Source organism: Amblyomma mixtum, chromosome 6, assembly GCF_055824585.1.
Source record: "Amblyomma mixtum isolate Tamu chromosome 6, ASM5582458v1, whole genome shotgun sequence".
Classification (NCBI taxonomy): domain Eukaryota; kingdom Metazoa; phylum Arthropoda; class Arachnida; order Ixodida; family Ixodidae; genus Amblyomma; species Amblyomma mixtum.
The window spans coordinates 121,164,143-121,305,243 of NC_143017.1; the positions used below are offsets into that span (position 1 = coordinate 121,164,143).

The window sequence follows — 141,101 nt, forward strand, 5'->3', positions numbered from 1 at the left end:
ATATTTCTATGTGATCTACAATTCCTGCATTGACACTTCCTTCCTGAAGGCAATAATTAAAAAGTTAGCTAATTAGTATCTGCTAATTATGTTTGCACAATAAAAAAAACTAGGACAAGCGACTGGCAACAACCCTCACCTTTCCAACCTGGGCGCTGCCATATTGTTTCCGGCGGCGGAACCGGTTTCTAGCAGTCCAGAGAGGAGGCGTTTCGCCGCTTCCACCGTGCTAGCGGGTGGTGCCCACTGCAGTCCAGGGAACAATATGGCAGCGCCCAGGGAGCCCTTTTTGGAAAGGTCTTGTCGGATACAACTTAAAAAAACAGCAGTTGCTAACACTGGGCCGCGGCCCGCGGCTTCTTGTATTACTCCGCTGGCCAATCGCGACTGTAAACTAAATCAGCTTTTTAATGTTTGACTGTACCAAACAATCCACGTCTCAAAGTTCTATAACTCATAATTTTTTTTCTTGTGATAAGCTTCTTGTTTAGGTAACAAGAAACGTTTAAGTAGCATACTACTTTTTTGCCATGGAGGAAGTCTGTGCGCGGAGGCTGAATGTGAGCAGAGCTTCACTGCAGACAAGTTGTACCCAACTATAGGCTAGGGCACTTCAGTCTTTTTTAAAAGCTTGGTTACATTTAGCTGGGACACCCTGTATATGGACGAATGACATAAGTGGCGGTGATCAGCTTGCTGTGTGTGTCATACGGCCGCTTAGTGACATCACCCTATTTTCCTTGCCATCGCTGGGATTTTCTGTACAATCTGCAAGTACATACAACACAAACATGCACCCGTGCGAGCGCGCCGCCGGCTTCTCTTATAACAGGACTAGTAATGCTTTTTAGCATTAAAAACGGGTCAAAAAACAGTAGCAGCCATGTTGGACGATGGACCATGCTCATAGAGCAGGAAAGAGCCAAAGATTAAGCTCCCCCATACTCTCCGCGCAGCCCAGAGTAATCGCAGTCCAAAAAACCAGTTGCTCCAAGGTAATAAGAAGGTCATGGAGTCACTCAAAGAGCGGGTGGACCCATGAAACTTACTCATTTGAAAGGTCTCGCCAAGTACTTGCGTGTGGCATGCGCAGATTTCTTGTAATGCTCTCATAGTTTGCAAATAATATCAGAGACACACTTTTGCGAATGACCTTCGCACGTCCTTGAACAGAATAAAGGAGTTAGATACACACCTGCATTAAAATCTAGACGGCGGGAACAAAAGGCTACAGCATCTTGTCGTGTGTAGACACAGAGATGCATCAGTGAGAGACGGAACACTGTCACATATTCGTACGCGTTTATTTTTCTCCAAAGGCTCCACTTGTAGGGCGCCGAGTTCCTTGGAAAGATACGCGCGCGACAAGAAACAGCGAAAGGCGGAGAAAAATAAAAAGGAACACGCTGCGCACAGCGCAAGCACACGCTCACTTTGTTCCCGTGCTAGCGATATAAGTAACACGCACACGTTATACATACTGGCTGTTAAAAAAAATTACACCGAAGGAACAATTACTTCCTCATTTTTGAGTTGCACGCGACTGGCAAACACACTGCGGCTGATAAAGTGATAAGCTGGAAAAAACCGCAGAGACCTTCTGTGAAAGGCGACCTGCCAATTACTGGGTCACCCAGTCAATGCACACAGAAGCACGCATATACACACACACACGCACACACATGCGCGCACAAGAAAAGTCGGACTAGCTTTGTTTGTGTTTTTCTTTTTTTTCTACAGCTCTGCACCATTGTTCACTGCGTGGGTAAAAAGGCGGGCAGTCAAAAGACGGCAACTGTGCCAGGAAGCAACAAGCGCTCAGCTCGCACGGGCTGATCACCCGACCAGCACGATATGGAAGCGGCAGCGGCGTTCAATGTCACAGCTTCCGAATTTTGATTCTCAGAAAACACAGAGCGCACGGCAGGCCCCAGGCAGAAAGCAAAATGCGAAAAATACTGGAAAGGAAGCGCTGCTCATATTTCACAATACGATCGAACAAGCGGCGCGGCGCTGGAAGCTCTATCTCTGCAGCTAGCAGATAAGGAAGACACCGCGGAAGTCATTTTTCAAAAATTCCCGGGCCTGACCAAGGGAGCTAGATAAAGCAGAGGAGTGCCGCTTAAGGTGATTACACACCGTGTCCTTTAATAATCCAGTAAAGCTTCATATGTTGTCCAGCCCGAATCCTTTACAGCCGAATATAAATTTTGCGGGCAGAAAGCAGATTTGTACCATATGGTATGGACCTGCCAGGCTAATAGCGCCTTCAATACTGTAGAACAGCCAATGTGGGAAGGATGGGAGGCAGCTCTGTCCAGCACAGCCCTGAAGGAAAGAGCCAGGACGGCTGCCTTAGCCAACAGAATCCTTGACAAAGGATCCAACAAACCTTCCCCTAATTACCCTTCACTTTTTCCTGTTAATAAAACGTATTCATAATCGTCATCATCACCACTGCAAGCGTAGGTCTTGGAGCCTCACACAGCTCTTGAGCTGTATTAGGCCCAAGCTGGATTTGTTGCATCAGGTGCCTCTTATGTGAATTGTTAGCAACATGTCATTGCTCACATTTGGGAAAACTTTGCTGGTGTGCTTGCGTCGCCGATGGAAGTTATTTAATATGCGCTTCTAGACTTGACATCTTCGTATCTGCCACATGCAAGTGTGCTCTGAAGTTCTTGTTTGAGTAAGCAGCTCACTGGTCACAGCCAGGCTGATGTCTTCTAATATGTTTTGAAGCTTATCCCAATGTGAGCATCTATGCCTGGCATAAAAGTTATGACAATAAAAATAATTAATTCTGTACTTTTTCACCATACATCATTCAGAGACCCCTTTTCAGAAATGTTGAGCCAGACTCACCACAATTTTGCACACCTTCCTAAAAGTGGAACGGCAAATATTTTAACCATACTACATAGCCACAGCTCGTGTTTCTTTCTGGTGACAACAACCACGCGACATGCAGCATGTTGTTCAGCACTTCATCCTAGTTTTATTGATGGCCAGCAGTGTCATTTTTAGAATGTGGGAAAGTTCACTCACAAATTACGAAAGGGGTCCACTACCGCAAGACATCAGTATTTAATTCCACTAGACTGCATATTTGCCCTCTATCCAAATGTGTTTCACACAATCACAACTTGTGCATGCGCCGGTTTATGTATTCTGTTCATGTAGCCATAGGAGGCCCTATTTGCAGTCTCGACTTTTGGGCCTCCTGATGTATATACCCCATAACCATGTACTGTAAATATGAAATAAACTTGATTTGATTTGATTTGATTTGAAGCACTGCTAAAAACCATTCTGTCCAGATATAATTGAAAAGAAAGAAAAAAAAGCTGCTTTCAGTGCGACACCTTTGTATCGCACGCAGTTGGTCGAGCATGTGGCCACTATGTTGCATGGCGGCAACCTCCTGGCCTTCAGTTATGAGTGGTTTTTTCATGAAACTCTACACTGCCTACTGTGATGCCATGCTGCTTAGTGATACAGCTGCAGGCATTGCTGCACTTTTGCATTCTGTCTGGGGCCTGCCGTAGCTTCAACATGGGCACTCCCCATCGAGCACAGCCAGAAAAAGGTACGAATCAGAGTAACAAATCGGTAACTGGATGAAGCACACGCAGGTGCACTTCGGCAGCTGCTTTGAAAGAAGCAAAATAGCCAGCCACCAGGGGGCACTTTCGTCTCAAAATCTTCTCCAGGCAGTCCTGCACATCCAAGCCATGCACATAAGGCCTGCTCCTAAGGGTCCGAAATTTCTTCGCAAGGCATCGTGTTTCATCACAACGGGACAAAGAGAGAGAGAGAGATCACTTCCTGGAAGCCGGCAGAGAAAGCGAGTCGGGCTGACATTGAGCCATTCACCAAAACACTGGGTCAGTGCGGAAAAAAAAAAAAAAAAAAAAAGCCTGGACTGCAGATACACAATACACCAGTGCTCGCTACCACCAGGAACAAAGAAGGAGACCCAACAAGACATGCTGGCCATACGCATGACACGAAAAGTGCCAGTGGCAGGCAGTTACGGCAGACTGGCATTCCAGTGTAGATACCGACAGATGTGTCTCTTTTGACGATTGGTGCTGACTGTACCACTGGCTAATTTGGTCTCAATTTCATGTGAGCGGGCATTTGGCAAAAAATGTTAACCCTTTAAGGCGCTTTGTACACAATTGTGCAGACAGCAAACTCACAGCTTTTTCTGAGAGACTAGTGCACCTAGCAGTGATTTCATTGTTACAGCTGAACTGAGTAGCCTTCTTGTCGCAAATAAGTTGGTTTTTTGTGCCATGTAGCGAACGCAGTAAATAATATTTCACTCAACAGTGGGCTAGGTAGCACTTTGTCCACCATTTTTGTGCAGACAGATTTTGTTGCAAGTGAAAAAATTGATTGTTTTTGCTCAATTTCGGGCGTAATGTGCATATTCGAAACGCAAAATGATTCCACGATTGCTAGGGTGCTTACCTGACACATGAGAACATTTCGGTGTTACTATTTCTAACAAATCTGGCACTTAGTACGGAATTCTGCACATCGTTGTACAAGCTTACCTGCTGGTCTTTCACGCTCAAAAACTAGCAAATTTCCTTTCTTGAGGCCTAAATATACTACTTAGGTGAAAAAAATAACTGATTTCAATAAAACAAAAAATGGCGTCTGAAAGGGTTAACACACTTGGGAGAGGTGTCAGCCTGTTTTATCCAAAATATTCACAAGCATGCACTACCCGCTGTAACCCTACACCAAAAGAGCCGCATTGTGAAAAGAATGGAACACTGACACCATCTGTTGCTATAAAAGTGAAACAGTCACCACACAGAAAAGACTGGAAGTCATTTGAGATGACTGTTTCACCTATCTAGCGGCAGACATCACCACCCAGCTCACTCCTGCGATATTCCAATCTTACGGTCTGGAGATGGCACAAAAAAATGTGCACTTTGATCTGATAAGCTCTGAACAAAATAGACAGAAATGTGGTACGCAACAAAACTAATTTCCTTTGGGTCTAACCTCACTGCATTCCAGCTAAACGTTTAGATCGGTGACATTTTTTATAAATCTATTATTAATACCAGTCAGCATTCTCCCCTTCAGTACTGGCTCAGAGCTGCTGCGCATATACAGGGCTGCTTACAACACTTTCACACATGCGCAACAACAACTTACCAAGAACAGACTGCCAGTCGGCCATAACTGCCTAATGCAACATCAAAGAGACCTCGGTGCTATGAGATGAAATGATACATACCCATCATATGCATGAGAAAAGAACAAAATTACGATATGTGATCCACTCTTACCGGTGGATGACTTGGGTATATGCGCGAACACAAGTCCCGTGAACATTCCTAAACAGGAAAATTCAGCTTGCCATGCACACTTGAAAAAACAGATCCACATATATTGCTGTGCAAAGGCCATCGCTACAGTGAGGCTCCTTCAAGACAAGAAGCCAGACAGGCGCAGTACAAATTATATGTGTACTCAAAATCTTCGCGCAATATGAAAGGTTCATCAGCGTGTAATATACTAGTACTGCACGTAGCAAAAGCATCTTGAATGTGCTACGTTGTTAGAAACAGTGAAGGTTATGTTGCAGTATTCCGAACAAGCATTACCTCCCTCCATGTTCATATCAGCAACTAGGCCATTCATTTCGTTGAGCATGTTATGCGCATATAAAAAAAATTCCTGTACACTAAATACACCAAATCTATCATTATTAGTAGTGGGCAAACAATACTGCCAGACAATAAAAGAAGTGAAATAAAATAAACACAAATGTTTTTTCAACAAACCAACACTTATTTCATCGAATACTGTCACTTGCAGAATTTGAATGATATACGCCAAACTAATGTACCCAACCAATCATGTGTCTGACAATCAACTGCGCTTAGCGCTGCCAGGCAGCCACTCAATTTAAACATTGGCTGGTGACCAGTTTTGATGCACATACAACACAAAGATTGCAATTAGCCAATACGCCCCTTTCATGTGCGAACAAGCACTATCGGAACGAAATGATGTCAACAACAAAACTGAAACTTTTAGAGCAACACTTGAGACCTTGAGAACGTTAAGTGCAGACAGCCGTGTTTGTCTGCTGGGTTTCCTTACAAGGCAAATGTAATCCATAACAGGCTGAAAGCATAACAAAAGTGACACATCCTCCAATGCAGTTCAAAAACAATGAGACATCCAAATTAACTAGCACAGTGCTCCCCTTCCACCTCTCGACAGAATAGATCAACCTTTTATCTCTGAATTATCAAGCACAGATGACAGTCAACAAAGCGCCGTACACCTAAATTGTTACACTCACAAGTGAAACAGACTGGCGACAAATATTTTCTGTCTTTGCCAGCACTCGCGTAAAGGTACTGCGACCACTGCAAGCTTTACAAACATACAAGAAAATGTACCCCACACGCAGCCTGCACCTACCAACACAGCTGCTCCTCCACAAGGTGAGCACTAGCACCTACCAACAAGAAGTGTGCCCAGCCACCATCACCTGCCGAGCAGGAGGCCCCAAAAAAGCCTCCTTGTCTCTGCGGCGCAGCTGTAAGGGCTGCAGGCACAGCAGTGCAACCCTGTTGCCGAGGGGAGGCCAAGCAAACGGCGCGCAGTGCACTTCCAGGACCACTCCGGAGCTACTACGCAGAGCACCGTCACTAGTGCGGAAGCTAAGTCCTCATCACTATGCTCCCTCCCCCCCCACTTTTGGGGTAAAGCCTAGACCCCAGCATAACTACCCACGCTAAGCTGCTCGGTCCTAAATATAGGAGGCGCTGACCCATGGAGCACCACCAGTGCAAAACCTAATCTACGCATACCCTGCCATGTAGTTTCGGAAGCAGCTGGTCAATTTTCAATAGCCTAATGAGCTCACAATTGAAGTCCCCACAGCCTTAGGCAGAAACCTTCCGCCTTTCGAGCAGATTTTACAAAGCTAATACAGTTTTCTGACAGATCTGGAGGGACTGCCAGGCACAAATACCGTATAAAATTGCTACCACGTCAGTAGGAAGATCCGAAAGAGCCAAAAGGCATAGAGCCAAAAATCAGCACACACCTTCTTCTCACCTAAACTAACGCCTCTGCAGCACTCCCTACTACTGAAACCAATTAGCAACAGAAGAAGTGCAACAGAAGCTACTGCCAGACATGAAAGAACTGATAACCGAGGAGAAGTAAGTTTTTTTTTCTTGTGGCCCCCCCTGCCACACGCTTCATGTCGGAGACCATCAACAAGGAATTGTAATGGCATAAAAGCAATGCTGAACAAAGCCTTCTTAAATATAACCATGGCAATGGGGAATGTGCTTGATGTCACATGTCATGTATGTACTGTACAGTGGGGAGGAAAACAGCAACAAAAAAGGAAGAGTGAAAAACAGACTGAACTTAGGCTCCTGAACACAAGACATGCAGCCTCTGAACACAAAACCAGAAATCAAACTCTTCAGTAACATAAGAGACCTGCCTAAACAGCTGACCTAGGAAGATAGAGCAAGCTCCATTCCCATTCTGCCTAATAACCAGTAAAAACACCCAGCAATGTGTTCTAACTTTTTATGAAAGCTTAAAAAAATAGCACAAATGCGAAGGCTGGGCTGAGGCTCAAAACAGTGAGCGTCGCATGTAGAGCAGCAATGTACTGACACAACTCAAGTAAGGCTGAACAAAAACTGAAGTGCAGCTATAACTATGCTAGTCTGCTTTGAGATTCTGTTCGACAAGAAAGCAGCAAAGATCATTTAAAGCAAGCAAGCATGCTACCTTATATCAATATGACTGCCAGCAAAGAATGAACATTCCAGTTAGAAGAAAAACCTGCACTGCAGGTGAAAGTGGGCACATGTATTGAGTTGGCGAATAGTGAGAAGCCTTTACACAGAGTGCTCTAGTGCGCCACACATCTGAACAGTAACGAAAATGGTCGCAGTTTTGTGAGAAGCGAAGACATACGAACCACACCATGGGAGATTTCTTTTGGAATTCCACATTAAAGATGCATACTGCACCACTGCTCCCAGCCCATGCACATTTTTGTTTTTGCCACCAACGTGATGCTAATGACACGGCCTTAATATGAGCAGATGTCTCAACAGATGCTGAGAAAGCTTTTTGTTCCTTTGATTTCCCGTGCATGCATCATGTGTGATGTCCCACATCGAGCCAATGTTCACTGAAGAGCACAAAATAAGAACGCACAAAGAACCAAATGGATCACACGAGGTAACAAAAGCATTTGACAATCACCCATACCTGCCAGAGGAGAATGGAGCAGAGCGGATCTGCCTGTAGGCAGCTAGCATAATTTTAACAGCTTGCAACATTTTGTTTACTCTGACTGCAGCACGAAAGCCACCACATTTACTCAATAGTGAAAACACTCACATTTTAAACACTCTCATTATTTTGTTCGTTGAAATGTGAATTTTCGTTAATATGCAACCATGCGTAACAAATGCAGCACCCGAAATTTTCTACATTCTGGGGGAAAAAAGTGCATTCATTCTGCGAGCAAATACGACAAGGCCACTGCTATTTCGTGGGATTAGGCTCCATCTGCAGGGGCACAGTGGTGGCCACAGAGTGGCCCTGCTGAAGATGCAAGCAAAATCACACAGGGTGGCCCTTCTACTTGCTTAACTCTCTTGGATTAGGAAAAACCCAGATGTGCCAACCTGAAACCCTGGATCTAGTTGTTCTTTTTTTTTCCTCCAGAGCGAAGTTCACACCTGAGATGCTGACAGCGCGCATGGCTATGGACAACACTGAGGACCTCTAGGTCTATAAGGCATTTGTGTTAGGTATACCACCTCAAAAAGAACAAAGGCCACTGCGTGCCAAACAAAGGGCCAAATCTGCATCCCACAGTTACCACAGCCCAAAGCTAATGAAGCGGATGTGCATCATAAGCAAGGAGTGCTGATCCCTGAACAATGCTGAACGACATACCAGAAAGAGACTGAGATTCACAAAAGGGTGCACAAGCAACACAACAGCAAGAATGGAAAAATCAAGCCAGGAAGAGTGACACTTGAATGCATTTCCCCTCTATCCATCTACAGTGGGAAAATCTCGCTCCTGTACTCATCAGCTGCAACAGAGAGGCATACAGTATGAATGTAATGAATACGAGCAAAGGTGCGACAAGCCCAACAAAGGGAAATTAGCACATTGCCTATTAATGCTCACAGCTCAAGTACCACACACCTTTCATTAAGACCCACTGGCCAATTCGCTTGACCGACGTTCCTAGCATAAAAAAACAAAAGCCTTCCTCTCGGTAATAAAAGTTCAGGTTGCAAATGTAGCGGGGCTGCAGAAAGGCAGGCCTCAATTTTTGCTCGACTTTGCTACAGCTTCTAAGCACACCAATTTAATTGTTTGTTTTTTTCGTACTTAGCATGCAGGTAACTGTGCTCACTGGTGCAGTTTTTCTATCAAGCAACAGTAACCGGCAGTTTCTGGCCATTTAAAACTCCTCTGCGCATCATTTTCTTGTAGCAATGGAATTTTTTTTCCTGCGCTATGAGTCTTATTGTGACTTAGCAGTGCAGAGAGCCAACGGGCTTTGCTGCAGCTGCCAGCAAAAAAAAAAAAGAGGCTATGCTTGCAAGCTGCACCACCAGAAGAGCAGCCTCAGCGAAAAATGCCAAGTGAACACGGCACAGACCCGGAGGTGCACTGCGCCATTTGGCTGACAACAGCGGCGGAAACACTGAATCGCGATTCCCTTCAAAAAAGTGCTTCTCCTAAGAAGACAGTGAGGGATATATATATATATGCGTGTGTGTGTGTATATATATATATATACACACTGTATACTGAAACAATGCAATACTTCCAACTTTCCTAGCCGAGTGTTTCAAAGGGGAGGGGGGGGGGGGGGGCCACCTCTTGGAAGCGCAAGGCAATGTGTGCAATAACGTTGTTGTATCACTCTCTCTCCCTCTAACACTGCACGCATGTTGTTGCAGAGCTACTGCGGCACTCGGTGATGTGTTGCTAAACCTGCCTACTCCTCCGCCTACCCCTAAGCGAACCACTTTTTTGAAGGAACACCTTCCGAAACACACACCGCTCGCGCCAACAAAGCAAGGCGCACTTCAAGCGACGGCACCACAACACCTACGCACACGGCTGCTGCGGGGGCGTCCCGAGCAGCCGCAGGTGGGCAGACCTCTCAGCAGCAGCACCCCTCCCGGCACTCCAAGCATGGAGGGCAGCCGCCGACCCTCGGAGACAAAGCGAGGGGTGCGACCATGCCGCAGAGGTCAACTAGGAGGTGTCCGGTGGTTGCGGGTGGCGCTCACGCACCCCGTTCCAACCGTTTTGGAAGCCGTTCTCCCGCTTGATGCCGTCACCCGAGCTGAGAGGTCGCAGAACGCCAACGTCATCGCTCCTGCAGAAGTGGTGAGCGTGCTTGCAGTGAGTCAGAGAGCCACGCGGCACCCAAATGCGAGCTACGTGCCTGCGTTCCCTAATGGCTAAAGCACCTGATAACTTTTGGAACACTTTGTACCCGTCTGTAAAGTTCCCTTCAGTTTCATTACATTTATTTACCAGAACCTATTAAATGCAAGGTTTTTTTTTATTTGGAGTACCTTACAGGCTGTTCATGATGAAAATTTGTGGGCGCGAACAAACAAAAGACAGAGAAGAAACCACAGGACAAGCACCTTCTCTGTCTTTTGTTTGTTCGCGCCCACAAATTTTCATCATGAACAACCTACAACTAGCCCAGCTTTCCATTCTGTTGAACCTTACAGGCTGCTGCAGCATTCAATAAGAGTGGATTTGCAGCAAAAAAAGAACACAAGAAGAGACTAATACAAAGACACAATAAAGAACTATGCAGAAAACAGAAATATAACATTATGCAGCGCAATGTGCATACAAATGGTCACAAAAGACTTTCCAATCTGTGATGGAGACGATAGAATCGGGAAGATCACTCCGAAATGAGATGGCATGAGGTAATGCAGATGAAGTGAAAGTATACGTCTTGCCAAAAATACGCTTGAAACTAGACTGATTATGAAGCTGTCTGGTCATGTTCTGTGAGGTTTCAATGCTGTTGGCATTAATCTCACACAAATTACTATGAATACACTTTTCTATACACAGGACTCAACATATGTAAACAACTATAAGTACTCAACTTTAATTTCTTGAAAGTCTGCAGAGAAGGACATCTTTGCCTCAAAGAAAACAAATTTTACTCCGCAGAGGCATGAAGCAATTCTTTTGGTTGAATTTTTTTTTCAAAATTACCAACTGCAAAGTTGAGGGTATGGCCTTTACAAGGAGGCGGCCCTTACAAGAGTATATATGTAGGTTTTTGTGAGTATTCGGTACTTCAAACACTCAGTCGAATAGTAAAAAAGCATGTGTCCAGATGATTGATATCTGAAATCTCCAATTATTCATCCCAAGCCAATAATGTTTTGGAGCGATTTCTTCGTGTGGTTTCGGTTTAACATAACATCCCGCAGGAAGGCATCATGGCTCATGCACAGCTAAAAACGACAACCAGAAGCTTGCTTTCGTGCCACCTATCGCTCATCCGGGACAGTGACAGCCAGTGCGACTTAGCCAGGTAAATGGCGCACAGTTCAAATTTTCATCAGAGAAAATCTGTATGCGAATTGGCATTTTTTTTTTTTTACACATTGTGGTCCATGAATGGACGCTGGTATGCACTACATAATACCCATGGCTTGGCCAAACTTACCTCACACTCTGCAAATAGGCAGCTCTGCATGTAGGTCGACTCGCCCAATTTCAGGTGACTATTTTTGCAAAAGTTCAGCACTTTCTTACATATACAGCCCCATTGCACCAGCATGATGCGTGTAATACTCGCAGCTCAATAGAACCTAACTTGGACCCCGCAAGTTGGCTCCGCGTGTAGGTCAACTGCCCCACTTTCGAATGGACATTTTTGCAAAAGGTCAGCATAGCTTTAATGCACTCCTTTCTGTTTTCTTTCTGTTTATTTTTTTAAGCAATGCTCTCGTGCGTTAGAAAAATACAGGGCTGTGAAAATGCCTCTTGTGCTACGCAACTTCTTGAGCACCAAAGTACTCGAAATATTCACTGAGAAATAATTAAAAACAAAATTACTATTTGCTCCAAACCAAAAAACCATTATTCGCAAAAGGCTATAACCTATGCGAACCAATTTCTTTGTGCTCTGTTCATGCTGTCTCTGCCGTGTTGTCTCCAGGCCTACCATATGCAGGCATGCTTCACACTCACGCCAGACTTGATACCACAACCCTTTGCAGCACGGAGTATTACAATACACAGTATTACACGGAGTATTACACGGAGTATTACAAACGACACTTTAGCTGAGTTTCCCTTGCAAAAACAGCTTCAGATAATAAGGAAAAAAGTCACTTGTGCATAACTGTGTTCAACAGAAGAATAAGTCTGTCGTTCCACTCGCACGGATGCATGCAGCACGCATGAATTTCAAAAGTTTGTGAGCCATTCACACTTTCTGACACAGAGGGTTCGAAATCTAGACACAGAAAGTTTCACATTTTTCTTGACAGTCGAGCATAGTGTGTGTCTCAAGGGGTTCATATTGCTATCATTTGAACAGCCGAAGGTACCTACAATTGTGGACTCACCAAGCACTGAAAATGCATAAAACAACTGTGTACACCATGAAAAAACAAAGAGATAAGTGGAAAACCACTTATAAAATCATAGGAGAAATGGAACCATATATGGTAAAAAAAGTTTGCTCGACAAAACGTCACCAGTCTCTTATTAGTCTTTGTGTTCCTTTACCTGTCCATCCATTTTTCTGCACTATGCGAAGACTCATCTTTTAAAATAATTAACCCCCCATGTTGGCACCACGAACAAGAACATTTCTCACACTGCCACTGCAGGTCATCCAACATGCTTTGGGAGACTATGAATAAGAACTCTGCATATAAAATTACTGGAGACATTAAAAGTGAATGGGAACCATGGTGTGGGAACATTGTGCCTGATAAAGCACATCAGTACAAGCAAAGTGACAATGCAACAGACAGCATAGCGTGCAATGTGTCATGCAATTATGTTCCGTTGACACACATGCCCAAGAAAGAACTCTTTACAGCTCCAGCTTGGCTGCCAAGAAGGAAGGCCCAAAAACTCACGTTGCGTGGCGGCCGTTGCTGGTAGAAGTCGAGGAGCAGAGCTTCTCCGCCACGTCGTATTCGCGCGTGTCATCCAGCTCCTGGATGTCGCCCGTCAGCACTCGCACCGTGAACAGCACAATCAGCTGCAGTTAACAACAGCACAAGGATGCAAATGCTTTCAGTGTACTCTGCCTTATTAAGGGGAGACATGGCTTTGAAGTCCCCACAAATGGCCCAAAAACTGATTTTTTAAAAACTGTTGTATCCACTCGTATGCCTCGTTACCTTTTTTTATGCTGTCCTGAAGTTTCATTGCCGAAATCAAAAGAGAAGTACTCTTATTAGTAGGTTATTTTTATTTTTCAGATTTGTCATGGAACATTTAGCTAAAAAAAACAATATTCGGATTTTATTGTCATTTGATTTTGAGGCACTGACATTTGTACCCCAGCTTTTTTCTCTGCCACAAAATTTCACTTTCGCATATTCTTAAATCAGGTGTTTTGAAACCCATCATTGTCTGAAAAATGACACAGTCGATCCCAGATATATTGAACACAAATATTAATGAATTACTGCTTATACTATTGAATCATCACAACATCCCCTTGAAAATGCCGAGAAAAAGCATAGCAGTGTTCTGCGTGTTTGTTGAACTCCCGTTCAGCAGAACATTAAAGAATTGTAGGGGACACCTAAGCTCCGCTTCATGAGTATGACACGATAGCACAGTGGGCTGATTCCCATACAGTCGCCGACCGATTTTTCGGACTCGAACCTGACAAATGATCCGAATAATCGAACAGTCCGAAAAATCCATGAACTTAAAAAAAAACTTTCCTGCGAAACATCGGCTTTCAAAATAGAAAAAATCGCCGCTCCCCATGTTCCACCTACAAGCGATAATATTAAGACTGTATCCTAGACACAGTCATGCTTTCATCATGTCCGCACCCTATCACATCACGATACCAGACAGCGCGGCGCAGCTGCAAGTCGTGCCGCGAATGAATGTACTCACTGTGCGTAACAAGAACAGTCAGTTTGCATGGGGGAATGACGCTCGCGAAGACCGAGTGGTAACCCCCACGAGCGCCTCTGAATGCAGTCGCCCCCCCCCCCCCCCCCCCCCCCCCCCCTCTACCGCGTTTGCTGCCCCGCACCGTGGGGGGGTGTCGTCCAAGCTGTGGCGGACGCTGCAGCTGTCCCACTGTTTGTTTGTACCGTTTTCAACGCGATCACGTGCTCTCTGTAGGCCATCTCGATGGCAACGGAGAGCATCCCATTATCTCGAAGGGCAAAGATGGAGAACAAATAGCCAAACCTATCCAAGCCAGTCCGATTGCACCCGCCAATTTCATTTAAATCCAAAACGGCACCTTTCACGGTGGTGGAGTAAGGGTTGGTAGTGAGAGCGATGCCCGCTCGCGTCTATATTAGGCCGAAATAACGAACTTTCGATTGAAAAACGATCTCCACAGTAATGTTGCCACATATTTTAGTCTGAAAAATCGAACTTTCAGACTCCACAAAGTCCAAAATATCAGCCATGAAAATGTACAAGTTCCTATGAGGTGCGCGACGGTTCCTCAGCGAAGTCCGAAATATCGCGCAAGTCCAAATTATAGGACTCCGAAAAATCGGTCGGCTACTGTATATGCAGAAGGTCATTCTCCACATTCATAGATCCCTAGAAGTCCTCGTACCCGTCCTGGTGCAGTGGTGCAGCGGCTGAGCGATGCGCCACTGCCCCGAGATGGCAGGTGCTCCCAGCGGTGGGCCTTGTGGAGCCCAGGTTGCTCTTCGCAAGCGATCAATCATTAATTTAACTTCCACCTGCCACACTGGGCAGGCTGAGATGACTCTGCAAGGTCACGTGACCTAGGCGGCCCGCCCACCTCCTAGGCTGCTCTCTGGGGACCACCTGCCAGAGTCATGCTTGTGATTTTTCGCTCCCAATGCCGACAACGCCGACGCAAGATTTTCTGCACAACGGGGCCCTTAACGCTTTTGCGTTAGCATACTGAACTGTGCACCACGCCTCTACAAGTGGTTCTTCTCCTAACGGCGCTCCCACGATCACTTCTCGCACACGAAGCCTGGTCGGCTGCGCTGCGATAGGCTAAAAACCACATGACGAAGTGAACATGAGATATGATTTGAAGGTGGCCTTTGGCAAGACATGCTTATTTTCAATGCAACACTGCTGTCTTGTGGTGCTAGTGCATTCGGTGCACCAGTTGTCACGCGGTGAAACCAGTCTAGCTGACCAAAGGATTGCAGCGGCTCTTGTGTGGCCTGCTTTGCAGCTGAAGGTGACGCAGAAACCAAACGTTACCCCTATTTTGTCCAAGATATTGCATTCATAATGTACCCGTAAGAGAATAAAACCTCTTATGATCGGCAGTGGCTTCAATGTGAAATGCATGCTTCCTACAGCACATTGCTGTAGGAAGCATGCATGCCACTAACGTAGGTCCACCGTATCCACGCTTCTGGGGTAAAGTTTTCCATTGCCATGTTTTATATATGAAATCATCAACACATCTGACAATTGTAACCCCTTCGAATTCGATACACGTATCGAGAATCGACTTAAATATACGCATTTGAGTGTGGTAAAACATGTGCTGAAGTGCTGCGCGCAGCAGAGAAGAGAAAATAAACATTGTCTGCACTTGTTGTGTGAATAGAAAATTGACTGATAGCAGATGCAAAAACTGCCAATTTAAAAAAAATCTGTGCCTCCATATTGACGCACGCTGCGAGGTGGTCGCTATGCTCTGTACGTTGCTCCCTTCCTTCACGGCGTAATCCAGTTGGCCAGGCATTCTAACCCTCCTTTACTTACCCTGTAACTACAGTCGACGACCGAAAATTCGAACGCCTGATTTTTCGGACACGCTTGATTACTCACTTTTTCGTGGCACCACGACATGGCCCATAGAGCCAATGTATAAGAGCACCTGCAATTTCGGACGCACTGCAACTGACTGCTTGAGATTTCAGACCTTATTCGCACTCGTCGCCAATACCCGGCTGGTTGACACGAGGAGCACACACTTGGATTGCTTCCCGCAATCAGACTGCTCGATAATGTCTGCAAGTCGGTGCCAACGCCTTTCATAGCCAATAATTTATGTTTATGCCATGCTGCGTAGTGTGTGAAACAGTGTGAAACTTGATTCATAATGTAGCTCGAGACATGAGCATCAGATTCTGCTTAAGTCACAAAGACTGCTTGTTGGCATAGTTTGCAAAGGATTATAGAGGCATGTCTATATTTGAAAACAGATAGAATAGGCTTGATATTCAGTTCACATTCATATTCAAGGAATTGGTATTTGAGAATTTATGAACATCAGAAAATTCCAGAATATTCACCAGCGATCGTACTCGCATACTGCAGCAATTTTCATAAATTTGACCGTGGCAAAACCACAGTATCTATCTGTGTAAATTTTGAAGTGATTGAGTTTAAGGTGCCGGGAGAAGAGTACAAAGGCCCTGTTAGTTTTCTTCTTCGTCGTTTATCATGCGGTCCCATCACATTCTGACGCTGCTAGGCTTGACCTCTTATGAAATTCTACAAGTGGGCTTTCCCACAATTGGCACATGATGAGAACAAGATGGCTGACCACCTACTTTGAACAGTCACAATGAGAAAACGAGCCACGTTTTTGTTATTGTTTCACAATGCATTACATACACCCACAGCGAATTCGTCGGCCTGCACATTTTCCTGTCGTCCAAACCCAGCACACAGCTTTCGGACCCAAATGGTTGGTAGCCAATCACTCTTTTTCCTATTTAGAAGCAGTCTCACCCTTCGGACGCCAGTGTGCATTTCCCTTGCTTACGTCCGCATTGCTCTTCCAACATGCCAAAAGTGTGCGCTCAACACGGGCATTTCGGTGTTTGTGCGATGGACCTTCTATATGGCTGCATCACATTTTTGCACGTCTGGCAGTTCTTTTTTTTTTAGATGGGTGCAGGACATTTTATAACTCGACCTTCAGATAATCTGGGCATTGCTTCTGGTCCCTTGAGCTCTGAATTAATGAGATTTTTCTATCTACTACGTTATTTTTAGTTGCCAGTCATGTTTTATTTTATGGATTTCATTTTCAGTATCCACATTGCAGGTTGGATACCGTTATGTTGTCTAATCAAGTGGTATACATTTCTGTGCACATCAAGTTTCTTTTACACAGTGCTGAGTCAGTCTAGATTTGGTTAATTCAGTTTCAAACACCATACTCCATTTTGAAAAAAATAACGGCAACAGCATTTGCCTGTTCATCATTTCTGAAATATTTTTTCTGTACTGATTCAAACTGATGTTTGAAGCCATTTTTTTTTTTCTTCATATTCGTATTCGATTCCTATTAGAAAATTTCAATATTCGCATGCCCCTAAATACACTAAGCACAGTCGACGACAGATTTTTCAGACTCACTAGGGACCCGCGAAAACGACCGAAAAATTGGGCAGTTCGGAAAATCAAAATTCACCGCAAAAATCGCGAACTTATTGCCAATATACCGGAGGAAGGGGTCAGTTGTATTGCACACATTCTGAGGCTCCTGGCGACTAAATTTCGCCTTGAGTCATGTGCGCAGACGAAGGGCGGTGACCGCTTTCACGAGCTTGGCCTGGCTGTGCTGCCTTCAGCATGTTGCCAAACGGACGCATGGGTTAGGACAAAGTCTAGATGGGAACGCGAACAAGCCTCTGCGGGAACTGCGCTACATTCGTAGTATGATGGGCCTGGAATGAGAACACGAAGATGACAAAACAATGAGATGTGAGAGACGGCCAAAGCAAGCGCTCCGTTGGCGTTGGCCTTCATCATTAGGCCTAATGCTGGATACAATGCATTGCCATCGCATCCAGTTTTAAGCCTGTTTCACATGCAAGCGAATATGGTAGCGAATCCTGCCGCCGCGACGGAAAAACCTGTTTTGAGTCGTCGCTGCGACGAGCGGCGAGGTTTCAACAAGTTGGAAATTTTCGCAGCGACGCGCCGCTCAATCGCTCAGTCGCTTGCATATGAACCAGCCTTTATGCACTCTGCGGTGGCTTGCATATATTGAGAGGCGCCTTGCCTGTCATCGAAACACCAGTTGTTTACAGTAGAAAGGTCAGAGTTATGGTGTGTTTTGCCACGGTTACGCTGATTCACTTTTAAATTCTCCACCATTTCTTTCCATGCTCGCCACCGCCGTGAAGCCGTACGCCTCCCACGCACTTCGCTGTTACCTCTTCCCGTATTCAGGACGTAAGACTCGGCAGAGATGAGTTCAGCAAACTGCGACCACTGTTCAAGTTCGTGCGGCGGACGACATCCAAGAACAGTACGAATTCGAAACCACGCGGGCGCAATGGGCCGACTTGCGCGAAATTTCAGCATCACAATTTAAGAGACTCTCTTCAAGCTTGAATTTCATTTTGTGTGATCAAGTTTTCGACCTCTCCTGCAGTTTGAATAACCAACCAACGCTTCTGTTGCCATTTGCAACAGCCGGTGAAACGGACACGAGAGGAGGAGTGGAGCACGTACCAAAAACCAGTAGAGGTTCATGAGCAGCAGCAAGGAGAGCAGCCCCAGGAAAAGCAGGTAGTGGGCCGGGAACACCTGCTTCACAAACAGGCCCGTGCTGGCCGCGTACATCACCTTGCGCGGGTAGTAGTGCAGCCGCATCAGAAACCTGCAGGTCAAGCCAGTTCACCCTCAGTCCGTGTTGCTTTTTTCCATTTCTAGCACAAAAAATGCACAGTCATCCCAAGGCAGCAGCAAAATAATAATAATAATGCTTTACTGCTAAACATATCCTTCCTTTCATGCATTCACTGCCACTGTTAAAGAAGCCACAGCACTCAAATTTGGAACTTAAAAGTAGTTATTGCATCCTATTCCCCATATTACAAGCCCTCAAAATATGAGCTTATACGTTAATTTGTTCTTAACTCTCAACAAACTGTCAACTTCAACTTCAGCACATGTGCTTAAAGTGAGTTTTTTATTTCTTTGTGAACAGTTCGCTGGTCTGGCAGCTGTCACGACCACTGACATCACTAACTAATGCCCCCGCATGCTTCACCAGCTGCTGCATGTTTTGAGTTGTGTTCGGGTGCTAACGTGGCAAGGATGGTGAACACCTGCAAATCTAGTAGCATAGTATGCGAGCTCAGTGACTCGTGAGGTGAGGGAATGTTGCAGCTAAAAAGAAAGAATCATTGGTCACACACGATGTTATTGATCGCAAACTTACATCATTCATATGTTATGAGAGAGGCAGTTCTTGAATTAAGTGATTGAGCTGCCACATAAGTGACACAGCATGTCCTGCACATGCTCATCTCCATTAATATGCGCCATGAAGAATATGGCAGGGGCCTGCACTTTTGACTGGCAAGGGTTGCTACAATGTCAATTTGGTGAATAAAACGCAAATTGCAGGGTTTAGCCTCCCAAGGGTATAAGGCGCTGTTGTAGAGGGCTCCCAAATTTAGACCCCATGGGGTTCTTTAATGTGTGCTGACATCCACAGAACATTAGCACCTTTTGCGTTTTGCCTTCATCGAAACACGCCCGCTGAGGCCACGACTCAACCCAGGTCCTCCGGCTTCGTAGCTGAGCACCCTAAGCTCTGAGCCACCTTGGTGAGTGGCTCGTCCTCACTGCAGCAGTCCCTTAGCCTGTCATCGTCCAGTGAAATCTCACACTTTGCTAACGACGTGTACCCCGACATCGCCTGAAGCATCCACCCATGCCAAAAGCATCCAACTGCACACGGCCATAATTCGAAATGACCAGTGCGAAAACAGACGGAGACAACTGAAGAAACACTGACAACAGGACGGGCGCTGACTAACAACTGTTTTTATTTTCGAGGAAAGCCCAGCACAATATATACGATCCTCCAGCCTCCGACGACTACGGCGAAACACACGACAATGTCTCCAGCCCTGCCGCTACCCACTGCCGGAAAGACGTTAAACTAATTGTTTAGGAAAAGAAAGATGTAGCAGAGCTGACTTACTCTGACGTCATGCCGATAGCGACCTAGCATCGTGACCTATTACGTCACCCTCCTGTCTCTTCATAAACCCGTTCTCTATCGGCAATAAACGCTGTTCTTCACTGACTGCTGGCCTGCTCACAGTATATATATATACAGGGTGTCCCAGCCAACTTGGACCAAGATTTATAAAAAAACTAAGCGTTCTTCAGAACTGAAATCGCGTGGATGTTATTGAGGTTTATCTAAAGTTACAGTACCATTTTTTCGCTCCTCCTATTTGAATAATTAGTCGAGATAAATAAATTAACTCTTTAAATATAGCTTGAAACGTTCAGGCGTGAATAGGAAGGTTGTGGAGCTCCGCAAATATCGTTCAACCCAGGCACTTCCAACGAGATATACCTAGCGTGGCCATTTTTATTCGGGAAAAACGAAAAAGCCCGCGGAGTTTAAAATATACCACGTGACAGCGCGCTCTGTGCATCCTAATGCGCCGCGATTACAGCGCTCTCATCCGTGCTTCGTTAGAAACATCACCCGCTTCGGCCCTTTCGTGCTGCCCAAGACAGGGCTTCGCGATGTGCTTGGTTCCAAGATAAGCGCCAGTGGGTACGGGCGGCAATGGAAAGAAAGCGCGGCTCCTGTTTTTCAGCGTAATTCACACGACGTTATCAGGCTTGTTATATGCATCTTTGCTTGTTGGGATCTTGCTCCCAAATTCAAACTCATGAGATTGTCATCGTTCTTCCGCATGCATTCTGCTAACGTGAGTGTGCAGTTATTGCCCTCAGAAACGGGAGCCGCGCTTTCTTTCAACTCCCGCCCGTACCCACTGGCGCTTATCTTGGAACCAAGCACATCGCGAAGCCCTGTCTTGGGCAGCACGAAACGCGCGAAGCGGGTGATGTTTCTTACAAAGCACGGATGAGAGCGCTGTAATCGCGGCGCATCCGGGCGCACGGAGCGCTTTGTCACGTGGTATTTTTTAAACTCCGCGCACCATTTTTAAACTTTCCTATTGATACCTGAACGTTTCAAGCTATATTTAAAAAATTAATTAATTTATCTAGACTAATTATTGAAGTAGGACGAGCAAAAAGAATGGTGCTGTAACTTTAGACAAACCCTAACAACATCCACACAATTTCAGTTCTGAAGAAGGCTTAGGTTTTTTTTAAATCTTGGTCCAAGTTAGCTAAGACACCCTGTATAGACCTTTCCAGAAAGGGCTCCCTGGGTGCTGCCATATTGTTCCCTGGACTGCAGTGGGCACCTTGCGCTAGCACGGTGGAAGCGGCGGCGGAACCGGTTTCCAGCAGTCCAGAGAGGAGGCGTTTCGCCACTTCCACCATGCTAGCACGAGGTGCCCACTGCAGTCCAGGGAACAATATGGCAGCACACAGGGAGCCCTTTCTGAAAGGTCTATATATTGAACGAGAAAAAAAAGGGGGGGGGGGGGGGGGGGGAGAGCGCAGTCTCACCACGTGATGGCGAAGCAGGCGAAGGCAGCAGTGGCCATGTGGTCATGCACGGGGCGCCGACGTCCCGCCCGCACCTTGAGGTACACATTGAGCTTGGAGAACTCGAGCAGCACATCAGAGAGGTCGTGCAGCACCAGCACAAGGACGCCTATGTTGTGGCACCTGCACAGGGGCCAGGACCTGCTCAGTCACACACACACGGAAGCCACAAGAGCAGAAGCAAAAGCACAACCACCCCGATCAAGTAGTAGAGCCTAATAAAACATGGGCCGGCATTCTGGAAGTGTCCATGAAGTGGGCCAGTCACAGTGGGGTGTGGCTTAAAGCGGCGCGTTCTCTTGCTCTAAAATGAATCGAACGCCGCCACTGCCATCTCTGATCACCACTGTGAGAATTGTGTCATTGGATTGGTACCACAAGTTTTGTAATAATTCACTTTTGCTTTACAATTACCTAACAATGACAAGTGCAGTTTCGGCCAAGACAATGTAACAGGAAAGACAGGGCGGTCGTCATCACACAGCCATCACCACCGCATTTGGAGCTCCAACCAACTGGCGCAGACTAAAGAGGACACATCCATTTAGTAGATACTTCCAGAATATGAGACAGGAGTCAGTGAGCAGTAAATGTACACCCAATAAAATCCAACAGAATGAGTTAAATGCAAAAAAAAAGAAGGGGACACAAGAACCGAAAAGGTATCAAAGTATCATAAGCTACACCATGAGACCATGAGACCAAGTTTGTGGGGATATGGTGGCCGCAACTGGCGAAGGACAGGGCTAATTGGAGAGACATGGGAGAGGCCTTTGCCCTGCAGTGGACATAGTCAGGCTGACGATGATGATGATGAAGCTACACAGAGCTACGAGGAGCACTCACAGCTGTCTGCCTCTTTATACAAGTTGTCTTTTTCATGCTTGCCATGCATCAAGGAGCTCACTAATTAGCCCAGTGTTGCTGGACTGCTAATTCTTTCAGCTATCTGAACTATGCTGCTCCTCTTAGTGCCACATGTTTCAGGAGCTGTTTTCATCCATGCTTGAAGCCTATGATCAACCAGTCTCTAGTCTCAGCAATCCCCACTTTGTAGAATGCTAGTTATTCATTCCATTTCATGAGGCATCAAGCACTCACAGTGCATATGTGCTGCTCACAGAGCAAAGGCCACCACTTAAAGAGGTTCAGATTTTAAAGGTTGTGTATGCCTTTCGAACCCATCCTTTTTCTGATTCAATAAACTGGCAAATGTGAAACTTAAGTCAAAAACAGGAAATAGATGAAAAGCAACATCATGCCATTTTATATGATTTTGCGAAAACTTCCTCACAAAGAGTCTTTTCCTAAATTTTACTCAAAGCAGTTTTCAACCCTACTTCAAGCCTGATTTTCACATTCTGTTTGTAAAAAACAATGCTGTCCCTAAATCCACTAACGACCACATCAGACAAACAGCAAGAAAGGCTTCAACAGAATTGCGGTAACAGAACTAAATTTGTAGCCACATGTGGGAAAAAAAATTTTTTTGTAAGACACTGCCATTCCACTTTTTTTTTAGCAGTTTTGGAAAGAAATAACGCAGCTAGAAATCTTGTTTGCATTACAAACCTTCGTCACCTGGCAAGCAAAAGCAAAGCCACTGGCTGCACATATATTTGTTAAATTGTTAAATTTGGCAACATTCTACACAGCAACTGCACATTTAATGTGTTCCTTAATGGCTCGCAGAGCTACTACCACCAATGTGTTGCACCTGTTCTCGCGAATATCCACACACAGATTCTCTGCCCCAGACACTCGTGGAATATCTGGATTATTTTCTATTACACCTCCCCATGGTTTCTGGCCATGAAAGCCTTTGGGATACATTAAAAACAGCCATCAGAAAGCGCTCCATATTTTAAAGGCAAAAACAAAGGCCAAGGCAGTGGCTACCTGAAGGCGTAGGACATGCCAAGGAGCACCAGCGTTAAGCTGTGATGACCTAGCATGACGGCAGAGTCCTTGCGCCACAGGTCCTGATACACCACTGCATACATGCCATGCACATAGTAGCTTGACTGCACCGCATAGATCCACCAGATGTCCGAAGGGACAGCTGCGTCAGGAGACCAGCCTGCAAGAGACATTCACGTCTTATTGGCGTTGCCAACAAACTGAACAAGCACATCAACCATCTGAAGCAAAGGAATACGAAGGCTGTGTTGGGCGGCACAAGGGGGCATTTCTTGTTTACTGCTCTGACCTTACATAGCCTCAGAGAAGATGAAGTGTTGGCACGCTCGTGACATGCGCACTCATGCCTTGGAGAGCACAGAAGGTGTACATTGAGCCATGCCAGCGATATGGCGCTTTCAAACTGGGGAGCAGATACCCAGACAAATTCAGTAGGATAGCAACTGCACCTGGCATAGGGCATATCCTGCCCCCTTTAATCAAGGTGCTGTATGGATAGTGCTTGTGAGTGTGTGCTATGACGCTTTGTACTGTGTCAACACTCCAAAAGTGCCTTCATGCATAGCCGGCACCGATTCACCCAAACCTTTATGTTTCTCAGTTATATTTCTAACATGTCAAGCTCTTTTTCTGTGTGTTTGTTTTTCTGGATTTATGTTCCATTGTTGCTCTTGCCACCAGCCCAGTGTGCCAAGTGCAGCTGCTGTCCTAGGGCATTCGTCAGGGTATCTGTCCTCTTGCATCATTCAGTATAGTATTTTGTTGCTTTCAAATAGCAACAGCTAAAGCCAACCAAGAGACTGGTGTTTGTGTCACCTAGATAGGCTAGAGAGGGTGGACACAATCAAACAATGCTTGTGATATCACATAATGCACTTGAGGAGGTGGCTCAAAACTTGTCTTACATAAGCTGCTACGATTGAGCTCCGCAGTTAATGACTGAGGAGCACAGTGTTCAATGCAAAACTTCTTTTAAACATGTAACGAGAAATAAAATAAAAGACGCCGTTGGATGAAGCTGGTTTTGCCATTTTCATGTCTGAAACAAAGCAGCACAGCATGGAACAATGAACAACCCCACTTGATGACTTTCCATCAAGAAAGAAAGTTATGGACACAGTCTTCCAGTATTCAAAGCATTTGGCTTCAGCCACTGCTGCTGAGCCTGTGCAAACCATAAACAATGCACGTATTCTGGGAAGCCAACGCCACAATCATCCTTAAAAAAAGGGGGGGGGGGGGGGGGGGGGTTGTTTTGTATCGTGGAAACGCATCCTCCCACTGTCCACCTAAGCCTGAGGAAAATTATAAAAGAATTAAGTAGAAAGCTCTTCCATGCCTACTCACCAGCTCTGATCTGGCACCCTTAGGCTCATATGTGTCTGGGTTTGTCAAGAATCAGATGCAAGACAAATGCTGCTAGCCATCAATGGTGTTCACAGCAACAGGACATCACTGTCTTCATAAAAAGTTGGTATGGTACTCTATTACAGAAGTATTTTCCAGGACCTGACCAAAACAGGAAAAATTTGCACAAACTATGCACAACTATACCCCTCGAAAAGCTACACTAAGTCTTTGCAACATTCACAGATTAGTGCCGAAACATTGCAAATATCATTTTTCCAAGTTCAGAAATTATACGAGCCAGAAAATTACATAGAAGTAAAAGGCATGCAGCAACGTCTTTCAGAATTCTAACTATTAAACCCCGTCTCAAGTTAATTCTTCACCAGCCACAACCAATTCATATATTTTTCAACGAACAAGTACCATGGAAACATGAGTAAAACAGCGCAGCAAACATTGCAGAAAAAGAGAAATGTAGAGAATGCCATGCTGCCAGCCTACAAAAAGCTGTCATGTGCAGAGACTTCCAAAGTGCAAAGCTCTCAAGGTCATCACGCCCTTCATAAACGGTGATGCTGCCATGTCCCGAGATAGCAGCTTGACAGCATGAAGAGTGACAAAGAGTCAGGTGCTGCTTATAAATATTGTAATAAAGACCACTGGTGGGCCCTTCACACGGGCATCCGGAAAGGGGGGCAAGGGGTGGCAGTTGCACCCCCCTGGAATTGCATATATTATCTATGCACTAGTAGAAAACAATTACACAGCTTGATTACCACGCTTAGGTGATATTGACTTATCGGATTTTGCTTATTGAGTTCAATTCTTTGTTCAATAATAAATTCCAATGTTTTAGGGGTGTGCGAATATAAAAATTTTCGAATACGAATCGAATTCGAATACTTGGTTCCGAATATCGAATCGAATATCGAATAATCAAGTACAGATGCATTTATCCACGACAAAAAAATTATTTGAGCACCCAGGAACATCACAGTTCAACTATCAATGATTAAATGAACACAAAAGGTGTGTGTGGCTGCACAAAAAGTATCCAAGTCCAGAACATTATTCTTAGAAGAGTGGAAATATCAGAGAAGATGTCTAGTACACAGCATTGATTAAGGCTAGCTTGCCATAAGCACAAAAGCGCGTTGCTGGGATGAACATTAAAGGTTGTCGTGAAGGAAAACCAGCCGCGCCACATGTCAGGCCGAAGTAGTTCCCTTCTAGCTGAAACGACTTCTCCAGCCACAGAAAATGCCCTCTCACTTGGCACTGAACTGGGACGTATTGCGGGGTACTTCGTGCACAGCTCTGACTATACCAGCTTCGCAGGTATACCCGCAAAGGAGCTCACCAGCACAGTCAGCTACGTCATGGCCCAACGTTATGCATTGCTCTGGGCGCCGCCATGTTATGTCTCTATCGATAGTACTTGCGGACCGAAATGAACGCCGGTGCTCGCAATAGAATATTCGGCTAGATACGAATATTTGCGTTGGGTCGAATATTCAGAACAACACGAATACTTGGATTTCGAATCGAATACGAATACTAAAAATATAATATTCGAAATGTATTCGAAAATTTCGAATATTCGCACACCCCTACAATGTTTGTTCTCCAGGCCTAGCACTAATTTGCCGCTTCTAATTTTTGTTTCATGTGCACAGCTTAGACCACAAATAGTGCCTTTTTGGTGCTAACCTACCGCCTCCCCCATCCCCAGCCATCGGGCGCACCCCCCTGGAAAAAGTTCTGCGGACGCCCTTGGCCCTTCATTACAATAAGCTCAAAAGGTTACACATGATAAAATTAACATAATGCCACTTGCATTGCATGGATGTGTAAACGTGGGAGGGAATCAGGACTCCATTTGTGATTTTCTCAGTGTAGTCACATTTTCATATAGGAAAAATTCTGCTAGTGTTCATGCAGAGCAATGTGTGAGCCTAGCATAGCCTGTTGTTTCCAATAATTATTATTTCCTTTATTATTCCTTGCCACAATGCAGTGCCACAATAATTAACAAAAAAAAAGGGTTGCTCATAACTACAGGTGTGACCATCACACATTACAAGAGCGGATTATTCATGCGTGGGAAGTGGAAAAATGTTAAAACCAGGCTCCTGAAGCCCATCACGCCGGCCAAACACAGCACTTCGTTTTCAGTCAGGCTCTCTAAGGCAAGAGCACAATACAGCTTTGAGCAAATCTGATGCACACCTGCAGTCTGCCTGCAAAATGAAAAATTGGATTGCTCACTGCCAGCTGTATACGCAACAAGAACGAAACAAATCTGTGTGGCATGCTCATGATGGTATGAGCCCTGTCAACCAGAGTTTAAGAGGAGACAGCAGCACATGCTGCCTTTCGCTTAGCAGCTGGCACATACTGCATGCGTTTTGCTGGCTGTCATAGAGTTCACAATGCTGTTAATAGCAGTAATATTTATTTATTGTTCCATGTATGGAAAAGTACAGCACACCGAGCCAGCCAAAGGCTTGGAACCTGTTAAAGTTCTAAATGGAGGTACTCCATGAATTCTGTTGCTGGTTAAAAGGCACAATGCGTGTTGTACTTTATCCTGCAGTTTCATGTGCCCTTTTTACATACTGCACTTCTACTGTTGAAATTCGGTTGCTGGGCCCATGTACATCCATACTACGCAAACAACACAACGCAGATCTACAACAGCAAAACCAAAAGCAGCTGGCTTTTCTCTTTGTCCAGGCTAGGTGCAAGCAATGAATGCTTGAAGCCGGTTGCTGATCACTTCAAGGTGGTTTTTACAGCGCAGCACTTAGGTGCTTGTTCTTAGCTTGTGCAACAGTGCCGTTGCCAACAGACATAACTGGCAGAACTAAAGCAAAGCGACGAGCAAAGCGAAGCGACAAGCAAAGCGAAGCGACAAGCAAAGCGAAGCGACGCACTGCCTTGCCCCATTGAGACGATTCTTTGCCCATACAATTTGGGCTCATTAACTGCTACACAGGTTCGTAGCTGATTATGTTCGAATCAGCATAAGATCTACCACAAAACTGCTCGTCACAACTTGAGTCAGCCATGAATCAGCAGTCAAACCATCAACCAGCACATACATGGGCATCTATGGGGACCATTTGTAAGACCGTGCCATATACCATGGGAACGGGCATACGCTACTCTGAATGTGTGGGACACGTGCCTCATGGCCCAAACAACACATCCTTTGTGCCTTCAGCATTCCTACTTGAAGCAATGAGACAAGCACATTGCTACATGTTCTCGCAGGGAGCAGCAAATGCGGGTCAGGACACCGCAACTAGGCAAGAGTTGTACTAAGCTGCTCTACACCACTGAGGAGCATTCATTCAGAGCGATAGTTTATAGGCCTTGTGCGACAAAGCAGCAATGCCTCACACTGTGCTCTTTAGAGTAGCTTAAGCATCATCCAAGTTTTCTGCCGGAATATATTGCAAAATCAAGCTGCACTCAAATTTCGTATTAGGGAGTACCATTATTGTTGGTCAACTTGTAGAGCTGAAAACAACAAAACAAACACAGGACAAGAGTACAATGTTCATCCTGTTATTTTTAGAGCTAAAAAAACTAAATCTTCAAATTTTCTAAACCAACAGCCAACTATATGTTCTGTAGGTACTTAGTGCAACCAGTCATTATAAAGTGATTCATCTGTGCCTACATCAACAACAAGCACAGCACAAAGAAACTTGGTTTCCTGGCTTCAATGCTGTGTCGGTCATTAGAACTCCCATGAGTGTGTTGCTGCCAGGTTTAAATATTTTGAACATCAAGCTTCAACTTCAAGACACTGAAAGCCATATGTATAAAGGGATTTGGATTTCAGCATTAAGCTCACTTCAATTTCATTGCAATAGGCATAATCCAGCACAATATGCGACTTTCTTCCCTCCCCAGTTCAGCAACTCCTTCGTTCTTTGTTTCATGGCATGGTTCAGGTGTCCCCTGGATGAGACATTTACTACACCCTCCATTTTCTAACAACCACCCCTACCCCAGCATGATGTCCCCACCGCCATCAACCAGGCAAAGTCCAACGCAGGAAAGAGGTCTTGCACAGAAATCTCAAACTATACCAGCCTTGCACCAGCTGCAGTTAAACTATGCCAACAACATTCGTAACTTAGTCCTTCCATTAGAGTCACTAACAGCCGGTCTAGACAAACATAAGGCGTTTAGCCCAGCAATGCCCCAAATATATTTTTTTCTATTTTGGAAGAATGCAATTCCACTGCTATTCATCACAGTCATGTGGGGCACTGATGATTGGTTTATTGGTTTATTGGGGTTTAACGTCCCAAAGCAACTCAGGCTATGAGAGACACCGTAGTGAAGGACTCCGGAAATTTCGTCCACCTGGGGTTCTTTAATGTGCACTGACATCGCACAGTACACGGGCCTCTGGAATTTCGCCTCCATAGAAATTCAGCTGCCGCGGCCGGGATCGAACCTGCGTCTTTCGGCTCAGCAGCCGAGCGCCGTAACCACTGAGCCACCGCGGCGGGGCTGGGGCACTGATGTGTCTGACAAGTCTGACAAACTAAATCTTTTATTCAGCCCATATCAGTGGTCTCTTACGTGGCACCAGCCAGCCAAGACTATATCCAACTATACAAGCCTTGCACCAGCAACACTACAAGGGTGGCATGGTTTGAGATCTCTACGCAAGACCTCTTTCGTGCAATAGCTCCGCCGCGGTGACTCAGTGGTTATGGCGCTCGGCTACTGACCCGAAAGACGCGGGTTCGATCCCGGCCGCAGCAGTCGAATTTCGATGGAGGCGAAATTCTAGAGACCCGTGTACAGTGCGATGTCAGTGCACATTAAAGAACCCCAGGTGGTCGAAATTTCCGGAGCCCTTCACTACGGCGTCACTCATAGCCTGAGTCACTTTGGGACGTTAAACTCCAATAAACCAACCAACCACAAAACCAATCTTTCGTGCAATGGACTTTGCTTGGTTCGTGACGATGGGCATGTCAAATTGCGTTGTGGAGTAATTATGATGAAAGTACAAGTGCATTAACTGCTTCAACCAAGGCAGACACTTTCACTGTTCCGTGAAACAAAGAACGAAAGAGGGGGCGAACTGGAGGAAAGGAGTCATGTTTCGTGCTGGGATTGTATGTAGTCATTCCAGCGAAAATGAAGTACACCTTGCCCACCCACGAGAGTTTTACAGCAGCAGCTGTATAGAGAACTTTCTGCACGGTGAACAGCACCAGCATCGTCATCATATGCCACAAGAGAAAACTCTAGCATTCACTTGAAAGAAAACAAGAATGTTAATTAGGTAGGCCGGGAAGTACACTTTCGCTAGAATAGGCCTTATATAGTCATGTGACCTAAGCAGACCTGGCAGTGGGTCCTTGTTTTTTGGAGAACAAATCCTTTCCCATGGGGCAGGCAAGGTAAAATGGTTTGCAAGTTTTTTTTCGTTGCTCAAGTAATGAACAGTTAAGATGGTTTATGGTTTATGGGGGTATGCCACAGGCAAGGGCTCCGGAAATTTCAACCTCCCGGGGTTCTTTAACGTGTACTGACATCGCACAGTATATGGGCCTCTACAATTTCAGCTACATCGAAATTTGACTCCCGTGGCCAGGATCGAACCCGCCTCTTTCATGTCAGCAGTCGAGCGCCATAACTGCGGCTTCTTGTTTAACCGGATTACTTGCTCATGACCAAACAGGCATACGCAGCAAAATTTAAGTTACAAGCTTCCATTGCAGTCAAGACTTCAAACAACATGCTGAAACAAGCATGCAGACTCCTGACGCCAGCTATATTGTCACAGAGTAAATGATGACAAAGCGGGCAGTGGCGCGGGACGGAGGGCTCGCGCTAGACCAGCAGCCATTAAATCATCTCATCAGTATCTGTAATCACGTCTCACTCTTCAGCTCGTCACTAAGTAACAATATTTTGCTTCAGAAGAACAACAGTTCACTATGTCCACTAGTAGGGAACTATTAACCGGTTAAAATCATGCCTTAAATACAAGAGTCTTCATAAATTGTGCCAACAGGAATTATACATCTGTCATTACATCCAAATATTTTGCCATAACCCATCCCATTCATTATAGTGATGTTCAAGCGAAACAATGTTCAGAAGGCGACTAAATATTGTTGTAATATCAATCTGACATCGCATCATGTTAAGCATAGCTACCAGCATCAAAAAACGGAATAGACTCCAGTGAAGACTTTTCAAATCACCACCTTTCCACAAACTGCGACTGCTCTTTGACAAAGGCTCCTACAAAATGCATGATGATCCCATCATAATTGCACCCCATGAAGCACACCAAAGAAAGCACCAACACAACTTTGGAATCCATATCAATCATTCAACCAGGCATGCTAGCAGAAATACAGTAAAAACATTGAATACTATTGACGCCTAGCTGGATGTAGCAGCACGCAACATGTAGCAGCACCACTTTCATGGGGGTGAAAACGGTGCCAAACTGAACATTTCGGAACAACCAGAGTTGAACTCTGAAGTATAAAATGTTGAGGCATGGCATTAAAAAGATTAAAATAGCAAAACTTAGCAAAAGCTACAGCGAAATTTGCAGTAAAATGTGAAAACCTGTCTTTCCCTCGGGCTTAGGTAAGATGAAGGAAGCTCAAGTAATAATGTCAAACCAGATGTGAACCGATGTAACGAGAGCACTGTTCTTTTGGGACAAAAGTTCCCAGGATGCCTGAACAGCGCTCTAGGCACACAAGTGTCATTCCTACCAACTTTTCACTGCCACTACCACATGCGACTGCAGATTTCACTACCAGATGCGAATGCATGCAAGTCAAACTGCTTTATCCACAAGCATGGCGGTCTTGAGCCAGCAGCTAATAGCAGAGCTTTAGTTCGCGCTCTCACACACTGCAGACTTTTGTCCCCTATTAGTAGATTTCAGAGCCCCAATATGAGTGTACCAGAGACATGGCATATAAAGAAGCCAGCTTTCCTAATAAGACACTCGCTACAAACTGCAAACTTTTTCTTTTTCTTGCTCACACATGTGACTGACAATGACATAGATGGGCTTCTTTTTCTTCTGTTCTCTTGAAGATAAGTGCGGAGTTGGCAACAGCCACTACCACCAATGCCTTCCGAAAGACGAGGAATCACTCACCATCCCAAACGGAGAATGGTTGTTGGAAGAAGCGGTACTTCCCCTGCAGCACCACCACGTACACTGTGAGCAGCCACACGCAGCCATAGTAGAGCAGCTTCCAGGCACTCTCAGGCAGCTTGGCCACGCTGGACGGCTCTAGGGACAGCCGCCAGCCTAGAGGCTGCACACAGAAGCAAACATGTTAGGGCAGGGGTCCGAAATGCCGCCCCACTGGCCCCAAAGATTTGAACCTCTGTTCCAAAAACACAGTACCGGCCAGCAGTTTCATTTCTTTCCCATCCCTATCATATCTATTTATCGTTTTCATGGCTTGACAACAAATGATTGCTCACTACGAGTTACTTGCACGTCAGTAGCTAAGACATACTGTGTAAAAATAGAGGAGTAGTAATCTCCTCCCTTCGCGCTATCCCCAAGCTATGAGTCACCGTTTCACTTTCACTACATTTGAGGTGGCAAACGAACTGAATTGCTCAAAGGTGACAGGAGAGGTGAGCTTCCCTTTCCCCTACTCTCCCATTTCCCAGCTACTTGCTCGTGAAGGCAAAAGTATGTCAGTGTGGGCCCCGCATGGTGAGATCAGTCATCACTAGGGAAAATGACATAATTGTTGCCCTGAGGACTCACTTGACCAAGATTTTACTTAAACTGGCTGTAACTATGCAGAACATATGAAGGAAATAAGGAAACAAGGGAAGGGGATGAGGGGCTCGTTATAAATATGACAGAAGCCAACAGCCACAGAAACCAAGGGGCACAGGGGACTTTTAATTTATTTATTTTATTTATTTTGTGGTGTTGATCAATTTAGAATATTACTGAATATGTTATCGCTTAAAACTAATTGATTAGAAAAGCAGAAGAAAAAACAACCACATGCCGTTGGTGGGATCCGAACCCACGACCTCCGAATTACGCATCCGGTGCTCTGCCTCTGAGCTACGGCAACGGCTGTCAAATCTTCTGCTTTCGGGGGTATTTATGTTTACAAGTAACCTAACCTTTAGAGTGTTCATCAGCGCCACCCACGTTCATAAGCGGCGGACGTAGAACGTCCTGAGTTACCGCAGGTGTGACATAGAACGTCATCGAACGGAGAGGGTGGAAGCTGCGTGAGAACCCTCTTATGCTTCCTATGGAAATAGTTGTGGCAAAGTTGCACTGCCATCCAACATATATTTTTTCATATAAAGGTGTTTAAAATGAACTGTAGCAGTCAATGCATACACTTAGCCGTCAGTCTCCCAGTTCCCTGCAAAGTATATGGCATGTACTTGACAATCTCCTTCGCTGGCTGCAAGCACTCCCACTGCTACGTGCGACCCCTCATTTGAAAGTCATTTCTGAAAGTATCTGGCTTGTTTTTTGTAGCTGTTGCCATAGTTTCTGCAAAGAGGATTACAAGCAAATATAAATAGGCATGTATTTATTTGTGTAATGGCACACCAACAGTGCCTGGCGACTTTATTAAAGGGCGGCTCCAGCGGTTTTTTTTACCTTCACGAACTTTACTGAAACTTTAACGGCACGTTCCCGGAACTCTTCTGACCTTGTGTGACAAATCATGAAGTCCAGAGGCATTTTCTTGAAGTACAAATGAATTTTAAATTTTCCAATTTCGTGGCCTCAATTCGGGAGATTTCAATGGACAACTCTGTGTGTGTGACTTCGAACTTTTCATGCTCACTCATATTCACTCTGCGTCTGCTGAAGGACGAAATTTTTGGTCATTTCAGACAAAATAATTACCCAAGCTGCCACTTATATCCACCAGGTTAGATAATCAAAGCACACAATGAAGGTTTCGTAACAGCATCCGTGATGTCAGTTTGGTCTGTCGTGGAGTCACAGTCTGGTCAAAACACAGTTTTGGTTTTAGTTTCTGCTGTTCTAAAATACTGCGACTCGGTATATTGAAAAACAGTCTTTGTGCCGGAGAGAGGGGGCTCTGGAAATATGATGCACTTATCGACTGAAAATGTTCAAAAAGCCACCAGAGTTGCCCTCTAAAGTGGTGTTCACAGGTGTTGTACCCTCTGGAACCAGAGATGATGAGTTAGTTATTGTTTGTGTACTAACAGACGACCTTTTTAGTTTGTGCATCTTGTGTTTAGCAGTGGTTTGCAAGCCTCTCCTTTAGAGGCAGCTTGTGATGCTATTTTTGGCCACCTTACTGCAATTTCAGTTATAAATTGCTTCGCCCGTTACATGTGCACACACCGAACAGCTTTGCCTACACAGCAGGACAGGGTTAGGTTATGTTAGGTTAGGTTAGGTTAGGAGCAGGACAGGCCGCCATTAGTACCATAGAGTTGTATCACCCTGCATGGGGCTCTAAAGCATCTATCGTTCATCACATACTGCGACCAATGTTTTGAATGTCTGTTCATGAGGCTGAGAGGTTGAGGTGAACATCTGTCCAGTGGACTCACAGGTGATGCATAAAGACTACTACACACAACACATTGTAAGCCTTACTACATCACACTGAATTCGACCCAGCAAATCCCTACACTTATGACATCGAGAGTACACAAGTCTCGCCAGCTGATTTTTTCAAAAGCTAAACATATTTTGTGGCACGAAAACAATAAAAACAAGCAACAATATGGCATAGGGGCCAGGGAAAAGGCTGCTGATCAGGGAAAGAACTCTGTTTGGGTTCAAGAGTAGAACTGTTATTTTTCCCTTTTGCTTTTATTACGATTTTTATTTTGTCAGACATGCCACCTGTGCTTTCCTCCCTTTTTGTTTCTACACTGTCTTTTGCATACAGCTGCCACCTGTTACTGTTCTGTTGCACTCACATCCACGTTCCTTACTTTGATACACGGTTTTCATGCCGTGTACCTCGGCATCAAGCATTCGATACTTAGCTTCACAAATAATAAGACAATAAGGCACCAGACTAGAAAACATGCTTGAGCTCTACCTAGCGTGACACTGGAGTACTGGCACAATTGCTGACTTTTCCAGCAAGGTATTTGCTCAGACAAGCCATGTGTAACAAACCAAGCTAGCATCATTCGTTCTGCGGAACAAGAATGCCAGCAAATTATATAATGTTTGCTGAAACAAAATCACTCATGTCTCCACTAAACAGACTTCCATACCCAACAATGTGCTCCACAGAGTATGGGATACAAACCAGGCCCCATGAATAAAAGTTCAGCAGTTCTGAGTAGATCCTCTATGAGATTCTACGTAACTATAAAGTATAACTAGCTAGATAAAAAGTTCACATTCCAACACAAGAGGGGTACTGCAATTCTCTCACAAAACTCAGCCAACAGACTGTTTGAATTTCAGCCAGCAAGCATAGCAATCCCGAGTTCTTAAAACTAAGTTCAGTCATCAAAGAAAATGTACAAGCAGCGCGTTAAAACGTCTCAAGACTTGAAATATCCCCACAGAAGCATTAAGGCAGCACAGATGAATACACACAATGTTTGTAGAGCCCCCAGTGCATGCCGTACAACCTGAAACTAAGTCTGCATATGTCATGATGTCCGCTGCACTAACGAATAACAGCATGGCTCTATAAATTAATTCTTTGCAAACATGCACAGTGAGTGCAATAATCCCGTCGTGAAGTTAACTACTACATTGGCACCAGTGTTTCTAAAAAACTGACACAGAACTTCGTTAACCAGGAACAAAAGGTTCTCATTCCTTTCCTTTCATTAATAGCCAAAGTACCCGCTTGCTGGACACTGTCACAGCAAAGTGATGCAGAGAGGGAACATTACTGCAAAGGAGAAGCACCAGATTACCTAAAAAATGCAATATGTAGTGAATGGAAATGAACGACCAATGAATAGCACTTTCCCATAAGTTTCCTCACCACCTGCCGCCTCAGGCTAGGGCTATTTGTTCAGGCAGCCCTAATTCATCGCCCCACAGCAATCGTCCAAGAACAGGCAGCTGGGATGCTTACTTTATATTCTACTGCAGAATGAAGGTGCATAGTTTATTTATCTGCTACGTACAAACCACGATGGGAGTATGCCAAGTGACTGGCCTGCTCGGCTTCCTGGATGAAAATAGCATCCATGCCCTTCTATAGTATAGTGATAGCCCCATTTTACGGCACATGGTAAATCTTCGAAGTAATAGCAAGACCCGCCAATGAGAACTTCCATCTGATTTCCCACTGCTGCGCCACTCAGTGTTTGTTAAACTTTATGTCAGTAGCCATCACAAAACAGCAATAACATGCGATGTCAGCATGCAGTAAAGTAAATAAAAGAAGAGGTAATGCCACACCCTGTTTTTATTACTCACAAACTACACTGAAGGGAAACACACCAGGAATCAGTCATGACACAGCAATATATAATTAAGGGTCATTCACCTGCGCAAATCCATTATGTATTTTATGAGACCTTGCATGCAGGAGTAAATGGAAGGCTCAGTGATGTGTTTCAGTAGTAGATAAACGACAGTTTCAAATGATGCCATTAAAACATATAGGCTGTAATGAATCTCTGTGCATGCTATCTGGACAAGTCTAGGCTTTATTTGCTTGAAAACGGAATCATACTTATTACAGAACACATCTTTGTTGCACATTTAAAGCCAGGGGTTGTGGTTATATTGGGGCCATTTTCTAAAATGCCTATGAACGTGACACACGAACGTTTTAAAGTCAGGACTGCCTTTATTCGAATTTAATTTCGTTCTAGCTGGCTAGTCCCATGGCAGATTTCGTACAAGTCTCTGAGTGACTGCCATACACAAATGACCTTTTAAAAAGCCTTTCTGTCTTCAGTTATGCAGGGTTTTTTAGCAACCTTAAAAATCCAGAATCCTGAAATTCCGGCTCGAAACATTGACTTCAAAAATAGACGAGGAGCTTGCTTGTGTGCAAGCAACCTGTCATTTACGTGCCTTTCGTATTGCACGTAAAGTTCGATCTTCGCTCAACACCTGATCGCTGAATTAATGGCAAGGCGACTCTGGGCCTTGACATTCCAGTAAAAAGCGAAGAAATAAAAGGTCAAAAGAAAAGTTTATAAGAAGGAATGTTTAATATGAGCTAAAGCGGGTGGTAAAACTATGCACAGCGCAACCACTGAAGCAGGTTTCACTTTCCGCAACACAGAACCGGTATGCAAATGCACAGCGGCGAGCACCTGACACACGAACGCAAACAAAAGCGGAGGCGCGGACATGCGGGCCGTGCGCCCAAGTCGCCGCGATAGCCCGAACTGTCGCTCACTCACCACTCTGCACACTCGCCGCTGGTAATTCGGGCACACCGGCTGTACAGCTTATTTGTGGCACATACCAAAACGCTGTTCGCGATGCCGCCCCAGAAATCGCGACTAGGAGTGATCGACTATCGGGCCAGCGTTGGCCGGACCAGGCAAGACCGGCGCGCCGCAGTAGACCCCGGTGAAAGGCACCCCTGCCGACCCGTGGCCCACGGATCGAGCCGCGGGTGGGTGGGGAGGTTGCCCGATCCACGGCTGGGCGCGTCCGGTCGCCTCGTGAGAGTCGGCCGACCACGACGACGCGCGGACAGCAATGGTAGCGCGCGGCGAGACAGCGCGGCGACCACGCCGTGATGACGGCAAGCGGCAGCAACAGGCGAGGGCAAACGCGTGTTCGCAGTTTCAGGGTTACCTTGAAGACACGATCGGTGAGCAGCCGCCTGACCAGAGTCCAGAGGACGGCCAGCGCTAGAACCACGAGCAAGTCGTCCAAAGGAATGGGCCACGGCCGCCGAGGCCCAGGAGATGTGACGGGCTCGGAGGAGCCGTTGGTCACATACAGTCCGTAGTGGCACACGTTGTACACGCCTCGCAGCACATCGAGGTACGACGGCAGAACCTCCCACTGGCCATCGTCGCCGGACATGGCTTGACAGCACCGCACCACCCCCACAAACCCCGATGCGTGAAGCTGCTCGCACCCCGTACGCCGTGTCGACCCGACGAATGCGCTGCCGCTCCTTCGGGCTGCTCGCGACAGAGGGCGCGGTCGGCCGTCTGGTGAGCGCGCTTCCCTGCGGTCGCCCCTTGCATCAACTACCGCGCGTCGGCGTGTTGCTCCTTCTCTGTTTTCTTTTTAATCGGGAGCGAGCCACTGCCGAGAGCAGTTTAGCAACGGGACGAGGTTCGTGAATCACCCGTTCGAAAGTGAGCAAGCGCACTGCGCCATGACGCCCCTTCACGCTGAGAGAGCCCTGCCTGGAGAGCGCGTCACGTCCTTCAGATTCCACTGCACACAAGGACAGGGCGCCTGAAGGAGGAAACTATTAACGCAGCGTATTTCTACAGTCGTGCTTGATTCTCGCGTCTTTTTAGCGATATTGCTTTAAAGCTCCCGGGAGACATATATTCGGAAGACAAATATTGGACAGGAAGAAAGTGATATTGCACAGCCGCATAGGCATACAGATGCGGGCACTCTTCAAATCCTGACAGCCGACACCGACAGCTCGGCACCACGTGTAGTATAATACAGCGCCAAGAGGAAGAACGCGTTTGCCAAGTGTGCGCGCGGCCCTCGGCGGCCGACGCTAGTCACGTTGCCAGCACCGCCGCGCACAATGACCCCGCGGAGCTCGGCCACAAGTTCAGCGTCGGCGAGCTGTGAACTTTCGGCCCGTAGAAGCAGCGGCAAAACCCGTACCCCCCCGAGCGCCTTGCGAGGCGCGCGCGCGTACGCACGCACACACACACCGGGAAAACGGCTTCGCGTCCCTGATAACGAAGCCGTTCTCGCAACGCGCGCTACTATACCGCGCACTTTACCCGGAACGATAGCCTTATTCTGCAGCGCTGTCTTTAACTGAAGCTTACAGGCCTGGAAATTCGGATTTAACTGTGCGAGAAACGAGAAAAAACTATGATCATATATATATATATATATATATATATATATATATATATATATATATATATATATATATATATATGAGCTGTCTCCCTTGTCTGCTTATATATATATATATATATATATATATATATATATATATATATATATATATATATATATATATATAAGCAGACAAGGGATGGGGAATGAAGAACTCGTTATACATATATATATGCGGCTGAACGTTCGGATATCAGCCGCCATCAGAGCTAGAAGACAAGCATCTCAGCGAACAAATTAATTGTGAGGGAAAGCGTACTGAACTTGGACAACGCCGGAGTCAGCTACTTTTTCCCAACTTATTTCCGAAGTGTATGTCAACATGAGGTCTACTGACAGCCGCGCTGTCGAGAGGTAAACGTAAATCGCCACTTGCTCTCTCATCTGCATATGCTGTCAATGGAGCGAAAGCTACGAGCGCGAGGTGACGGCTTTCAAAGTGACCCATTCTGTTACAAGTCAAAAAATACATTGACGAGAATTTCGAGAATTCCAACCCCAAGACAGACGCTAAGATATGTTTTTATACGTTTCAGGAGTGCCTGGTACACGTGGTAAGGAGATATACGCAAGATTTAGATCTTGGATTACTATCTGAGGTCCGAATTAGCCCTTCTTAACAAAGACCGCTATCCACGCAAGCGCGCGAAACGTTAAGAAATACAAACCCCGTTCTCACCTCACTGCCCCGAAAACAGTCGCTCGTCCTCATATACCGCACCACAGTGGCGGCCTCATATACGCATGTGGAGAACTGGCGATCAGCATAGCTATCTGAGGCTTTTTTTGTGGCTGCTGATTGAATCTTTCTGTAGTTGAATTATCCCAGAATTATTTAGTTGCTTTGATTTCTTCCTGTGAACACAGAAAATAAACTCAAAAGTAAAAGCTGTTTCTGAATAACTGCTTCTGTAAATGCCTGATAGAAGTGCTGTAGTCGTCATGGAAAGGTTACTTATTGCTGACAAAAAATATCTATTTTACACCCGTGCTGTGCAGCTTAAGATATTTTGGATCACTTTATCTTTGTTGTACACGTCTACGAGTGCTCGGTGGGTGTGTAGCTACTTTCATGCGCTCGCGAGCCAACTACACGAGTCTGGAAGCTGCGCGTCGCCCCAAGATTGCAGCTCCCACTCCGCTATCGAGAAGCTGCGCGATGGAGTGAAGATCGACCGTTCCATCATATACGGCTTTCGGGCCATGGCGACCAAGTGCCAATATGTTTTGACCACCGAAATATGAACAATGTCTTCAGCAAACACAATGTGATCAAAATTGGCCCAGCGCCCTTCATTAATGCATGTGTCCCGCTCTCCCTCCCGCCTTTGACACGTAATAATTTGTTAAATAATAAACTCGCACTAAACTTGATGATTACGTAGTCAGACGAGAAGCCCCCCATAACGAACTCCACTCTATCAAAGGGGCAGGTGAGTCAGCTGGCTAGCTGCCAGCCATTCTCTGGGCTGACGGCAAAATAAACCACTGTCAGCTCCGCCGCATTACGGTATATGTACGCCATCGCCGGTACTTGAATAAGAGCGGAGGTTTGTGAAACTCCTCTGGTCGCGAGGATCATGGCAAACTGACAGCGTTCTCGTTGGCTGTCACGAAAACTGACCGCCATTCCCAAGAATGGCTGTAATGCTCGTAAAGCGCTTAACTGTGCAAAGTTGTTATAACCGCCATCATCGTCATAGAAATCACAATCAATCGGCCGGCGATGTCCACTACATGACCTTCGGACAAAGGCACAGACCTCCACATAGCTTTGTCCGGACCTGGCTATACTCTTGTCACCCTATCCCAGCCAATAAAGTCTCCCCACATGTGGAGCAGCTGCCCACAATCGCGCTTCGGGTACCTTGTTGCTCCGTCGCGGTTATCGGTCGCGGTATACGCATGTGATATGTGGGGTGTAACGCCACGAAGCGTCACACGAGCTATGAGAGACGCCATATTGGAGGTCCATGTTTTCATTTCACCTTCACAGAAACATGGCTTGTAACAAAGCGAAAATGTAACTAAGCGAAACATTTCTTGTTAACAGCAGCTAACAAATATTTACCAAACTTAAAACGATTGCGCCATGCGGCGCAATATTACGAAGTGCAGTAGTAATGACGATGAACTGTGAACGAGAATCGTGTCCTCGAATATCCACCGCTTATTTTTGCCTATTTCTCACATGGTCACAGGCGGGATAATTTAGATGGGCTCACTGCTGAGCGGGAAGAGTGTCCTCGAATCAAAAAGCCTACAGGCTCATTTCTCCCGTTTACCAGTGGTACGCGGCGTTTGGTGTTTGGTTTTAATTTCAAGACGGCCGGCGACATACATTTTTAGGATATGAAGCTGCGCGAACGGTCTTCGGGATCATGGGGTAGAGTAGCAGGGAATTCTCTCTGCCGACGGACAGCTGAAAACTCCGTTGCAAGATTCTATTGCATAATATTTTAACAAAGCCGCTAATTGCTTTGGGCAGGCAAGGGCGCCAGCTCACGAGCATATTCCAGCAATATATATATATATTTTTTTTTTCTAAATCGTTTTATATTATAGGAATTACGATGGTGAGTCAAAAGATTCATTTCAACACGCCTGCGGTTTCCACCTCTTCCCGCCATTTACAGCGGGTGTAGGAAAACATATACCCCCCCCCCCCCCCCCCCCCCCGGAAAAACGTCCCCGGAAAAAAAGTCCCGTGAGGAAGCGTCCACTAGGTAAAAAAATCCCCAAGTGAAAAATGACCCAAATAATGAATTCTTCAGGAACCTGCTTGACAAAAAAATTGACCTCTTTATTGGACTCTTCGTTGGCTTTGAGAATAGATGTAAGCACGAAGTATTTTGCAGCACCAGATCACACTATGGTCATGTGGTGCAGGCATAGAGTTTCTTACTATTACCTAGAGGGAAAGCTGACAACCCGTCTATGGGAGTTTGCATGGAGGCCCCTCGAGTAGGGACCCTACCTCGAGACCATCTCGAGACCACTTCAGCCACCATGGGCGCTCAAAGCATCATGGGGCGGTGAGCTACCGACTGCAGAACTACAACTTTTGGCCAAAAAATAATAGAAAAATAAAGCTGTTAGATAACTACGAATGTCCTAACATTCAATATCCTGCCCGTAGATTGCAACAAACGAGCAGAAAAGCATGTAAATGCAAAGTTTGCCCAAAATATGAGATGGCTAGCTTTCCTATTGGCCAAGTAATGAACACTACAAAAAGCTAATATTTCGTAATTAACGGGCGCATTTTTAAAAGCAAATATGTTTTTAAAAAAATGTTGTCGCTTAGATACTTTAAGAGGTTTTTTAATGGCATTTCAGAAAAGTGAAACCTTTTATTGGCGTCGTGTGTCTATGCGTTTTTACTGCTATGGTTTTTGCACGCTGCGTTCGCGCGAAAGTCGTCTGCGCACACACCAACAACGTTTTCGGAATGAAACATCTCAGTAGTGCCACTCTGTGTTCCCGAAAAATTACGACTGTCCCGCAACAAGTAGCTCACCGCCCCATGATGCTTTGGGCGTCCATGGTGGCTGAAGTGCAGCGCCGCCAGCTTTCCCTCTAGGTAATAGTAAGAAACTCTATGGTTTGGTTTGGTTTATGGGGTTTAACGTCCCAAAGCGACTGAGACTATGAGAGACGCCGTAGTGGAGGGCTCCAGAAATTTCGACCACCTGGGGTTCTTTAACGTGCACTGACATCGCACAGTACACGGGCCTCGAATTTCTCTATGGGTGCAGGTCATGCCAAGAAAAGCCACCCCACAAAACCCTACCGCTGGTGACTTCGCTGGAGCGCCGAACGACCTGAGACGCACTTGCCCTCGGCCGCTCCCTTCCGCCGCCATATTTTTCATTTTTTCATGGACGCCCCGTGGTGGGTAGTGGTGGTGGTGTGAATCTACAGGCGAAATTAGACTTACAGTGGCCTGTCGGCTGTTGTTCCGCCTGAGTCACTGATTTAAATTATTGAAGCTCTACCACTGCTCCATTTGCATAGTGTCCTCTAAAAACTTCGCGAGAGTGATTGCGGCACTGATCGCCGCTCAGTTCCGGATCCCTCAGGGTACACGATGACAGCCATTATGTTAAGTGGTACAGTACCAGGGGCAGGATGAAATTGATGCAGCCTACAATGCTGCATGATTGTGGTCCTGTGTCTGTTGGAGTAGACCTTCCATATCGCAGGTGGTTAAGTTCGAGGCGTTCGCCGGGAAGTCACCGTGTTTTAGCTCTGTTTATCCGCCTATAGTAATAGTATTTCTCAGGTAGCTTCCGGCATCAGTCTCTTGATGAACGGCCCACAAATAAAACGCATCTGCAGCCACTGCGTTCAGCACAGCACCAACGGAGTTGCAGTTTAGAGCACACTGCATAGTACATACCGTTACTGCACGTAACGCAAGATAAGCTGAGCATTAGGCATATACAGGGGAAACCTTGTACCCGTTAGGAAATCGGTGAGTAAGTACTCCGCGGAACCGGGGATCGAACACCCCACCCCGCATGCGAGGTGGATGCTTAATTAAGTCTTAGGACTTGCAGGACGTTTGGTAGCACCCGCTTGGGGACATTTTTTCTTACTTCGAAAATGAGGACGTTTTTCAGGGGATGTTTTCTCCGCGGACATTTTATCGGGGGACGTTTGTTCCGGGAATGTTTTATCCGGAACTCATTTATCGCACGCCGGAAAGCTGCGACTTCCCGCTGGGACGGACGACACTCCGGGCATTGACATACATGTCATCACGCTTCATCCTTTTCTTTTTTTCCTGTTGTGGGCTGCGCGCAACCTGAAGCGCGAGAAAAGTATCGCCGCCCAGGAAAAGTGTGCAGCATTCATTGGTGAAGCTGCGTAGAGCCATATAGCGTCCACGGTTCACCATTCGAATTCGCTTAGGACAGGAAAAAAATCACATGTACACCTAATTACGTATGTGTTGGCAATGCGATAGCATTAGAAGTTGCGTTTGGGTTTGGCGGACCCCTACACGTATAACTAATCAGACATCTCTTCAGGTTATCTAGTTGATGATAAGATGTTTCCCGCAAAGTGCCTAGATGGGGTGACACGGACGCTATGAAGGTACATCGAAACGTATCATTGTTACTTCCTGTCTGGTGATGTCACATCCTTCCAGCCAATGGGAATTAGCCAGTATTGTGACGTCACTTCACTCTAGCCAATGGGAATTATCCGGTATGGTGACGTCACTTCCCTCCAGTCAATGGGAATTATCCGGTATGGTGACGTCACTTTCCTCCAGCCAGTGGGAATTATCGAATTATCCGGTTTGCTCCAGCCAATGGACTGATGACACATTTTTTATCCCAATGAGGCGTCTAATGCCATTGCATGAATAGAGACTAGAAGAATAGGGTGACCCTATCGGTTAGGGTCATAGGGGAATAGTGGGAAGCCAGTACGCTGGCGCCGGACAATAACGCCCCTCCGATAACTGTCCTGCGCCTGCGCACTGGCTCCCCGCTATTCCCCCGTAACAACAACGAAGTAGCGCGCACGGAAGAGCAGTTTTTGGTCGACGCCTTAATTGTTGGCTGTTCAGAGCACGGAGCCGGCAGACAATTAGCCAGATCCTATACGTGCGAACAACTTTGTAATGTGGCCTGCGATCATAAATGTAGCTTCCAATGTGGTGGATGCGCATTATTTAAGGTCGCGGTTCGACCTTTGGGCAGTTTCTTTCAGCTCTTTCCACTCACTGACGCTTGCGGGATTGCAGTGGCTGCTTGTGACGTTTGGAGGAAGCCGGCCAATATATCCGTTCGCGGTGAACTTACGTAGACTCGTCGCGCGAAAGATAGCAAAGAGCTGCTACAGGAAAGGGCAAAGGTCTTTTCGAGCGGAATTGTATATGCGCTCAGGGCTGGGCGTGGAAGCGCAAAATTTGGTTAAGATTTTCTCAAGAAGGTTACCTAACTTTGCTTGGCGTATGCTTTTACAACATTCCGAAACGTATTGCGGGTAACGCGTGTATGCATGTAGTGGAGCGCCAACGCCTTCAGACTCGCTCTGCTGCTGATGGGACGAGACGCCGATCCACGCCTCGCCGTGATGCACGGAACTTGCTGGACGGATGTTTACGCAACGAAGGCTCAGCGACGCCGGTGCCAAACACAGTGTAGCGACAAACACATGCCCACATCGAGACAACAGCTGCGTGACGACAGGGTGCCACCGAGAACGGCAGCTTTGCTTTCACCGTCGGCCATCGGAATCGAAAGGCCAGCCAGCTTTACGTAATTCCGCCCCGATGAAGAATCTGCAGTGCCGCTTTTCCGCGCCCGCCTCGACAGCGTTGCGTCAAGGATATCGCGTATCATGGCCAGTCGTGTCACGCGGTTGCGGCTCAGATGGCTGTTCCATTCTAGGCGACCGAGAAAGAAAACGCCTGTTTCGCTCGTTCCGCTATCCCGACAAGTGCACTGTTGATATTCAGTGACGCCTGAGTGAGCTCCAGTTCAATGGATGAGTTGGGAAGAACTCTATGCACATGGCCGCTATATGAGCCTCCTGTTTCCTCTCTGACTGGATCTCGAAATGGTCACGTGTCCCAAACTTGTGGCAGGAAAACGCGAACTTTAGAAAGGCGTCTCTGTTTTGATGTCGTGTTTCAATGCGATAGCGTATTAGAGTTATCGTCTTATGAAAACCCCGCCGATGCCCGTGATGAAATTTCCTGAATGGTCGAGGCAGTAGTTAGGTCACAGGTGTCACGTGACCACCGCGGACCAATCACAGTACGCCGTCTAATTTTTAAATCCATCACCATAATAGGAGCTGAAAGGCTGCGGCAGTATCGACATCGCTTCTGCAAAGGGCAATCGTTGCAGGGTGCGTCGAGGATCGGGTGAGCGGATATCATTATATGGACGCCAGCGGGATTCGAACACGCAGCAGCGCGAACGGATTATAGCTTCCCTAGCCACTGCATTTGACCGCTACGCCATCGCCCCTTTTCTTTTATTGCACTACGCCATCGCCGCAGCCGAATATCCCGCATGTTCAACTACCAGTTTCTCACGCTGTGCTTTGGTTGCCGTCGTCTTCATCATCTTCCAACCGTGCGCAGGTCAGTCCAAAACCAAGAGCGGGCGGGCGCCTGCACGAGCTAAATCCAAATTCGTACGCATGGCCGCTTTGGACGACACACAGCGCTATCGCACTTTTATGCTCTGCGGTAAAATTTTCTTGAAAGTTAAACATGTAACAGAGTTGCCTGCCTGGTTAGGTATGATAACTTACAGTAAATTGTGAGGCATCTCGAACAAAAACTTTAATTTAATAATCCCAAATATTTCAAAGCTGCCTCGTCTCCTTCCTCAGGAGTGACGAGGAACTGTTGGCTTTCGGCTGGGGAGGAAAGAAGGAGTGCGGAGTTGTGAAGAGAGCGAGAGAGAGAGGGAGGGGGGGGAATCTGCGGCTGTGAGTCACGGTCATCTTTCTTGTACTGATGTGGACCATCCCGTGAGTCCTCAGTTTCTCAGGCCTGATGTTAGGCAACTGTGATTTCGGCAGCCGGTATGTCCCTGATGCCCCCGTCGACCAAGTACCCGCCTTTGTAACGAGTGGACAGCCTTGAAGCCTGCAACCTAAGTTCACTGTACCTCTGTGTCACGCTCATCAATGTGACGTCTGCGCCCAGCACCTGAGACGAGCCTGAGTGCCTACCCTCGTCATTATAGGATCAGACTAGGGGACGGTGTACACAATGGTCTTCGGCTGCGAGGAAAGCCTTTCAACTCTGCAGCAAGGGGCGCCATTGTGGTGCACCGCTGAAGGCAACACGTCGGACCAGCGGCGGGGACGACGACACCGAAATCCTGGAATCTCGGAGTCACGCGCGGCTCGCCGATGCATGGGCAGCTGAACCTGGGCGCTGCCATAATGTTTCCGGTGGCGGAACCGGTTACCAGCAGTCCAGAGAGGAGGCGTTTCGCCGCTTCCACCGTGCTAGCGCGAGGTGCCCACTGCAGTCCAGGGAACAATATGGCAGCGCCCAGGGAGCCCTTTTTGGAAAGGTGTAAAAAAAAAAAAGCGGTGCACCGTAGATGGGTGAAACCAACGGCATTTTGTGTCCCGCCATGTGGCACTCCTCAGAGTATATTTATCGGCTTAATTGGTTAATTATCTAAGATTAATTGCTCAAAATTTTTAATATTCCCTTTAGAGTAAAGCGCATTTTGTTAAGTAGTGGAAGGGCCAAGAAACAACCGTTCTTTTTCCAGCCATTTTAAAATCCGTGAAATCTTGAAAACTAGTTACAAAACAAATAGAAGTGAGAAAGTTGACCCTACCCAGATGACAGCCTGTAGCAAGATTTATTGGCCAGGGTCGGGTCTCAGACCTCGCGCGGGGCCGAGTTTGGCGTGCACAGACAGAGAACAACGAAAGGGAGTGGTTTCAAGAGGGGGCCTCGCTGAACTGTCATTTACACGTTTGTGACGGTTCGTGCACGTGCACCACGGCAAGACCCCGGTCAGGGACGTTTCCCGGAGGCCACCGACCGCGCCATTCTGGCATCGTGTCCCCGCGGAATTACCCCCATATTTCGATTATGCGACGAACCATGTTGCCGTAATTGGTCGCCGCCGACTCCATCGAGAAGGGGGCTGGCAAAGGCAGCGGCCGGCGGTCGCGGAGAGAAGTGCAGACAGCGGCCAGGGACAGTGGCGAAAGGGGGGGGGGGGGGGGGGGGGGGGGAGAGAAACCGTGGTTTAAAAAGACGGAGCCGGCGAGAGTAACAGGGAGAGCGATCGAAGCTAGTGGACGATACGGAGGAGACGGTCAGAGAAGAGCAAGACCGAATACCGGGCCGGCGCCATGACCTGAGAGCCTGGGGTCTAGCCGTTGCTTGAGTTCGGCCTCCGCCAACGCGTCCCTACAGCTGGAAGCTCAGAATCGAACGGCCAGCCGAAGACGCAGTGCAATTGCAAGGAATCCCCAGCCTGGCCTCGGCAGATATCCTGCCCGTGCTACGTCACGCCGAAGCAGCCCCAGTGACGATCAACCCAATAAGTCCCGCAAGCGGCAACAAGACAGTTGATTTAATTAAATCTATCCAAAATTCATGTTTCGAGACTGCGCTTCCATCTTCTCATGCTCGGTGTGGACCCAGGGCCATTAAGAAACCGGATCATCGTAGCAACGCTAGACGCTCAAAGCAGTCCAGCCAGCAGTATGGCAACGCGCACATTAGAAAGGCCTATTAACCTAACGGCGTTGCCGTTAGGCTAATCACCTCTGCTGTTCGGAACGAGAGAATGGAAGCAGGACACAAAACAGGTGTATTTGTATGCCACTTCCGTTTTCTCGTCCCGCAACAGAGTACGCCGTTGCAGCGCAGTAACTGGCTCACGCGTTATAAACGAACGCTAATATATGCAGCACAACATTTGTGCCTCCATTGTTCAGGGCCTCTAACCGCGAGGTCAGATTACACAGAAAGCAAAAAAAAAAAAAGGAACTCGTACATCTTGTGGAATTTTAACTAAATGAACTGTTTCTTTTTTTATTCCGTCCGTTACTCTTAAGGATCATCGATTATCTCGTCTTCGCGTTACAAGCCCTGCCCAAGCCCACTTTTTCCTCTTGATTTCGACTAGGATGTCATTAACCCGTGTTTGATCGCTGACCCACTCTTCCTGCATACTCCAACTTTATTAACTTTACAATCGCTCGAGATTCTTGAAATTTCAATTAGACCGTTGTGAGGCTCCAGATTTCAAAATTGTTGTTGAAAATAGCAGTGCCCCGGAAACTCTCTTTCCGGCTTTGAACAGAGCGCGAGAAATTTAAAACGCTTGCTTAGGTGCACTCGTCTTCAACATGACCTTAAGGGCAAATAAAATGAAAAAAAAAAAAAACTGCCAGCTCCTATCTGGGCCTCCTTTGCGTTTCTAACGAAAACTATTTGTGAGCTACAAATATTATAAGCTTATGAGCTAGGAGCTATGATGAGCTTTAAAATATTGCTACGAACAAGGCAACGAAAAAGCAGGCAGTGGCGAGAAACGGAGCTCTCGCGCTATAGGCCCACCGGCCATTAACGCATATGTCATCGTGTCATCATGCAGTCCAATTTTTCGGCTTGCCACCGCACAGCAGTATTATCTCATAGCTGTATAATAGCTCATGCGAGTTATTATGAGCTATTTTGAGTCGTTTATGAGCATTAGTAGCTATTTATGAACGAAGGAGGCAAAGAAAGGAGGATGTTACGCAGGGCTTGTAATCTCAAAAGCGCTGCGTGCGCCCGAGAAAAAAAAAAAGTATACAGAAAAAGACAAAGGAAGTTGAAGCTTCGCATTTTCGCCTAGGGCGGCAGCGAATCAGGTGTGCTGATAAGATTACAAAGTTTGCGAGGGTAAGGTGCATGGCCGCCGGTGACACAGGAGGGATACGGGAGAGGCATTTGTCCTGCAGGCGACGTGGATTGGCAGAACGTGATCTATGCTATAGGCTCTTCTTTCGCCCGCTGTTTGCCGCTCTATACACCTAGAGGAACTTTGACTCACGTAAATAGCAGATACGTACAGTGCTGGCTAAGTGCCACTGATATACGTATGTGTTTGCGCCGCACCTCTACAACTGATAGCAAACGGTTGGTTGGTTGACCTCAAATAAAAATGGCGCATGCCCACAATGGCCAAGACACGGACGGTGAATAGCAGGAAACAGAAACGTTTCGAGGGGAAAAAACAAAAAAAAAGAAAAGGAAAAGAACGTAATAGTAGGGTATAGATTGACAGATTGGATTATGAAGCTGCAGGGAACCTGTTAACTAGGAGATCAAAGAGGGGACCATGGCTTTATGTGAAAATTCGAATGCAATGCATGTAATGTTTTAAGTCCGTACTGACTGAGCAGGGAGTCCAAATAAAAAAATCAGGCCGTAGTTGCTTTTTTTTCACTATCCTGGCCGGCCCACATATTCTTTTTTTTTTTTTTTACTTGCGAGGATCAGCCAAATAGACGTGCAGATTAGAGTAAATCATACGCACTCGGGCTAAGTAAAGAATCCGTATACCTTTAGAAACTTCCGGAAAGCTGCTCAGAGAGAAAGCGAAAATTTAAAGTGTGCATGTCTATATGTGCGCACCTTAAAATTTTTTCAACATTACACCTTGCCTCAGTTGTTTTTTTGTTTTTTTTTTGCGGCAGTTAACATACGGAAGCAGTACTACACTCAATATTAACGTCAACAGCAACAGTGAGAAAGTCTACTGCTATTTTTTAGCACACCCCGATGGACGCGCACGCGTGAAAGGAGGAAAACGAGAAGCAGTGAAACAAGAAGAGGAGAAGGTCGAAAACGAAGACAAGATGGCGACCAACATGGCGATGGATGATCACAGCTGGCTGGCGAACGATGGCTCGGTTCCGTCGCCCGCTCCCTCCGAAAGCCGTCAGGTAGACACCGCTCTTCCACACGCTCGTCGAGTTCATTCCTCCCAAATAACAGTCGTCTCCTATCTTATCCAAGCTTGTTATCAGCATTGCCTTGTGGAGATGCCGCGTAGTCGATGACACTCAAACCATTGCGAAACCAAATAGTCTCGCGATAGACCGCCGAACTCGACGTGCAGCGCGCTACAAAGCAACGAGGACACAAGTTGCAAGTTGCGCACTTACCTACCCTTTTGCCGAAGGGTAGGTAAGTGCGCAAAAAGGACGGTCACGAGAGAAGAGACAGGACGGGGCGAGCGCTCGTTCCGTCCTGCCTCTTCTCGCTTGATCGTCCTTTTTGCGCACTTACCTTCCTTTCGTCATGAACCAACTCGCCCAACAACGTATCCTGCTGAACCCTTCTGCCGAAGATCTACAGACCTACGGGGGTTGCTGCTGGGCATTAGAAGGACCCTTGTAAATTGCCAAGCTCGGGAGCGATGAAAAGAGATACAATTCCTCTCACGCTTGAGAAGGTTGGAGTATTGACGATGCAAAACAATCCACGCTGGACGGTCCAGATGGCCTTTCAGCTTTTTTCAGGGTTAACAAGTGACACATAGCGCATGATCGGCCTACCTTGATGACTCAAGCTCTTTTCGGTCAGCAGGTGAACGGGAGACATATCGGTTGCGAGTTAATACAGCGCCAGCACTGCTGACTACGGAGAAAGCCTCGCATGTCTTGAAAATAGAGTACTACCAGTTGCAGCATTTCCATGGGGGGGAGGGTACGCGACGTGGGCATCACGCCTTGCAAGCTCTCGTTTAGCCACCGCTATGAACGACATTTCGCGTCAGATGGCCAGCTAGCCGTCTAAAAATACAGGTGCCCAAATCGAAGTGCTCGTCTGTCAGACGAGACGCGCACATGTGTTGGCTCTAAGCGTTCCCTGGCTGCAACAATCATGGCAGGTGCTGTGGAAGGTCCTGCTACGCCGGAGTCCGGTCGTCACCCGGCGCTTGTGGGCCTGCTGCTGCTGCTGCGCCGTGGTGGCCGCGGCAGTCTTCGTGGCGGCCGTCACCACTTCCGCAGTACGTGGCTCGTCAGCGCCAAGTGGCCTCAGGCGGGCAGGCCGGGAGGGGCGCGACTTGCTGTCCGCGCTGGACACCAGGCGCTGCAAGTCGGCCGCCTGCCAGCGCTACGCTCGCGAGCTCGGCGACACGCTCGACTTGAAGCGGCAGCCGTGCGAAGACCTGTACGGCTTCGTGTGCGGCCGTTGGCCACAGCAGGGCGGTTCGGTGCGCTCGCGAGCTGCATTCGACGCCAAAGCGCAGGCGCTCGCCTCAGCGCTCTCCAACCAGGAAGGCGACCACGTGGGCGCCCTCGTTCGCGCGTGCTTGCGGCGAGACCTTCGCGACGACGGTCTGGAGCAGCTGCTGCAGTTTCTGGGGGAGCGAGGCTTGCCCTGGCCCCGCACACTGACCCGCCCACTTCTCGAAGTGCTCTTAGACCTGTCGGCAAACTGGAACTTGCACCTTTGGTTCCGGGTGGATGTCACTGTTGGTGACAACGAGCGCCCCACCGTCCAATTCCGACAGAGTCCTGAGCTTGTCCAATGGCTCGACGAGCAGCATATGAGGCAGGGCTCCGACTACGACCGTTGGATGACGAAGGCCTTGGTGCTCTTCGGAAAGCCCAGCCATAGTACCAACACCAGCCTGATCCTTCTTATCAAAGCCATGGACAATCTGATCACTCATCTGATGGGCGCCGCGGTGCAGCAGTGGCAGCCACCCGTCGTGACTTCGGTGGGGAACCTGTCGCTCTACGCACCGCTGGCTGCGGGCGAACCTTGGCTCGACGTGTTCGAGCGCAGCCTTGTGCTACCAGAAGGCAGTGCTCTCAGCGGACGAGACACCGTCCAGCTGTTCGACCGCGACGTGCTTCAGACAAGCCTGTACCTGATCGGGCTGGATTCCGAGACGGAGACGCACCTGGCGCTCAGCGTGGGGCTCCGCGTCGTCGAATTACTCGGCTGGATGGTTGACACGAGTCTTGAGGAGCCGCACGGCGCTGCCGACGGCTGGAGGACGCCACGTTGCCTCTCGCAGGTGAGCAGAAATCTGTGCTCAACATGGCGCTTACGCTTCAAGGCGGCGTCTCCATTTGGGCCAGCAACAAAAGCGGGACGTTCGGAAACAACTGGTAGATTTGCTACTCGTAATAAGCACTTTTACACGACCAGCGTGCATATAGCTTTCCCCAGACGCAGAAATGACTGGAGCAATGATGAAAGACAGCAACGTAGACGAGGAAACGAACTATATGGAGGGAGCCGTTTACTAGCTGTGCAGCCCTTATTAGGCACCCTCGGTGGTGAGCGAGCATGTGAAACTCTCCCGCCGCTGGAGCAATTTAGTTCATCTTTATACAGTTTATCGTCATGAGGAGCAGCGCCACAGAAGCGTCATGCATGCTTAACCATCATGCAACGTTGTGAACTTTCGCAGATAGATCCTATCCCTGGCCGAAGACAGATATACACCTGCTCGCCTATGGCGCAGAAGTCTTTCTTTCCTTTACCTGCAGTCCATAATTGCACACATGTCGGCATGATATACAATAAAGCCGTACATTTGAAACTCACGGACGAAACAATTCACAGGGGCACCTTATTACATTGAGTTGTCTGCGATAGCATTAGAAGCTTTTGATCCTTTTATTGGAAGTGACATAATTTACGGTCTGGTGACGTCACTTCTCTCCAGCCACTGGGCGAATTTTATGGCCGACGACACATTTTTGTTCCCGATGAGGCTTGTAATGATATCGCATTTAAACGCTGCACACCGGTGCACTCGTAACGATGGTATACTGAGCCCGAGCTAGTGCCTCGTAATGGCGCTCGTCTAGTCCAGACACCTTGCCTGTGATGTCTGTGGAAACTACTATTTACGGGCCTGCTCTGTATATTCCTCGTAAAGAAAGTAACTTTGCTGAATTGTCACGGGGAGGAGCAGCCTCAAATGAGGTCTAATGCGTGACTTCCGTCTGCCTGATCCTTCCCATGCATGACAGGTGCAGCATTTGGTGGGGCCCGCCTGGCACGACCTCCTGCTCATGCCGCACCACGACGGCGGCATCGTCGAAGCTGTGAGGAGCGTGCTGCAGCGCGCTAGGCCCCCACGCCTTGTCCCGTCGGGAGGTACTCGTCTTGCTTTTGAGCTATTCTAAATAACGACTCTCGATAATTTAGAGCTGGATCGATATTTTAGAATTGATAGTAACGCAGTAAAAACCATATGAGTGAAACAAATAAGATACAGAAATTTTCATAAGAGAGACACCTCAGAGGGCATTTTCTACACTCGTCGCATGTAAAACACTACGACAAATCCAGGTGATGAGCCTGTTCTGGTGGATGTGGAGCACTGGTGGTAGCTAGATATTATGCAAGCAACGACTGCTTGTGATAGTTCCTCCTGGGGGAACAATGCCATGCCCGAAAAGTCTGCCGCGCTCACCTACTGAACGCTAAGAATGAAATCTCAACCCATGTGTTCAGGAGAGAGGGGTCCAGATTCCGAGTTTTCATCATCATCTTTGAAAGAGGGACAGCCGAATATTTTATATATATATATATATATATATATATATATATATATATATATATATATATATATATATATATTACTTGGCCTCTAAGTCTATTTGACTCCCGCCGAACGCGATAGCTTGTCCCCGTCTGACGCAGACTTGCTCTTCTCATGGTCGCTCCCGAGCAAACCGCACAGCAGCTTTGGAAGTAATAGTCTCGCAGTCTTGTGACTTGCAGTCATCCGCGCAAACTCCCAGGGCCATATCACGTGAACATCGTGTGCATACAATGACGTCATCACCTTGCGCATACTGCTGACGCTGCAGCGACTCTTGTCACATTATATGAGCGTCCTTCAACTCTTTTACTGCTTTCACGACACCCAATACTATATTCCTGTCCCATCGCAGTGATACAGCCGCACCTGAACGTTTCGGAGGACGTCACGTCGTTCGATGCAAACGCCACCTTCTTCTCTACCTGGCTGGCGCTCAGCGAGGCTCGGGCCATGGAGCGGCGAGACCCCGACGCGCCGTTGCTGCTGGAGCCACACTCGTGGCTCTTCCCTTTCTACCACGAGGACCTCCCCCTGGCCGTCAACTTCGCCGGCCTCGGAGGGCAGGCCACCCGGCGGCTCCTGGACCACGACTCCTCCGCCCTCTTCCCGGAGAGCTGGCAAGACCGCGAGACCCTGCTCGTAACACTGTCGGCCATGCGCCTGTTGGGAGGAGCGGGCGCCGAGACCGAGCGCCTCTTCTTCATTGCCTCCTGCCACACACAGTGCACGGGCCTCGAAGGGGCACTGGGCTGGAGGCGCCGGGCCATGCGCTTCTGCAACGAAGCCGCCATGCGGCTGACCGCCTTCAGGGACGCCTTCCGGTGCACCCGCCGCTTTCCGGCTGCGAAGAGGGGGCGAAGAGCTGCAGCTTCCCTGGCGCCGAATGCGTGATCGTTCGGTCAGGAGTGGCTTCTGGAGCAACGTGGCACTTCGGCGTCAGCAAAGACGTGTGTGAGTGTATTAAAGTGTGCCTGCTGTGTGGAGGAGTCCGCGCCTTTATTTCAGATCACCCCGAAACGTATTTGTATTTATGTGTAAATATATTAATGTGCAGTAGTGTGAATAAAGAAGCAGTTTGCCTGTTCACAAAAGCATGCGCTTTGTATAGTCATGTGAGTACATGTGCGCGATAATTGCGGTTTCGGTGGGGTAAGGAAATGGGAGTAGTGTCACGCGTTCGTATGAGGGCGACGTCGTGGACGACAGACGAGTAGGCTGACGTGACACTGGAATGAGAGCTCTAGTGGCCAACTTGTGCCCACAAGGAGGAGGAGGATATAGAAGAGGAAAGGCAGGGAAGTTAACCGAAATAATAATCGGTTTGCTACCCTACACGGGGGGAAGGGGGTGAGGGGATAAAAAAAAAGAAAGAGAAAGGAGAGTAACAGAAAATTGAAGTCACTATAAAACGTCACTGTTCGTTAAAGTCACAGCCTATAAAGAATATAATAACACGGCAGCAGCCACACTGGCGCTGAGAGGTCGTCGTAGTCCACAATTGCCATTGATCGCGGCCAATATAACTGTATAGCTTTGTTTCGTTGTGTCTTGAGGAATATATATTTTGATTGACAGACAAGCCCGAAATTTCGCTCAAGTCTGAAGGGCACCCTTTTTTGAAGAGTACCCCGCCACTGAATGCGTTTACATTCCAGCGTGACGGAGAATGTGTGAGCCTGAAACTCTGCTCATTGGGTGCGCGCTTTTCGTTAACCTCATTTCAAATGTCTTACGCTGTCCAGGGACGAAGCCCATTATAGATAAGGCGTCACCCTGACCTGTATGAGGTGGCGTTATACGCGCGAAAGTCATTCAAGTAATATCTCTGTCTCTGGACAATGTTCAAGAAGATAATTGTAGCCACACACGGTGTGAGCGACACATCGATATGAAGACAATTCCGTCATCGGTAGCTATACGCCAGGTTTAAGCACCAGAACAACACAAGCCAGTTTCCACGACGGCGGAACGTCGCCGGACTCCCAAATGATTGAAACAGATAAGAAGCGCCTTCCTTTTGCGATAGAAATTTTGCAGCATTTATTTGGTGATGGCGTAAGGACCATGCAGGTGCACACCGACGTCACAAGTCGCCAAAAACACCACTCTTTCTGAGAACAAAGCTCTTGTGAAATAAAAAAGAGAACTAAAATTCCAGGTGTGCAGTTCGCTGAACTTTCTGATGCGCCGTTCAATCTTCAGCACAGAGTGTACGGCGCGAGGTAGCTGCTTTGAGATGTGCACCTGTCCCCGGTGGAAGGGTTACCAAATTCGTGGAACCGCGGACGCACGACGGAGGCTCGGTGGCTGCTCTATTGTTGCCGGCGGCACCACCGCCAGAAAGTTGAAAGTTTATTGAGGAATTCAATCAAAGTTACAATTGTATACAACGAGGGGTCCCATGGTACAAGACCGCGGGCGGGACCTCCCATGAAAATAAATTTCAATATGCAACAAAATACAAAATACACAACACATTAATTAGCGACGCACAGAATAAATATAGGTACATAGTGCAATATGAGTTACTGAAATATTTAAATACAAATAATGTAATGCAGGAGAATGTACAATAAAACATGCACAGATGCCGCGATACATAGGATCAATAACAAAAAAAAAATCACTCATTAAGAAGGAAAAGCTTAAGTTTGACCTTGAACAAAGAAAGCGTATTAGTTTGTTTGATGTCTAAGTTCAAAGAGTTCCAAAATATGATATGGATGAAAAATGAAGGCATTGTTTCCCGTAGTTAGTTCTGACTTTAAATAGTAAGAAGTTATTACGCAGCGCAAAACGTGTGACGATGTTGCTCATGTTCGTGCCGGGAGAAAATATGCTTAGCGGGAGATGATGATGAAGAATCTTAAAGAATAGGATACTACTGTTGTAAAAATAAAGGGCCGAGATGGGTAGAACGTTTAAATCTATGAACAAAATCCATCGGCTAGTTCCCTCTAAGCTCCAGATGGCGCCAAGAGGAGGCGAGTGGATTCACTGGATTATCCACTGAATAATCACTGGATAATCCAGTGACTCCAGAGGTGAAGGGTGGCGGCCGCCATCTGGTAAATTAGCCAAGTGCTGCGTTTAAACGCTGATAAGGAAGATATTATCGGGTAATGTAGCAGCTATTGCAGTCCGCTGAGTGAAGAGTGCATAATTGTACCACCGCAGCGTTTTGTTAATTAACTTTATACTTATAAGCAGAAATGCCATAGATGCATCATACCTATCTCAAACTTAACCCCCGCCCCCCCCCCCCCCCACACACACACACACACACACACACTCCTCCTCCTACCTGCTAAGCTCGTATCAAACCACGGCGGCCATGTTTCCGCTCGAAAATTGAAACTTCGATTCTCTTCAGGAAGCCCCAAGTGGCCCATATTGATCCACTACACGGCGTACCGCTCTCCCGGCTCTCATACGTCCGAATTCTTTAAATAATAAATTCACTCTAAACTTGCTCATTAAGTACACAGAATAAGCGAAGCCCCAATCAAACGAGCGGGTGAGTCAGCTGACCGGCCGCCTGCCATCAGCTCGGCGGACGGCAAAATAAACCAGTGTGGGTTGCGCCGAACTGCCGTAAATGTTCTCCATAGCGAGCATTTTCATCAGAACCGATTCGTAACACTCGTCTATCCCATGATTTCCCGACCGCGTTCTTGTTGGCTGTCACGAAAACTCACTTCGCTGTATATCATGAATGGCCAACGATCGTGAGCCGCTAAACTACGCTGCGCTGTCATCGTCACGATATCATCATAATCGTCATCACCATCAACATCACGAGGTCCACCAGAGGCCGTAGGCATATACCTCAACCTATAGCCTTGTCAGGCTTAGCCGCGATCACCTTATCCCCGAAAATACGTTATCTAGTCTCCCCCCATATGCGCCTCTACTGCACTCCCATAGCCGCGTTTCCGATCCGTTGTTGTTACACCGCGGTTATCTGCTCTGCTTCATATATATGACACAAGACGCTATCCATAATGTGCGGCATGCATACAGCAGCGTGTTACAGCTAGTATCCATTAAAAAACTGCACAAAATTTACGAATGTCCTGATGCAATGCACCACTTCAAAATTATGTGCTGAAATTCTAGGTTGCACCCAAATTATTTTGTATCATGCATAAAAAACTGCTGGATAATTCTAGTAATCCTGACTCACATGTTTCTAACAACTCGTGCACGTTAAAGAATCCAAAGTTGTCGAAATTAATCGTTAATTCTCCACTACGGCGTTCCTCATAAACCTCAAGCATGTAGCTTCGGGACGTTAAACCCCACATACCGCCATTACCAGCATAAATGCAGCCATTGCGTCATATCACTTGGAGGATGATTAGCAGCGGGGTAATGCTTGACAGTGAGTAGGAAATTAAACTAGCGCTGTCTTTTTGATTGCTGCTGTTGTGACAGAGGGTGTCAAAGTCGGCAAGCTAGTCTGAACTGAATCTACATCAAGGTTTTCTTCTTTTTATTGGAATAATAATGGCCTATAGTGTATTTTGAGTACTCTCCCAGTCCAAAGTAATGAACAGAGACTAATCAATATCTTTCAAAAATAAATTTAAGACCATTCAACGTAATCTGCCACATCAGAGATCACTAATTTACGATGGGCTGAACTACGCAGTGGTAAGATAAAGATTAGCTCTGAACGAGTATTAGCCGACAATTTTTCCCTACTTCCCACGTAGCCAGAGATGAGGAAATTTAGGTGAACTTCGTGAAGAACGCCTGCCCTGGAATTGAGAAGTCGTATTCGGGTTCTGTTCTCATCTTTTATGCTATGCTTGGTTTTATTTTCCGAATGGCCTGCGACAGACAGTTTCAGGATGTAAGGCTGCGTGGAGGGGACTGTGGGGCCGCTAGTCAGATTAGGCGGGAATTCTCTCTGTACCGACGGGTAGCTCAAGGCTCCATTGCAAGACTCCGTTGCATAACATTTTAAAGAGGCTACAAATTGCCTCGGGCAGCAAAGGACGCGAGCTCATCAGCATATTGCAGCAATTCTTTTTCCGGAAGTGTTTTATTTTACAGGAATTACGCTGAGCCGAAAGCCTCCTTTCAACAGACCAGCGGCTTTCCATCACTCGTTGTCACTTATAGCACGCCGGAAAGCTGCGACTTCCCGCTAGGACGGGCGACACTCCAGCCAGCGACACGTCATCATGCTGTGCTTCATTTTTTTTTTTTATTTCTTGCTGTCGTGGGCGGCGCGCAACTCACGAAAAGCGTGCAGAGTTCTTTACTGAAGCTGCGGAAAGCTAGCGCCCACGGTCAACCAGCCAAATTGGCGAAGGACATAAAAGAAATGTTTACTTCAACTAACAAAAAAACTGACCGCACGGAACAGTCGGAACAGGTCGATAGGCTGTTCGAGCACGGAGCTGGCAGACAGTGAGCCACATAACCTTGCGTAGGAACAACATTGTTAATCCAGCTTATGAACGAATGGTGCCGATCCTTAGGTTCTCCTGTGGTGCATGACTCAGTGGAAAAAAGTTAGACTGCAGTTCGGACTTCTTTTGTGTGGGTTACTTAGTATTCGATTTCTCTGCAGTTCTCGTTAGCGCTCTTTACTTTTTTTTTTTTTTTTCAAGTATGAACCCATATACCAACAAGCCCAACTTGCGACCTTCTTCAGTACTTTACGTAGGCGTGCCACTATAGAGGGATGGCGGGGATTTCGAACAGCTATGGTAAAGGGCTGGACGTGGAGGCGTAACATTTGGTTCTCGATATTAGTTAGTTTTAGCACCGCCGCGTGGTAAGCATGATAATTACGGCAACTGCGGCCGTACAGCAAATGTGGCCATGCGAGCCTGGCAACGGTAGCAACGACAACATGCCGCACGACTGTCCGGCTCTGCTGAAAATATATCTATAGTCTTGAAAACCTCTATGGGGCGGATTTATCTGCCCATTTCAAAACGACGTTGCCTCAACGCGATCATGTTAGCGGAGCGCCAATGTCTTTAAACTCTGCTGCTCGCAGTGCAAGACAAAAGAGTGTGTCATCATCATCATCAACATCATCAGCCTGACTATGACCACTGCAGGGCAAAGGCCTCTCCCATGTCTCTCCAATTAAACCTGTCATTTGCCAGCTGCGGCCACCGTATCCCCGCAAACTTCTTAATCTCATCCGCCCAAACTTTCTGGCGCCCCCTGCTACGCTTGCCTTCTGTTGAAATCCACTCTGTTATCCACCAGCAGTTATCTTGCCTTCGGATTGCATGCCCTGCCCAAGCCCATTTATTCCTCTTGATTCAGACTACGATGCCATTAACCCGCGTTTGTTCCCTCGCCTACTCTGTCCGCTTCCGGTCTCTTTAACGTTACACCTATCATTTTTCTTTAGATAGCTCGCTGCGCTGTCCACATTTCTGCCCCACAGGTGAGTACTGCAGTGACTCTGCAGCGATCGCCTAGGCCCCCCAGACAGAGACCAAGCTGGCCCTGGAACGTGTGGTCGCTCAGCTGTTCCTGTACGGTGCAGTGGTGAAGGGTTTCAATAAACGACAGGCAAGCGTGCACGCTACAAAGAAGACGAGAGGTACTGCACAGAGCTCTCTCCGGCGACGAAGAAACCCATCCGCATCGAGAGTGCTCCGAAGCGTCAAGCCAGAAATACTCAGCAAAAGCGAATGCTTTGGCTTTAGCTTGTTCGCTAGCCTTGTTTTTAAGTTTGCCTGTTGGCTTTTCTTCACTTTTTTTCTCAGCGTCCCTTTCGTACCTATTTCGGCAGGCAACGAAACAGGGCGTTGACGCTGCAGTTGACGGTATCCAAACTGGTATTTATAAACGAAGCCCTTGTTTACAAGCAGTGGTTTTCTCGACAAAAGCTTTTTAGGCAGCGGATGAGCCTGGCTGATGCATGAAAGGCGAAGTTCTTCGACGTCACAGTACACGGGAGCATATGCACAGCCGAGAACTATATACAGGAAGACAACATGTACAGGAAACTGGTTTTGTTTTCAGGATTATTTTCTTTAAATAAATTTCGTGTATATCTTCCCCGAACGTGTTACGCAAACACCAAGACCTCAACTTTTTTTTTCTTGCGTTAGTGTGCGTGTGTGTGTGTTGGGGGGAGAGGTGGCAGCGTTATTACTTCAGGACCCTCTGAGCCACTAAACCACAACTGCAAAAACCCTCTTGCTTCTCCGCCATTACCTCTTTTTTGCCCATTGGTTAGGGCCATGTTGTATTGTTATTCTTGCATGAAATCTTGTGTGATATGATAGCTTTGTATACGTTGTGGGATACACTGGTATCCTTCATCGTCCCCGCGCCAGAAGCGAACGCGTGGAGTCACGAGACGACGTGACGTCACGACAACGCACTGGCCCTTTAGGGAAGGGGTGAATGCCTTAGCCTGGGCGCAACCGGTTGCCCCAAGCGAGAAATGCCCGAGGGGTTAAAAAGAGGAGCTCGCGGCGGGAACGTTCTCTTTTGCCGCGGACCTCCTGCCGAACTGCCCCGACGGACCCCTTCCTACCCGCCGAACCCCGGATGGCCTAACGCCGGTCGACGACGACTTGGACAGCTACTGAACCTTACTTTATCGGTTATAAGTCTTCTGCAGTGTGCTTTCCATCGCGTTGGGACAATAAACTATTTCCTAGCGTGCTCTGTCGTTGCCTATTTCGCCTGAACCTGCCGTGGCTGCGACTCTGCGACACGGGTTGGGAAACGTGTCGCGTACGAGTAACGCCTGCGTGTACACGGAACGGAAGCTCGCCTTCCCGGCCGGCTGGACGCAGAGTGACCCCATAACGTATTTTCTGGGTAGCCGCTCAGATTTTGTAATTTACAGAAAATTTACTTACAGTGCCTTCACGCTGTGAATTCGCCATGTTAGTATGACCGCAGCTGTTTCCACCGAATCGAATGCTTTTCTTGTATTTATAACGGCCATCGTTGTAACTTTAAACAATGCAAATTTTAGTTTTCGTCACGAACCTGCTCATAATTGCAAGCACGCGTTGCTTGGTATATATTCGCAGCTTTGCGATCTGCAGCTGGTTATACCCAGTTGTCGTTGAGAGCGGCTAAAGCGTCTCCTGAAGCAACGATGTTAGTGCGGTGAACCTCACAGATAAACCCTTAAATTGCATGGTTTTGCTTGCTGTCACAAAATTCGGCGCAATTTTGGAAACAAATAAACAAAAAACAGCGCCGCGCGGACGCGTCTCGCCGGCGCGAGCCGAACGGGGGAGAAGGAAACCCCCGCTGTGTGCTGTGTGCGTAGCTCCCTCTCCCCTCCACCACCACTCACCGACACGGCGTGCGCGGAGGGAATGAGTCATCCATACCGATTTCTCTGGAACGTCCGAGTCGCTTCTGCTGCGAACCGGGGGAAAAGGGGGTAGCCTTGAGTGCGCTAAGACATGTCCCCCTCTTCTGCACTCGGACGTCGGCGACGGCGCCACGCCAGAACTAGCACGAACTTGGAGGAAGGAAAATTTCCTTCCTCCATGAGCACGAACCTTTGAGATGCGACCCCCGACCTCTGACCAATGGGGACGCGCGGCCGGTGTGAGGAGGAAAGGGAGACAGCACTGCCGATGCTGCGTGTATGTGCGCGCCTACTCTGGCGCGTAGAACAAACAGACGGGCGCCAGTCTGCGGGACGGCATCGTCGTGGAATTCTGGTCGTTGGACTGCCGGTGAACAAATTGTGTTTTGTTTGTTTACCTCTCTCTCTTGTGTTAGTGCACTTTAGGTGCAATATTTCCTTGGTATTGTATTTCTCTCGAGTTTAACTTTACACGAGTTGCATTGTGTTGTTAATCACTTTGTATGTGTTTGGACGAGTGATTGTGAAATCCTCTGTATCGTCTCATTGCTGTATAAACATTGTTTTATTTGCGAACCTTTAGCTCCGACCCATTCTCTGGCTTGCGACCGGCGAAAGCTGGGCACCAAACGACCAAAAACCTCTTGTCACTTGGCAGCTGGTCTCCGCTGAACTTGCCACGCTGAGTCGAGGGCATCTCCTTTGAGTCCGAGACCGCTACCCCCACACGCTCTAAGGGTGTCTGGGAGCTTTGCGCGTCAAAGTGCGAGAAGTGTGGGTGACACTTGCGCCTCGCCTCTCGGAATCGCAGCATATATGCGCTACGAACGCAAATAGACCCGATACGTATACGTACAGTGGTATAACAGATTTTTCTCCCATTTACTGCCAAAAACCACACGCGACCTGGTAGCACAACATTCAATTGCGAACAGTATCTGATCAGTACCCTAGCACAGCCTCAATAGCATGCAGTTGTCCAGGCTACCTCTGTGCCTCTTGTCAAAATATTTTTTCATATTCGACAGTCGCGAAGAACAAGTAGCGATAATACACCACTCTTTCCATAGTGCAATTGTTTTGTCCTGGGCGTTAGAAAAAAAAAGAATTGTACGTTCAAAATTGTCAAAGACGCAAGCAATACAAAATGAATTACTAAATAATACTGACAACGTGACGCTGTTATCGAACTGCTGTAGTGTTTGCGGCATACTAGAACTGACTGTAGTCGATAAGGCTACGCTGCTACACGGAACAAGAGAACGGAAGCGGAGCACAAAACAGATGTGTTTGTGTGACGCTCCCGTTCTGGCGTCTCGCAGCCTTGCGGCGCGGCAACGGGAACAAAGGCTTATAAGATTAGGCGAACACAAATATATGCAGCACAACATACGTGCTCTAAATATCCAGGGCATTGCACCTATAGCCGTGCGGTCAGGACATATCACAAAATAAAAATAAAACAGTGAGCTTTACTGTCGTGAAAACGTAACTAAGCCATGACTTCTTTTTCCTTCCTATTTTACATATACTTCATTGATTCATCCAGATTAACTAAATTTTAAATATCGTGATTCGTCGAGATGTTACAAAATGCAAATGTAATTCTGCTCAATTCGCAGTTTACGTGCTCTGAAAGCTATTTTTTCTGCTCTAAGCAAAGCATGCGAAATTTAAGACGTCTTTTAATCGCCCGTATTAAACACCCCGCGATCGACGCCACCATTAGTGGCCAATATATTTGACGCAGCCGCTGTCGCTATGCGCCAGCCGCACGAATAGCCGTGTCAGTTCGTTCGTATATGCGGTGCTCTGAGCACTTCGTTCAAGGGAAAGAAAATATGAAAAAAAATTACTGTATACAGTCAACAACAAAAGTTTGCGGGATGGAAGTTCTCGGGTGCGAACTTATTGCAGCTCTGCCTCACCCGGATGCGTGAAGTGCGGCGTTCGATTCTTAGTGTCGCCCAGGGTGATACAATGGGTACAAGCTTTCCCCTGGACTGGTGTCCGGCTTATCAGCGGAGAAAAGCTTGGGATACTGGTCTACGACTCCCCTTGTGCAGTCGAAAAAATACCGTGTGCCAGGGCGCTCTTTGGCGAAAGCTGCCCTTGTACCATGAAAAATCACCATCATCATCATGATAATACCATAATAATCATCATACAGCGCTGCATCACGACCCAGGCGCCTTGCAGTGGTACCATGGCAAACAGAACACGCACGCCCCGTCATAACAGCAGGCATTTCAGGCAACTAAATAACGTAACGGCGCTGAAATAATTTTTTCGTCACATCCGCATCTCATAAACATTTTCTGATAAACAGATCAGGCTATCCTTTCAGAAACTGCACCATTCAGGGCGGGTTTTTTGGCGCTTTACAACTTTTAAAACAAAGGTGTTCGCGCATCTCTGGAAGTTATTCTGTTAATTGGTTAGCATTGGCTGATTGCAACGGTCATTTTGATGTAACAAAGGGTTCTGACAGCGCTCATGGCCGCCAACGCGAATGCTTTGTCTTCATTTTCGCAATTTATCAGCACCTCCCCCCCCCCCCTTTTTTTTTTTCCTTGTCACGAGTCGTCATGTTACGTGAGGCACGTTGTCTAATGAAAGAAGGACGCGATGCTGGACGAATGTTGCGCAGGGCTTGTAACATCATCATGAAGGACACCTCAAACGTCCTTCGTGCATCCGCAATTTAGCAAAGGACACCAAAAACAAACGAAGTTGATGCTGCGCATCTCCGGTGGACCCCTGCTTCGCCCGCTCCCTGCCCCTCTGTACATGTGGGTCATCTGTGACGCACGTAAGTAACACACACATATAGTGCTGGCTAAGTGCCGCCAATATACGTATCTGTTTGCGCCGCATCTTGGACTGATATCACAGTCACGCCATGCGTGCTTTCTTTTTTTTTTTTTCATGGCAGGCCCGTAAACACTTTTTTTCTCCCCTTTACTCGCGAAAATCAGCCATACAGACGTGCAGATTAAAGCGTATTTTACTCCCTTAATTAAGATGAAGTACTTCCCGCTTAAGAAAGTTTAGGAACGTTACGGGAGGGAAAGTGGCAGCAAACCTTAAATTAAGCTAGGCGTTAATTTTTGCACGGATATATCATGTGTCTCCGCTTCGGTTTTTCGCAACACAGTTTGCATAAGCTCAGACATCACAAATTGGTCAATCAGCAGCAGCAGCAGCTAACTCAATCAACGTTTAACGCGCAGTAGCAGCGCTTCTTGAACTGAAAGGAAACGGTACGAGATTCGCTGCATTTTTTTTTCCATGACTCTGGTGGACGAAGAAGAGACAAACGGGATGGAAGAGAAGCTGAAAATTACAAGTTGACTTGTTTTTATTCATTTATTTATTGATTTTCCTCAATATTCAACATTTTTTAATCAATTATTCTTTTCTAGTTTCATTCCTTTCACTTTGAAATGAAATAAAATAAATAAAATAAAATAAAACTTATTTTCCAGCGGATGATCACCTGTGCTAAAAGCTGTACAAACCGCTTCACAAAGGCCCAGGAAACCAAAACATTATATGGCAGCAGCAAACAGGCTCGAAATAACAATTCATGAACAATACAGACATCAATAAAAACTTATACAACGTATACATCAGTGTAACACAACAGAAAGAAGCTAACAAATTGTTTGTCAATAATAAACGCAATAGATGCAGTTCAGCAATATGAAAGCAGTTCGTAAACGCTTGGATAATAACTGGAGTAATTACAGACCATACCTCCCTATCCTCGCAATCGACAGTGTGATTTTCCTTGGCATTCACCGCCAAACCCTGGCCGATCTCTTCGCGTGAGTATGTGCCATACAGAGATCAAGAATAAGATAGAAGACTTCCGGTGTACTCTAGAGGACAACAACAACAACAACAATAAAAGAAGGACAAAGAGGTCGGCGCCATTCTACGAGGTGAGAAACAACAACAACAACAAAGAGGTCGGTCGGAAAGATGGCTATCTGGCCTACTATGCAGTGGGGAAGACTTTCGAGAGGGCGATGGAAGATCAGAGCCGGCTGCATGGGCAACGGCGACTCGATTCCATCGCCCGTTCGTCCTATGACCCACCAGGTAGAGACGCCATACTCAAGCGGGCTTGGCCCTTGTCCGTTCCTTTCAAACACCGATCGCTTCGTATCTTATCTACCCTAGCTATCAGCACTGCTTTGTGGACAAGCCACCCAGTCGTATGACACCAAAACCGCCGTGAACCCAAACAGGTTCGGTATGTGTCAAACTCGACCCGATGCTATAGCTACAAAGCATAGAAGGCATAAGCAAAGCGTTGTCAAATATGTACAGGACATCGGATTATCTAGCTAGTGGTTTTTGTAGGGGAAAATTTTTGTAACCTCTCTAGAACTCCGAAACTGTGGAGGGGTGAGAAACGAACCATATATATATATATATATATATTCTGCGCCATCCATGAAGAAAAGTCGGTGGCCTGTATGTTTTGACAAAATGCACACACGTCTTGCCAGAGAGAATTAAAAAAAACAACTCCAGACTTCCCTCTCTCAATTGTAAAGGAAACGTCATTCCAGTGCGCGCATATCCCGTATAACTCATGCTCACCTTAATCACATTATACCACAGGTGGAAAATTTCCGTTGCTCAGCATTTTCGCTGGAGAGAAAAAGAGAGAGCGAGAAAGAATAATTAATTAAACAGAGTCTGGTCCAACCTCTTAGTGCAAGGGGATTACCATTCGTTGCCACTCCATAGTTGGAAGCGGATCAGATTCGATCGTTAAGCTCTAATTTTTACGGAACTAACTTTTTACATTGAAAGTTGGAATTAAACACGGATGTCTGTACTGTACAAATCGGAAGCTCTGATGCTGGAAGCGCTGTCACAGCCAGCCCGAGTGAGGTCCTTGAAACAAAGCTATCAGCTGTAACTCTCTGAAACCTATCAATTCTAATCGAGACGCGCGATTGTGCTGTAATCTATAATACGATAAATTTAGCGGGACTGCAATAAAAACTATTAAGTCCTCTTGAAAAAAATTTTTTTATATATAATATGCATTTGATGTGTTCGTTCTGCACATTGCTGGCAATGCCATCGAGGCAGAGGCGCACACAACGTGTACTAACAGCAAGCGGTAAAGGGCTACATTGCGAAACGAGGTGGGGTCGGATTCCGCCATTCATCTTTCTCGTCACACACCGATAGAATCACGAGAGAATAAATCAGGGTCACGTCTATGCACCTTAGGTGGCAACCTCTGCCTCTTATTGGCCGCGGCTTCAGATCTCAGTTGCTGGAATAGTATTATGGCGCAGCATTGGCGCAATTTCATAAAATGCGATGGTGTAGGCTGGTGCAACTGGCGTAGCATTCCCATCACTGTGCAGCAGCTTTTTGAAAGCAATAATATTTCAGAATGCGGAGGTACCCGACGCAAAATAATGAAATTTGTCGGACATGCACTTTACAGAATTAAAAGCTAAAAAACATCCACGAAACCATATTCGTATACAGTGTTAATTGCCCCATTAATACAACAACACTAAAATGAGCGCTTCGAATTATGGACAACTCCCTTGGGGACCAAGGTTTTTCAAGGTATTGATGAGAAGGCTGATGAGAATGTTATAGCCTCCCACCCGGTCACGTTGTCATCATCCGCATACAGCAACACTTCAGCAGAGAAAGGTCGCATATATTACTCATTGGACCGAAATAGTCGGCTGTTCCGGAAAGAGTTCTATAAGATAAGCAACGTGATGGTCCGTTGTCAAGTCACAAAACCCACCCTATAGATGCGTATGTACATCTGACGCTGCAACTCTTGTCCATTACGTGAGCGCTCCTCCCATTTTTTAATATTTGCACAGCGTCCAATGACATATTTCTGACCATTGCAGTGATATACCCAGCGAAACGTGTCGGAGGCCGTCTCGCCGGTCGAACTACACGCGCAAACTTTCTAGCTGGCAGGGGCTGAGCGAGGCTTGCGCCATGGAGCGGCGAGATCCCGACGCCTCGCCGCTGCTGGAGCCGCACTCGTGCCTCTTCCCTTTCTACCATGAGGACCTCCCTCTGGCCGCGAGCTATCGATCGCTGGCCCCGGAGGGCACGCCACCTGGCTGCTCTCGGAGGGCACTCCTCCACCCGCCTCCTGGACAGTCGGCAAGACCGCGATATCCCAACTGCCCGGTCAGCAGCCAGCCGTCACCCTGACGGATTACAGGGCTGCCCTCCTGCTCCTGCGGCGGGGAGAGACAAGGCAGTACACTGTCATCCGCCTCAAAGCCCGCCTGACGGCAATCGAGGACTCTGATCGCCCGGTCTCTTTGTAGTGGGTCCCCTCCCACGTCGGCATCGCAGGCAATGAGGCGGCGGACCAGCTGGCCGGGGCTGCCTACAGCAGCGGCTCCCCCATCAATCCAGCTGTAGACTAGCTGGACTTAAAGTCACTGGAACTCTGAAAGTACCGCAGCTGTTTTCTCTTCGCCGCCGCGCCGCCTATTGGCCAGTTACGATCACGTGATTAGGCGCCTTCATAGATGGTCCACTCGCTCTAGGAGCCGACGGGGCGCAGTGCTTCCGAGGTGGTTGGACGCCGTGTTTTACGGAGTATCACGTTCAGTATCGCGTCTGTGTGCGTGTGTGTCTGTCTGTATGCGTGTGCCTCTATCTGAGCGAATGTCTGCGTGCATGTACGTGTCTGTGCGCGCGCGTGTGTGTCTGTGCGCGCGCTTGTCTCTGTGTGCGTGCGCGTGTCTGTGTGTGCGTGCGCGTCTGTGTGTGCGTGCGTGTCTGTGTATGCGTGCGCGCGTCTGTGTGTGCGTGCGCGTGTCTGTGTATGCCTGTCTGTGTGTGCGTGCGCGTCTGTGTATGCGTGCGCGTGTCTCTGTATGCGCGCGCTTGTCTCTGTGTGCGTGCGCGTGTCTGTGTGTGCGTGCGCGTGCCTGTGTATGCGTGCGCGTGTCTGTGTGTGCGTGCGCGTGTCTGTGCATGCCTGTCTGTGTATGCGTGTCTGTGCGTGCGCGTGTCTGTGTATGCCTGTCTGTTTATGCGTGTCTGTGCGTGCGCGTGTCTGTGTATGCGTGCGCGTGTCTGTGTATGCGTGTCTTTGTCAGTACGTGTGTCTGCGTGCGTATCTGTGCGCGCGCGTGTCTTTGTGCACTGCGTGTGTCTGTGTATGCGTGTCTTTGTCAGTGCGTGTGTCTGCGTACGTATCTGTGCGCGCGCGTCTTTGTGCACCGCGTGTGTCTGTATATGCGTGTCTCTGTCAGTGCGTATCTGCGTGCGTGCGTGTGCGTGTCTCTGTGCGTCGTGTGTCTTTGTGCACCGCTTGTGTTTGTGTGCGTGTCTCTGTGCGTCGTGTGTCTGCGTTTGTTTGAGTGTGACAGCTTCAAATGTCTTCGGAGACGTTGCTTTACGAGATCTTTTTTCCCTGCTGGTCACCGATATTGGCTAATTTATTTATTTATTTATTTACAGGTACCTTACAGGCCTCCAGGGAGGCATTGAGTAAGGGGGGAGCAATATATATGTGCAACAGTAGCTATGTGACGTTCCGTGCGTGAGCTACCAGGGCCCATATCTTCGGCGGAATTTTCTCTGTGCTCAACCGTGGCGGCGCCGCCTAGACGGAGCCCCCAGCGGCGGCAAAGCCACTGAAGGGGTACGGTCCGCGTTCAGCGGCGCCGCGTTGACGGAGCCCCCAGCGGCGGCAAGCCACTGAAGGGGTACAATGGTACAAAGGTGCCGGCGGGAGGGAAAGCCAGCCCAATTAGGCTGCCTGGCCGTACAAGGACAAGAGAAGAAAGCTGCCGGCGGGAGACAAACGACATTCCAACGAGGGAGGTCGGGGGGCCGCAGGCGCCGCCGTGGAAAGGAGGAAGAAAGAAACATTCCAGTCGGGAAGACAGGAGATCGGGCGTGGCCGGCGGAGGAGATATAGCTGGCGAGTGCGGACGAAAGGCACGCAGGGGACGAGATCGTTCACGAAAAAGGGTCCTTCAGCTCCGAAGCCGGACGGCGCGCAGCTTCTGCCAGCCACCGACGGATCGCAACTCCGGAGACCATCCATCGCCCCCATGACGGCGTCGCCACGTAAGCTCGGACACCCCAGCCTCTGATGTACAATGTATAATTATTGATTACATCATTTTGTTTAAACTGAGCCATTCGGTGTCTTCTTGCCTCTCCGTCCCGTGTGGACCTGCGCATTATGTGGGGTCGTCACACTGGTGTCAGAAGTGGGGTCTCAAAAGCAAATGTCCTCTGAATGCTGCGACATTCATGACTTCAAAATTATAATGAAAGGGGAATCACGGGACTGATTGTGGGACTTTGACCCCCATTTGAGAGGCTTGAGGCACCGGAAGGCTGGAGCGGAGAAAAATGTCTGTAACTGACGGAGCTCCCACTCCACAGCCGTCGCTCGGAGCAAGCATGCTGGCATTAGGAAGCGTAATTCCGACGTTTACGGGGGGTAAGACAGGGGTTCCAATCTGCGATTTCTTTTCCATGCTAGAAGAGATTGGGAAAATGGGGGGATGGTCCGATGCTCAAATGCTGGGAATGGCGAGGTGTAAGATGGCAGGAGCTGCTCATGATTTTGCTTGGCGAGACGAAAAAGTAAAATCCACAAAATCATTTGCGGAATTTAAGAAGCTCGCGTTCGAGCATTTCGACACTGAACCACGTCATGTGCGGGTACAGAGGTTCCGTGACGCCGGACAGATGGTAGGGGAGGACGTGCGAACGTTTGCGTCGCGGCTTCAGCGCCTAGCGCGCGATACGCTGAGTAGGGAGGAGGAAGGAGACCAGCTAAAGAAGAAATACGCGGAGGAACTACTTAAAGAGGAAATGACCGCTTTGTTTGTGGCTGGTCTGCAAGACCCCGTGCGCCGGTTCGTGCTCTCGCGCAAGCCGAGCAATTTCGACCAAGCCGTGGCGGCCGCATTGGATGAGGAACGAAATGAGGCGCTAACGGCGGCCGCAGCGAGAGTTCGCGTCATAGAGAGAGCGGTGCCCAACCCTGAGGTTGCTCTCTTGACAGAGCGGTTAGATCGCTTAGAGCAGCTGCTATCTCAGCAGGTGGAACGCCAGGTTGAAGCGGGCGCTCAACGGCGCCCATTCGCTGGAAACCGGAGACCGCCACAAAGCTACAGGCGCGGTATGCGAGATTTCGAAGAAATCGCGTGCTTCGCGTGCCAGGGTCGCGGACACATCGCAAGGTTCTGCCCAAACGTGCGCCGTGGGGAGCCACAAAGAGAAGCAGGCGAGACACGCCCTAAGCAAGCCTACAGCGAGGCTCCAGATACAGGGACAAAAAACTAGGTTGTCCTCCCCATCCTGATGAGTGTGGGGAGGGAGCAGTGGGTAATGAGGTGGTGGTGGTTTGTGTGGCCGACGAGGCATGCCCTGTTGTGCGTTGCAAGTTAAACGGTTGTTGCATGGAATTGTTGATAGACACTGGGTCAAAGGTGACCTTGCTTAAGGAAAGCAGCTTTAACACGCTTCGAAGGAAAGGGGATCGCGAGGTGTTGGAAGCGTCTGGTGGTATGGCAACCAAATTTGTAGGCATAACGGGGGATCCTCTTGGCATAAGTGGGCTCTACCGGTTACACTTCACTCTCGGCGGAATTGCATTGGAGCACCCCTGCTACGTATGCCCGGACACGGTGTCTCTGCCAAACGTAGTGTCAGGTATATTAGGGCAGGATTTTTTGAGAAAAGGGAAGGTAGTAGTCTCATTCTCTGAGGAAGAAGTTAATACGGGGGGCTCAAAAGTTCCGTTTTTGAACAGGAGCAGGGCTGAGATTCGCAGTACCGATATCGACACACGTCCAACAGTGGGATCATTAGAGAAGGTATATTCGCGGGTTGCCGTGAAGCTGGTCGATGAGGCGGTCGTCCTTCCGTGGTCGGAGCACATTTTGTATGCTTATGTGCCTGCAGATGTAGAGAGCGGCGCCGTGGGAGTGCTTGAACCGGTCGACTCTCTTAGTAATGGCCTGAAGGCAGCCGCGTGCCTCGTGACTGTTAATGACGCCCACAGAGTGCCTCTACGGGTGGTTAACTGTAGCCAGCAGCCACTGAGCCTTCCCAGGAACAAAACATTGGCTTTCTTCACCTCTGCGATAGAGAAACATGAGCCCACCGATACGGTACTCGCAACTGTAGAGCATGCTAGTCCTTCGGCTCCTCCAAATGCGTTGTTCGATCTTTCCCACGTAAAATCCAGGGAGAAGGAGGCTCTGGCTGGTTTGCTGAACGACTACTCAGAGGTATTCGCCGCGTCCAACCTGGATTTGGGCTGCTGTGGCGTTATAAAGCACAGGATAGAAACCGGCACTTCATCGCCCGTTTACCAACGTGCGTACAGGATTCCTTACTCCCAACGTGAGGAGATGGAGCGGCAGGTGCAGGACCTTATTGATCGCGGCATTGTCGAACACTCAAAGTCACCATGGGGAGCACCGGCACTATTGGTGGAAAAGCCAGATGGCTCGTATCGATTGGTGGTGGACTACCGCAAACTAAATGCCGTAACTCGCATCGATCCATACCCCATTCCCAATATACAGGAGACGCTTTCTCAGCTGGGCTCTGCCAGGTACTTCACGGTAGTGGACATGGCGGCGGGATTCTGGCAGATAGCAATGGATCCGGCAGATGCTGAGAAAACGGCATTCAACACGCCCTCAGGGCACTATGAATGGAAAAGAATGCCGATGGGTCTGGTCAACAGCCCTGCTGTCTGGCAGAGAACCGCTGATGTTATCCTGGCGGGTCTTCTGGGGAAGCTGTGCTTCGTGTATATAGATGACATAATCATAAACAGTGACAGTTTTGAGAACCACTTGCGCGATATTGAGCAGGTTTTGGTGCGACTAAGAGGAGCTGGTCTCAAGCTGAAGCCTTCTAAGTGCCAATTCCTCAAAAACGAGGTGAAATACCTCGGGCACGTTGTTTCAGCTGACGGCGTGCGACCGGACCCTGAGAAACTAAGGTGTGTCTCGGATTTTCCATCCCCGACTAGTGTCCGCCAGGTCCGGCAGTTTCTCGGCCTGATCGGTTACTACCGAAGGCACACAGAGGAGTTCGCCAAGCTCGCTAAGCCGCTCACTGCCTTAACAGCCAAAAATGTCGCCTTTCGCTGGTGCAAAAACGAGGAGGATGCTTTTGGGGCCCTGAAGAGGAAGCTAATGAGTGCACCGCTGTTGCGCCACCCGGATTTTAATTTGCCCTTCGTTTTGGCCACAGATGCGTCAAAGTTCGCAGTTGGTGCTGTGTTATCTCAGGTTATCGAGGGCAAAGAACATCCCGTGGCTTTTGCTAGCCGACAGCTGAGCCCCACAGAGCAGAAGTACGGAGCTACAGAAAGGGAGTGCCTCGCCGTTGTCTGGGCAGTAAAGCACTTCAGATGCTACCTTTACGGCCGCCAATTCAAGCTAGTCACAGACTGCCATCCTCTGAAATGGGTGATGAGTGTCAGGGACCCTAGCTCGCGACTCGCTAGATGGAATCTACAGCTGCAGGAATACTGCTTTGAGGTGGAGCACAAGTCAGGAAAGACACATCTGAATGCTGATGCGCTCAGCCGTACAGCTGCCGTGTCAGCTATAGATGAGTTTGTCCCCGTAGTCGACCCCGCCGAATTACGCACAGAGCAGTGCAAAGATCCTGACCTGAAGCGAATAATCGAAAGCTTAGAGGGCGCACCATCTCACCCCGAACAGCTAGGTTATTTCATTGGCAAAGACGGCACCCTGTGTCGGCGCACGAGGCCAACCAGGAAAGGGAGACCAGAGAAAACCGCTTGGGAGAGAGTCGTCATACCTCGGTCGTGGACAGAAAGGGTTCTTCGCGCGTTCCACGATGCGCCGTGCGCCGGTCATTTTGGCGTAGCGAAGACACGCAGGCGCGTCGAGCGTTTGTACTTTTGGAGTGGCATGCGACAGGATGTTAGAGACTACTGCGCGAAGTGTCATTCCTGTCTCGAAAGAAAAACACCCAAGGGACGCAGGCCAGCACCAATTCAGCCGTTCCCTGAGGTTTCGGCTCCTTTCGAGCGGACAGGTATGGATATAATGGGCCCATTGCCCACGACCACTTCTGGAAACAGGTACATTTTAGTATTTGTCGATCACCTTTCAAAATACGCGGAAGCGGTAGCACTTCCAGATCAGAAAGCAGACACGGTTGCAAGAGCATTTGTCGAACAGATCGTGCTCCGACATGGATCTCCGAGGCAACTCTTGACAGATCGGGGAACGAACTTCGTGTCGCAGCTAATGAGGAGAGTTTGCGAGCTGCTTAAAATCACTAAGAAGCAGACAACACCGTACCATCCGGCTTGCAACGGCGCGGTGGAGCGACTGAACCAAACCGTGGCCGGGTTCCTGTCGCATTTTGTTTCGCGCGACCAGCGGGACTGGGACTTGTGGCTCCCGTATGCAATGTTTGCCTACAATTCCGCAGCACACGAGAGCACTGGCGAATCGCCATTCTTTCTTCTCTACGGCCGAGACCCGGACCAGCCTAGTGAAGTGCCAGAGGGCCCCCGTCGTGTCCCATACGCTTCACTGGACGACTATAAGGTTGAGCTAGAATCGCGCTTGCAAGTGGCGAGGGACATCGCAAAGGAGGCCTTAAAGAAAGCGGCGAAGCGCAGGAAGGAGGTGCACGATCGCGGTGCTAGAGACGCGCCGTTTGATGTGGGGGACAGCGTGTACATCGAAAACTGCCAAAGACAGATTGGGTTGGCTCGTAAGTTCCAGACTAGGTGGAGAGGACCGTGCGAGGTTGTCGAGAAGCTTTCTCCGGTAAACTTCAGGGTCCGAGACGTGAACCGCCGCTTGATAAGGATACACGCAAATCGCCTCAAGTCGGCACCGGTTCAGTATTCACGAAATGAGGAGGGGGAAAGCGCAGATTTTGATGGGGACCGAAGTGAAGCGGAGCGCGCAGATTGTTCTCAAGAAATGCCCTCTCCTGCATTTGTTCGGCAAGCGCCAGAGGTTACGGCAGGAATGCCACCGGATTTACTTCATGCATTGCTGGAGGAAGAAGCGCGCGAGGTTGCCGCGCAGATAACGCCAAGAGAGGCTCCTGCCACGAGCCCTCGCGAGTCTCAAAGCAGACAAGGGGTCACAGAATTACTTGGTACGACTCATGAACGCCGATATCCGCTTCGAAATCGGAAAGCTAAGTCGGACTAATGGCGTAAACAGAGCGGAGTTGGGGACTGGTTAAGACTGTGTAATGCTGCAGCTCATAGCATTGCTATGTGCTTATGTGTTAAGATATCGGAGTTGCTAGCTAAGCCTTCCTGTCATTAAGTAACACTTTTACACAGGATGCAGAACATGCCCGACTTCCTTTCGTTATCTATATTTTTTTTTGTATGTGCCGTGATTGTGCTGGAAGTGGGAGCTCCTTTGTAACTGTGGTAAATTTATTTCGTCCAGTTTGGACTAGCAAGGAGAGGCTTGGGTGCTGAGTTTCATGTTTGTCTGTGAAAGAAGATCAGTGCTGCCCCTGGAGACGCCAGTTATGACAGCTGCGGCATATGGTGCAGTGCAGTGGTGTTGTGTGCAGCGAAAAGTGTTTTGTCGGACGGAATGTGCGAGGCGATTCAGAAAAAGAAGGGGAGCTGCCTGGACTCAAATGTTCGGAGAACATTCTTCTGGAGGGTGAGCGAGTGTGACGTTCCGTGCGTGAGCTACCAGGGCCCATATCTTCGGCGGAATTTTCTCTGTGCTCAACCGTGGCGGCGCCGCCTAGACGGAGCCCCCAGCGGCGGCAAAGCCACTGAAGGGGTACGGTCCGCGTTCAGCGGCGCCGCGTTGACGGAGCCCCCAGCGGCGGCAAGCCACTGAAGGGGTACAATGGTACAAAGGCGCCGGCGGGAGGGAAAGCCAGCCCAATTAGGCTGCCTGGCCGTACAAGGACAAGAGAAGAAAGCTGCCGGCGGGAGACAAACGACATTCCAACGAGGGAGGTCGGGGGGCCGCCGTGGAAAGGAGGAAGAAAGAAACATTCCAGTCGGGAAGACAGGAGATCGGGCGTGGCCGGCGGAGGAGATATAGCTGGCGAGTGCGGACGAAAGGCACGCAGAGGACGAGATCGTTCACGAAAAAGGGTCCTTCAGCGCCGAAGCCGGACGGCGCGCAGCTTCTGCCAGCCACCGACGGATCGCAACTCCGGAGACCATCCATCGCCCCCATGACGGCGTCGCCACGTGAGCTCGGACACCGCAGCCTCTGATGTACAATGTATAATTATTGATTACATCATTTTGTTTAAACTGAGCCATTCGGTGTCTTCTTGCCTCTCCGTCCCGTGTGGACCTGCGCATTATGTGGGGTCGTCACAGCTAGAAGAAACCAAAAATGCGTAGAAACAAACACTGTTACATTCTAAAAGCTGATTACAAATCGGCTTAAAGTTTATGTACGCAGCCTGCCGGCTTTAAAGTTTTCCGGGTCCCGAAAATATGCATTTGCGAACCTCTCACGGAAGCGATAGGACAAGCCTGCTTCTTGCGTTGTTAGCTCACATCCGTGGGCTCAAGAATACGAGGCTGCGCAGCTGTCGTGTGACGCTTTCAAGGTTTTCGAAACCCTCACCTCATCTAAGCTCTCAATTGATTAATTATTGATTAATTTTTGCGGAAAACCGATGAACAAGGCGGCCGCAAGGGAGACTTCCTTCGCCTAGCAGACGACGCGCTTGCCGAGCTGGACCACTTCTGGCAACAACACCCCAATGTTGCCCGTGCGCCGCCCGCTGGTTGCGGTACTTTCAGAGTTCCAGTATAGAGGCTCTATAGTTCCAGTGACTTTAGCTGGACTTCGTCCGCCCCGCCCTCTGGCGGTCTATCCAAGCCCTCCACCCGGATCCCCGACTGGCCTCAGGGGAACGCTTCCTGAGGGTCCCCGATGGTCTGCCACGAAGGGAGTGGTCGATCGCTCCTCCTGCGGCTCCGTACGCGCGCCTCCTGGACGCAGGCCCGTCTACACCGCCATGGCAGAGCCTCCTGCCCAGCCTGTTCCTCCTGCGGGTCTGACGAGTCCCTGAAACACCTCATCTGCACCTGCCCGTCCCTGGACGCAGCGTGAATCACCATGGTTCAAGGCTACCGTGGCCTGGGCCTCCCCGCCACTACAGTCCAGGACCTCCGCCGCCGCGGTGGCTCAGTGGTTACGGCGCCTGGCTGCTGACCCGAAAGAGGCGGGTTCGATCCCTTCCGCGGCGGTCGAACTTCTATGGAGGCGAAATTCTAGAGGCCCGTGTACTGTGCGATGTCAGTGCACGTTAAAGAACCCCAGGTGGAGGAAATTCCCGGAGCCCTTCACTATGGCGTCCCTCATAGCCTGAGTCGCTTTGGGACGTTAAATCCCTATAAACTAAACCAGTCCAGGACCTCCTTCACCCCGCCCGCAGCCCCATTGCTGCCTTCAGTATGCTCCTGGAGTTCCTCCAGGTGACAGGCCTGGCCTCTCGGCTCTAAGCCGCCATCCATCCTAGCTCCCCAGCTGTCTCCCTCTCCAGGACCCCAGTCTCCGTGCACCAATCCCAGTGCATAGGAGCCCTCTCCTCCCCGGTGCGAGCTGCCCCATGGAGCACTGTCATAGCGACGACCACAGCGCGCAGCGCCTGCGATTCATCCCCTCCCCTAGCCCCGTCCCCAAATTCCCTCCCCGCTCCAAGCAGTGCCCCCATTCAGAGGGTGGCAGAAGAGCGAGCGCTTTCCCCCCGTAGTCACAAGAAGAAGATCCCAACGGCCATCCGCCTGTTGGGGGATGCGGGATCCGAAGCCAAGCGCCTATTCTTCGTCGCCTCCTCTGCCACACGCAGTGCACGGCCCTCGAAGGGGCGTCGGAGCTTAGACTCCGGGCCGTGCACACCTGCAGTTGGAGACACGATGTGGCTTGCCGCCTTCAGGGACGCCTTCCGGTACACCCGCCTCTTTCCTGCCGCGGCGCTCGTGCGAACCCCGATCCTATTTATACTGCGAAAGGAAACCACTACAACTTCCCACGACTTGAGTGCGCGGTCTTTCGGACAGCCGTGGGTTCGTGAGCAAAGTGACACCTCTGGCCTGGGAAGACGTTAGATTGTTAGAATGGTTTTGCTGTGTTCAGTATAGCTGGTTTTGATGAGGCCGCTCGGCTCAATGAAACGTGCAGTTACATGTAAAACCAATATATATACGACGGAGCAATCAAATTCACAAAAGCATTGGATCAACGTAAAAGCGAATTGTACAACCAATACTGATATTGTAGATTTGTCGCATTACAGCGTATTATCACCGGCACACTTTCATAAACCGGAGCTCTTCGCAATGATTGCGAGGCTTACAAAACAGAGTTAGATACGCCTCTCCCTTGGGGCAACGCTGCCAGCGCGTGCGGAGAGAAAAGAGCATGTTGCGCACATCGCGTTGCGCTCCGGGGAGGCCGCAATTCTACCTACGTGCGGCACCCGTTTACGTTAGCGGACCATGTTCCTCCAAGAAGAAAATGCAGCAGGAAATAAACAGTGTGCAGCTCCTCCACTCTCTCACCCCTTTTCTCTCTCTTGGCTTGCGGAAATTTCTACGGCTACTACAACGGGCTTCAGTTACACCACTCGGGATAGCGTAGGAGCGCTGGGGTAATGCGGCGATACTGAGTAAATTTTGTCTTGAGTAGGGTACTTTCTCACCCCTCTGTATATTTGCGTTGGGCATTAAAGGGACTCTGAAACACCTTCCGAGGAGAGCACATCAACTCCCTCTATCAAATTGTGCTGTCATGAACGTTTGAGAGAAATAATGCTTCCACGCACAAAAGTTCGCGAGTCCTTTCCGGCAACTTTGTCATGCTCGCACTCTTCTACGTCGCTCGCACCTGCGTTACGGTTTCTATATTGCAGTTTAGAGGCGATTTAACGATAAAATTGGACACTATAGCACAAACGAAAAAGTCATGTTAAACTATGACACAATTTTCCATGGCAATGGCAATGCGCATGCCAGTTCGGAGATGGCTATTCGTTAGATTCTTTCAGACGTTCTGGCGGCTCAGGAAGTCCCCCATCCTGGTGGTGGGCCGGCGGAAGAGCGCCGAATTTTCAGCGTGCAAAAAATGACGAGCGGAGGGAAAGGCGCGGCGACACTGAAATTCATACTTTGACTTGCAGTGAACTAGAAGTAACTATACTTTGACTACAGATAACTCAGCATCTACAAAGCGCATTCAAAACATTCTTGCTGGAGGATATTCGTGAAGCGGCATCCTTTAACATTCCAGGCATACTGCAACTATTTATTCGAGCCCCTTTCGGAGCTCCTTGCAGAAATATTACAATAAAGCCTGGTTTAGAACGAAATTCAACACTACGCGATTTTTGCATTATAATACCGAGCCACTATATCTTCGCGAAGACGCACTTGCCTCCACGGGCGATGCAACACTGAGTACCCGGGAACGCGGGCGGCACCGTTACTACATGTCTAGCCTCTATACTACATGTTAATAGATCCTTATCAGAGTGCATTCGAGCGTGCTCAGTATCTTCGAAGTCTGCAACTTCAAAGAATATGGTAACATAGAGCACATTCGAGAACTCTATGCATTCGAGCTCGAGCGAGGTATATTAGCTCTATGGCCACTGTAGTTGCCAGTCATGGAGAAAGAAAAATGCAGCAGCTGCAGCAGGCCACAGTTACGGCAGGTGGAGCCGCCTATCGAATCCACTGCTCACCATGCTCACTTCTAAATTTGTTTCAATTTCAGTTTCAAGTATCCGCAAACAATTTAGAATGTTAAATTACATCTTAAACAGTGTAGATCACAATTCGCCACGCTTTATGTGATATGTGAACTGAAATGTTGCAGTAGTTCGCATAGAGAAGATTTAGTACTCATGCTAAAAACACTGTTGTTTTCAGGGTTTACCACATACATTGTTAGTATGGTTATTTATGCAATTCTTATAGGTTGCCGTGTGGTCACAGTAACCATTGAAACTACATGCTTCAGAGCGATACGTACTACACGAAAGGTGAGATATCCTTGTCGTATATTCTGCATCGGTGCCCGCAATAACTACAGAGCACGGTACATGAACCGGAAACCGAAAGTGAAAATGAAACTGTGGCTGGCAGCAGTTGACAGCCGTTCCCTTGGTATCTACTTGCTTCTGGTGCATTGCTTGTACCCCAAAAATGCACGCAGTGTTGATTACTTGTTCACCTATTTTAATAGCACGCATGTATCAGTTTCGCTAACATAGAATAGCGAGCGTTGCACGAAGAAAGAAAGATGAAGGCACTACGAGGGCGCGACGCGAGTTTTATCTTTCTCCGCATTGCATGATTGGTCGACTGCCGTCCGATGGTGCATGATGGGTTGCGTGGAGCCCGCTCATGGGACGCGTGCTACCTAACCGTGCAAACTGAGCGCGCACTTCACGAGCAGCACCTGCGAGTGCCGCGAGACATAATTCCACGTTCGCTTTCAGAGCCTAGCCGCCATTCTTCTAGCTCTAGAAAGCCTGGTTTCTCCTGTCTACACCCTCCTACGAGCGGGTGAGTTGTTTCCCATTCATCCACCTCGTTTGTGTTTGCCCTCCGGAGTGCTTTGAAACGTGGCCTTGCCGGGCGGCGCATTCAAAAAGAAAAGAAAACCGCCTAGCTGTCAGCCGGGGCCCCGCTGCCGTGCAGCGCGCGCCCGTGGCTGCCTTTTACCGTCTGATACGTAATTTATTGGACGAGAGCCGTGCAGTACCGTCTCGGCGGGGTTTTTTTTCCGTCGCTGCTGCCGCGGTGAAGTTGTAGAAAGTGCATTTCGCTCATTGTTTCGGTTTGCTCAGAACTGACATTGCAATGGCGAACGCAGCACGTCATGTCTGCCGTTGCGGCGACGAAGCGCGACAAACGAAAGAAGATTAAGCCCAGGCTGTCGTTCGGCTCGTCCAGCGGCGCCGTCAGCAGCCTGCCGTCGTGAGTATGACAGAACGTTCTGGCAGTTTGCCCGTGCGTATAGTTCACTGCACTCGAATTAGTAGGTGCTGTTACTTAGCATGCCGTCATCTGTTTACATCTGCGAGCGTGCATGATGACGAGTGGATTTGGTAATGTTTGAAGTTTTTTCGCTAGCTCGGTTCGCCAAACGACGTACAGTCGTTGAAAAGCTGGGGAAAGATGCGATAGGCTGCTTGTAATTGGGCTCTGCTTTTGTATGCTCGCGTTATCGCTTTCGGAAGCTCCGTTCGATAAATCCGCGAGCTTCCCGTCCCGTAGTTTTGTCGACCCCACCTCCAGTCTCGCTACTTCCTTTGCATATACGCAAGCTAGGTACAGCAGTCTGCACTTTGTTCCTGCAATTCCCTGTTACTGTTCAGTACAAGAAGAATCGTGTCACACCTCAAGAGTCACGTAGTTTACTAGAATGTATACACGATCTTAAGTGCATCCGCTTAAGAGTTTTTCTTTGGCTGGACTGCTCTTGTCACGGCACTGTAGCCAATGTTGCTGGAAGTGTTTTAAAGTTGGAGCTAGTGGCCTGATATTCGGTACTGGTGCGGGGCAGAACCTCACAATGTACGGTGACAGTGTTCAGTGATGATCAGAAGTTACAATAGATGCCATGGGCTCTATGCCATTGCAATGTGGAAACGTGTCGAATAGTTTAACTGAATTTTTTCTTTGGTGTTATAGTTGTCTAATTTTCAATAGCCTTGAACTGCATTCAGTTGGTTTTGGATTGGACAACTTGGTGTAAATGTAGTTGTTTTGTGCTGAGTCTTGCTGCATGGAGGGGGATTATGTTGCGGGAAAATTTTGTGGGTACACAGTTAAGGAATTCAGATTGCTTAATGCCTTTTGCATCTAAATTTATTAGTTAGCGATTACATTTGATCAGTGTAGGCTAAAAGAAAATGCAGGTTATTTGCCATTGTTAATAGCTAGCTAGCTACTCTACATTTTTTGCGAACATGTTAATATGAAACGTTAGTTTCAGTGCGGTCGCTTTTGCTGAAATTATGGGTTCTCTTTTCACCTTGCTTGAGTGTCCATTTTGATGTCAGAGCTAGTAAAAATTTCCTGAATAACTGAAATGCGATTAGCTCATAATTTACACAGAAGACAAGGTTTATTGGTTTATTGGTGTTTAACGTCCCAAAGCGACTAAGGCTATGTGGGACGCCGTAGTGGAGGGCTCCGGAAATTTCGACCACCTGGGGTTCTTTAACGTGCACTGACATCGCACAGTACACGGGCCTCTAGAATTTCTCCTCCAAAGAAATTCTAGCCACCGCGGCCGGGATTGAACCCGCGTCTTTCGGGTCAGCAGCCGAGCACCATAACCACTGAGCCACCGCGGCGGCTCACACAGAAGACAAGTGTGGGATGTTAGTATTTACCAATTTGATTTAAACACTACATATTATTTCTGTTAGGATACGCACATAGTGATGCGGCTGTTTGTAGCTTCAATTTCTGGTAGCTGTGAGAACTCCTTTAGTGATCAAGAGCCCTAAAAACGCTTGTGAAAGGTTGAAGTAGAAGAGACTAACACTTAGTTGCGGGTACTTTCTGGAAAATATCTGATCCCTGAAATGAGTAGAAATGGATAGGGTTTTGATGAGCAGCATGTAATCCTGTTTGTGTAGATGGTTGTGAATAAGTTTTCATTAAAGGGACACTGAGGAGAAATTGAAGTTGGCTTGTATCGACAGAATACCAGCTCCTGATTACAAAAACGCCACTCATACTGACAACAAAGCTCTCGTAACGTAGAAAAGAGCAAGAACCAAAATACAGGTATCGCCGCCACAGGCCAAACTCGCAAGTATAAGCGTGATGACGCCATAGGACAAAACAGTGTTGATAGAACCAATAGTTCTAGTAACACTGGGACACGAGAAGCCACGAATCACTGAGGCGCAGCCAATGCATGTACAAATCTCCTTGACGTTGCCAGATGGCACCACGTACCCAGCAGCTACGCGCGCGCCTGCAGCATCGGGACCAATCAGCGCCTGCTCACCGGCAGTAGGCGGGCTCCCGGTATTCGGCTAAAGGTAACGAGGTTTGCAAGGTACACGGTATGCTAAAGGTGTCTATTTGCGAGAACTTCGTTGACGACTTCGAGAACGGGATCCATCGTAACGCTGGCAAAACGCCGGTGCAAACTTAAACGAAGCGACGGTAGCGACGGCTGCAATAGCAGATAGATGCCTTCAACGTGCGGCCGGCGGTAGCTTTCTTTTCGGCTGCTGCTAGGCCGCACTGCTGGCCTCCAGAAATCACGGAGTCCGCGTTACGTCATGTGCATGTCATGTTTCACGTCACTTAGTCCTGTGTCGTCATAAGAGAATCCCAAGTTTGAATCAGAGCGGCGGGAAAAACTTTTTCAACTTCGAATCCAAATTTCTTAGAAATAAATGCATCTTTCGCTGCCGGCCAAGTGGCAACAAAGCCATGACATGCCGAACTATAGGATTTTGCTTTTAAAAAAATATTAATAGAGCTCTCCTCACTGTCCCTTTAATTCTTAAAAGTTTCTTGAAGTGCAGGATTTAAATTGCAAGAATGTGCACGTGCCTTATCCTCCTTGGCAAAATTTGGTGTGTTGAGACTTGGGGTCTCGAGTGCGAGATCAACAGTTGGTTACTGTATCATGGGTGCACCTGATTTTTTTTTTAATGTTGTGTAATTTTTGACCCTTGTACACTGCAAGCGTTGCATACATTGAGCACTGGTAGTGTGCACTTTGATAGGCTTGCTTGCTTTGATAGTGTGCACATCCCCTTCTTTCCTTAATCAGGTGTGTGGCTTTTCTTTTGCACTGTTTTGAAAGCATCGCCACTTTGCACATAATTTATTTCTTTTGCTCTGGCCAATACTTAGTCCTAATGTTAATTCATGCTAACTGTGTAAAGCTGTTTTAGATGGTCATTCATTGCTTAGCTGCAGTTTGGCTGTGGTATGGTGCTTTGTGCTTGCTTTTTGTTTCGAAATGCTTTTTTTTCCCCTGGCATTGCAGCAACATGCAGGCAAATCTGACAGACCTCTTTGCACTTCTTAAGAGGCAGTAAGTAGTGTGACAGCTCAGTTTTTTCCTTTTCACTTCTTCTTTCAGTTGCATGCAGTTTTGACAAAAGTTGTGTTCTGAAACGGTCACTGAAAACGGTCAGATTTTTGGTCTAAATGAAATCTTATTGGGTCATTTGAGACTTCGTTGATTGTTTGGGAGCTAAAGATGCTCCCATTAATGAAAAGTTTGGTGTTTTCTCTGCGAATGAGCCAGGCTTGCAGCTTTTGTGGTGTCAAATGTTGTGGGTTTGCTTCAATTTCCCACATTTTTTGTTCATCTTCCTTCTGAGAGTAGTGGTTGTGAAAGTTTGTGCCTATGATTAAATATAACACCCATTTTCTGTCTCGTTCAGCAGATGCTCCACTTATTCCCACTGCAGAATATTAATGGCAGCAGCCTGTGGTGGACAGCTGTCGTAGATTTTACTTTTTTTTTTTTTAAATTAGCCACTTTGTTAATCACAGAGGGTATTCCATGAACCTAGGTCAACCCCAGTTTGTTCTCAGTGATCCTTTGAGTTTCACAGCTGTAGTAGTGTAAACACAGAGGTGCTGAAACTGTTGTGTACTGTGCACAGACAATGCTTGTCAAGATCAAAAGTAGTAACCTCATGTAGTTGGCAGTGTATTTAAAGCAGTCCACAAAAGTGCAGTGATCTGCAGTTATCTTGCAAGGCATGATGCAGTTTGTCGGTGTGGTTACTCTTTTAATTGAAAAGTGCACTCTCTCCTGGGTATTCCCTGCTGTCAACATTGTTAGGTGTGGGCAGGGCAGTTTAATTTTTTTTTTTTCTTGCCCATTCTACTGTCAGAATTTTTAGCGAGCTGTGTGGGCAAATCCAGTGGAGTATATGCAAAAATCTGTGACACGTGCATATTCTTTGCCTCTAGTGGTTCTCATCTGAGCATGCCCTCCTTTTGTCACGATAAAACTAGGAACCTTATTTTCAGTGATGCCATTAGTTCTAATGCCTTAAGAAGCTTTGTAGGATGGCAGGAGTTTAAAATACTAGCAGTAATTGCTAAGGGTACCTGAATACCTTGCTCCCATACTGTCATGTATGTGCTTAAAGGGGCCCAGAAACACAATCTTAGTTAACTGTTTTACCTGTTGATTGCATACAGTGAGTTATAAAGGTGCTATTAGCGTTGGTAATACCACATACATTCCGTTTTTTATATCTTAATGTCCTCCCAAAAACAACTTCATGGCTCTGATGGTGTCGCCACACAGTGGCGGGTTTTTAGCAGCGGATATGACATCACCTGGCGCGAGCTTGATGATCGGACAAACAGTAAATATACTGCAAATTGTGTGAATAAATAGACACATTTTGCACCTGTCTGCGTTTTATATTAGATCAACAAAAACAACTTGTTTGTCTTAGATAAAAGCCCTGCAAAGCAAGTAAAATAAAAATACACCACCAGGGACGCTCTGGCATGGAAACAACGCTGCCAGTCTCAGCAAGAACGAGTTACAGAGAGCAGGCAACCATGGAGTACAAACTTCCGCGACGTGCTCTGGCTGGCTGTTTTGATTGGTTGCGCCAGGTGCCGTCATTGGGAGAGCGAAATAGGAGTGGGAAGCCCCGCCAAAATCGAGTTGAGGGCAGCGTTTTGTTTGCTTGTATTTTGAAATTTCTTCACTGAATAACTCCGTTCCTGTGCATCGATTCCTGTAATTCTTTTTAAGTCAGCATCTGTGTGACATAAAGAACCCACCTGAAGTATAGCCGGTATTCCCCCAGGCAGTGTTTCGCAGCCCCTTTAAGGCAGCCATGGTAAATATCATGTAGCTGAGTTTGTTTGCCATTCGCCAAGCGCAGGTGGCATATACCATGAAATACCACTTGAACCAGCTTTTCATTTACCCAAGCTATTGTGAAATTCCTTGTTCAAACTCCTTAATTTATCCAGTGCAAATCTTTCATTTGAAAGAATTTAAGCACCCTGCAACTTTCAGTTCAGTAAACCTTTTTCGAAATCTAACATAATGCATGTGGGTCAGAATGCATCATTTTGGCAGACAGACAACTATTTTTGTCTATGAAACTTTGGAAGTTGCAAATCTGAGAATCTTGGGGGAACTTTACAGCTCCATTCCTGCAGCTGTAAAACGGGATATTTTTAGTTCATTTGATATGAACATGCAGCTGGCTTACATCTTGTGATCTTGAGCAGTAGTGTTGGCTGGTGTGCTTGCCTTATTCTGTCTTGAATAACAGTATAGAAAGTGCCTCTGGCATGACGTGAATGTCAGAATTTGAGCAAAAGAGGAACTAAAGTCTGTTGAAGAAAAATTGTTTGCCCATTGGGCATTTGTACTAGAAGGTCATAAGGCAAAGATGCACTAGTAGAGTTCACAGTGGTGGCAGTTGTGGCTGTAAGTATTGTCAAAATATCGCTGCGTTTTAATATGAATGCTGTGGATGATATTGCATGGGTATTATGAAATGTTTCAGTATTAATAAGCACCCTCCTGAGCAAGAACACTAAATATTAACATCTGTTCTACAAAATGAGTGATTATGGGCCCGCTTCAGCTCATTGAACTTTTAATTTAAATATTGGATCCCTGGGAGTTCAATTGGTATTTCATTCTACTACTGAAAGGAATAATAGTCAGTGACGTTGGCTAATTAGTCAGTATACATAACTACTGACTGCAGTTTCATACCCGTGACATGTCCCTGACTGACAACAGTTTTCTTGATAACTGGCATCCAAGACCAATACACTGTTAAATGTGAAGTAGAGTGCACTGCTTTTTAATGTGAGAGCATTACTTGGCTTATTGTGTGAAAACCCTGCCATAGCCAGGAAGCCGTGGCAGGCACACGTCGTAGAAACTCTGCACGAGAGTGACTTCACCACTATCGATGAATCTCCCCCTCAGAGAGGGGCAAGTCTACTTCAGTGACGGGGACAGGTTTGAGGGCACCCCTCTTCCTCCCTGGTGTCACTATGCAATAAATACCTCCTCACTCTGATAACAAAGCAGATCAGGCTCAAGGTGGGAGCAGCTTGCCCCCTCCTCCGCATGCACTAGGCGAGATGCCACTGTCCCGCCTTAATTGGTGGTACATGTAAACAGTTGGTTTGGCAAGGTAGGCTGGGAAATACAATGCGCCATTGTGGTACTCATCTAAATGTGGCTAGAGATGGTTGCAGCACTCTGAAATCCACCACCCAAGTTGAATAGTTAGCGTTTGTATTATCAGGAAAGGCAGCAAAGCGAGGCCGGAAGCGGCAGTTCACTGTTGACAAGTATGCGACCGTCGCAATGCAGTGAAGAAAGCTGCTGCAGCAAAACATTGTTCACCCCTCAAGCCCTTGACAACAACTTAGCGACACACTCAGCGACAAGCAGCACTCTCTCATCTACACATCATATGAGTTGCTTAGGTGCCCCCATAATTTTTATTCCTCTAGTGTGACCTGTTTTGACAATTTTGCCATTCACTTTGCATGTTTCCATGCCTCTTTTTAACTGATCCTCCCTGCATGTTTGCATGTGCATGCATTTCACTGTCAGCATTTTTATGCATGTTGACGAAGTGAACCTGCACATTTGCGAGGAAAGGTTTTTTCAGAACGGTGTTTGTAGCCATGCTTAAATTGAACTAGTCCTGGTATCTGGTGGAAATCACGTTGAGTAACGCAGAAATTTGGGTGAGTTGGTATGCATTCATTGTAGGGGAACAGTGCAGCAGTGGTGGTAGGACATAGACAAGACAAGCGCTGACGAACAAGTTTTTTTGAAGGACTGAACTCTGTTGTTAGTCGGCGCTTTTCTTGTCTGTCCCGCCAGTGCTGCGCTCTTCGCCTGCAATGAACATCTGCTGGAAAGCCTGCACTTTAATATTGATTTATTGTTTAAAGAAAACTTAGTCACCTTTATTACATGGCTGACAAGTGCAGCTGAAACATGAATCAAACACGCGAAAATAAACTGTCGAATGAATTAGTTCAGCTGATGTAGTGCAAACTTGAGCAGCAGTCAAGTAAATTGTGATAGCTCGCTAATATCTTGTCTCTTGATACAGGAAGCTTAAACATTGTGTGTACTATTATATTTCTGATTAAAATGTTTTTGGATGGTTGTGGATATTCCTTAAAGGGACAGTAAAGGGAAATTTAAAGGTTATAGGGATTGGAGCATTGCAACGGCCTCATTTTGAGGTCAAAGCATGGACCCGGGCTTGTGGCTCAAAGCCTGAGCCCGGCCCAGGTTCATGGCTTGAAGCCTGGGCCTGCTACGTTATCTCAATGGAGCCCGGGCCAGGCCCTCCAAACTCTGCATGAGGCCCGACCAGAGCCCGTTCCTGTAGGAGCTGGAGAGGTAAACTGCTCATTGTGTACAAGTAAACTCCTACTACACAAGTAAAGAAGTAGCCGGCGAAGGCATTCAGGTCACAGTAATGCTTAAAGAAATCTGTTCAGTAAAAACAGGGAGAGCCCGCAATGAAATATCTTGAAACAGACTGCTTCGTGCTGAGCAATTGAACGAAGGTCCTTCTTCAGGAGTCCTCAGAAAGCTGCAAATTTCCTGTGGCCCCAGATTGCAATAATTGCCATTGAGGAAAAGAAAGGCACTAGGGGCAGTAACTGGGGAGGACACTTGGGCAGCGCTGTGAAGGAAGGGTTGGTGTTGAAAGGAGGGGGGGTCTCTGTAGAGGGGGGCTGCAGATAAGTTTAGATCACCTGGGGTTCTTAACCCTTAATCTGCCACTCCCGAGATAACTCGGGCTACCACATATGCACACCCCCTGCCTATCCCGAGTTAACTCGTTTTGGCTTTTTAACTCACCCCCTGCCGCTCCCAATAATACTCGTGTAAAAAAAACTATGCAAACATGTGGCACCATCTATGGAGAGACTCGAAAAATTCATAGATCTTGTAGGGTAAATTTTAAACAAAAGATGGCGCGCATGTTTCCACATGCGAGTGACTTCGTTTTGGTCTACGCACAGCAGCCATGAGGTTCTGTGCCACACTCGTCCACGCTTTGACGGACGAAGAAATTCAAAATTGCTTGTGAATTCGGAGTTCAATGATAATGAGAACGAGGTAGGCGCCCACCTAAGTGCCTTGTCGAGTGATGACAGTGATGAAGTCCCCCTGGCACCGAAAAATCCGCGTAAGAGGAGGAAATTCGACAGGCCAGATTGGTGCTGGAAGATTTGATTCATTACAACTAATATCTATAAGATTATCCTGAATAAACATGTCTACATGTCCTGCAGAGCATTTTAGTGCGTTACTAGCAAAAAATTTCCAGGAAACTAACATGCAAAAAAAACCCGGCAGGGTGTGTGCAGATGTGAGTAAAAAAACCTGGCAGTGAAAGGGTTAAACCTGCGTTTACATTATACTGCATGTAGTATGTTTAGCACTTAGCCTCCAGCTAAATGAGTCCGTTGCAGCTGGTTTTCGGATCTCACACAGCAGCTGAATGGTGCAGCTTAGTCACCTCGATGGGTACATTTATTTATACTATCATGCATTTCCCCCCTTTGTGGAGAGAGATGCTTTACACGTGTGGTACCCATCCCTCCACTTCGCCATGTGTATTTTTTGCCAGTTGCTATTGTTTCACTCCTTTCTCATGTAACATCCGAGGAGCAAGCATAGCCAGATAGGTCAAATGTAGCTGTCAGAGTACTGCTGTGGCATGAGGCATCTGCGTGTCAAAAGCATCAGATCTTGAATGGTTGGGAGGTCAAGCAGCTTTCTTTGAACTTGCAGTTTTGTGCTTTTCTGCTGCTTGGCAGGGCGTCGTCATATGCAGCCAGCCATGGTGCTGCAAGCTCTCGGGAGCATCCCTCGCTTTGTAATGTAATAAGAATGAGCGAGCGTTTCTTTTTATCCAGAGTTTCATTGTTGCATGCGGCAGCGGGTACTCATTTGACGAGAATAGTAGTACACAGTGTGGATCACAACGTAGGCATTTCCTGCTACCTTTAGCCTTGCCATATGGGGCATCTCCGAATGTAGGAGATTCTGAATTCCCTGCGTTGTAACAGGGAGTAAATAAGGGAGGAAGTCTGACTTAGTTTTTTATTTTATCCATTTAGATCAGTAGTTTGCTACACCTCAGTTTCCCTCTGTCCTTTTAAGTCAACTAGTGGTTATTTATTGTAGTACATAAAGTATGAATACGTTATTGTACATGCAAATGCCTCATAATCATCATAGAGAATGTTGGTGTTAGGCTTTGGTCAGTCGCTTGTTCACAAGTGTAAGCTTGATTTAATGGCAGCACATGCTTGTTGGTAATTCATAAAGCAGAGGTAGTGAAAAACAGATCAGAGCAATAAAGGCACTGTATGCTATGAGCACTGCTTTAAATCCTTTGCTCTCTTTACCTTTATTTTCTTCTTACCTTTGCATCTGTTCTACAGGCAGCAAGCTCACGTGGATGAGCCGCACTACGATGCCAATGGCAACACCACAGGGTGGTCTGCTCACAAGAACGCTCGGTGAGTGGTTGTTCCCCTGTGTGTGCAGTGAGCATGGGCTTTTCAGGCTGGAATGTGTCTCATTGTGGCAGTTATAGTAGCTGTTTGCATGCTTAGGTGGGCATTAATGAGCTTTACAAGGCACTTTGATTCTAAGCACCTCCTCTACCTGCTTCTTCAAACTGAGCTTTCATTAAATGCTTAATCTCTTTTCATAAACTAGGTTATTACGATGTGTAGGTGTGCAGAGTCATGAGGTGCTCACGTTAACGCAGTAATATAAAGAATGTTGGCTTTGGTTCGGCCTGTAAAGGATGAAGGTGGAAGAAAATGAGCAGAGCTTGCATGATGTGTGGAACTGGCTGTTGGCTGTTGCAGGAAGGATGACCTTCTGATGTATCCAGAATCTGGACCGGGCGCCTACAGTGCCCGGTCTTCACCGGACAGCGCCCAGCTTTCAGATGGGTGAGCCCCTTGCTTTGTGTGCCTGCAGGTTCAAGTGCAGTTGATGTGAACTGCACTGCCGTCATTATATTTTATTTTCAACTCGAGATGAATGTACATAGAATTCAGATGTATATAAAATGCACATGGTAGGTGTGTTTCTATGAGGTGTTGTTTAAATGGACACTGTATTGTTCAGAATGTCTGGTTTGGTTCTACACCTACCAGTGATTGAATTTAATACTGTGAGGCTTGTTGTGATAGTGTCTACTAGGTTGTTGGGAAAGTAAGAGAGGGATAAAACCACAGGAATAGCTCATTTGCGCAGGTTGACTGAGGTTTTAATGATTTGGATTATGTGAATTGCAGGAAGTTGGCGAGGATGACAGTGGTTCTATTTGGCGAGAATGTTTTCCCCTTGCCTGTTTTTTTTTCTTAATCTTATTAGTGCTGTATCCTTTCCTGTACTTAGTAGGTTTTTGCGTAGGTTTTTGACATATCTGCAGTCCCAGCCACACTTCAGTAGTGTATGAGCAGTGCGTACAAAAGAAAGCATTGTGCTGAGTTTGAGGCTTTATACTCTTGTTCATCTGGCTGATTCAGGAGACAGTTGATTAGGATTTGGCTATAGAGAAGTTTTGGTCTCTAAGAATTGGTTGTTTGCTGTTTATAGCCACACATTGTCGCTTTTCAGCTACATGCTAGCAGGGCTGTGGTTTATTTGAAAGCAGTGGATGCTTCGTAGTGCATAGGAGACAGAGCTTGGTGTATATGTATAGGGTGTTCCATTTAAGATGTTCTGCAATTCTAAAAAGGTTTTTTGCATGTTTTTGAATTAATATGGATATTACTTACAGTGGGCTACACTCCTCTCAGTAAATAAGGAGACGGAGTAATAGTTAAGTAGTTAACTGCTCAGTAATAATTAGCCAGCTCACTAGTTAGCACATCCTCGCTGTGTTATGTTGGGCTACCCTGCTGACAATATGCTATCCCAAAAAAGGCGCTTTTTTTAACTCAAAAGGCATGTTTAAAAAAATGCAGAATATCTTAGGTGAAACACTGTATAGTAGCTTGTTACTGTACCTGGCACGGTATCTCAGTAGTTAAGGCACTCATCTACTGAGCCGGTGTACCCGGGTTCAAACCCAACCGTGGCGGCTGTGTTTTGATGGAGGTAAAATGCAGTGCGATGCCAGCTCATGTTAAATATCCCCAGGTGGTTGGAATTATCCCCCAGACCTCCACTGCAGCACCTTTCTTCCTTTCTTATTTCACTCCCTCCTTGATCCCTTCCTTTACCAGGCTGTTTGGGTGTCCAGGGAGATATGTGATACCTTTACTGTCATTTCCTTTCCTCAAAATCAATTTTCACAGCACTTAATGTCTGTACATGCTGAGGGGACTTTATTATTTCTGCAGCGTCCACCCTGTCAATATTGAAAAATGTGCTGTTCAGAAAAGCACTGGTGTATTCAAAGATAACTCGCATGTAATATCATGAGCACCACGGCGGAGAGTCGAGCATGGCTTCTACAGTGTAAGTCTGAGCAGGTGGCAATAAACAGTTCAGAAAAATGGTGCAGGTTTTTGCAGTCTTGCTGGTCTCTGACACAGTAGGTGCTGTGACATTAATTCAACTCATTCGTTTCTGAAATGCATAAAGCCATGCAAGTGTTGTGCACAGTGCTTACTGTTTTTGTGCAGTGTGGATGGTGTACCTGTAGATGACGAGGCAGATTTCCAGGCTCTAACTGATGCGGATGTGGCCGACATCGTCAGGTAAGTTCCCCTCCATCAGCTTGCTGAGCATCCTTTCACTGTGGCTAACAGTAGCGTCAGCGGGAAGATCGGGCGTTTTTCTATTACTTCTCTCGACTACACTATGAATATCACCGTGCATTTTGCTGCTATTGCATTGCACTTATTGCGTAAAAAAAATCCACTACCTTGGTGAGAAGAGTGGGAATCAGATACCTGTTCAATTTCTGTGTCCCCTCTGTGTCTGCCCAGTTATTGCTGTCACAGAAAATTGACTGTGCCATTTCCTCACATCCCTATTCTGAATTGTCTTAGTTATTTTATAGCAGACGTGCATGCTGCCACTGCTACCAGCCACGAAACTAAGTACTTAGCTGCAACAAAGGTCACATTGTGATGTATTGTGTTGATGTAGATAGGTCTTGCAGACTGCTTATTGATGGCCCATTTATTGTTTTCACAGGCCAGATTTTGACATCAGAAATAGGTAATGACAAACTGATGGCAGCTATTGCAGTTTATCACGATTTTAAAAGATCAGCATGATCAATATTTTGAGGTACTGAAGTTTCAATGAACAAGGGTTCACTCTACAGTATACGAGTGGAGATTAAGTGCAGACTGGTCATGCAAAGCTTCGTGCTGCTGCTGCAGGCAGCTGCAGGAATTCCTGCAGGAGAATGGGCCGTCCCAGGAGGACGACCTTCTGAAGGTGCTGAGCCCCCAGCAGGCACAGCAGGTCCTCTCCGAGTACAGCACCCTGGCCAACTTTGTAGACCGGCATCCGGGCTTCCGACAGCTGCACGAGGAACTCCACTCATTCCTTTACTACCAGGACCCGGCGGACGACGACGACGACGACGACTGCGACTACTACTCCACCCCCACTGTTGCCCCAGGGGGCGCTCACAACGGGCTGCCATCATCAGCTGGCTGCAAGGTGTGTGTGCATGTGCGTGCTGATGGTGGATAGACACCTTGTCCTTTGAGGGGGTAGGATATGTTTTCTTTGGGCTGACAGAAGCTGTCAGTTATTCTGCTGGGTGAACAATGTTACCAATGCTGCACAGCATGTTGCAACCTGGAACTCCGTTGTTCTTTTGCAGGCCGTAAAGAATTTGTCCATTTGGGCCTGAGCTATTTGGGCATGTGGGCAGAGCAGTGGGCTAACATCCAAGTATGCGTGATTGTGATTCAAATTGTGCCTAAATGGAAAGGGGTCCACTCATGGCCAGTGTGGGTGGTACAGCTGCTGGTCATTTCTATGTCGCACAGCTTGCCATTACAGTGGTAGTGGCTTTCCTTCAGAGTCTACAGCCTCAGCGGGTGCTAGAATGTAATGATAAGGAAGTCGTTCACCTAGTGGGTGATCAGAATGGTTGGAATGTCTTAGATTAGGGTCGAGCGATATTCACACGGGGTACCTCAGCGCTGAGGGATGCACAGGGTTCCCGGCGGCGCTCCCTCATGCCACATACACTGGCAGCTAGGATCCAAGGAGGACATATTGTTGCCATACGAAGCCCTGGCCAAAAGGGACACCACTACGGGCACCCCGCAGAGCATTGGCTGTGACCTTGCCAGACACAAAATGCTGCTCAGCCCATGCCGGTAACAAAAACTGGAGGGTACACACTCAAGCTCTGCCTGTGGTTATGATGCGATAGCATTAATGCGTAAATGCCTGTATATGCAGAATTGTTCCTTCTTTCAAAGTTCATAGATCACTGTGGACTTTAATTACATCAGTGTAGAGTTTTAGTTAATTGGGAAGGGGCATCATAGCCTCAATTGTAGTGGCTTCAGCTCCTTTTTCTTTTTCCAAGCATCCTCTTTTCACTGGTGCGCAGAAGGTTGGCAGCGGCCAGGAGCCGGAGGAGTCCATAGCGGCGGGTGATGGCGGACCTCGTGGTGCGCGTGCCAGCTCGTGCAGCAGCACCTCGTACGAGTCGGCTGTGGAGGATGAGGTCGAGGAGAAGGGCAAGGTGGTGGTCAGTTACAAGGACGGCTCCAGCCAGACACCATCTCGGCCTCGCTGCCTGTCGCGAGCCCTGCAGGCCGTGCAGCTGACGCGTGATACTGAGGCCCAGACCGAGGGTTGGGACCCTGCCCAGGTAAAAATTCTGCAGTGTGGTTTTTCTGGAGCCTAGATGGTAATGGGCTGTTCAAATATGAATCGAGTGTGTGATATTCGGCTCGTATTCGTATTCAAGAAATTTGTATTCATGAACTTCCAAATATTTGAAAAATTCCCGAATACTCGTCAGTTATCGTATGCCACGGCGACTATCATAAATTTGACCATGGCAGAACCGCAGTATCTGGGCTAATTGAGATGATCAAGTTTGAAGTTCTATAAAAACAATCCAGTGGTCCTGTAGCCTTCCTTGTCGTTTGTCACGTGGACCGATCGCATTTGGATGCTGCAGGCTTGACTTTGTGTGACAATTCCGCTAGTGGGTTTTCCCACACATCACACGTTCTGCAAACAAGATGGCCGATAACCCGATTTGAACAGTGTTGGTGCAAAAGCGTACTGCCTTTTTAAAAAATCCTTCCATAATATGTTACACACTCGGTGCCTGCGCTCATGGCATTTAGGGTGTGAGTATCTCTTCCCACTTCGCGCCCTCCTCCCCTTTGCCGGCCTTCCTCCTCGGAGTGAAGACCCTGTTTAAACCCTGCCAATGAACGCTTTGCCTAGACGAAGACGAGTCCTCTTGTCAAAATGTTCGCTAGCGCCCTGAGGCTTTTTCCCCTCCCTCATTTGTTTCATGAAGGTTTGTGGTGCTCGGCAATGCAAAGTATAGTTGTTTTAATTGGTGGCATTCTTCAGTTGTGCAGATCGAGCTGTCAGAAGTGCGGTTATGCCTCCTTCAAATGAGTCATTTGAAGCTGCCCTTTCCAGAGCGGTGACTGTTTTCTTATGCCATCGTTTCCTTTTGCTTCACTCCACAGTTTGCAGAGCTGGAGCTGATGCTGAAGAAGCGAAACAACGAAATCTCTGAACTCCAAGAGAGGCTGGCGTCTCTGCAGGAAGATCATGCGTGAGTTTCTATTGAGTGGGATTTCGAGTGGAGTTTCTATTGCCCACTGCAGAGTGTCATTGGTAGTGGCAATGTACTGTTCTGTCACTCTTTGAAAGCTCATTTTATCACCTCTGCTTGAATTTAGTGCTATGGTTTGTTTTTCTCTGCTGAAAGTTGTGGTTTGATGTCAGCAGCTTTGGTAGCTTGCTATATGGCGTCCCTCAAGGATCAATCTTAGGACCCCTCTTATTTCTTGTATACATAAATGATATAACGTCAATACCAAACTCCCCTGAAATAATAATGTATGCTGACGACACAAATATCTTCTTCACTGGCACCACAAAAGAGGGCATAGAATTATCAGCTAACAGTTACCTCCTGCATCTTTCCAGATGGCTTAAAAGCAACCGGCTGAGTTTAAACACATGCAAAACCAAATACATAATTTTTAAGCCAGCAAATAAAAGAGACCCCTACTGTGTTCATCTGAAATTTGAGGACACGATACTGGAAGAAGTCACAGAGCAAAAGTTCTTGGGCGTATGGTTTACAGAGGACCTTACATGGAATACTCACGTTAACAAATTAAAAAGTGAGCTATCTCGAGTTACTGGTTGCATGTATAAAATACAAAATATACTACCCACCTGGTTGAAGCAAGCATTATACCATTCACTTTTTTATTCAAAACTCAGTTACGGCATTCTAGTATGGGGAACTACGACAGCTTCAAACTACAACAAACTAATCATGATACAAAAGAAAATATTGAGAATGTGTGAAAACTATATTGGTGACAAACGAGGACTCCGAACAAAACCGCTCTTCATTAAACACAGCATGCTTAAAGCAGATCAAGTGTATTATTTCAAACTACTTCAGTGGATTTATAAAAATAGGCTGCACACAATACCCGTAGACAGTTGCACTTCATACCCAATACGTAGACCACACCATCTCAAGCCCGCCACAAGAACTAATTACGGAAGGCAAACATTGAATTATCAAACAATTAACATATTAAACAGTGATCACTTTAATGTACAATACACACAATCCTTCCACAACTTCAAAAAGAACTGTAAGAAGCTATTAGTGGGCAGTGACATTGCATTCTCTTTTTGTTAACTTCCGCTCATCCCTGATAACACATGTAACCTCAGCTATGTTGCATTATGTTATGTTATTTCTATTATTTATGTTATATTATGTTATGTTATTTCTCTGTTCGGTTGTACAATATATTTGCCATTGTTTCAGCATGTACCCTACACATCAGTCTAAACCTTGTTTTTTTTTCTGAAATGCTTGTGTGTACTGATCTATTTACTGCAAATGCGATTTATTTTTCGGACCAATGAATTGTGGTTTTTCTTTTCTTTGATTGGCTTCTGATGCAAGCGAATTTTGTTATTACATAATACGTATTGCATGCCTTTTCTTCCTCTTTAAAATATACTATGTTCAAGAAAAACTAATGCTGTAAAGACATGTGATCTAAATAACTGATTTTTTTTTTTTTTTTGCTTTCTGTTGTGTGCTAAAAATGTTTAGCAAATATGTGTGTAAATGACACGTTATGCTGCCTTGAACTGTGGGGGCGCAGAGGCTCTGTCAGGCATTTTGCCTTTACCTCTGCCCCCTACACGGAGAGAATCCGTGACACAATAAAGAAAAAAAAAAAAAGTAAGTTGTATGAAATGCCACTTGACTCTTCCCTTACAGTGTACAATGAGTATGCGAACGATGATGTTGCGAACCTTCCACGTTGCTTACGACAACGCTGCATGTCTAGCTTGTAGTCAGAGAACCGAAATTCAGTTTAGACGTAGTTTTCTTTTTCCCAGCCAGGCAGCATTTTTTTTTGGTACCGCAGTACTGTGCTTGTTACTCGCTTACGACTTCGCTGCTTGATATGGAGCCTTCCGCGCTGCTTATGGGAAAGCCGCATCATCTGGCTTGTAATTAGACGAATAAAATTTAGCCTTTGATATAGCGCTTTTTTTTTTTTTCAGCAAGGTGGCATGTTTTTAGCATGCTCAGAACACTTTGTAGTCAGTCGCTTGGCAGCCTCTACATGCATGATGCGCGCTCTAAAACATCTCAAATCTCTGGACTCCGCTTTGTCCGCTATTGAGTTTATCGGTGATCCGAATTCTGAAACTTCCGATCCGAAACTTCGAATTAACAAGATTTCAGTGTGTGTGTGTGTGTGCGTGCGTGCTTGCATGCCATGTTTACTTGCGCAATCTTCGCACATTTTTCCCCTAAAATTAAGGCTTCAAAAAGATGGTTCGGGAACACATCCGAAGAAATTCACATAAGTTGACCCTGCAACTTGCACCCCTCACTGGCCAAAAGAAAGTTTATTCCAAATATAAATCGATGCTAAATCCCCCCCCCCTTCCCACCCGCAGGCGCACACGACAATGTGCAACTGCCCCAGTCTTACAAAGCCTGCCCGTGTGCAGGGAGCTCGAAATATATGGGTAAATGTTTTATAAATCCGGGCAGTAAATCAGGGGTGCGCTAATTACGCACATGTTGAAATTATGAGAGCAAATACAGTATGTAAAGCCAACTGCGGCAGCAGGATGAAGCTTCCCGATGTCTGGAAGTGTTGGGCAGTCATGGGACACTAGTAGTTTTGCTTTGTTGAGTGCTGGTGTTCTCACTTGCAGCCGCGAGATGCAGCAGCTTCATCTCAAGATTGAGAAGCTGCAAAACACCCCAGTAGTAGCACCACCATCACCGTCACAACCACTACAGAATGAGGTTGGTCTGTTTCTATTTTCTCCGAACGCCTCTGTTCTTGTCATCTTTGGATTGGGCAGTGTGCTTGTTAGCTGAGTTGTCAGGCTTCGTATAGGTATTTGCTGACTCTCGTGCTTGCTTTTTAAATATTAGGTACAATAAGACTTTGCATATAGTGAACAGCAGAAAAGCGTATGTAGCATGAAGCTGGAGAAGCTTAACCTGTGTGGAACAAGTTATTGCTGTGCCCTTTTGCTGAGAAAAAGCTTCTGCAAAAGGATGCCAGTAAAGCCAGTTTGTTACACTACCAGAACTTGTCTCTCAAGTCTTAAGCAACTCTTAATTGTGTTGGGGCACTGCACAGGCTTAGGCCTGTTTGGGAAGTTTGCTGTTTCACCAGGCACGGGCTGGGTTTGGGCCTGTACACGGAGGGCTTGTGTCCGGCTTTCAATTTCGCTCTTTGCTGAGATGAGGCGAGTGCACAATGGCTGCACCGTCTCTCATAGCCTTAGTTGCTTTGGGACGTTAAACCCCATAAACCAAACCAAACCGTACCTTCATTTCCCCTCGCTTGTGGAAAGAGGCGCAAACATTTTCAACAAGTCGATTTGGCTTGGGTTATGAGATTTTTAGTTTTTTTTACGTCACTGGTGCCGTTCATTTTCGCAGGCGGACCAGGAGGTGAACAACCACCACGTTGTGGATGAGGAGGAGGAGGAGGGAGGGAATGATCAAGCCGAGAGGCCCAGGGGAACTGTTGCTACGACCAGGGAGGCGGAAGACATTGGAAATGGGGATGTAGGGCAGTGCCAGCCACCACAGGCACGGCCATCGCCCCCCCCGCCGCTGCTGCGTCAGAAATCTCCGCCAGTTCGTGCTGAACCCGAGGATGTGAAGCTGCATGCATTGACCATCGAGCCGAGGCCGCGGCCAGTGGCCCCTTTGGCTGACCGCAAGGCCAAGAGGCCAGGTGGGCATTCACTTCTGCCATCTTATTGGCAGTGTGCTTTTCGAGCAAAGATGGCCGGCACCATGGGTTTGGCTGGCTTCATGCGGTCTCATTTATTCTCAAAATTATGTATGGGTATAAAGAGGCACCACTGTCTATGCAAGTTTTCTGAAAGTGCACTTCATCTGTAAAGTGGATGCTAGGTGAACCGAAGTGTGGCCTTGTGGTAGAGCACCCGCCTCGCATTCAGGAGGTGCTGGGTTCGATCCCCAGTGCCGCCGGGTACCCACCGGTTTCTTAAATGGGTACAAGATTTCCCCTGGCCTGGTGCTCAGCTCTTCTAGGGTGAGATACTTGGGAAAAGGGTCTTAGACCACAGTTGCCTTGACGGATGAGAGATAAGTTCCCCCGTCAAGCAACCCTAAATCCGCCTCGTGCTGTAGAAGCGCACCTTGTGGCCCCTTTTTTTTATTTTTCTCGCAAGTCAGACAGCCGGAAAAACCGGAATGTCTAGTCAGCTGTGATACTCTGAAGTTTTCTTTTCGGAACGAAGGATCGCTTACAGTAGTTTGAACCTGTACGTCTTGAGACACGCTGGTTAGAGCGTGCGATTTTTGAGTCGAACTCTTCACTTTGCAGTGAAACACGAACCACCTTTGCAGGCTGAGTGCTCAAAACTAGGTTGCCCCCGAAAGGGCGCAGCGAGGTTTGCGGTGCCTCCTCCAAGCGCACACCCCTGAAGAAGCCGGGCACCGGGCCGGGGGTGGCTTGTATCCATTTTTACCAGTGGGTGTCCAGCGGTTGGTTTCGAACCAACAACCTCCCGCAGCCGAAGCAGACGCCCAAACCACTAGGCATTTCATGTTTGGATTGGCTAGTCTTCTGTTGCCCTTTCCTTGTGTTCGGTGTTTGGCACTGGTTTTGGTTGCCCCGAAGCACTAGTTTAGCCAGTGTGCAGTTCTGTTGGTACAGATTCCCACGTACTAGTTGCAATTCACACTCTCAGGGTGCATGTCAAAGTATTTCCAAATTGTTTGCGTTCATAGCAGCAGCCATGAGTGGACTGCCATTGTGTTCTGCAGCATGTAACAAGATATTATTCTTGTGCTGTCGATGGTTGTGGTAGAATGTCTTGGTAGGCCATGCATCTTAAGGGCCTGCCATCAGTTGTGGCCCTCAAGAAGGATTTCTTAAGAAGTGACGTCAGGCATATTTGAATTATGTGCAAAAGGTGTCAGTATAAGCTTGTGTGGCATTACGCGAGGCCAGCACGTGGACCTTAACCCTTTCAGGCGCCATTTTTTGTTTTGACTAAAATCGATTGATTATATTTTCACCTGAGTAGTATAGTCAGGCCTCAAGAAAGGGAATTTGTTAGTTTTCGAACGTGAAAGACCAGTAGGTAAGTTTATACAACGATGTGGAGAATTCCGTACAAAGTGTCAGATTTGTTAGAAATAATAACATCGAAATGTTCTCGTGTGTCTGGTAAACACCCTAGGGACCGCGCAATCGCTTTGTGTTTCGAAGATTCACATTACGCTCGAAACTGAGCAAAAACAATTGATGTTTTCACTCCCGGCAAAACCTGTCTGCACAAAAACGGCCGAAAAAGTGCTGCCTAGCTCACTCTTATGTGAAATATTTTTTACTGCACTCGCTACATGGTACAAAAAAAGCAACTTATTTGTAACAAGAAGGGTGCTCAATTTGACTGAAATAATGAAGTAACTGTTCCGTGCTCGCTCCAGTTTCTCAGAAAAAGCTGTAAATTTGCCGCTTACACAATTGTGTACAAAGTGCCTGAAAGGGTTAAAGCAACCACAAGGAATCGCTGGACCAAGATTGCAGCTACCCCCTTCTGGTAAGTGCCCACAGACTGTGACGTTCTTGTTCATCCTCTGTGTTGTGAACGGAAGTTTGTTTGCTAGGTGTTTTTCACTTCAGATTTTTAGGTTTAAGTCTGTGGATTACCTTTGCAAGGGTTGGTCAGTGATCAGCACCTGTGGAATTTCATGTAACGGGCCTGTTTGTACTTACATTAGATTGCACGGTTGGAGTGACCCGAGCTGGCTTTCATGGCGCATATATGTTGCAGCAGAGCGGCCAATGGTGCCAGAGTTCTATGACCTACATTGGCGCATGGAGCAGGCTGCTGCTCCATGCTCCGACGTGGAATCCATGTATTCCAGCCGTGGAGGCTCCCCGACTAAGAGCAAGGTAGGCACTGGTGACCAAACACGGTAACCTAATGCTTGTGACCTAATGAGCATTGATAGAACGGTTTGTTTCGTTCATTTGGAATGTGCTTAACAGAATCCATTTTTTCTACCTACTGAATAAACAGTTCAAAAAGCATGTCCTAGAGTGTACACTATAATTTTGTATGATGCTTCCTGTTGGATTGTGGGGCAGAAGTTAAAGAGACCTGTGCCTAGGTAGACAGCGTTTGGCTGCTGCCCAATTTGATGCCCTCGGCACCTGCAAGTGCTCCTCTGGTGAAGAGTTTGGAAAGTGTGCCCCCTTATTTGGGCAGCGCAGTGATTCCACTGTTGCACCAAACTGCGCCACGCCACATAACCTGCACATCCTGATAAAAATGGGAAAAATTGCACCAAACTGCTCCAAATCACGTGAAATGGAGGAAGCCCACTTGTAACGAACGTAACTCACTCAGCATTCTTTTTTTGAAGGTCTTTGGAATTTTTTGGTGTCCTCAGATTTTGATTTCGCGGTGCCCTATGATTGGTCCACTGGTGTTGATGTGGTGTTGATGCGTCACTACCCTCTCAATCTCAATCATAGACCCTCGTACCACTATACTGGCGCAGTGGTTAGGCAGTGTGCCAGTGCAGCTGGGCAGGTTGTGTGATGTGTCACATGGCTTCTCTTGACGATTTGCATAATGTCATCGCAAAGAAGCCGGAAATTTTTTGTGAGGCAACCTAAATGCTCTCTCATTTAACATGAGCCCTGCGGACTCTGGAAATTGGGGTGTAGGGTATAGTCTGGAAATTGGGGTACTTCATCAACAACCTGCACATGTATAGTAGTCCTCTTTCCATAAAGCTATCAGTGAAACAGAATTATGCACCTGAGTTACAACTGACTGTGGACACAGTTATATATCGATCTGAATTTCTGTGTGTACTTCTGAATGCTCAAGCCATTGGCATAGTAAAATTATAAGTGTGTAAGTGTGAGCTAAACTGTCTTCATTGTATTTAAGTTCATTTTGAGCAAGCCTAAGAGTTTGTTCTACCACATCATCGTTTATCCTTTCTTTTTGTAGACTGAGCAGCAGATAACGAAAATAGTACAGATGGTGAAGAAGCAGCAGCCCAACTATTCAGAGTGAGTTTTCTGCTTTTGTTCACTCTAGTTTTCTCTACCGGTGCCGTAAAAGGGTTGAAATGGTTTATTGAATCAAATTGCATTTGCGACTGTTAGTGACTGCTAGCTGTTGCCATTGGCAAAGCACTCTTCAGGTTATGACTAACACTTGTGCCCTCCCCTTGTGCCATGCGCCTTGTGCCATGCGAAGGAACTAGGCAATATTGGCATATTGTTTTCAGTGAAGTGTGAACGAAGCTGTAAAACATGACAGAAGGCATGATAGATTTCAAGCGGTTGAAAATAGTTAAGGGCGGTTTTTGGCCTTCATCGTTTGATCAAGATACTAAATTAGGGGTACAAAATCTGCTCTCGTTTGGCTGGCAGATGCATTCATGAATAGTGGTCAGACATTCCAATCCGCCTTTTTCACAAGGCCGCTCTGCGCATGCCCCTTCTCCTCCAGCTCCACTGGTTGAAAACCACCTGCTCCTACCGCATATACGTAGTTGATGTTAGTGACAGGTGCACGTAACAGACGGTGGCAGCTGTCAAGCACAGACACTTGCCACTTGGCAGGTGCAGCTGGCCCCTCGTGAAAACAGATTGCACCTGTCTCCCACGTACGCTTGTTTTCAGTTATTAGCAGGTGAATTCCCCACTCCCTAGAGGATACTACCGTATTTACTCCAATCTAACGCGCCCTCGATTGTAGTGCCCCCCCCTTCCCCCCGCCCAAAAAGCTTGATTGTAATGCACACCCGTTTTCCGTGACAAAAAAAAAAGTACCGCGCACCTCACGCTTTCATACAGTACCGTATTTACTCGCATAATGATCGCACTCTCGTAATGATCGCACCCCCAACTTGCCGCAGCAATTTGTCGACGATGTCGAGTCTAGCCGACAATGATCGTACTTGCTATCTGTCTGACAGATGGCACGTGCAGATTACCATCTTGCTTTGTCAGCATTGCAGCGGCAGCCGCCTGTTGGTTGATCTGCGGTCACACGGGCAATCTAGATGCGATTATGCTTAACTGTGGGTACCAAACTTAACTGCGGTTATCTCGAACCACGGTTCGCCATTGTCTCAAGTCTCTCCACCGTTCTGTGTTGCGGTGCAACGAACGAATCGTGACGCGGTGATCCGGCTAAACTTTATTGTTCTCGTAAATAATGAGCCCTTTATTGTTCTCGTAAATAATGAGCCCTGGGATACGGGAACATCAAAAATGAATCCTCCTTGAGGATCGCGGGCCTGTACCGAGTTGCTGGTAGGAGTAATAACTGCGATTCAAGCTAGTTTTACGTTGGCAGCTGCGTAGCAGGTGCCACTGTTGCAACGCAAGTGACCTGATCTGCTTGGCCAGCTCCGCTGCGAAGGCGTCGCTTAAATTGATCGTATATATTTCTTTTGATATGAAACAATGAGGTTGTCAGTAAGGCAGCGCCATAAGTAGAACATTCATTATAGCGTTGGTCAATTCAAAAGCGCTGTCCACTGTGGCTTCGATACGAAACAAGTTAGGCCTAGCGATGACTAGGGAGTACAGAGCGCCGTCGTCCGCTGCGCTCGCGGGCAGCACCTTTGCGGTAAGCGCCTGCAATCCAGTGCTCCGAGCGTTGCGAACGTGTCACCTATGTACATCAATGATGCGGCAGGGACCAGACATTTTTCGGTGTAATGGCTGTAAAATGCGTAGCTTGAGCGCCGCGGGACATTGCTGTTGTACGCTGTTGCCGCGCTATCGGACAAGGTCGAAGGCCACATAAAGGCGCCGTCGCGCACCACTATACACACTGCCTATTTTGATGCGTTGCTCTTTGAACGTGATTTAGTGTGAAGAAAGTACGTTCTTGAAGTGGGCCAGCTCTTGCGCTTTTCGCACTCTACCTTCTCGGAGCCGAGATCGGTTCGCGATAACCGTGTTCAGCGGCGTAACCGCGGGTAACGCGCCCATGTGATAAGGGTTGTCTGCTTGCGACTTGTTTGCGTTTTCGAAAATTTTTGTAAAAATTTACCCCGCATAATGATCGCACCCCTAAATTTGCATCAATTTTTGGGAAAAAAAAGTGCGATCATTGTGCGAATAAATACGGTAATACAACTTTGTCTTGTTTGGAAAAACAGATTTAATCTCGATGCACTAAAGTTGTGATAATAAAAAAACATGCACACACAAAAGGAAACTGCTTAACTTGCCAAGATTGTTTTCACTACGCCGGCAGAAGGTTGCCTCGTCGTCGCTGTCAGACAACTCCTTACCACCGTTGACGGACCTAAGCATTTCGTCCTCGGTGCCGTCCATGACATTCGATATCCCACATTTTTTAAAGGCCTTACTGACCATGGCAGACGGTATCGTGCACCATGCATCTTTCACACATCCAGTGAAGTCTTGCAGCGAGGCACGCTTAATTCTATTGCTGGGAGTGAATTCATGGCAGCCACTCGCAAGCCATTCGGTGTAGAGCGCCCGAATCCTATCTTTAACCGGCTTGTTTAAACAAACGTCGAGCGGCTGGAGCTGCAGTGTCATGCAGCTGGGTATCGTGACAAGGCCGGTGTTGCATGCAGCGAGCTTGTCCTTGATGCGTTGGTCAAGATGGCACCTGAGCGCGTCTCCACAAGCATTGCGCGCAGGCCCAAACTGCCGCCAGGTCTCTTGCGCCAGACGTGATCGATCCAGTCGGCGACCAAGCCTGTAGTCATCCAACCTTTTTCATTTGCGCGCACAATCACTCCACTCGGAAACACGATTCCTTTCGGGAGCGTCTTGCATCTGAATATAACATACGGGTGCAGTTTGTGTCCATCCGCAGTGCAACCGAGCATTGCGGTGACGCATGTTTTTTCGTGGCCGGAAGACAACACGCGCACTTGCTTCGCCCCCTTCTTTTCAACGGTTGTGGTGGCAGGCATGTGGAAGTAGAGCAGTGTCTGATCGACATTTCCAATCTGGCTGAGGTGGTAGCCATTCCTGCGGCGCAAACTCAAAACGAACCGCTGAAAACTGTGCAGCTTTTCTTCATATTCTTCGTGCAACTTCTGGCATATCCTCGTCCGCCTTCGAAGAGAACAGCCTTTTCTCTTAAAATTTGGCAGCCAGCACCTGCTCCCTTTGAAGTCTCTCCGCGTTAGCCCTGTTTGTAGGGCTAACTGCATCGCCCGGACTTTGAGCAGATTGGTTGTCGCTGGTTGCTGCGCCGCTCGCTGCTCTTGAACGTATTCTGTGAGTCAGTCTTCTATTTCAGCGAACCGGCCCTGCTTCGGTCCACTGAAACCCTTTCATGTAGCCTTGCTGGTGAAAATCCTTTCCTTCTGCTTGCGCCAGTCCCGCACTCATGTTTGTGGAACTCCGAATGTGCGTGATGCGGCCCGATTTCCGTCCGTCTCTGCACACATGATGATTTTCATTTTAATTGCGGCATCATGATGAACTCGACGCATCTTCGCTGTCGGCATGTCTATGCTGGTAGATCAAATGCAGAAAACGGGTAGACTAACCTAAGCACATGTACCACAGCACACGGAGGACGCTACTGCAGCTAGGCATAGACAGCTAGGCAGCTAGGCTCGAAGTGCGTACGAGGCAGCCATTTTGAAATGCCGATGGCAATATATCGGAGATTTAGGGTCGTACTCGATTCTAACGCACACCCAATTTTTGGACCCGATATATCGGAAAAAAGGTGCGCATTAGATTCGAGCTAATATGGCACATCTTGTGAAAACGGTGGATTGCTTGTTTATCACAATGCTTCCATTCTCTTCAAAGGGTCCATGAAATGGTTTTGGATATGGCTATAAAATGCCTGCATTAAGTCCAATGTGTGTTCATGCTGCATACAAGCCCTGAAATGTGAGCCGATAATATGAAAATATTTATAAATTCCTGTTCCTGAGCTTCGCGGCAATGCCCAGTGCCAGTCTCACGCGAAACCCACGAAGAGGTTTCATTTGTGAGGGGCTGCCGTTGCCTTGCCAAAAACTGCGATGTTTGTAGACCAAGCAGGCAGGGGACACAGCCGGCTGGAGACTGCAGCGCATAAAGTTGTAGTGGGGAGCAAACTGCTTAAAAATGTTAGTCTGGTGACCTACTCTTGAAAGGAGCGCAGTTCCACCCTGTAATCTTTACTTTGTATGGCTTGGTCTGGTTGGTTGTGTTGAGAAAATAAATTACCCTTTCCGGGGTTTCGTTACCCCGCACCTCCACCAAATGTTACGTGGTGGACAGCCGAAGAATGAGGCATGATGGACGATGTATAAGAGATGATTTTAATGGCCGCTGGCCTAGTGCGAGCGCTCCGTCTCGCGCCACTGCCAGCTTCGTCTTCTTCGTAACAATATCATTGCTGGCATCAGTGGAGCTACAGAAGCTAAATAAGGGTTTTTGCGAGAGGATGATTGTTGATCGTGTCTCTTTTTTCTTTAGCCTCTGTGTATGCCATTTCAGGGGTCCTTTGGAACCTCCGTCAGGGCCTTTGTTAGCTGGTTGCCTGTTTGTTAGGCTTACTTGAATATTTAGTGCAATTGAATATTCAAGTGAATGATGAAATGTTCAGTATTAGATGCGATCTAAATGTTTCCTGTTTGAAATCATTGTATTGTCGTACAAAAACGTTTCTAGAATGCTTACTCTTAAGCATTCCATTTTAAGAATTTATGCGGAAGTCCCAGTTCTGTGCTACCAAGCTGGTAAACATTTTCCACGTGCTTGAAATGCTGTGCTCCAAATTTTCTTTTTTTTGCCTTGTGTGTAAGGGGAGTAAATTGTGTCCAAGATATCAAATTGTGCTATTCAGTGTTAATTTTTCTGTTTTTGAAAGCAAGTGAGTGAAACACTGCAGTGGAAGGGGGGTGCACAGCAGCTGCTCAACACCCATGTGTTTGTGTGCGCATGCAGCCAAGAGATCCGCAGGCACGTGGACTACGTGCGCCACTCACAGGGTGGCTTCTCCCGAATGACTTTCAACTCCATTGTGGCCCTGGTGCTCGGCCACATGAAGACCACATCGGCCGCCACCACGCACAGTAAGTGGCGCTGTGCGGGCATCCCGCAAGATTCATGCTACCCTTCATCGCTCTTCCAACCTGACTACTTGCAATCTCCTGCTGTTTACCTTTGCTTAGAGTTCATTCTGTTGCCCTTTGGTTCACCTTGATTTACCTGCAGGCATGTGTGCAGGTATTTCGGTGGCCCAGGCAGCCTAATTACCTGACTGTATGTGACAGCTGTAGTGTGAGGGCAGACTTCGTGGGCATGTGACAACTGCAGTGTGAGGGCAGACTTTGTGGGCGCAAACAAGAACAAAAAATACATGAGTGTAAGGTGTGGAACTAGGCCACAGTTTGTGGAAAGTTGATGGAAGCTTATGAACGAAGTAAAAAGAATTTCTATCCCGTGCCTAGTCTTTATAGGAACGTGAGGCCCCCTTTGAGCCTCAACAAATTGTAGCATTTGCTACCACTGTGACCATATGAAGGTTTTCAGGAGACTCTTAGACGAGACTGACATGAGTGGCGTCGCTGCACTGATCCTTTCCTTCTTTAGAGGTCTTGCCATAAAAACGAAACTTCTCCCACTTACTGAATGACATGGAGAGTCATGGCATGAACGCCTGACCTTTCTCGGCAACTATTAAATGAGCTGTCATATTAAGCGCCGAGCCGTTCAAAAATTTTGTGGTAATGCTGGAGTCTGTCACTGAAAAGTAGACACCAATGCCGAGGGAAATAGCTGGATTACCTCTTCATGTTCAATAGCTGTACCAAGCGTTCCGCGCACCTGAATCTGATTGCTGCCGTTAACAATGCTGCGGACATTGATGGTGTCTGCCAGACATTGTCTTGAGTGTTCTATTGCACTATCCTCTGGACGAAGCATCATTCGTTCTCTGTGCACAAGTGTGCCATCTCTCAAGTTTCTCACTACGCTACTACTGCTTTGAAATCTAATACGTAGGTCTTTGCAAATCCTAGTGGTTTTTTGGCTCTAAGCCTGTATTTTAGCAGTATAACCTTGCTCCCTAAAATAATAGTTGATTATTTAATTTCAGCTTATTAATTGTATAATCATTGATCCAGATCGGGAATATGTCAGCCTTGCTGCGCACCTGCACAGACTGCACCAACTTATAATCACCTTGTATATACTGCTTTCACTAAAATGGGAAGCATCTACCTCTGCAAGAGGTGTTAAGTTTTGTTTGGTACTTTATGGCACTTTTCATTTCTTCGTAAAGTTCAGTATTATCCCTCCTCAGTTCAGTACTAAGCTATGGTGGGTGTAACCTGTGTTGTGTACACAATATCACAGTCTAATTTAGTTTACCGTACACTTTTAGTTTACCGTACAACAACCCGAACCCCAGGTGGTCGAAATTTCCGGAACCCTTCACTACGGCATATCTCATAGCCTGAGTTGCTTTGGGACGTTAAACCCCAATAAACCAACCAACCTGAAATCTAAACCTCCCCCCCCCCCCCCTTTCTTTTTTCCTGAACTACAGATAAGCACTGAAAGAGGACATGGGCCATGGGGACTGCAGCTCCAGAAGTCTCTGCAGTGTCTCTGTGTGCTGCAACTCCTTCAAAGGACTCTGCTCGCGGCCATGCCACGACTTTTTTTTTGTGTGTGTGTTTTGTACTGTTCTAGTGCTAATTAGTTTGTTTTTTTTTGTTCGCTAACTTTCGTTTTTTATTTCTTTTCGTCATAAAATTTCGTCGGCTTTAACTTGACTGCGTTGGGCAAGGGCAGCCGTGCTTGCTGTACAGGGCATTTTCCGGGAGTGCCTTTCTTTCGTTGCATCTTGCTCATCAGTTGTGTGCATGATTTTCATTCATTCATCTTCCCTCCCATCGGCACTGTACAGCGAAGCCATCAAAATGCGTCAAGTTCTCCCTGTCCTCTGCCCCCCTCAGTCTTGTTAAACGCTTATCCACCTGGTGAGATCTCTCTCAAGTGCTTCGGTGTAAATTGCCTTGAGATTCAGGTGGCATTCATTGGGCCACAACCTGTCCTGGTGTGTTTGAAGGCGTATTGTGCCAACACCCCCCGGTGCCCTTCTCGCCGGTGTTTGTGCTGTAAACAGCAGTTCTGCTTCACCTCCTCCTCAGCCGGTGACGAAGACGAACTGGTCGCGTGCCTTTTTTTCTCCCCGAGAGCGCGCAATCCCTTCGCCATGTGCCTCAAAGCGTACAGTAGTACTATGTGTAAAAATCGCTACGCTTCGCCTGGCCAGGCCTTGCCAGAGGGAGCGCGCAGGTTCTTGGGTAAAGTGAAATGTACGTCGCAAGCCAGTGTGCTTGGTATTGTTTTTTGAGAAAAAAAAAACACAATAAAAAGAGTTGTGTAAGATCACAATTGACTGGCCTCGTTTAGTCATGAGTGCCAGGGTGATATTGTTGTGTGCTAGTTCCTTGCGAGCATACTTAAGTGCCCATACATCGTGGGCATCCTGGAAGTACGATTGTAAATTTCTGCGATTTATTAGTATGACTGTTTGTCCCTGCCAAAGAATCTTTGTACGCCTCTAGTGGGAATAATGATCTTGGAGGTGTATGTGCTATATGTACAGGATTTGATGCTGCCAGGGAAGTTCGATGCATGTCAGTATTATCTCCAACTTTCCATGTGCTTGGGCACAATGAACTAGTTTCCATTGTTATTGAGGGTTGTGCGAACGGACAGAGTTGGTATTATCTTGCTGGTTCTGTGCATTATGAAGTGGTTGTATGCAATTAATGGCACATTGGCAGTTGAAGCCTTAATGCGCCAAACATGAGCGGTATTGTGGTGGGAGGACAGCATAGGCTTTTAGGCAAACTCCAGTTCTGGTGCTGCACAGATTCTGTTAACTGATGAGAGAACCTGTGTTGTGTGAATTGGGATTTCTGGGCTGCTCTGAAAAATGCTGTGATAGCTCCATATGTGATAACTAAAGCGACCTGCGAAGTGTGGCCATGCATGTCAAGTTGCCAACTCTGGAAATATGCCTTGGGTGATTTCTTCCTCTACATTGATGGATTTACGGCAAGTTGCCGTTAATGTGTGCTTCGGTGAAATAAAGGAGTTTGGTTATTCCTTAGTTCCCCTCTTTGTGTTTAGCTCCATATGCCAAAGTCCCCTGAGCTCCTTTCCCTGTAGAAGTAGATGGTCAGGGGTGGGAGGGGATAGGAGTGCTGCAAAGTGAAAATGTTGTCTGGGTGCTTCCTTGCACGCAGTGTTACTTTATCTTTCTGCATGTGTCTAGCATTGCCCTGTGCAATGAATGTGTAGCGGAACTTATGCCAGTCCGCCGCTTCACTAATCAAAACATATACGTATTCTGCAGGGAAGCGTACATTTCTTTCCACGCGCGGGTTATAAGGCATGTTGTAGTCCGAGGGCTTCAGAATGTACCGCCGCGCGTTTTCGCATTTCGATATGCGGTCGCCGGGGCTAAGGTACTGCGGTGGAGATTGAGCACGTTTGTGCTCGCCAGCCGAACACTACATCATATGCCAACAAACTCCAGTCTGCCGTGTTCTCGACTTTAGACAGAAGCTGGCTCTGCGAGCAGAATCTGTGCTCTTAATTAGGGACATTTTGCCTCAATACAGTATTTCACCTTTCCCCATTTTTGAGTTTTTGTGGTATTCTTGTTAATCCATACCAGCCCACTTGTCAGCCGATGTGTTAAATTCGCTCTGCCACATATTAGCCATTGCAGAGACAGACTACTTCAAATGCAGGACGCATGGCAGCATGCCTGGGTCAGTATACAGAGTGTTTCACCTTAGATTTCCGCAGTTTTTAAAAATAGGCTTTGAGTTGTAACGGTGCTAATGCAGAATGCAGCTAAGACTTGCTAATGAATAGGTAACTTCCAACTATATTACTGTTACGCTCCTTAATTACTGAGGCATGTAGCTCATAATATGCATATCAGTTTATGCATTTATTTCAGAAATTTGAATTCGAAGTTGAAGTTTTTCCCGCCGCTCTGATTCAAACTTGGGATTCTCTTATGACGGCACAGGACTAAGTGACGTGAAATATGACGTAACGCTGACTTCGTGATTTCTGACCGGCCAGCAGAGCGGCCTAGCAGCAGCCGAAAAGAAAGCTACGGCCGGCTGCACGTTGAAGGCATCTATCGGCTATTGCGGCCGTCGCTACCGGCGCTTCGTTTACGTTTGCACCGGCGTTTTGCCAGGCGTTACGATGGATCCCGTTCTCGAAGTCGTCAACGAAGTTCTCGCAAATAGACACCTTTAGCATACCGTGTACCTTGTTACCGTTGGCGGAATACCGGGAGCCCGCCTACCGCCGGTGACCAGGCGCTGATTGGTCCCGATGTCGCAGGCGCGCGTGTCGACATCTGGCGACGTCAAGGAGATTTGCTCATGCATTGGCCGCGCCTCAGTGATTCGTGGCTTCTCGTGTCCCAGTGTTACTATAACTATTGGTTATACTATAACCATAGAACCATTGGTTCTAGCAACACTGTTTTGTCCTATGATGTCATCACGCTTGTACTTGCGAGTTTGACCTGTGGCGGCGATACCTGTATTTTGGTTCTTGCTCTTTTCTACGTTACAAAAGCTTTTTGTCAGTATGAGTGGCGTTTTTGTAATCAGGAGCTGGTATTCTGTCGATACAAGCCAACTTCAATACCTCCTCAGTGTCCCTTTAACCTTGGCGCAGTGGCCCAGCAAATTTTGGCTTTTTCTAAGAGTTATCCAGTAACTATTCAGGATTCGTCAACCAACCTGCTAGTTAGCGTACCGCTGTCAATGGTGTGCCGGAAAAAACGCCTTTATAACTCTGAAAGCCTATTTTAAAAACTGTCACAAAGTCTTAAGTGAACATCCCGACATTGCAATTGCTGCTGAAATCTGAGCAATGATGTGCCGGATGATAATATTTAAGGCGAAGACAGCCTTGAATGGCGCATACTCGTGGCCATGACTCCGTCCGTCCGTCCGTTACATCTGAAGTGAAAGTCATAACTGATCACAAGTCATGACTAGTCGATATTTTATTTCGTTGCTGAAAGCAGAACGTTCATTTCATTTCATTTATTTCATCCTTAAAGGCCCGAGGCCATTATATATTATAAGGAGGGGACTAACCAGTCGTGACTAGTTAGGCCAACTAATTAGCCATAACTAACGAGTCATCAACTAGTTATTAACCAATCATGACTAGTTAGCCATGGGTCATGACTAATTAATCATGACTAGCCAATCCAAGTCTCCCCATAGCCGCCTTATGTGTGCCAACGGCCGTGCAGCCAAAGTTGCACGGAAAGGCTTTCGCCTCGCGCACTTTACGTTCTCGTGATGCTCAAGGTTCAAATCCACTTCAACTTGGCACTTTGGGAGCTTGAACCAAGCAAAAGCATTGAAATACTGTCTGATAAGAAAATGGAACCAGAACCGAAACAAAACAGATTGCTATACTTGATTTTTCACTTACATTAAAACAGTACTTTATTTTTTGCTGGTATTTCTGAGCGACCATTCCTGGGGCCGTATTACGGAACTGTCAAATCAAAAACTTGTCAAAAACGCGTCAAAAACTCGTCAAAAAGCCCCGCCGTAGTCGCGCTCCTATTGGTCGGCTGTGTTCGGCGGCCATGTTGCTTTCTTGCGTCATGGGTAGTGGCGTTTACGTCACGGACATGACAGAAGTGGTGACGTTGCACGCCTAATTATGCAGGCGCATTTTGACGATTTTTTTTGACGGCTTCGAGGCGGTCAAAATTGGACCGTTCGTTTTTGACAGAAAATGGCGGCGGCGGCAGCGGCGTCGTATGTGGCTGAGGCGGCTGCGGCGACGCGAGCAACGGCGAAGGAGGGCGCACGAAGACGCGTTTGACTTGCCGGACGAGCTGTTCCGACGCCTTTTTCGACTGGAGAGGCAGACTGCGGTGTGGCTATGCGACGAACTCGCCGATGAATTTGGAGGTTTGCGTGCGAATGCGCTGTCGGTGCAGCGGCGGGTGCTGTGTGCACAGCGGTTATTTGCGACCGGCGGCTTTCATGCAAGCTTCGGCAGCCGACGACACCTCTGTGCCACAGCTACATACAAATAAAACATGCTTATGCTGGCAAAGAACTTTATTTTCACCTGCAAATCGCACTTCGTGGCCGCCTTCTGTTTACCGGTCGAGGAAAAAGAAACAGACGACCACACATCACATACAACGCTTCACGCTTTGACACTTTTTTCATCGATCGTAAGAGCCGAACAACACAGACCTTAACAAGTTGGCTTCGTCGATTTTTCCGCACTTAGAACAACCGCACAGTACCTTGATTTTCGTCGCCACGTAAGAGAACAGTATCAAGGCGTGGAACAGCTGTTCACGTGCAAAGCGGCTTGTTGACGTTTTACCACCGTCTGCGCACCCCCGCGGCAGCAAAAGTTACCCACCAGGAAGCTTAATAGCCTAACTTCTTGCGCTTCTTGTTTTTCTTTATATTTTTTAGCTTTAAACATCATTTTTTGGCAAAAGAAAATAATAATTATTTTTTATCGTTGAGCATTTCTTTACTCTTTTAGCAAAAATTTAGCAGACGGTCCCTCGTCGTGCAGACAAATGCTTCCGGGGCGCCGCTCTGCTGCAATTGGCTGATTCCCCGTTACGTCAATTTTGCGTCAAGCGTCGACGTCACATTGTTTCGTCATTTTGACGTCACTGTCAATAACTTTTGACAGGTTTTTGACAAAGTTCGGTAATACGGACCCTGTTTTCACTGCGTAGAACATGCCTCTATCACTAGACCAAATAGCTAGCCATAAGTAAAGTACTATAACTCAATAGCCGTAGCTATCCGTAGTCGCAGTCTTGAGGTGGGAAGGCGAGTGACTGGAAAATGTTAAGGCTGGCCGAAGCATGAACAAAGAGTTACAACCTTGAGTTTCTATCGTCCCCTCGACTGACATTAGACATGACGACGGATGCTGAAGCCTCGTGAGAAACGCAGAATTGGCTGTGGTGCGTTCGTGCTCGTCGGAGCCAGCAATCTCAGCGCTAACCGATTTCTGTGGTGCGTTCGTACTCGTTGGAGCCGGCAAGCTGTAAGGGCGCTGACAGATTTGCATTGCACTCCGGATGATTTTCGTAGAAATTCAAATTACCGCACTTAAGGTTTTTCAATGTTCCTCGCTTCAACAGGACGGAGAAGTGACTCGTCTGTGTAATAGACAGTCGTCTAGACCTCTCCTTTCACCTGTTGACAGTTGACACTAGGCAGCTACCGAAGCAGCAGCTAGAGATAGACGCTTCGCTTAAAAACATTTTTGAACGGAATGTCTAGCGTTCCGTCCAGACGGAACGGCGTGACTGCTGCTGGAGTTCCATCCAAACGTGGAATTTACTGTCAGTGATACGGAGCAGCGCGCAAAGACGACAAACAAGAAAGTGCTCCTTTCTAGTCTTGTCCTTGTCTGTCGTCGTTGCGTGCTGCTCCGTAGCAATGAATCCATAACAACTTGCCCAATTAGCCGTTCTAGCACTGGCATTGAAGTTCTGTCATGCCCCTCGTTCCTTTTTGGCCCAACTCCCGGTGCCGAAAGTCCCATCATTTTTTGATCATACTAGTACCAGTACATGAAATCACGGTGATCACAACGTATACGATGTTGACAGTTGACACTACATAGCTACCGAAGTAGCAGCTAGAGATAGACACTTTGCTTAAAAACATTTTTGAACGGAATGTCTAGCGTTCCGTTGTATGTTTGATACCCTTTGCACCTAAAGAAGTTAGGTTTGGTTTATTTAGGCTAGGTTTGCTGTCGGAGAACTCTTGTAGCAGTTGCTGTTCTTTCCGGACATAATTCCACGAGCAGTTATTATTATTTTTTTTTTTTTCAGAATGCCTAGCGTTCCACCCAGATGGGACAATATTAGTGCTGTTAGAGCGGATTCCAAGAGAAGGCAAGCATAGCACGGGGCGGCAGAAAGTAAAGTGGGCGGATGAGATTAAGAAGTATGCGGGGTTATGGTGGCTGCAGCGACATGGGCATGAGAGAGGCCTTTGCCCTGCAGTGGGTGTAGCCGGGCTGATGATGATGATGATTGAGTTCTGTCCAGAAGTATCAGTGCGTAGGATCACAAAACATACAAATATTTGCTGCTTTGTGTTTTTGCTTGTCAGGTTTGGTTTGTTGTTTCAAGGAAACTTAAGTGACAGTCACTATTTCTTGTGGACATAACTGAGAGCAATTTTTGATAATCCTGGACGGAATTCCAGCAGCAGTTGTTGCGTAAGGATGGAACTCTAGCCACAGCCATTTCTGAAAGCCTTCAGGCCTTGACGCAGCTGTCAAGGCGGTACCGCCTTTAAAGATGTGACACTGTGTAGGTCTGTGTTTTTTTTCTTTGTTCTTGACTTGGTTTCTTGTGGTAGTTTGTGTGTGGTAACATATCTTTCTGAAAGTGACCTATGCTCAGAATGCATGCTGTGGATTGAGGGTTCGTTTGTCTCTCAGTGGTACAAGGTATCACAGAGAGAGGGGGGACACAGGGAAAAAAGCTGCCTAAATGCAGTTTGAAGGGCATCATGTGTCCACTGTTCACAAGACAGTTGCAGGTGAGAGTGCGGTAAAATAAATTCCAGTAGTTTGAATAAACCATGTTCACAACAGTATTTCAGCGCTCAGTAATCACAACCGTTGAAAAACATAGCATTACAAATACGCAAAACAACAACATTGTCACATTGTTTATGCGTGCAACGTAACCAGATGTAACCCTCTTTATAGACCTGACAGCAACATATTTCATGATTCTTCAGTACAGACATACACCTAACAGTCTTCGAAGAGGTACAGGATAGCTATGAGGCTCTTCCTTGACATGCGTTTAAGGGTCATGTTATTATTTTCAGTAGTGTTCAGGTATCTCAGCTAGATAAAAGACAATGGCTGCATCCCATGTTTGTGTTTTGTGCAAATAATTTTCCTGCCATGTCAAATTAGCCATACACTGTAGTAATAGTGGATCGCAACTGTATGGAGGAACTGCTGCTATGACCTATGCATTTTCAGTGCTGCTTAATGCGTTGCATTTTATAGTGCTGCCATCTGGTCCACAAGCATCGAGGGACGGTGAGAAGCCTTGTGGAAAGGGCTGGCACAGACAGCCTGAGGCAGTGCCCCCCCACAGTGAAGATCGTTGTTACTTTGGGCTGACTGACATGGATGAACTGAAGCTCCACCCCCTCACTCTCGAGCCCAAGCCCCAAGTCCAAACTGTGTGCCAGGTGAAAACGTCAGGTTGGTGCAGTCTTCATTCACAACACAGTGCTTATTTGAGCATGGCTGGGTTTATGAGGCAGGCCTGAAGGGGCAAAGGGCAGTGTTTTACCAGTGTTTTCAGTGCGCTTTGATCGGTGACTTCCCCTGTTGCGCAAGCTATTCACTTTCTGAACATGCTCTTGATTATTTGAAGCTTTTGTGACGTGCAGTGCTTCTGCACTAAGGCCAAAACACTTCAGGGGTCCATAATATATTCGGGGTCCAGGTGATTTTTGAAGTGAAAGCTTCACTACGGGACCTCGGGCATCAATCGCGGACTTTGCAAATTTGACTATCAGCTGACCTTCAGCTGAGCAAGTCAAATCGTGAAAAAGATCCATGACTGGGAGTTGAACCCGGGACTGCACGAACAGATTTCCTTTAAAGGCTGCTCAGCGAGACTCTAGGCTGTCGCCGCTGCCAACATGCCTCGTATTAAACTGCCCCGCACTCTCGCGCGGTGCATAAGAGAGCGTCGTCTTCATCAGTTTCCACCAGCTCCGTCCCGCGGCACTGCCTGCTCACCGTCATCTTCTACGAAGCACAAATCCATGCTTTCGCTCTGATTCGAATGCAGTGAACATTCTCTGTAGTTTTTTGCAATTGTTCTATATTAAAGTGCAATGCATGCTTAGTGTGACCAAAGGGAGCCTTTCTGAGGTAAATGGCATTTGATGTTGACATCGTAGTATGTTGGTATGTTGTTAGCATTAGCCTGCTGCCCAAAGGAGACTGTTACTGAGTTGTGAAGGAGACTTGGGCCGTTGAGTGGCCGATCTCAAAAATGTAACATCCATGGTTATGTGGGTGAGGTGGGCATAGGGAGTGTAGTGTAGCACTTGCTCCCACTTTGTCGCACTAATGGACTGCATAAAGTCTTTGAGCTTGTTAAAATGGACCAGTAAGCTAAGAAAAAACACTGTGCACCAGTGGTGTTTTTTCTGTATGTAATTCCTGCAGCATAGCTAACTCCATGAGAATATCGGTCCTTCAATGAAAATTTATTCCGGCCTGATTTAACCCAACGGCATAGAAGTATATTGACATTGAACATTTGCACTGAGGCTCAGCGAGCTCCTCTAGTGGCAGTACTGTGCCAAGCACCCTGTCTTCACAAGGGTGGTACGTGGTGTCTAATGTCCCAAAGCTGCACATGGGCTGTGTGGAAATGGCATACCGAGGCTCTGGAATAACTTTGAGCACCAGGGGTTGTTGCTGTGAGATCACACAGCACACAGGAGTTTTTGCATTTCCCCTCTGTGGAAATGCAACCACAATGACCTTGTTTCAATCCTGTGACTTTGGACTCGGTAGCTGAATGCCAGGCCACTGTGGCGGGTCTCTCTGTGGGTGCCAAGTTTCTAGAACTAGAACTAGGCTGCCTGTAGGCATTGCATCCATGAATGCAATGTGTTTGTTGCGCTCTGTCCTTCCTCTTCCACTCCCTTCGTGCCCACCCTTAGTGCAAGGTAGCCATCCAGACATTATGACTGGCTAACCTCTTGCTGTCTTTCCTTCCTTCTCTATTCTTTCTGGTTATATGAGATCTTGATGGCCTCATATTTGGACAAGCTACTTTCTGATGTTAGCGGAACATGACAGTTGAGGCCAAGCTTCTCCAGCATGCGATCCACAGTATAACAGAACGAAGAGACTAGCCTTCAAGGTACATATTTAAACAAGGTAGGAGGTAAGGAAGCCTCTGGTGACTGACAGTAGTACTTAACTTCATCTGAGTATTGCCTTTCAAGACGAAGGCCAGTCCCTTTGTAGAAATATTGGTCAACAGACTGAAGCTTTGCCTGTTCAAGCTATCACCATGTAATGTAGCAGCACTGTCAGGAACTTGGCCTTGCCCAGCAGTATGCAACCATTATTTTTTTGTGGCTTATAATTTTCTTTCCATGGTCTTCTCATAAATAGCTTGGGCAATGATTAAATTTATTTAAATGTTTTATGTTGTGTTCCAGGTTTTTTTTAACTGTGTAATAAGCCTAAAGGTGATTTTTAGATTTCAGGAAAATTATTCTCGGTCTTTGAATTCAGTTGACTGTTCAGTTGAGAGAGCTTTGTGAGGATTATTTTGGAAATGGTCAGCATAGTAACCCATGTAGCTCTTTTTGATAGTTATGTTTTTAAGTTTTATTGTTTGTTTATGGCATCTACTGCAGAGTCTAGAAAAACAAAAAGGGCAACTGTGTGCGAAATATTTTACATCTAAAGCTGTAGTAGCTTTGCATAAGCCATTTAGGGGGTACAGTGGCAGCCGTAATGTGTTATGCATAACACTCTACGTAGGGTTAGTGTAATGCTGTTGAGGTTGAAGATGTTTACCATGAAGCAAGCTGGTTACTACACTAACCAGCGGCTCACTTCTGCCATTCACTCTCTTCCGTCGAAAGGAAAGAGTGAAAGATCGGACATCTTTCACCTCCATCAGGTATGAACCAAGGTACTCAGGTATGAACCAAGGTACTCCAGCTCAGTAGCCGAGCGCCCTAACCACTGAGCCACCATGCTGAGCAGAGCCCATTGGTGCTATTTTTACAAGCTACCAAGCCCCATGCACTGATTGTACGCTAAGTGGGTCCTTTGCATGTTTGTGCAGCAAGGAATACTCAGGAGTTGGGGTTTTATGAACTGGAGCAGCGTCTGGAGCATGGAAGCCCGTATCCCGATGACTTGGAGTCAGCACAGACCAATGGCTGTCAACCCAGTAGCAAGGTTGGTTATGTGTTGGTTATGTTGGTAGCTGCAGGGAAGTGAGAATAATTTGCAATAGTTAATGTGGCTAAATTGAAGTACAAAGCTGAGTTAACCGAAGTAAGTCAGTGCAAATAGCTGCATCCCTCCGCTGCTTAGCTGATAACAAATTTCCTGATCTTATAATGCAACCCGTTTGTGTTCGTGATGCATTTTACGTAGCAAACTCTTTTGTTTAGCACTAGCTGAGAAGATGAGGAAATTCGTTATCAGCTAAGCAGTGGAGGGATGCAGCTACTTGCTCTGATTTACATCGGTTAGCTCAGCTTTGTACTTCAGTCTCATTCATGCGCCTCAACAGCGACCCATACACATCGCTATGCAAGCAACACTTGTTCTGTTTCATCTTGACTTAACACTCATTTTCGAACATAAAGTGCTTATTGCACTTTATTTCCATATGTCAATTTACAATTCCTTGAAATTGGAGTTCATGCGATGTGCTAGATACTTTTAAAATGAATTTGTTTAGTTTCTTTTGCTCAGCTTGCTAGTCTGGCAACCTTCAAAGGGCTCTGAAAGGGGCTTTCATTAAAGGTGTGGTATTCCTTGGGTGTTCAAGAACACGCTTCAAGAATATCCTCCAGCAAGAATTTTTTTAATCAGTTTTGTAGGAGCCGAGTCATCTGTGGTCAAAAATTTGAATTTAACACATTCACTGCATCGTGTTGTCTCCGGCACGTCGTTTATCCATGCTGTGTGGCCTCGAATACCGGGCCACATAATGAAGCCATGGGTCAGATTTTATTGTGAGGTCTAAGGTGGAGGATCTCGCTGTGAAATCTGTCCCGTGGCTTCATCATGGACCGAGTATTCATGGCCACACAAAATGAAAAAAAATGACAGAGCGAACGTGTTAAGAGTTTTCGTGCCTTATCCACTCCTCTCGCTAGCTGTGTCCACTCATCTTTAATGCTGGCTGTTGAGGTGCGCAGAAATTCCTTGGGAGGGGCAGAGCTTCCTGACCGGCAGGAGAGACGCGGCTGACTGGCCACAGCCGTGGTAGCTTCGTGACGTTTGACCGAACCTAACGAATAGCCATATCTGAACAGAAATGCGCGGAAGTGCAAGACAGAGAAGGGTGCAAGCATTGAAAAAGTTGCCTAAAAGGGCTCTGCAACTTTCACGCACGATTTTGGGTTCTTTGCTGCGTGTAGAAGTGTTAGTTCAGAGCGTTCATGATGACAGAATGTAGTGATTGAGCGAGTTTTTATACTCCTGACAGAAGGTGCTCCCTCCAGAGACCCTTTAAACACTGACATCAGAAAGGCATATCCACTTATGTTGTTGGCAGCACAGTTTGTATGCCTGTGTTCAGGTGCTTGCATGCCATGAACAGCAGCTGCTTGCAATTTTTTTTTAAGCCTTCTGATTAGTATGCGAGCTTAGTGATCTTTGGAGGAGTGGGCTTGTTTGCTGCTGGCATAATAATTCCTTGCATAATAAGCAAGGCAGCTTCACCATTGACTAACGAGACAGTGACATGCACAATTCAGTTCCAAAGAAATATTTTAGAACTGTAAACGTGCTTGAAAATGCAGGACTATCCAAAGGAAAAAACTCTGGACAAGAATGAGAAGGCACTGTTTTCTTATTCATTTCACATGCTGTTATTGCTGTTTGGTATTTTTTTTTTGCGTATGTGTGTTTAATTCCTTTTACAGTGATGTTAGCACGTCTATGGTGCTTGAAGATAGGACATTATGCCCTCTGCCTGTCCACTGTATAGCCTACAAAGGACCAACCCATGCATGTTTTGCTCTTAAAGGTGCACTGAAGAGGAATCTGAACTCGTCTTTTTGCCGTGGGAACTCGATCTATACGTTCTGAGCATTCTTAGAAACATCGATTTATTGCCCTGTGTGGCTGATTTTCCTAATTAAATCGAATTAACGTCCGGCTCCCGCCTTTTTTTTTTTTAATTCTCCCTCGTACGGTCGGCGGAGTCGACCAACGCGTGGAGTGCCTTGCAGCCAGCTCCGTGGAGGCTTTGCTTTCGCTTTATTTTGTTTCTTAGGTTTCCGTGAATAAATAGTTTCATTCGCAGGTAATTTAGCCGCAAAATAAGCCCGCCGAAATAAAAATACGCGCGGACTATTTGCTTCTACGGACTACTACGTATTACTCCGCCGATGGCAGAACGGCAAGCCGCCGCGGGACTGGCTGAAAGGCGCTCCACGCGTTGGTCGACTCCGCCCACCGTACGAGGGAGAATTAAAAAAAAAAGGCGGGAGCCGGACGTTAATTCGATTTAATTAGGAAAATCAGCCAGACAGGGCAATAAATCGAAGTTTCTAAGAATGCTCGGAACGTGCAGATTGAGTTCCCGTGGCAAAAAGACGAGTTCAGATTCCTCTTCAGTGCACCTTTAAATCACAGTGTCTGGGTATCTTGAGGCATACTTTTATGTTACCAATCAAAACTAAGTTATTGTTATCCGTGTACCCAGCAACTTGTTCATCGGTCACTCATATATGTGGGAGGACTCCTATATAGATTCCCCACAAAAAGACAGAGGTCATATCCTGTGACCTCAGAGCCAGCATTGCCGACTATGTTGTGGTGTGGGTGTGCCCTTGTTACGTCACACAAGCATTTTGATATAGTAGTTGCTGTCTGTAGGAGACATTTCGTGGTTCCAATTTTGGCTGCTTTTTTTTTTTTGGAATGTACAATGCGTCCAGGCACTCGAACTTTGGAAATAGAATATACCAGGCCTTTGTATTATTTACCCGAGTACAAAACCACAGTGTGAAACAGCCATGTCACGGATCCTTTTAAGTCTAGTTAACTTGATGTGGGGAGTACAATAAGTAACATATAGCATATAAGCCAACAGCCACAGAAACCAAGGGGCACAGGGGATTTTTAATTTATTTATTTTGTGGTGTTGATCAATTCATAATATTACTGAATATGTTATCGCTTAAAGCTAATTGATTAGAAAAGCAGAAGAAAAAACAATCACATGCCGCCGGTGGGATCCGAACCCACGACCTCCGAATTACGCGTCCGGTGCTCTACCACTGAGCTACAGCGACGGCTGTCAAACCTTCTGCTTTCGGGGGTATTTATGTTTACAAATAACCTAACCTTGGGAGTGTTCACGAGCGCCACCCACGTTCTTAAGCGGCGGACGTAGCACGTCCTGAGTTACCGCTGATGTGACGTAGAACGTCATCGAACGGTGAGGGTGGAAGCTGTGTGAGAACCCTCTTATGCTTCCTAAGGCATCAAGGCTGCCAGAACCGAGGCCCTCATTAAGCAATTAAGCAGACAAGGAAAGGGGAATGAGGGGCTCGTTATAAATATGACAGAAGCCAACAGCCACAGAAACCAAGGGGCACAGGGGATTTTTAATTTATTTATTTTGTGGTGTTGATCAATTCATAATATTACTGAATATGTTATCGCTTAAAGCTAATTGATTAGAAAAGCAGAAGAAAAAACAGCCACATGCCGCCGGTGGGATCCGAACCCATGACCTCCTAATTACGCGTCCGGTGCTCTACCGCTGAGCTACGGCGACGGCTGTCAAACCTTCTGCTTTCGGGGGTATTTATGTTTACAAATAACCTAACCTTGGGAGTGTTCACCAGCGCCACCCACGTTCTTAAGCGGCGGACGTAGCACGTCCTGAGTTACCGCTGATGTGACGTAGAACGTCATCGAACGGCGAGGGTGGAACTTAACGATAACCACTTAAGTGATAACATATTCAGTAATATTATGAATTGACCAACACCACAAAATAAATAAATTAAAAATCCCCTGTGCCCCTTGGTTTCTGTGGCTGTTGGCTTCTCTCATATTTATAACGAGCCCCTCATTCCCCTTTCCTTGTCTGCTATATAGCATATAAGTTCATTGCTTGAATCAAATGTGTGAAACTTCTTTCTAAATTAGAGGGCAGGAGTGTAGTAGTGGCAAGCAATGGCTGGCAGTATGTTCAGGTGAATTTTCTGATGATTGCAGTGTTACAGCTCCTGATATATCTACACACTCTATAGGCGTGTGCGTAGTGTCTGTGGTGTAGCACACATTAAGAAATAGCTGCTAGTCTCCAATGTTCACATTTTTATGCATATGGGGGACTCGTTGCTTTTTCTAAAAGTGTGCTGCACCTAGATGTCATTTCTTTTTTTCTGATGAATTCAGCACTGCTTTATATTGTAACTGAGTCAATTTTTTTTACATTGGTTGGAAAATGCGATGAATTATATCTTAAAACAACAGCCTTGGCAGCACATGCTTTGATACAGTTATACAGGCAGGTTTTATTTGTATCATTCTATTCTGTGTTTCTAATGTTATCTGGTTTTACGAAAAGAATACGTGATTGCTTCATCCCTCTAGTGCCTATTTCATTTGCTCCTCAGAAGCGTTTAAAACGCACCCTGCAGAAGCAGCACCGGTTAAGAGCAGCTGTTAGAAGCTGATGCGCCCTGTTTGGTGTTATTGCATCTGTGACTATTAAATGCTGACAGCACTTGCTTATGCTGCTTGAACAGCATTCTTTGGACTGCTAGCCTTCTCATTAGTTCTGTTATGTCTGGGAAGATGGTGAGCTCAGCTTGGTGCTGGTTGCTGGTACCTGGTCCTGACCTTTGTGTTGCCATCCAGCCCTGCCCTCTCTCTCGTTTCCTCCATTAGAACATGTTTTAAAAGAAATCTTGGCTATTGTTCTGGGCATTCTCACTCAACGGGGCTAAATCTTTGAGTTCTTTTGTGATGCGGCCAGCTCTCTGTTTGCCCCTGCTGAGCGTTAATCTTTTTTTTTGCATTACATTTCAGAGTGAAATGCAGATAATGAAAATAGTGCAAAAAGTCCAGAGAGAGCTGCCTCACATTTCAGAGTGAGTGCTTTTCACCTAGCCTTTTTCGAAGCCAAACTTTTTTGCAAAATGCCATGAGTTGTAGTGCATACCTTGTGTTCTTCATTTTCAGCTTGTCTGCTTTTGTGCCTTGATTAACGTCCAACCTTCCGAACTCTCACCCCTAATTTGCATCTGCTATGAGGTGCCTGCATTAAAGTGTTTGCTCTGATTATAGGCAGGGATAGCTGCTTGGTGTTTTGCACTGTATTTGTATAAATTGTCTTTTGTGTAGAGTTTAAAGAGCCTTTCTTGGTTTAATTATGTTTTGTTTAAATGCTTTGACTCTAAAAAAAAAGAAGGAAAACCAGTGTAGATGAAAATTACACGTGTGCACTGCTTACTGATAATTGAAATGTTATTGCTGTGACACCTAGTACAATCAGCGTACATAGTGAAAGGTTGTGCGGGCTTCTTTTGTATGCTGTTTCCTCTTTGTTGGCTTGCCAACTTGTCCTGACAACTTGCCCGAGCTTTACGATTCAAAGGGTTTTAGGCCATTTCTAGGGTTTTACCATTGTAGTCAGGGACGCCGGAGCAGGGGGGGCAGGGGGGGGCCAGAGCCCCCCCCCCCAAGTATTCTCATGAGGGGGCTCAGCCCCTCCCCCACCTGAATTCCTGCCTTGGTTACATTTTTTTTTTGTTGTAACCTAACTTACGACCTCCGCGTTCCCATGACGTCCCAGCAGGAAACTACACGTTAAGACACTCCCAATTCTCTGGAACAGACATGAATTAGAGTGCTAGCCCTTATTTTGGTTTTCATAGAACGGCAATTTTAACAATAAAAACACTCTGGGCAGGTACCACGGCGAGCGCCACTTGCTCGCTGGTTTCACTCTGCGCTGAAATACAAATAAGGTAGTGGAATGGCCGAAGCAGGCGTATCTCATAGCCTTCATGTAGAAAACCCTTTATTTTCAATTCAAGACTCTGGAACCAACTCTGTCCCTTCCTCAGGAGTGACTGGAATTTTCAGTAGCAGCATAAGCAGGGAGCTGGCTCGACACGATGGACCGTTAGATTCAAGTCAATGCAAAGATTCATTGAGAATTACGGCAGAGTTCAAGAGACACTCAAGGAGCTCTTGCAGACACCAGGTTCAGTGACGAAAGCAGCAAGGCTATTTTTAGAGGTTACGATTGGCTTTTGCAGAAATTTGAAACCTTGTTAGGTATCCACATTTCCGTAGCCTTCTTTGGGCCTTGTGAGGAACTAGCCAGGGCTCTGCAGAGCTCAGCATATTGCGCCGCAGGTGCAAAAAAGGCAACAGAGGCTCTCTGCGAGTCGATCTCAGAGTTGCACTCTGAAACTGCGGTTGAGAAGTTGTGGCAGCACACGAACACAACAGCAGCGCGCCTAGGCTTGAAGGAACCTCGTATGTCAACGCCGACAAAACCTCCTGCGAGGTATGAGACGACTGATAGACCTGTCCAGCCAGTTGCACTTGACGTTAAGGCCGCGCTGCGCAAGGAGTATTTCGCTGCTGCCGACCGAATCATAAGTGAAACAAAACAGCGTTTTGAGCAGCCAGGCATGGAACAGCTCATAAAACTAGAAGACATCTTAAAGGTGCACTGAAGAGGATTCTGAACTTGTCTTTTTGCCGCGGGAACTCGATGTACACGTTCCTAGCATTCTTAGAAACTGCAACTTATTGCCCTGTGCGGCCGATTTCCCTAATTAAATCGAATTAACGTCCGGCTCCCGCCTTTTTTTTTTTAATTCTGCCTCGTACGATGGGCGGAGTCGACCAACCCGTGAAGTGCCTTTCAGCCAGCTCTGTGGAGGCTTTGCTTTCGCTTTATTTTCTTTTTTAGGTTTCCATGAATAAATAGTTTCATTCGCAGATAATATAGCCGCAAAATAAGCCCGCAGAAATAAAAATACGCGCGGACTATTTGCTTCTACGGACTACTACGTTATTACTCCGCCAATGGCAGAGCGGCAAGCCGCCGCGGGACTGGCTGAAAGGTGCTCCACGCGTTGGTCGACTCCGCCCACCGTACGAGGGAGAATTAAAAAAGAAAGGCGGGAGCTGGACGTTAATTCGATTTAATTAGGAAAATCGGCCACACAGGGCAATAAATCTAGGTTTCTAAGAAAGCTCGGAACGTGTAGATCAAGTTCCCGCGGCAAAAAGACAAGTTCAGATTCCTCATCAGTGCACCTTTAACCTGTGCTGTTGGAGGTAGTCGGTATACAGCAGATGAACTAGAGGCAGCTTTGGGAGTGCATGCAGTTGATTTTGACTTGTGCAGACTCTCGGCGCAGTTTATGATATTACCAACTCTTCTAAATGGTGCTGATTCCACTACAACTCATGGCATTTTGGAGATCCTACAAAGGGAATCACAAAACGTGCGAGTTGATGGATCAGGTCGTGAGGTATGTTCAGCTTCTATTTTCCATACCAGCGTCTGTCGCTTCTGGGGAACGCTGTTTAGTGCTCTGCGCACAATAAAAAACGTATTTGCGCAACCGAACGACTCAAAATAGGTTATCACATCTTTTGATTTTGCATATACACAAAGAAAGAGTGGTGTTCCTAAGTATAGACGACGTCATCAGGTAGTTTGTGAGTAGAGCAGCGGAGCGAGAAGCACCTAAAAGAGCAGCACTGTCCGAAATGTCTGCTGCTTGCGCGCATTATTGGTAACTGTATACATGGACTGTAGCACGTTTGCTTGTATTATGGTACTTAAACTGTTGTTTTATGCTATGGCTTCGGTCATGCGCGAATGCCTAAATATGTAATTTTGTCAAATGTCAATAAATATATATGCACTGAAAATTCATTATGTAATTTTTTCTTGTTAATGCTTGTATAAATATGCACCATCTAGCGATCAAAGAAACACTACGTAAAGAAACCAATTTTTTTCAGGCAGTTAATTGTTCTCAATGAAGTCAAATTTGGATTGTAATATCTGAAAAACCTAAGTGCATAAACAAAAAAAAGAAAAAGAGACTTGTTCGAGCCCCCCCATTGAAAATGTGCTTCCAGTGTCCCTGATTGTAGTGAAGTGCTGCTGTGTGTAACTTCATAAAAGTCTCGTAGCGAGCACAGATAAGGAACACTACCTGTTAACAACCCTTGCCCTGATTTTTCACACAGGCAGGAGATCCGCCGGCATGTGGATGATTTGCGCTGTTCACAGGGTGGGTTCTCCCGCATGACTCTCAATTCTATTGTGGCTCTCGCACTCAACCACATCAAAATTGCCACACAAGGTGAGTGTTCCTCTTGCTTCATTTTGTTGCCTTACCATCTGTCTCCCAAATTGGGAGATGTTTGATCCTGCATGTGCAATGTGCTTTCTAGAACATCAGTGAGAAGGAGCGCGCATGTAACGTTGCCTGCTCCTGTGTTAAGTTTCAGCTTGCGTGCGTGTGTACATAAGGTTTTCAGACTGGAGTTCAGTGCCGAAACTTGATTCCTTTTTTCGGGATAAGGAATTAGTTTTAGTGTGTAGCTATTGGGTAAACAGTGCAAAAAGAGACGGACTATCAGATGAAGTTGACAGATTGAGGGTTGTCAGCGTTTGTCTTGTGAACTTTGTCTACTGTGTCGTATTTTGTGCTCTATGCCCAGTAATATGAATGGCCGCCGCGGTGGCTCAGCGGTTATGGTGCTCGGCTGCTGACGCAAAAGACGCGGGTTCGATCCCGGCTGCGGCGGCTAGAATTTCTTTGGAGGAGAAATTCTCGAGGCCCGTGTACTGTGCGATGTCAGTACACGTTAAAGAACCCCAGGTGGTCGAAATTTCCGGAGCCCTCCACTACGGCGTCTCTCATAGCCTTAGTCGCTTTGGGACGTTAAACCCTACAAGCCAAACCAAACCAGTAATATGAATGGTCATCAACTCGCAGAACTTTTCGTGGTGTGTCATTGGTCTGTGGATGTCTTCATCTTATCACCATTGTGCATGGAACTGAGCTTCCAACATGCCTTTTCCTTCAAATGAAGTCTCTTATTGTGCATGTCATATTGTGTATTTGCATTATTTTCTGTTCTCTTTCTAATAAAGCTTGTCATGTCTGCTTTCTTTCTAGCTAACAACTGAAAGAAGAACATTTTCACACCATTCCCAATTGTACCAAACGACTTCTACTGTAACCAGATGTTCCGTGGTGATTCAGTACAAACCTTAATGTGCAGACATGATAAAGATATGGAGGCTTTGCTGGGCTTGTTGCCAGCATGCAGGCTGGCAGATATGATATGTATCTGTGATGTCACTTTGTGATATTGGTGCGTTGATTTTGGACAGGCGGTGCAAGTATGCCTGCCTGCTGCCTCGGAAGGTATGCCTGGGCAAATTATCGTTGTTTTGGTAATGGGATTCGTGAATCGTGTTTTGCTCTTGCACTTTATTTAAATAAATAGTTATTTAATTACTTACGGCTGATTGATTTGTTCCTGTTTTGCTACTTGACACTGACCTTCACAGGAAGGCTGGGTAGCACATGCAAGCCATGTACAGCCTTTGTCAAAAGTTTGGAGCCCAGAGGGTTTGCTTCTGAGCCACACTGTGTGGTTCGTGATGCGTCTCCAGCTCTCCAAATTTCCTGAAGGTAAGATGACTTCTGGTCCTGCCTCCTCCAATGGGTAGGACTGCCACGAATGCTTCAGGAGTCCCACTGCAAGGCTAAGAAGTAAACCCCCTGGGCTCTAAACTTTTGACAAAGACTGTACTTGGATAGTCGGCGGCAAACTGGTAACTTTCTTGTTTACTGAAATCGTTTCCTGTGCTGTTACCATTTGGTGGCAAAAACAAAACCAAGAGAGAAGGTTTGCTTTTGTTTGAGGCTCAACTTCCAAATTTGAACATTATTTCAGGTAGCAATTTTCTCAGCTCTGTAACAGCCCTAAGAAGCACTCTAGCACTGTGCATAATTTTGGGAGATTACCTCCATCACCTTAACAACCACCTTACTGTGGTTGACAGCCACAACCTCTCTCAAAGCGATCGTAACAATGCCCCCTCCTTGATTAAGTATTATTGTTTTATGCGAGCATTGGGTTCCTTTTCCTTCAATCGAAACCAGACCACCCCTGTAGTGCTCACTGACTGGCTTTGAGACAAGAGCTGGAGAGGTCGAAGCAGGTTTCACTTAATTTAAGAGAGCACGCTGTTGGGCGAGTCGGTCGTGCATACTTAAAGAAGGGAATTGCGCTAAATAAAGACACTGACGAGAAGAGGGAGATTACCTCCAACTTACTGTGCGCCCGTCCTTGTCCTCTTCTCGTCTGTGTCTTTCTTTTAGCGCAATAGGTGAGGTGCGTTTCCGCCGTCAACGCAAAGATTCATGGGAAAATCGACTGCTAGCTACTTCCGGTTCCAAATTGTTCAACTGATTGCATGTTTCGCCCTATTCACCGCGTAAGTTGACATCGTTTATGCGATAAATAACTCTTGGTACTAGTCACTGATTGCACTGAAGCATCGAATGAGAAATTCACTTCGCCTCATGAGCAGTCTGCAAGTTAATTCGCCTTGTAGCCTGCAGGAGTTGTGATTTTAAGGTGACGAAAGGAGCCTGGTACCTAACGCACTTTTCGCTCTAATATGGTACGTTGCGCAGCACAGGGCTAATCACACATGTGATTGAAGTAAGTAACGTGGTGACCTTGACTTCATGCAACGTATTTCCAACGGATCACTGAAAGCAGTAAGTACTCGATAAAATATTTCTGCTCCAGAACACGCGGGCAAACCATTTCATTTTATTCATGCAGCTCCGTACAACACAGCGTGGCATATATAATCTATCGCCTCTACTCTCCTTTGCGGCGTGTTCCTGCGTGTTCTCACATGAAATGCCACCTGCACTGCATCTGGAATAACAAAAAGGCGACGAGGCGATTTATTACTGCACCATGCGATGTGCTGAGACGTGCGCCGCGCGCAGTGGCATATATGGGTCGTCTGCTAGCACACTGGCGGCTCTACACGCTGTCAGGAAAATACGAGCATCGTCTAATCAGCTGCACAGATTGCAGTTTACCAAAGTGCGGCAAAAAATGGCTGTATAATGACTTTTGCGCTAAACATGTCGAAACGCACACGAAATCACCCTCAGCGCATATGCACAACAGACATGGACTATGGCGGCCGGCATATATCAACCATGAAAAAATACGCTTGCCTCTCTAGATTGTCCATTTCTGCGCTCGGGTCATGCAGATACGTAGTACGGGCTTCTCTCTTGATGCTTCAGTGCAATCAGTGACTAGTACCAAGAGTTATTTATCGCATAAACGATGTCAACTTACGTGGTGAATAGGGTGATGCATGCAATCAGTTGAGCAATTTGGAACCGGAAGTAGCTAGCAGACGATTTTCCCATGACTCTGCGTTGACAGCGGAAACGCACCTCATCTATTCCCTTGTTCAGGTTTCAGTTCTGCCACCAACTGTGAACAGTGAATGTACTCTGCCCAGCCGACTCCTTACTGGGCGGATCGGCGCCAGGCACCGCGGAAGACTGACCTCTGGCGCACTCCGGATCAACGCCCGCTCTGCTACCACTGTGGTGAGGCCGGCCATCTCTACCGGCGGTGCCCCTATCGCGCAATGGGACTACGCGGTTTTTCTGTCGACAGCCCCCGTCCACGCCCTGGAGAGCGCCCTCAAGACATCGCCGAGTATGTCACCCGCCAGCGTAGTTCACCATCTCCTCCGCGCCGCGAGTCGCGATCGCCCTCTCCACGCCGGTCTTCGCCCTCTGGGTCCCGTTTCGCCTCAGGACAACGTGGTTCCTCGAGCCCTCGTCGGGAAAACTAGCTCCGGCGGCCTTTGGAGGCGAGGCCGCCGAACGCCGTTCCGACGCAAAGCTTCCACCGCCGCAGCAACTGAATCGCCCCGACGTCGCACGCCGCATCGCTGCACAGTTTTCCCCGACGCGCCTTTCGTATCGCCGCGATGCCGCAACCCCAGTCGCCTACCCGCTTCCGCCGCCGCACCGACCCAATCGCCCCGACGCCGAACGCCGCATCGCCGAAGAGTTTCCCCCAACGCGCCGCTTGAATCGCTCCGACAGCGCAACCCCAGTCGCCGACCAGGTTCCGCCGCCGCACCGACTGAATCCTCCACAACAGCCATCGACGGGCCGTACTGAAGGCAGGGTCTCCTTGGATATCCCTGTTCTCGTCGACACAAAGGAGGTCAGCGCGTTGGTTGATACGGGCGCAGATTACTCTATCCTTAGCGGACGGCTTGCGACGGCCCTGAAAAACGTGACGACACCCTGGGACGGTCCCGACATACGCACAGCAGGCGGACATCTTGTCGCACCACTCGGCATGTGTGCGGCCCGGGTTACGGTTCGAGGCTGCACATTCGTTGCCACTTTTCTCGTTCTCCGCGACTGTTCTCGTGATGTCATCCTTGGCATCGACTTTCTTCGCGAGCACGGTGCGATCATAGACCTCCCGAACCGCTTGGTGACGTTTTCTACCGCAATGGCCACAGAAGAACCTGCGCACCAGGGTTCTCGGTCCGCCCTGCGAGTCGCCGACGATAACGTTACGGTGCCACCACGTGCCAGCATTCTCGCGAGAGTTACCTGCGACGAGCCACAGGGGACTCCGGGTTGTCGAGCCTAATGTCTCCCTCGTACTCACTAAGGGGGTTGCGGTGGCACGGGGCCTTGGATCCTTTCATGACGGTTGTACAGAGGTCCTTGTCACCAACTTCTGCAATGAACATCGACATCTGTTCCGTGGCACAGCCATCGCTTACGTCGACCATGTTCAGGAAGTGGCCGAATGCTTTGCTTGTGTGGAGGACACACCTGGAGCTGACGCCGAAGCGGTCACCAGCGTAGACATAAATCCTGGCCTTCCACCCACTGAAAAGAGGCAACTCCAGGACCTCTTGCGGGAGTTTGGTGCGTGTTTCACGTCGTCGTCCAAAGTGCGCCAAACGTCGATAGTTAAACACCGCATTATCACGCATGAAGGAGCCCGACCCATCCATCAGCAGCCCTATCGTGTGTCCCCTCGTGAGCGAGATGCTATTCAAACACAGGTCGAAGAGATGCTCACAGACGGCGTCATCCAACCGTCAAGCAGTCCCAAGCAGCAACCGTCACCTGTCGTCCTCGTGAAAAAGAAAGACGGGACACTACGGTTCTGCGTCGACTACAGGAAGCTGAACAGTGTGACCAAGAAAGACGTGTACCCGCTCCCGCGTATCGACGACTCACTCGACCGACTTCGTCAAGCCAAGTACTTCTCTTCGGTCGACCTCAGAAGTGGTTATTGGCAGATAGAAGTTGATGAGAGGGACCGTGAGAAAACCGCCTTCATTACACCGGACGGGCTGTATGAATTTCGCGTCCTCCCATTCGGGCTCTGCTGTGCTCCTGCCACGTTCCAAAGAATGATGGACACCGTTCTCACCGGTTTGAAGTGGCAGACCTGTCTTGTTTATCTTGACGATGTCATCATTTTTTCCGCAACGTTCACAGAACATCTGCACCGCCTCAGGACTGTCCTCAAAGCCGTTCGATCCGCCAACCTCTCCCTCAAACCAGAAAAATGCCACTTTGGGTTCACCGAATTGAAGTTCCTCGGGCACGTCATTAGTGCTGACGGAATCCGCGCTGACCCAGAGAAGCTTGCTGCCGTTGCTGCCTTTCCGGTCCCCTCCCACAAAAAAGCTGTCCGACGTTTTCTGGGCCTGTGCTCCTATTATCGCCGCTTCATTAGAAACTTCGCCCAGCTCGCCAGCCCTCTGACGCTCCTCACCCGTGATGACACGTCATTTTCCTGGGTCAACGAACAACAGACTGCCTTCGACGAGTTACGACGCCTACTCCAATCACCGCCCATCCTGGCACATTTCGACGAAGATGCCGACACAGAGGTGCACACGGATGCGAGCAACGTCGGTCTTGGCGCCGTTCTAGTTCAGCGGCAAAACGGTGTCGACAAAGTAATTGCCTACGCCAGCCGCGCACTGTCGCGTGCTGAGTTGAACTACTCTACCACGGAAAAAGAATGTTTAGCGGTAGTCTGGGCCGCCGCCAAGTTCCGCCCATACCTCTATGGCAGACCGTTTCGTATCGTCACCGACCACCACTCGCTGTGCTGGCTGAAAAATTTAAAGGACCCTTGCGGCCGACTAGCACGTTGGGCATTACGCCTGCAGGAATTCGATTTCACCGTCACCTACAAGTCAGGCCGGAAACACACCGACGCTGATACCTTGTCACGTGCTCCCGTCGAACCTCCTCCGCAAGACACCACCGACGATGATAGCTTCCTTGGAGCGGTCAGCACATCTGAGCTCGTTTCCAGACAGCGTGCCGACGCCGAGCTCCGTCTGCTCATCGAACATCTCGAAGGTGGGTGCCCTGAAATACCACGAAACCTAGCTCGTGGACTATCGTCGTTCTGCCTGCGGAGAGGGGTGCTTTATAAAAAGAACTCTACTTCAAGTCCGACAACTTACCTGCTCGTCATACCGTCTGATCTGCGGGATGAAGTCCTCCTTGCCTGCCATGATGAACCGACTTCCGGCCACCTTGGAGTTACCCGCACCTTATCCCGAATCCGGCAGAACTATTACTGGCCCAACCTAACTTCCAGTGTCAAGCATTATGTCCGGACATGCCGGCAATGCCAGCGGCGAAAAAAACCCGCGCTCAAGCCTCCTGGGCTGCTTCAGTGCATCGAGCCGTCACAAATACCATTCGACAAAGTCGGCATGGACCTTCTGGGGCCATTTCCTCTCTCGTCTTCCGGCCACAAGTGGATCGTAGTCGCCACAGACTACTTGACCCGCTACGCTGAAACGAAGGCCCTTGCGCGAGGTACTGCCGCCGAAGTTGCCCACTTCTTTATGCACGACATCGTGCTTAGACACGGCGCCCCATCGGCCATCATTACTGACCGAGGCAAGGCGTTTACAGCCCGAGTCCTACGTGACATCTTAGCGCTTAGCCATACTGCTCATCGACCAACAACAGCGTATCATCCCCAAACAAATGGTCTAACGGAACGGCTCAACAAAACATTGGCGGACAAGATCTCGATGTACGTCGACGTTGAACACAAAACCTGGGATGAGGTCTTGCCGTACGTCACCTTCGCATATAATACCGCGACGCAGGAAACCACCCAGTTCACCCCGTTCCGTCTCGTGTATGGCAGAGAGGTCCGCATGATGCTAGACGCCATGCTGCCGTACGGCGACGCAGAGCTTCCCCCTGAAGCTGGCCACTTCGTGGAGCAAGCAGAGCAGGCCCGTCAGCTGGCCCGCTTGCACATCAAGGACCAGCAATGCGCCGATGCCCGACACTATAACCTTCGGCACAGGGACGTGCACTACGAGCCGGGCGACCACGTGTGGGTGTGGACACCAGTGCGCCGCAAGGGATTGTGCGAAAAGCTTTTAAACAGGTATTTTGGCCCGTACAAGGTCCTGCGCCGCCTGAACAGCGTCAACTACGAAGTTGTCCCCCATGGAACTGTGGTCGTCGGCCCTCAGCGTCAACGGCCTGAAATCGTGCATGTAGTGCGCTTAAAGCCGTACTTTTCGCGTGACTGAGCGCTGTGTTCACGCTGTTTCGTACCTTTTCCCCTTACCCCCCGTGTGAACTTGACTCCCCTGCATGTCATCTAGCGCGCACTGTATAGTTCACCTCACCCCCAGTCCTCCCCTCACTGTACATATCCCATTCCACATCGAGACGATGTTTGTTTTCGCGGGGGGGAATAATGCCACGCGCCTAACGCGCCGCGCGGCCTCCGCGCTGAGTCGAAGACGACGACGAAGCGGCGGTGGGCTGTCGTGGCGCGCTGTTCTGTTCTGTGTCGTGGAAGCTGGCTCGATAATTAAAAAGAAGGCTCCCGGTCTTGGGTTCTCCCCGACGTCTACCTTCACGGCTCCTCTGGTCGTGACAATATAATGTGAATGCAAGCATTTTTTTTCTGCAAACAGAATTCATTCACCTCAGATTACAGCTGGACCCGCCTCCCGGCGTCAAAAAATATTCCCGATAACTGGGCTTTGAGCAGTTAGAAGTAGACTAACACACAGAAGCACTGATGCGACACATGTGCAGTAGTGATGTTCAGCTGTGCAGGTGAAGTACCTGGTGTTAAAGAAAATGGCGGCAGATGCACTTAAGACCACTTGCATATGAGAAGACATAAGTCTGCTCGCTCACTTTGTGAATGCAGTCGCTGTGCGCTGCGGCGTGTTGTAACCCGATGCCACTTAGCTGGCAGTTCTACCTCTTTATGGCCCTAAGTAGCCATTGCACCTCTTCTGATCTGTGTGCTAACTTCGTAAAGGCACTCGTCACCATACCATGACCCACGCTTTGCCTTAAGGGTGTGACGTATGACGCGATAGCTAATAGGTTAATTCCCATATGTTCAGAATTGGTCATTCTCTACTTAACGTTCATAGGTCCCTAGGTGATGCCAAAAAGTGCTGCCACCGGTGGGACTTGTGTGATCCAGGTTGTCCCAAGCAGCCTTGTGTGACCAATCATTAATTTAACCACCTCCTGCTAGGTGGCATGAGGACGCCATCTTTTCATTCATTGGTGTAAGTAAGGCTTGTACCTTAAAAACCGGTGAGAGCAGTGGCTTTTGTTGTCGGTGGAAATCAGCCTGGCTCTAGTTGTTTGCTTTGATAATTTGTTTGGTGGCAAAAAACAAATATAAAGCAGTCATTTTGACCTGTTTTTTACATCATACATTCAAGTGTGAACATGCCAGAAAAGATCCACTGCACTGAATGCATTTCAGGGTGTACTGTGCAAATGCTCAAGCAAGGTAGGTTTTCCGTCTTGACTTCTTGAACATGTGCATTTATAATAAGAGAGTAATTACTCATTGACGTCCATCCAAGCGCAGCCATACGGCTACAAAGGAAAGCTGTACAGCTTTACAAGCTGTACAGCGGTGGTCCCGGGTTCGAACCCCGGACCAGGGCGAATTTTTTTTTTAACTGCGAAGTCTCTGAGAAAGCTGTACAGCTTTCCTTTGTAGCCGTATGGCTGCGCTTGGGTGGACTTCAATGAGTAATAACTCCCTTATTACAAATCTACTCCACCTTGGGGGATTCCCCTGGACATTTTACCAACATGTGCATTGATGAGCACACTGACATTTTTCATGATCACTCCTGGTTGCACTGTTTATGCCGCCTTCCCATTGGGCACTCATCTGACACATAATTTCCTGCTGACAAAACAGGACAAACCCTTGTGTGAAAATGTAGAGACAAGCTCACCGTAAATTATCCTTTTATGCGAAGCATACTAGCCGCACAACCGAGCTCTTCCTTGCTGCGCAGCGCGCGGCCACGTAGCTACCACTTGACCTACATCGGCGCACCACGTGATATGATGTCACAACAGCTGTGAAAGCTAGGGCTCAACTCGTGCGCTCGCTTGCGGACGCGCAGCCTCCGCCGGCGGTATGCTTGGCATCCTAGGCTGAACCATAAGCTAAGCCAGGCCATTTATTCTCATGCACAAAATTTGTGCAACTGAGAGAAAAATGTTCTATTTTCTAATGAATACATTCCTTTTCACCCAACATTGCATTTAGATAAAAATGGACTTGTAATGTTTTGTGCGTTTTTAGGCTTCTCAAGGATGCGAATGTTTTAGAACTAGAGATCTTAAAAAGTTTCTGTACTTTTAACGCAGTAAACATATTTCAACCCCATATTTGATGCATGATAGCCTCGCCTGCTGCTGCTGCTGCTGCATTATCATCAGCTTGACTACGCCCACTGCGAGACAAAGGCCTCTCCCATATCTCTCCAATTAACCCTGTTCCGTTGCAACAGTGGCCATGTTATCCCCGCAAACTTCTTTATCTCATCCGCTTACCTAATTTTCTGCTGCCTCCCGCTGCGCTTACAAATTCTCTTATGTGCCAGAAAACCCTAAACTAACTGCTTATGTGCCATAAAACCCACTACAACTTCTGGTTGCACTGACCAATTTGCTTTGTGGTCAAAATGGATGTGGAAGGTTTAGTCACGCATGATTAGATGCGTGATCTCTATAACTCCAACTAATTTTACCCCTCTCAAAGTAAAATTATTTAACACAAAATGTGCCCTCTTGGTCAGATTTCTTGATTGGTACTTCAGAAAGAATGAAATGACTAAATTCTGTACAAAAATGAAAAAGAAAAACTTGGGTGGATGGTATTGCAGTCTTAGAATAACTCCTATTGGACCACTTGCACTGCACTGACATAACGAATAGACAAAGCATAAGTCGACACCTCGATGTAAGCAGTAGGAAAGCGGCGAGCAATAACAACATGTGGAGTGCTGGCAGTAAACCAAACGTTTGAAGAGTAAAAATCGACTCTTGTGCGCCTTCAATAGTGATGACGATGTGTACGCAGAAACAAACTACGAGAGCTCCGCATCGTAAATCACTAAACAAACTGGAAGGTATCTTTAAAATACAAGCGTAAACAAAATGTTTTTTTTTTTAAGTCTCAAGAGATGTCGCCATCTCCCTGGAGCGTTTTAGTTTGGCGCGAAATTTCAAACACACGACTGCGGCCGTACATGCACAGCAGTGACCATTAAAGGATTAATGGAAAAGCTTGGCAATTTTGTTTGCTGTAACAGCTAGCCTGAATGAAGACTAAAAACATTTTTTTTCATCATTGCAGAATGCAGGCTGCTTCCTAATTCTAATAAGAGCGAATTTAAAAAATCAGAGGATGGTCACGGCTTATGTAATGCGAGAATGTAATTCTGTTCATTTGTTATTATTTATATCCTCTAGTGAAGTGCGCATGACGTCCTTATGTTGTCATGACCTGACGGCGTTCGCACCAGTCAGCGTGGTACGTTAACATGGCACGCTGACTCATTATGCCTAGCACTGATGTCACTGCGTGGGAACCATTCAGCGTCGCTCATTACAGTGGCGTCATGCGTGACGCCTTATACTGACTAATCAGCATGCGACCTGCTGCGCTGTTACGTCAATGTTTGGACTGGGTGGGTGCCTATGTGTGCGACGTCCTTGACTAGTTATTTGCGGAAGGCAGGTTCGATGCAAGCGTTTTTAGTCGTTGCGGGACCCGAAACGCTCTCGGAGCTGCCAAAGTCCATTCTCCTAGGCTTTATATGCGGTTGAGTGTGTGTGGTGAATGAAAATCGTGATCAGTCGAAGCTTTTGCCCCATGTAATGTGTGCATGAAGCAAAAAAAAAAAACGCTGTCATGCTACAGGGTCTTCAGACACTGCATAAACTCCCTGGGAACGCATTTCTACGAGTTTCTCGGACGCCACTACGAATGGGATCAGTGCAGCGACTGCCATTAGCAGGTAAAGCAGCTGAGTGTCGCGAAACAGTTTGCTCCACTGCTCACAGAAATGAGCTGCCCAGGCAACCTTCTTTTAAAAACAAGGCTGTTCCCTGAATGCTTGCCTCTGCTTCTTGGGTTGCTTAAGCAAGGATCTTTTTATGAGGAGTTAGCATAGTATACAACAGCTGTTATTTGTGCATGTTTTGCATGCGTCCTCCTTTTCTGTGTTGGGCGCGTGTACGATGCATCTTAAAAAGCTAAAAGATTACAGACACGTAATTTTGGTGGCATGTTTTCTCTCTACAATGATGCGGGAGACACTACTATCACGAATCACCAGTGGTATTTGTCTACTACTGCTAAATAATTTACAATGAAATTTTTCTGTGATGCTGTTTCTGTTTCAACAGTCAAATGTCGTCTGGGAGGCACGTGAGGCATAAAAAAACTGCAGTATAATCGCTGCTTCTGCATTCCTTATCAATCCGACTCTTGAAGCAGGCTGCGTTTAGCGTTGTAGTAAATTCAAACGACAAAGCAGTGATTATATCACTGTTTTTTCGTACCTCTTGTGACCTATAACCACATGACATCACAGACATCAATTGGCTGTTGAAACCGAAAAAGCATCACAGAAAACTTGGATTATGAATTATTTAGCATTCATAGGAGAATACCACAGAGTAATCTATGTATAATTATGAATTATGCATCATTACAAAGAAAAAAAAAACGCACCAGAAAGTTAGGTGTAAAGAGTACACTTCGATACACGGCAATAAAATAATAAAGCTGTGTTTGCATTAAACCTGTGCTAATTTTGAGCCAGTACAATGAACAATTACAATTTTGAGCCAATTACAATGAACAAAACAAATGTGCATTGCATTCAGGTGAAGAGGTCTACCATGATAACTCAATAGAATGATAGATGATAGGACCTGTTTGCCTTGTGATGCTGTGCGCTTTCAGACTCGTGCAAAAACAAAGTGAGCGGGTGCTGTTTCAGACTATATAAAACCTGAAGAGCCACTCACAATACAACAGTTTGCCGCATTAACTTCAGTTGCCATTTAGAAGTTCTGGTTTATTATGCCGCAATCGTGTTGAAGAATGTACTTGAAATGTGTTGTGGTCATAGGCTGAATATCCAATATGAAAGGGGACAGTGCGCGAGGAAGCAATCACATACATGCTACCAGAACAGCTTCAAACGGCACTCATGTTGATGGCAATAATGGGTGCCCCTCACTAGCTGAACAACACGCCACTACCTTGTTTGATTTGTCATAGCGTTCAAAACCATGTCTCATTCAGTGTGTTTGCAACTGTAGATTGCTTTCACAGCGCTTCTATTGCGCCCTTATCGCTGTCCGCTGGATTGGACACACGAGGCAGGCTCCATGCTCAGTCCGGGAAAACAAATTGGACCTGTCGGATCTTTATGCAGGCGCAACGCGTGGACGAAGGAACAACCAAGGGAAGGAAACTCCGGGTAATTTCAGTTTCAACTAATTCAGTGCACCTGGTAACTGAAGG

The 141,101-nt window shown here is 47.2% G+C and overlaps 4 protein-coding genes across 15 annotated transcripts; 3 read left to right on the plus strand and 1 right to left on the minus strand.

The window, feature by feature from the left end:
* Positions 1 to 1,288: 1,288 nt before the first annotated feature.
* LOC149340217 (ceramide synthase 1-like) lies at positions 1,289 to 38,155 on the minus strand. Its single transcript, XM_089548990.1, has 7 exons — positions 37,802 to 38,155; positions 32,171 to 32,333; positions 23,629 to 23,809; positions 21,691 to 21,852; positions 18,745 to 18,892; positions 13,200 to 13,324; positions 1,289 to 10,438 (listed from the first exon to the last, which is right to left on the minus strand). Exons 1-7 carry the CDS (start codon positions 38,033 to 38,035, stop codon positions 10,315 to 10,317), a joined length of 1,137 nt encoding a protein of 378 aa, XP_089405116.1. The 5' UTR covers positions 38,036 to 38,155; the 3' UTR covers positions 1,289 to 10,314.
* A 12,267-nt stretch (positions 38,156 to 50,422) lies between these two features.
* Positions 50,423 to 55,114, plus strand: LOC149340218 (uncharacterized). The gene is made up of 4 exons (XM_089550683.1): positions 50,423 to 50,509; positions 51,460 to 52,599; positions 53,567 to 53,693; positions 54,497 to 55,114. Exons 1-4 carry the CDS (start codon positions 50,423 to 50,425, stop codon positions 55,033 to 55,035), a joined length of 1,893 nt encoding a protein of 630 aa, XP_089406809.1. The 3' UTR covers positions 55,036 to 55,114.
* A 25,354-nt stretch (positions 55,115 to 80,468) lies between these two features.
* LOC149340219 (uncharacterized) lies at positions 80,469 to 111,402 on the plus strand. Of its 7 annotated transcripts, XM_089548992.1 has the most exons (16): positions 80,469 to 80,533; positions 80,993 to 81,059; positions 81,370 to 81,473; positions 84,523 to 84,570; positions 90,981 to 91,058; positions 91,416 to 91,502; positions 93,189 to 93,263; positions 93,897 to 94,182; positions 95,093 to 95,356; positions 96,201 to 96,289; positions 98,956 to 99,049; positions 99,698 to 99,998; positions 102,076 to 102,197; positions 103,270 to 103,331; positions 108,219 to 108,346; positions 109,825 to 111,402. In XM_089548992.1, exons 3-16 carry the CDS (start codon positions 81,376 to 81,378, stop codon positions 109,833 to 109,835), a joined length of 1,743 nt encoding a protein of 580 aa, XP_089405118.1. In that variant the 5' UTR covers positions 80,469 to 80,533; positions 80,993 to 81,059; positions 81,370 to 81,375; the 3' UTR covers positions 109,836 to 111,402. The 7 variants fall into 7 exon arrangements, with proteins under 7 accessions (XP_089405118.1, XP_089405117.1, XP_089405119.1 ...); XM_089548991.1 differs by lacking the exon at positions 80,469 to 80,533 and having other exon boundaries at positions 80,920 to 81,059; XM_089548993.1 differs by lacking the exon at positions 80,469 to 80,533 and having other exon boundaries at positions 80,920 to 81,059; positions 102,079 to 102,197.
* A 3,670-nt stretch (positions 111,403 to 115,072) lies between these two features.
* On the plus strand, positions 115,073 to 129,646 carry LOC149340220 (uncharacterized). Of its 6 annotated transcripts, none has more exons than XM_089549003.1 (7): positions 115,073 to 115,385; positions 117,387 to 117,587; positions 120,217 to 120,332; positions 125,166 to 125,227; positions 127,507 to 127,633; positions 128,364 to 128,479; positions 129,302 to 129,646. In XM_089549003.1, the coding sequence occupies exons 2-6, from the start codon at positions 117,509 to 117,511 to the stop codon at positions 128,388 to 128,390; spliced, it is 411 nt and encodes a 136-aa protein (XP_089405129.1). In that variant the 5' UTR covers positions 115,073 to 115,385; positions 117,387 to 117,508; the 3' UTR covers positions 128,391 to 128,479; positions 129,302 to 129,646. The 6 variants fall into 6 exon arrangements, with proteins under 6 accessions (XP_089405129.1, XP_089405128.1, XP_089405127.1 ...); XM_089549002.1 differs by having other exon boundaries at positions 115,073 to 115,354; XM_089549001.1 differs by having other exon boundaries at positions 115,075 to 115,302.
* The last annotated feature ends 11,455 nt before the right edge of the window (positions 129,647 to 141,101 follow it).

What these genes read in the sequence shown, in the direction of transcription:
- LOC149340220 (XM_089549000.1), top strand. Translation starts at nt 116,854, where the DNA reads ATGCAGTTTGAAGGGCATCATGTGTCCACTGTTCACAAGACAGTTGCA. An exon ending in GTGCCAGGTGAAAACGTCAG is followed by an intron (nt 117,588 to 120,216) that starts GTTGGTGCAGTC and finishes ATGTTTGTGCAG; the next exon opens with CAAGGAATACTCAGGAGTTG. An exon ending in TTGATGGATCAGGTCGTGAG is followed by an intron (nt 127,634 to 128,363) that starts GTATGTTCAGCT and finishes TTTTTCACACAG; the next exon opens with GCAGGAGATCCGCCGGCATG.
- LOC149340217 (XM_089548990.1), bottom strand. Translation starts at nt 38,035, where the DNA reads ATGTCCGGCGACGATGGCCAGTGGGAGGTTCTGCCGTCGTACCTCGAT. An exon ending in ACCATTCTCCGTTTGGGATG is followed by an intron (nt 23,810 to 32,170) that starts GTGAGTGATTCC and finishes TGTCTCTTGCAG; the next exon opens with GCTGGTCTCCTGACGCAGCT. An exon ending in TGAACCTCTACTGGTTTTTG is followed by an intron (nt 13,325 to 18,744) that starts GTACGTGCTCCA and finishes TGTTAACTGCAG; the next exon opens with CTGATTGTGCTGTTCACGGT.
- LOC149340219 (XM_089548992.1), top strand. Translation starts at nt 81,376, where the DNA reads ATGTCTGCCGTTGCGGCGACGAAGCGCGACAAACGAAAGAAGATTAAG. An exon ending in TTTGCACTTCTTAAGAGGCA is followed by an intron (nt 84,571 to 90,980) that starts GTAAGTAGTGTG and finishes TCTGTTCTACAG; the next exon opens with GCAGCAAGCTCACGTGGATG. An exon ending in GATGTGGCCGACATCGTCAG is followed by an intron (nt 93,264 to 93,896) that starts GTAAGTTCCCCT and finishes CTGCTGCTGCAG; the next exon opens with GCAGCTGCAGGAATTCCTGC.
- LOC149340218 (XM_089550683.1), top strand. Translation starts at nt 50,423, where the DNA reads ATGGCGACCAACATGGCGATGGATGATCACAGCTGGCTGGCGAACGAT. An exon ending in CGCCACGTTGCCTCTCGCAG is followed by an intron (nt 52,600 to 53,566) that starts GTGAGCAGAAAT and finishes CATGCATGACAG; the next exon opens with GTGCAGCATTTGGTGGGGCC. An exon ending in ACGCCTTGTCCCGTCGGGAG is followed by an intron (nt 53,694 to 54,496) that starts GTACTCGTCTTG and finishes GTCCCATCGCAG; the next exon opens with TGATACAGCCGCACCTGAAC.